The 107892-nt window shown below is 60.6% G+C and overlaps 5 protein-coding genes across 22 annotated transcripts; 3 read left to right on the plus strand and 2 right to left on the minus strand.

Moving 5' to 3' along the window:
• Positions 1-5179: 5179 nt before the first annotated feature.
• On the minus strand, positions 5180-20093 carry UROS (uroporphyrinogen III synthase). 13 transcript variants are annotated; one of them, XM_045854089.1, is made up of 12 exons: positions 19853-20093; positions 17568-17654; positions 15600-15687; positions 15347-15430; positions 13729-13825; positions 12964-13038; positions 12086-12586; positions 11911-11985; positions 9084-9164; positions 8192-8277; positions 7188-7286; positions 6123-6260 (listed from the first exon to the last, which is right to left on the minus strand). In XM_045854089.1, the coding sequence occupies exons 1-11, from the start codon at positions 20009-20011 to the stop codon at positions 7207-7209; spliced, it is 1413 nt and encodes a 470-aa protein (XP_045710045.1). In that variant the 5' UTR covers positions 20012-20093; the 3' UTR covers positions 6123-6260; positions 7188-7206. The 13 variants fall into 13 exon arrangements, with proteins under 13 accessions (XP_045710054.1, XP_045710050.1, XP_045710051.1 ...); XM_045854088.1 differs by having other exon boundaries at positions 15347-15469; XM_045854098.1 differs by lacking the exon at positions 12086-12586 and having other exon boundaries at positions 5180-6260; positions 19849-19986.
• Positions 9171-11897, plus strand: LOC123828780 (mucin-7-like). Its single transcript, XM_045854100.1, has 2 exons — positions 9171-10048; positions 10799-11897. The coding sequence occupies exons 1-2, from the start codon at positions 9503-9505 to the stop codon at positions 10970-10972; spliced, it is 720 nt and encodes a 239-aa protein (XP_045710056.1). The 5' UTR covers positions 9171-9502; the 3' UTR covers positions 10973-11897.
• A 292-nt stretch (positions 20094-20385) lies between the features above and the next one.
• LOC123828681 (BRCA2 and CDKN1A interacting protein) lies at positions 20386-29713 on the plus strand. The gene is made up of 7 exons (XM_045853757.1): positions 20386-20579; positions 21533-21607; positions 22320-22400; positions 25917-26006; positions 26727-26914; positions 28298-28472; positions 29267-29713. The coding sequence occupies exons 1-7, from the start codon at positions 20400-20402 to the stop codon at positions 29435-29437; spliced, it is 960 nt and encodes a 319-aa protein (XP_045709713.1). The 5' UTR covers positions 20386-20399; the 3' UTR covers positions 29438-29713.
• Positions 29673-66787, minus strand: DHX32 (DEAH-box helicase 32 (putative)). Of its 6 annotated transcripts, XM_045853753.1 has the most exons (14): positions 61949-62254; positions 61469-61516; positions 57342-57480; positions 56144-56669; positions 48347-48540; positions 44854-45229; positions 41168-41413; positions 39636-39735; positions 39389-39547; positions 34655-34846; positions 33666-33815; positions 31957-32144; positions 30927-31108; positions 29673-29998 (listed from the first exon to the last, which is right to left on the minus strand). In XM_045853753.1, exons 4-14 carry the CDS (start codon positions 56456-56458, stop codon positions 29827-29829), a joined length of 2274 nt encoding a protein of 757 aa, XP_045709709.1. In that variant the 5' UTR covers positions 56459-56669; positions 57342-57480; positions 61469-61516; positions 61949-62254; the 3' UTR covers positions 29673-29826. The 6 variants fall into 6 exon arrangements, with proteins under 6 accessions (XP_045709709.1, XP_045709707.1, XP_045709710.1 ...); XM_045853751.1 differs by lacking the exons at positions 61469-61516; positions 61949-62254 and adding an exon at positions 66631-66787; XM_045853754.1 differs by lacking the exons at positions 61469-61516; positions 61949-62254 and adding an exon at positions 66631-66770 and having other exon boundaries at positions 57342-57495.
• An 18989-nt stretch (positions 66788-85776) lies between these two features.
• Positions 85777-107163, plus strand: FANK1 (fibronectin type III and ankyrin repeat domains 1). The gene is made up of 11 exons (XM_045854356.1): positions 85777-85789; positions 87786-87963; positions 91887-92011; positions 97564-97645; positions 98729-98803; positions 99953-100018; positions 103278-103443; positions 106106-106249; positions 106774-106851; positions 106940-106984; positions 107089-107163. Exons 1-11 carry the CDS (start codon positions 85777-85779, stop codon positions 107161-107163), a joined length of 1047 nt encoding a protein of 348 aa, XP_045710312.1.
• Positions 107164-107892: the final 729 nt, after the last annotated feature.

Genomic DNA, 107892 nt, shown 5'->3' on the forward strand with positions numbered 1-107892 from the left:
CTGTGCTGTCTTTACAGGCCCGTAGTGGGGGTCCTTTGGGGTTGGGAGCTGGGGTTTGGGGAATTGTAGTTTGTTTATCAGATTTTTTTCTCACTGCTTTTCTTTCTCTTTATAAAAGGAATACTTAATCACTATAGGAAAATGTAGATTCTGAAAGTACTGAGAATAAAGGAGGGAATCCTGTGATTCAGATGGCAACGTTTTTGTGAACATTCTTGCAGAGATATATAGATATATATACATTTAGTGTACATGCATGGAGAAGTACCTCTGTGTGTGAAATTTCACATAAATGGCATATTCTCTACTTTTTTTTTTTTTTTAGAGAGAGGAAGGGAGGGAGAAAAAGAGGGAGAGAAACTTCAGCGAGAGAGAAATGTCGATCGCTTGCCTCTCGCCCGCACCCAGACCGGGGACCTCGGCCTGTGCCCTGGCCGGGGATGGAGCTGCTGAGCCACACCGGCCAGGACATGTTCTCTGTTTTACTCTGTTGTCGGAACTTAGTGGAGTGTCATGTGCGTCTTTGTGTCTCTGTGAGCGTGGGTGTTCATCGTCCTAGATCACGGCCACACGGAGCTCGGTCTGTGCATCAGGGGTTTTCATCAGAGGATAAGCGAGAGCCACACCTGAGGCTCCGGAACATGCCCCGGGCCGCACTGCCCCCCTCCCCTGCCACCCCAGGAAAGCAGCGCACGGGAGGGAGAGGGCGGGCAGGGCCAGGATGCTGTGCAGAGTGTCCAGGGCGCCCGAAGGACGAGGTCCTCTGGCCGTGACCGCAGGTGAGCGCCTGGCACCGCGCTGTCCAAGGTCAGAGCCGGTGCGGGGCCGTGGGGCGGCTTTCAGTCATTTATTCGCTCATCGTCCGGCAGATCCCGTGACTGTCCTAGGGACAGGGAGGACCCAAGGGAACACGATGGGATCATCCTCCACCCTCACGGAACTCCTGTTCTCCCGGGGAGGAAGACGGTAAACAACACTGAACGAACAGCTCAGAGGGTGACGGGCTCCTCACTGGGAGAACCAGGTGCCTGGGGGGTGGGGCGGGGGGGGTGTCATTGTCCAGGTGGGCAGGAGGCAGCTCTTGGAGATGTGGAACTTGAGCAATGGAAGAAAAACGTGATGTGCCCCTATGTTTGCCCGTTTGCTCACCTGTGCTAACAACACACGCGGGTGACCGCCCATCCGACCGGTGACCAGTGGCTGCCGCCCCCCCCCCACTCCGTGCGGCTGAAGCCAAGCAGGACTGCTGGGCGGAAAGGTGTCGCCCCCCCCCCCCGCCCCCCGGCTTCATCGACTTTTCTTCTCTTTTCTAATTGCAGTCTCAAACTGTGTTTCGATTAGCAGACAAACCCTGTTTTCTCTGGGGAAACAAAACCCAGAAAAGGTGCAGGGCTTAGGACGACACGACCCAAACCGCTGTCCAGCCGTCCTCCCCGCGCCAGGCGGCTGGGGTTCCGAGTGTGGAACAGAACTGAGAACTCCGCGCCCGGAGCTGCTGCCCCGAGGGCTGATGTCACACAGCCCAGGTCTGACGGGGTGAGGGACGCAGAGGGCGCCTGTTTGTTCCGCGGGCTCTGGCTTGGGACCGCTCCTGAGCGACAGCTGGGCCCAGTGGGGACAGTCACATCCCCCCAGGGATCTGGGGGGCCAGGTGTTGATTGCTGCAGGGCCCTGTTCTCTAGTTAACGTCTTTCTCTCTCTCTCTTTTTTTTTTCATGTCTTGGGCCGTCGGCCTCATGCAGGTGCGGATGACGGGACCCCGGGAAGCGTGCCTGCCACCTGCCGGTGTCCGGGAGGGCTCCTCTCCCCGCCGCGGCCCAGCCTCTGCAGGGCCCGGCTCCTCCAGGTCCCGAGTGTGCGGCTGAGCAGAGTGTGCGCGCCAGGTAAGTCGGTGGGATTTTGGAGGGAAACGGCAGAGGAGGGTGTGTGACCTACAGGATGCGGGACGAGGCCCTTGGGGAAACCAGGTCCCGGTCTGTGCAGCACACGCCTGTCTCTGAGCCTGGGGGAGGGATTGGCTGGAAGCTTCCAGACTCTCCTTAAGTGCTGAGCTGGCATCACCCAGTTGTCAGTGGGAGAATTGAAAGCACTTCTCCTGTAATACACATTGTCCACCAAATGGGTTTGCTGGTCTCCACAATGCACTGCGAACGTAACATCTGGAAAGAGACCGTCCTAAGTTATTCCTACAGAAGGTCTTTAAGCCGAAGGGGCCGCTGGGAGTCAAGTCTGACGTGGAAAGGGAGCACGCTCTGGCGTTTGGGGGGAACCGCCTGCTGGTTCCTTATAGCTGCACGTTACTGCCTGCGTCAGGGGAGAGGTTTTCACGCTCTCTGCCCCGCTGCCCGTCTTCTCTGTGACCTCCCATGTCAGTCGCTTGCCATCCACGGATCACCCCCCACCCCACGCTGGGCCGGCTGGGCTCCGAGGCCTCCCCGGGACACACCGCTGTGGGTCACAGGCAGGAGACTCTGGTTTGGGGGTCGTTCTCCCTCCCTGGAGGAAGCACACTCAGGTTGCCCCACGGCCGTGGGGGGAGAGGAGGGGAGCCCCGGTCACTGCCTGCCTGCCCCCCCCCCCCCCCCGCCCAGGTGCGTGCTTGACCTCGGCGCCATGATTGAGAGGGTGGACGTCGAAACAATGTTGCTCATCTGTGGCGGCTTGCTGATCGCAGCCTTCTTCCTCCTGTGCTGTTTCCTCTGCGTTTACTGCAAGCTGGCCAGCGTCTTGAGGTGCGTGAGTGGGTGAGAGTGAATGAGACCCCTCCCGTGGGACCCCCGGGGCTCTCTGCTGGAGCAGGGCCCCTCCTTGCCCTGGGGCCGCACCCTGGCTGAGGTCGGGAGCAGCAGGCAGGTCTGGAAAGGCAGAGGCCGGTGAGCACAGGACCTTGGCTTCTTCCCCTCCTGGCTTGGGTTTGTGAGCTCCCAGGTGAGAGTTGTCAGCCCGGCCGGCAGGTGGCTCTGTGTGTCAGTGCTCCCTGCTGTCACCTGACCCTGTGGAGTGCACCCTCAGCTGTGGGACTCAGCTTAGGGGCGGCCCTCCCTGCGCCCCGGGTCCTGCAGACTGCAGACTGCGGGCGGGCCCTGTCCCTGAGTGTCTGCCTCCCGTTCACGCAGAGGGCAGGCTGAGCCGGCCTCCCCGGGCCTGAGCCGGGGGCTCTCACCCTGTTCCCTCACTCACTGCCCACGGCCTTGGGGACAGAGAAGTGGGCCTGCGAGACTGTGTGAAGATCCCGGGGGGCGCCTGACAGTGGGTGTAGGTCAGGGTGACACCTTGGAGCTCTTGTCAAAGTGTGTCTCACTGTATGTGGGGCACAGGCGCAGCCTTCCCAAAGGTGAAACGAATGGGGTGAATCTGGGGTGCTGGGGAGTCCCATATCCGGGGCTCATGGCCTGCGGCCCCTCCCACCACACTAAACTGGCACCAGGCGCTGACCAGGTCAGACCAGCCGCCCCGGGGGCCAGGCCTGCAGCCTGCGTCCCTGGAGCCACTGTACCCTCCCTCGACGTTCATGCAAACGTCTGGGAAGGACCGGGTGAGAACGGGGGGCGGGGCCGAGGTACAGTCTCGGGCTGCGGGCACACGGCGTGGTTTGCCCAGCCGAGAACAGCCGTTGTGAGAGGTGGGCTTTAAAAAAGACACCTAATCTGTGCTTTTTACAAAACCCCTGCAGGAAGCTGTGATGACCGGCGGTGCTGACCCCGGAGGCCAGCGATTGGGGGCGGGAGGCGGCCATGCTGAGGCGCTGCCCTCTCTGCACTGGCCACTGTCAGTGCCCCCCAACCCGGCTGTGCAGAGACTGCCCCCCAGAGAGGTGGGCCCCCCCGCGCCCCGGGGCCGCGGGCCACGCCCTGAAGTACAGGCATCCATGCCGAGCTCAGCTGCCTCCTGACTCCGTTCTTCGCAGGTGGTCGGGGCCCCCAAAGGCAGGGGCTGCGCTGTCCCTGGCCCCGGGCCCCAGTGCAGGGCCCACACTCAGCGGGTGTCGGGGGTTGGGGGTGGGCAGGGAGGGCGACCGCGCTGACCTCTGTCAGTGCACCTCGGACCTCGAGACACAGCAGCAAGCCCGAGCCGTGTCGGTGAGAGCGTGCAGTGCACTGCTTACTGGTCACCAGCGCTGTGCTCCTGGCCCGCTCCGGGGCAGTGGGGGCACCGCCCCGAGCTGCCGTGGAGACACCCAGGAGGGCCGCGCTCAGGCCTCTGTTGAGGGAGCTCAGAGGGCAGGAGGGAGTCCTGGGCACCTGGGACCCGGCCCTGGGCGTCTTGTTTCCAACCCTCCTCCTGGGGCCACGCTGCTTCCCTGCCTGGGCTTCCAGAAGCTTCTGGGCTGCTACCTTCCTTCTCGTTCCCAGCAGAGAAGTCCAGGCACAGCCCATCATGGGAGGGCCGGTTCTCGTCCCCATCCCGATCCACACGTCCGGGTCCTCATCGGTGGCAGCTCTGCAGGGGGCGGGGGCGGGGGCAGGGCCACGCAGAGCAGGGGGAGAAGAGGGACCTGGGTTCCCGGGCCTTGCTTGCTCCGTGTGGGGAATCCTGTGTGACACTCACTCGCGGGCTTTTCACCGAGTTCGGGGCGTGCACTGGGTGCCCCCCCTGTGACTGACGTCGGGACGGAGAGGGCCGTTCCCCATCCTCTGCCCAGATAGCCCCCACCCGCAAAGAGCGCGTCTCTGGGACTGGAGGGCGGGGCCCAGTTCCCCGAGCACCTGGCCCCGGGCAGCCGGCCGGGCTCCATCCCTGAGTCCAGTCGGCCTCCAGGCCCCCGGGCTCAGAGGTGCTCCGGCCGGAGGCCTGTGGTTCCAGGAGCCCCACTAAGTGGAGGGCGGTCAGACCCCTGCACAGACACTGTTATAGAAGCTCCTGCAGCTCTGGGTCAGCGGGTCTGTGCCCGGCCCCGCCCCACTCGGTCCCGAGGGTGGCTCTGGGTTCCGCCGCCCAGTTTCTTTGTGTCACAGACACACCTGGTGGGGTGGCTTGGGGACATGTCATAGGGAAGGCCCGTCACCAACCGTGAATGCAGAGAGGGGTGAAAAGACCGATTCTCCCGTAAGGACTGTGTGTACCTCCTGAGCAGGGTCGTGCCTGCTAACAAGACTAAAGGAACAGTTGCCAGGGCAACCGTGCTACTTCAGCTTTTGTAGTTTTTATCAGTAGTTTTTGAAATGAAGACTTCTAGTGCTGTTAAGGATATTAAGGTCTTTTTGTTAGTTACATTTGAAACACTTCCTGATTACACAAATTGCCAATCTACAAATAATAAATAAAATCACACCGTTCAAAACTGTGTTGATTTTTTAAAAAGATTCAGTAATAAGTATATGAGGAACTTCTAGTATCCAAAGATTTTTCTTGTTGATGTTTACAAGGAAATTGATGTTTGCCAATTCAACTCAGTTATTATTTAGGATTCGATTTGATTGCAACAGGAATCTCAAAAGAACAGTGGCTCACACAGAAGTAGTTCACGTTTCTCTTACACTCAGGGAGTTCAATAGCATCCCAGGGGCATCTGGTCCGGCTAAGCTTCCTTGCCCAAGGTCATCTCAGGGCCCAATAGGGTTGTTGGAGCTCCAGCTCTTAAGGCTGCATTCCAGGAAACAGGAAGGAGGATGAGGCCTCTCCTGCCCTGACCGACTGGGCTGCATTTACATTTCTGAAGGAATCCTCTGCATCTGACGGGGCTGTCCACAGCATGCAAAGCAGGAACTTCAGGCCCGTTTCACAGGACAAATGAAACCACTCAGGCACGGCACAGCTCACCCTCCCCACCAGGGCTGCTGGTGTTCAGAACGTGGGCACGTCAGTTTCCTCCCCAGACACGGCTCTGCCCTGGAAACCGTCCACACGGTCGCCGTGTGGCTCACTGGACGGCCCCCTGCTGCCGAGGACGCCCTCTCGCAGGGCCTGGGGGCTGTGGGCACTGGGCGAGGGTCCGAGTAGCCTCCACGGAGGGAAGTGACACGTACGTGTGCCGCCCCCGGTCCCGTCCTGACCGCCGGTGTGCAGGTGGCTTCACGCGGGCGCGTGGCGGTGTCGGAGGGCTGTGCCTCACACGGTCCGCAGGCGGCAGCCGCTGTCCTCGGCCTGCGGGGAGCCCCGGCCCAGGGCTCCCGCGGGGGGCCCGCTCAGCAGTGGGGAGGCCGGAGCGCCCTCCGGAGGCCCTCGGCCAGGGCTCGCGGCGTGGGGCTCTCCGCCGTGCAGCTCACGGGCAGGCCCTGGGCGGCCAGGGCGCGGGCAGTGGTGGGGCCGATGGCTGCGAACTGCGGAGGGGGAGGAGGGGCCTCAGTGCGCCTGCAGGCGGGGGGGTGGGGGTGGCGGCTGCGGGGCCCTGCATGCAGGGCCTGTGGGACACCCACTTATCACGACACCTCTCCGCCCGAGGGCCTGTGTGTGGCAACACTTCCTGGGCGAAGGCGGCTTTAGGGCGGCAGAATGCCTTCGCCTCCACGCTGCCATCGCCACCTCACCGCCCCCCCAAGTAGGGTGGTGCCCCGCCTGCAGCTCGGGGGGCTCGAGCCACCGCTGCCCTGGCTGCGTCCCAGGAGCCCTCACTGCAGATAGTTCTGCCTCGTGTCTGGGGCCCCGGGGAGGCAGGCAGGTGCCATACAGCACAGAGTGGGGTGGGGATGGCGGCCGCACCTCCGGGAAGCAGAGCCGTCAAGACCAGCGCCCCAGGGCGAGGGTCAGGACCGCCTCCCTGAGGCCAGCATTCCACTGTGACCCTGGTTTGGGTCCTGTCACCCCGGCGTGCCCAGAGGCCCACGTTCTGACGTGGGGAGGGCCGGCAGTGCAGACGGGTGTCCTACGGCTCCAGGTGACAAAGCCACTGCCGCAGCAGGCACCGTGAGGGCCGTGATGGCACGGAGACCCCGACAAACTCGGTCCCTGAGGAGTGCGAGTGTGAGTCCTCTGAGTCAACAGACGTGGAAGGGGGGCGTGCTTTTTAACAGCAGATTGTCTCGGGGTGTTTAGGTGGAGAAATGAGTGAGGAAGCGGCTCGGAGCGGCCAAGGGCAGCATCAGGGAGCGCCAGCCAGGAGGGGGCCACTGCGCCTCCGGCCGGGCCCGCAGGGTCTCCCTGCCGTGGGGCGCCCGCCCGGTCAGTGGGGCTTGAACTTGACTGGAAGCTCTAGGATAGTTAGCAAACATTTTTAATCTGAAAAAGACCCAAAGCACTGAGGACCTCACCTTAATCTGATCGATGGAGCTACCAGACAAGTCCTGGATGTGCTTCAGGCTGTAGGCTAGGCCCGAGGGGCTGAAGAAGGTGATGCCGGCCGGCACGCCCTGCGGGGGGTGGGGGGGGAGGAACAAGCACAGCCCTCGTGAGCGGCCGGGAGAGAGAGAGGTCCCCAGCCTGTCCCCATGGACCCCAGACCCTAGGCAGCCAGGCGGGGTTCCTGCAGGCAGGTTCCTGGTCAGTGCTGGCCCGCCTCATCCACGGAGACCAAGTTCAAGAGGGGGTCTGTTTGAGAGAGGGCGCAGTCAGGAGGAGGGGCACTGCTCCTGGTCACTCTGGCCCCCGGTGGGGCCTGCCTGGTCGAGGACACGGGCCCCATGTGCCCAGCCGAGGGGACGACGCCTCTGGCACCTGTGGCCACAGCGGCACTGACCCAGTGTGGCGGCCGCCCAGCCCGCCCCGGCAGGTCCCCAGCCCTCCCGGAGCAGAGCAGACGGTGGACGCACCGGCCTGCCCCCCTGCCTCGCACCAGCGACGTGCCCCAGAGCAGCCTGTGCTGAGTGGGTGGCGGGGGGGGGGCACGGCTCACCGAACCCCCGTGTGGAAAACGCCTCCAACTCAAACAGGCGCCCTCCACGCCCCGCCTGAAGCCCCCGAAGGTCGTGTGGCCCACAGTTCCCGCAGACTCCTGCCGGGGGGCGGCCGGAGGCCTTCCCAGCCTCTGCCGGACGGCTCCCCCAGTGCCACATGGCGGACACACGTCAGGGCCACTGTTTGTTTCAGGCTCACTAGGCCCAGAGCGCTGTACGGAGCACTTCGTGAAAACTGTGTCCGTTGGTCCTTACGGACCTGACCAGCCGAGTCTGCTCCTGGTTCACGGACACAGAGAGGAAGCCCCGGAGAGGCCAGGTACTCAGCCTCACCGCTGGGCGGTCCGGGAGGCCAGGCCTCACCCTGCCCCCCTCCACCCTGCACCCTCGCCCTGCCCCAGCCCTGCCTGGGCCGCACCCACCTGCTCGGAGAAGTAGCTGGTCAGGTTCACTTGGATTCCTGGGTGCGGGGCCTTCTGGTAGACCGTGAGGCTCTCCAGGGGGATCCCTGCCCAGGGCCACAGCCAGGAGACAGGGTTACTGCCCTGGGGACACTGGGCGTCTGCGCTGCAGGGTGTCAGCAGGGACCCCGACCCCACACCGCCCTGAACAAGCAACAAGCACGCCCGTCTGGCCCTCTGCAGCCGCTGAGCAGGAGTGGCTGGGGGCGGGGGCTGGGGCACGGTGGCAGGGCAGGGCCCTGAACCCAAGGGCTCCCTTCACGCCCACGGGCGCCTCTTGTTCCCGCAGCGCATTCAGAGGCAGAGGCTAGCGTGGGGAGCCGGGACGCGCCGTCGCTCCGATTCAGGACGGGAGGTGAGTGGCAGCAGGCCCGCAGCCGCCCTGGGTGCGGAACGGCCCTGGGTGCGGACCAGCGGGCTGAGCAGATCCATCGTGGTCCCAGGGACCGGGTGCTTTCGGAGAGCTGGGGTCAGGCACAGCTCCGTGGGGCGGGCGCTGTGGCCCCACCCCTTCACAGATAGGGAGAGGGCCGCGCAGAGAGAGCCCGGGACTCCCTGGGCTCCTACAGCTACAGGAAGGCGGAGGGAGGGTTCAGGTCTGCTCTCCTCTCACCCTGAAGGGCACAGTCCAGACGCCTGACGCCCCTCCCTGAGCTCCCAGACCCCAGTGACACTCGGCGTGCCCGTAGCTGGCGCCGGGCCGCCTGGCAGGAGCAGGTCTACTGGCAGGAGCCAGGCAGCGATGCCTCCACGCCGGGCCAGCTGGGGCCTGCAGGGCCAACTGCCCCCCGGACCACGGAGGCTCCCCCCGGCAGACCCCGGAGAAGCGAGGGGGGCAGTGCGTGCTGGTCACCTTTGTCCTTGAGCATTTTTGGCAGGATCTCTCCTTTGAGGGCCCCGCAGGGAAACAGCAGAGGCAGTGCCGAGGACTCCCCTGCGAATCAAGAACCAGACGTCGCATGGCTTTGCAGAAACACCGGGAGCTGCCTGCTCTGCTCCTGAGGCCTCAGCTCCGGCGAGTGCAGGAGGAAGGGGCAGCCGCCTCCTCGCTGACCGTGTCACGTGAAGGTCACAGAGGCAGTGTGGCTGCAGGTGCCTGGGAAACTGACAGCCACACGAGCCAGGGTCTGCTGTCACCTGTGCTCCCATAACTCTCCTCCCTGACGTGGCCCCTGGGCAGCAGTCCCTGTTTAGAATGAGGCTTCACACCTTAGCTGGGGTTAGAGGGGGAGAGTCAGGCCTGGCGCTGGCCCCAGGGCAGACGTGGTCCGAATGCGGCCCACCTCCGCAGGGGCCTTGGGCGGCGGGGAAGTGGCAGCCGGGTGTGGCTCTGCGGCACCCCCCAAGGAAGACAGCCGCATGTCCACCGCTGTCCTGGCCAGGACAGTGGCCACCAGCAAAGTGCCCAAGGGGCTTTCTAGCAAGCCTAACCAGAGGTGGGGGGGGGGCTTTGGAAAATTCCAGAATCCACCCCTCACAGCATCTCTTCTGCGGGTCCAGCAGAGTACTGCGTTACTTATTCTCGAGTGCGGGCCGCCGCTGGGGGGACAGGGCCGGCGTCTAGTTCCCGCTGCCCACCAGCGAGTGCCCAGCAGGGGGCCAGCTCCGCGGCCCCGCAGCTCAGCAGGCGTCAGAGACGAGCACGGCCCGCCCCGCCCCAGGAAGAAAACCCGACACGCCCCGCCTGAAGGTCCTTCCCTGCCAGGGGGACCCGCGGCACCACCGCTGCCCCCGGGAGCTGACCCGCTCAGGAAGTCCAGGCAGACACGGGCAGACCTCGGGGACACTGCGGGTCGGGTCCCAGACCACGGCCGTACGGTGAGTCGTGGTCTTCTGCTGGTGGAGGGTCCCGCCTCCACTGTGCAACCAGATCCCTGAAGCACAATGGAGCGAGGCGCAGCAACACGAGGCCTGCTCAAACCCACTCCTTTTTGGGGTACGCACACCTGCAGACTTTTAGCCCAAAGCGGCCAGTGCCTCATGTGTTCACATAAAGCCGGCCGCCTGCAGGGGCGAGACGGGGCCTCCCCAGGGAAGCAGGGCGAGGGAGGGGCCTGGCAGGGGTCTAACCGACACAGAGATGGTGGATGGGGGGGCTCGGAGCCCCCGCTCCGTTCCTTCAGCGGGAAGGAGGCCGGGACTGCAGGCCTGTGGAGGCCGAGGACAGAACAGGCGCTGAGAACCCAGCGTGCTGTGCGGCTGGGCGGGGGGCTCAGCAGAGGGTCACTGCCCGTAATTAAGGCCACAAGACTGGCTCTTTAAATGCCGCGTCGCCGGAGGAGATGCGTGTGTCTCTCAAACCCTGACCGCTTCAGGTCTGCAGTGGTCCGTCCGTCCGCCTCTCCTGGGCGCCGCAGCGAGGACCCAGGTCGGGCTGGCAGTGTGCTCGGAACTGTCGGTGATTAGGACACCGAGGCGGGCGGGGAGGACATTTCACACGGACTGCAGCTCCGTCTGTCTGCTCTCGTGTGTGTGTGTGTGTGTGTGTGTGTGTGTGTGAGAGAGAGAGAGAGAGAGAGAACTGTCTTCTGCCTTCTACTCTGTAACCTGTGTTTTCTCTCCCACCAGAGGAGACATCCCGGGAGAGAAGGAGCACCGTCTGCCACGACGACAAGCTATCAGATCCAACCAGTTAACAGCTTCAAGCACTTCCAGCAGTGCCTGCCACGTGGTGAGCAGGCGTCAGGTGAAAGAAATACAACAGCAATAACTGGGAGCTGGCCTGTTTACTCCAAGCACTAGAAGTAGATCCTTAGCTTCAGAGTTTACCGGGGGAGGAAATCCTAAACGCGCTGGTAGAACCAAGGTGAATGTCCTTGTTGGAAGGCAAGACGCATGCTTATTTGGGTGCTTGAATTGCAAGCTGAAGCTTTAGGGGCCCACAGACGCGAGCCTCGCGAGGACCGCCGGCCAGCGCCCTCCGCCCTCCGCCCTCTGCGGTGGGGGCAGAGCGCGCCCCTGGCTGCCCGCCCTCCCTCCCTCCCAGCGGCAGCTCTGGGGACCGAAACACGAGGGTCACACCTTGGGAGCGACACGGGCCTCCCTGCCTGGCGCCGCGGAGGGGGCTCCGCTCCAAGGCTCTGGGCCTGGCCGGGAGGCCCGACACAGCCACCTCCTTCCGGAACCGAGGCACGCCCCCTGCCCGGGAGTAGGCTGGGCCTCCTGTTCCAGGTGGAGCTCCCGGTCATGCCCTCACAGGACCAACAGCTAAGCTTGTTAATCCCACCGGGTGCCCAGGGCTACCGTCTACATGGATTTCCACTTTAAAAAGGGGCCTGCATGTGTCTAATGGCGACCACGGCCCCTTGAAAGGACGACAGAAACAAAGAGCCTGGAGGTGGGTCATCTCCCCCTCTGCGTCCGGGCCGTCCCCTCGGGAGCTGCCGGGGAAGAGCCCAATCTCGGGGCTCCCCCACCCCAGGGAAGACCCGAACAGTTTGCTTTCGTTCGAGCGGTCTCCACCCTTTGGTGCAGGGGGAGGCGCAGGAGGGGGTGGCGGGAGGTGGGCCGCACCGCACACGGGCACAGACACGGTCCCTCCCGGGTGGCTCACGCCGGGCACCTGGGCCCGGGCCATCGGGAGAAGGCACCAAGGACAGACGCCGTCCCGCGGCGGCGGCAGGCGTGGGCCCAGCCAACGGAAGCGAGCGGCTCCTTGGGGGCGGCCCTTCCCTACTCACGGGAGCAGATGAGCTCCGCCAGCTTCTCCGCGTTGCCACAGCGTTCCCCCTCCGTGTCCAGGCCCATTTTGTTCGCTGGAAGACAGTGGAAACAACGTTGCTTTGTGCGGCCGTTGAAGGCCCTCTGTTCCGGAGCTGCCCTTCCACGTGCAAAGGCAAACGTGAAGGCTCGCACCTCACACGTCGCAGAGAGATCTGACGGGAGGGCGCTGGGCCGGCCCCTGCGCTTCCCGGCCGGGTGGCAACGGGGGACCTCCCCCTCCTCTGAGCCCCGCTGAGCCGTTGGCAAGGGGGAGGGCACAGCCACACGGGACTGTTTGAGGGACTGTGCGAGACACGATGGTGGTGAGAGTGACCGCACGATCCCAGGCGGAGCCCCGGCCACCCTGCAGAGGGGGCTGAAGAAGGGGGGCCCCGGGGCGGGGTCAGGGCGGAATGTGGAGCGTCTCCATGAAGGGCGGCGCTCACACGAGACCGACACCGGCTCACACGGAGCTGCCACTCGGCCAGCCTCGCCCTCAGCCTGCAGCTCACAGACCGCGGCAGACGTGCGGTGTCCGGGAGAGAGGAGGCCCCTGCAGCTGGGCGTGAACTCTGTCCGGGACGGGGCTCCTGCTGAAGCCGCGCTGCCAGCCCTCCGGTCCCACCGACCGGGAAGGTCTCCGTGCACCGGCACCTGGACCGGGAGGGGCCGCCCGTGAGGGCTGGGGGCTCCTTCCCGAGCCCCCGGGGGACAGTAATCCCATCACCGGCCCCTCTGCTCCCCCTGGAGGTGGTGGTGCTGAGGGGCAGGATTCTGAACATTCCTCTCTACCCACAGGGCTGGTTCCCCTGGCAACCGGCCCCAACTTCAGGGCCTGGTCAAGTAAAAAGCCAGCTCATTAGGATAAACTCAGCCGGGGTGAAAGGGGTTTGTTAGGAACAACAGAAGGGTTTTCGGAGCGGAGAGCCAGGAACAGGGAAGAGACCGGACACATGTTTCTCAGCATCGCCACGCCACAGTGGCCATGCCACAGTCGCCTCTGGCGTTCCAGTCCCACCGCGGCCGCTCACCTCGAGAGGCGGTGGCACTCCCGACCACGTACACCGGCTTGGCGCTCCACCTCTCCCTCAGGGACTCTGTCCAGGCTGCAACACACGGAACCGCACGAGGGCTGCAGGGACCGCGGTGGCCGTGGGGCCGCCGCCCCGGCTGCCCGTCTGCCCCGCAGCTCGGGAGCAGAGCAAACCAGCAACGCGCAGATCCAAGGGAAATTCCGTTTTTAAACTTCATATTTTGCAAGCAAATTTAAAGAAATCACTTTGGTAAATGTTTCAGGATGCCTTGCTTGAAACAGTCCGTCATTTCCAGGGTTGGCACCTGAAGCATTTTTAATGTGCACCGGAGGATAAACAGAACTGGAAGAATCAGTCTGCAAGGGGTGGCTGTGTGGCTGGTATAAAAACCCCTCTGGGGGCAGAGACTGGTGCTGACCGGGTCTGAGGGTGGCGTGACTGCCGGTGGGCGAGCCCTGGGCTGCTGGGCGCACCACCCCTCCGGGGCCCAGGAGGCAGCGCCGTCTCCTGGGGTCTGCGCCCCGCGGCCCCTGAGCCTTCGCTGTCGCCAGAAGCCTGCGGGCTCCCGTGTCTCTCCCAGTGGGACCTCAAGACACTGCCCATACGATGCACGGTCTTTTCCTGCTCCCTCCAAAGGTTACACACACGAGGTAACTGGGTACCTAAATACTCTGAGCTAAAAATCACTGCACTTTTCCGACCCGAGGGGCAGCTCTGTCTGGAATCGCCCAGAAATGGGTGAAGACCGGGCGGGCCCCTCACCTTGGGTTCTGCCATCTCTCCGCAGGCACAGCTCCGCGGCCTCCACGGCTCTGGGGCTGGTGAGGACGAGTCCCCCGTAGCGTTCGGGCTGGGACAGCTGCGCAGCGGACACAACAACCACACTCCACGGAGGGCTCCGCGCTCCAGGCCCCGGGACGCCCGGCACTCACAGGATGCCGGGCAGACTGGGTCCTCCCGTGCGTCCGTCTGTCCACCCACCCACCCACTGGGCACGTGCCAGGGGCTGAGTGTGTGCCCGGGCCTCTCCCGGCCTCCGGGGTACGGGGGTTCCCTGTCTGAGGCACCTCCCTCAAGCAGCTCGGCGCTGGGAGTGGGGGGAGACAGAGGGACAGCAGGTGCCCGGGGGTGGTGGCGGGTGTAAGGGGTGCAGAGAGGGGCGAGGGGACTGAGCCGGGGCTGGGCGGGTGCGGGCGGGAGGGCAGACTGAGCTGCGCCTGGGGTAAAATGGAATGCTCGCCGCCGGGGGCGACGTCCACGCTGAAGCCCCGACCTTCAAGGACAAGGGCGACAAGCCTACGGACCAGGCACCTGCGCCCGGCACTGGGCTGCCGTGTCCCATCCCCCACTGCTCCGGGACAGGCCCGGTGACACGGGGACCCGTCCCCCCGTGGGCCACACGCAGAGGTGGGGAGGCCAGGCAGCGGGCCCTGTGGGGAGGGGCGGCGGGTGCCTGTCGCGCTCGCAGCGTCCCCAGGGCTGGATGCGCGGAGCTCGGAAAGCCACTCGTCCCCCCCGGGGCAGACGGGTGACGGAGAGGCCCCCTCGGGGGGGACGTGGGGTTTCTGACCGTGAGGCCCTAGAAACGGTCTCACGTGACGGGGCCCTGTGGTCCCTTTCTAGGCTGCTCACGGGAAAGCGAGCCACGCCAGGCCCCTTGCGCTGTCCCCCCGCAGGCAGGCCCCGGGCACAGGGGCGTGACGGAGGCCAGCCCAGCGTGCTGAGCTGCAGGAATAACCGGGCACTCAGCTCAGACCAAAGGGGGAGGACTGGAGGGCTTGCCACGGAGTGGCGGGCAGGGCTGTGCTGCGCGGGACACAAGGGTGAGCGACCGGGCCGCGGTGCCCAGTGCGCGGGGCTTCGGGCCTCTCCCCCAAGACACCCGGCAGGCTTTCCTGGGACTGTCCCGGGGGGCGCCCTGGCTGAGGCTGTGGGGGCACGCCCTGGTCTCGAATCTCAGCGCTGCCTCTTGTTTGCCGGAGGCCTCAGCCAAGGTGCCAAGTCTGGGGCCTCGGTCTCTTAACACAGGAAAACTGACACCTACGCAGCTGCCTCGCCCTCGCGGAGGTCAGGGCATGGGGAAGGGCGCAGGAGCACCGGGTGTGACCCCCCCGCACGCAGTGCCCTCCCCGCGCCCTGCTCCCCTGGGCCTCCTCCAAGGCAGGGTCGGGGGGGCTGGCAGAGAGGAGGCTGGGCACAGGGCCCAACAGCGCCCGCCCGCCCGCCCTGGAGCTGGCGGGGCTGTGCTGCCCTCTTGAGAAGCCGGGGAGCAAAAGGAGGGGAGAGGACAACGTCTCCCAGCTCGGGCTGGCCGGGGTCCCACAGACACCACGGGTGTCTCACTCCGAAACCACGGTGCCCAGACCCTGGCGGGCCTTACCTTCTCCGAGAGGCTGGGAAGAGCCAGAAACTCGAACGACAAAACAGGGATCAGAGTGGCTTCCAGTCCACAAAACCCTAATTCCTGCGAATACGAGAACGTGGTTCTGGGCTGGCCGGGGCGCTTCGGGAAATAAGGAATCGCATTAACAGCTTATTCCGGGCCAACTCCTCCGGCTCAGCAGACCCCGCCCCAACCTCACTGTGGGTCAGGCAGCACTGAGCTCTCCCGGGCCGGGAGCCTGGGCACTCACCCTGATGTACGGGTCCTGGCCCCCGTCGTCCTCCTTGGCATCTTTCAGGAGAAGGACCTTCATTACTGCCGGCAGTCCTTGCAGGGCGCTGCGGCAGAGCAGGGAAGCAGACCTCCGTTAGATCCCCGAGACTCCCCAGGCCACGGCGGGGCGGACAGGGACGTGGGAGGGAGGTAATCAGCTGTGGGCCGAGGAGGCCCAGCCCTGCCCGCGCTGACTCAGTGTCAAGGGGCCGGCTCCCTGGGGTGGCCCTGTCACCGATAAGGCTCCCTCGGGTGGCTCTGTCCTCGATAAGGCAGAGGGACGGCATGCTGGCACTTGATACCACCGGGAAAGGCGGATGAAAACCATCAGGGAGAGCCAGCGTCCTGGCCAGACATTTAAGGCTCACGAAAGCGCTGCCAATTCCGGGTTCTAGCAATAACACACGGAGAAATGGGTAGCTCGTATGGAAGGGAATGAATCGTTCCTTCCATTCGAAAACACACATGAGAAGTTGCCTGGAAGCTCCTTCGGAAATAATTCTATGGATTCTCCCACTTCGTAAGGGGCGTTTATAAATGTTGTCAAGTGTCTTGGGATCATCTTTCAAGTACTTTCTAACCACCCAGGAAATGGTCTGTCAGTGCGTATCAAAAGCTTTATATACTCATACCCTTTCTTCCTTCCCATCTAAGGATAAACACTAAGCAACACTCGCAAATGTGTGCAGAGATTAACATAAAGGTGCTCAGCCTGGTATTCTTGAGATATAAATGGCACGCGGCTCAAAACAAATTGCTTTGTATCTAAGCAACCAAACCTGGGCAAACAGATAAGTGTGAAATCAACTTCTAATTATTGCTGCTGTCGCGCTCTCAGCTGGAGAGACTGGGGTTTGGGGAATGTGGGTAGTGTCGCTTCTGTCATCTCTGGAAGCTGCTCAAAAGGTGTCTCACACGCAAAACAGAAATCTGCCTTTCCGCAGCGGCCACCCTTGCGTCATCCGGGCTGGGCTGGAGTCCCCACGAGTCGCTCTCAAATGCTAGTCCAAGCGTTGCTGGGAAGGTGTGTGTGTGTGGGGGAGGGGGGGGATGACGAGGCCCATCGTGAGCTGACTCTCAGTAAGACGCATCACCCCGGGTGACCCGGGTGGGCCGACTCGGGCAGGGGGAAGGCTTCCCAGAGGAGGAGGCCCTCCCGCGGACACGGCCTTGGGGGCCCGCCCTCCACCCCGGTGGGCTCGCACCGTGGGCCTCAGACTGACTCTCAGCGCACGAGTCAACTCCTCGCTGCCAGGCTCCTCGTGGGGACCCCTGCTGGCTCTGTTTGCCTGCCTGACACCCCTTCCCGTTTTGGGGGTCCCAGGACCCTGGCATGTCACCGAGTGGCATCTTCTGCTAAAGCGGAAGTCTTCCCAGGACACGCAAAGCGAGCAACTACTGTGGGATTGAAAAGTGGACGCTTCCTGCTGTCGGAAGCAGGCGTTCCCGTGGCCACGGGTCTCTGCTCAGCCCGCCCGCGGCCCCGCCAGGGCTCTAGGCCCAGAGATAGGGGTCCCCGGGCCTTCAAAGGTGCGTCAGCAATGCTCTCCAACACCCGCAGCAAATCTCTGCCTGACAAATGCTTTCTCTCTGGTTCTCCGCAGGGACATGGGGATCCCCCTCGGGGAGAGGGGGTGTGCAGTGCTTATCGGGAGCGGGGACAAGGCCAGGTGCCACGAAGTGCTGTGAGGCGATGGGGTCCAGGGGCCGGGGATGCTGATGCTGGCTACCTCCCCAGAGGACCTCTCTGAGGGGGCTGAGACCTGAATGTCAGTAGCAGCTGAGACCTGAAGGAGGTGACAGGAGTTGGGATCTGAGGGACAACAGCCATGGGGGAGATGTGTGCGCAGAAAGGGGCCCTGGTGTCCCTGGGAGGGGCAGGGAGGCCGGGCTCGAGTGGAGAGCTTGGGGTGGCCTTTGGCTTCCATCAGAAACAGGGACTCACCGAGAGGGGTAGGCGGGAGTGGCGTCGGCGGCAGGATGCACGCCTGAGAAAGGCCGCCGGCTCCTGCGGCCACCAGGACGGCCACCGCTGGGGGCGAGACAGAGGCGGTGGTGTTGGCAGGGCAGGGGTTCCGAGGTGGCTGGAGCAGGGACCCCCGTGACAGGCGGGGAACTGCTAGCACAATCCGGGCAAACCCCGCTGCCCACAGCCTGGGGCGTCAGGGCTCGGACCGGGGGGACAGTCAGAGCCTCTCTCCTGGGGCTCCCACGGAGCTGGGGTTCGTTCGGAGCCCTCCTGTCAGCGAGTCAGCAAGTCCTGATGGACGGTGACCGTGTCGTCGGGCAAAAAAACTTCCCGGGTAAGTGAAACTAGCGACATGAGCGAGCGGTGACGACGGGCCGGGGCGGCAGCCACCTGGGCCTGGCGCTGTGTGTCCTCGAAGGACAGGACCTCGGGCAGCGCACTCGCGCACCTCTGCTCCCCGAGTTCGCGCTCTGACCGTGAGCCCGACGCTGGGGACTAATCGGAGGGCGAGAGGTAAGGCTCCCCACCCCTTCCCTGATCAAAGCAATACATGTTCGTTGTGGAAAATCTGCGAACTGAAAAAAAAAACCAAAAAACCAATCTAGTTCCTCTGAAAACTAAGAATAGAATTGCCATAGGACCCAACAATTCCACTTCTAGGTGCAAGCTCAAAAAAGTTAAAGGCGGCGACTTGGCCGGACATTTGCACCCCGGTGTTTACGGCAGCGCTGTTCGCCATGGCCCAGAGGTGCAAGGGGTGCACGAGTCCACTGGGGGATGACTCCCACGTGGCCTGCCTGCACCCTGGAGTATTATCCCGCCTTACAAAGAAGTTCTGACCCACGCCACAACACAGGTGGACTCGGAAAACATGGTGCTACTGCAGCAAGCCCGCCGCAGAAGGACAAACATTCTATGCCACTTAATGCCGTGTGCCTGGCGTAGGCAGACTCAGAGACGGGAAGGGGAGTGCGGCTGCCGGGGGCTGGGGAGGGGTGCGGGGGTCCGGGTTTAAGAAACACCGAGTTCCAGTTTGGCGAGATGAAGGACTTTGGAGATGGGCGGGGCGAGGGTGGCACAGCCGCCAGAATGTACCTGGTGCCACTGAACTGTACCCTTGAAAATGATTAAAATGGTAAACTTGACATCATGTGTTTTGCCACAAATAAAACATAAGGGGAGAAGATTACCCATGATGCCTCAGTGTAACTACTTTTCCAAGCTAGCCTTTTCATAGGTCTCCCTCACAGCTTCCTCTCTTGTACTTTATTGGAGGACGTTTTTGCACAGTAGTGGGACCCAAAGGGGCGGCCACGTTAAGCTCCTCCATCAGACGTGGGGCCCTGATGTGTAAGTACACGAACGTCCCCGTTGTGGCCTGGTGGATGGACTCGGGGAGACAGAACGGGCGGAACACAATGGTGGGGGCTCTGGGGGCACTTAAGTTCCCCGGATTCCAACTCCTGCTGCCAAAGGGTTACTGAGCAGAGGCTGTTCCCACTGTTCTGCTGCAGCCTCCCCCGCAGCAGCTGCCGCCCTACTAGGGGCAGCCCACTACATGCATCCAGCCCACTCTCCTCCTTTTACCAGAGAAAAAAAGGAAGCTGAGGTCATTTCTAATTAATAACCTTCTTTCTAACTAACGGTCTTTACAGTGGGCTGCAAACTGGTAGCCTGCAGGATCAACCTGGCTGGCGGATAGATTTCACTTGGCACAGGATTTAAAAATCAAGGTATTTCTTGTAAAGACTCAGAACTCCAGGTTCTCTGGAACTGCACGAATCTGCCAGCGCTGGGCGGGCGCCTCCCCTTCACCGCGGCTGGCTGCAGCTGGCAGCTACATCCCAGCTCGGCCCCTGCACTCCGTTCTCTCAAAACGGGCTCTGGCCTGCAATTCAGACTTCTCCACTGGCCCTTGGGTATTGCAGGTCCATTCCCGATTTTAAAGAATCTTTCAGGAGGGCCGGCGAGGGGCAGGCACTCGGGTGTTGAATTACTGACAAGGCCGTGCCACCGCTGTGCTGGGGACACGCTTGCAAAGTCGGGCCTGAGCCTGGCGTGGGGGCCCCCCCGGCACGGATTCGGTGACCTTCCGTTTGGGGCCAACCACTGCCGCGGGACCACGGCCCACACCCAGGTCAGCAGCGGCCTCGAGTTCCGCTCGCTACTCGTCTCGCACTCGCCAGGGCCGCAGATGGGCCCCTGCCAGTCCGGAGGCCTCCGAGTCTTCCTCGGTACTGTGATCAGCGACACCTACCTACCTCGCTGGGCTGGTGAGGCTCGAAAGGTCGAGGAACTGGGGCGTGCCCAGCCCCGCGCCCAGCACTCGGAAGTCGCCCAGCGAGGGGCGGTATCTCACGACCCCAAACCAGAAGACGAAAGGATGCCCCGACGGTGAACCCGGAAGGAGGACCCCTCATCACGTGGCTTGAGCTGCCATGGCGACCGCGCCCGCGATGCCTCACGCACTAGCACCTGATCCCCGCGTCGCTCACAGCTGAAACTCGCGCATGCGCGCGGGCAAGCAGGCCCAGGGATCGTTCGCAGCGATGGGTCGAACCACTGCGCGAAGGGGAGGCAGAGACTTTGAGAGGAAGAGAAAAGATGGAGGGAGGGAGAAAATGCCAAGATAGGATCTCAGAACTGAGCTTGACTTGAGAAATCACGGCCGTAGAATCCAGCGGGGTAGTGGGGTTGTCGCCGACTCAGCGCCGAGGTTCTATGTTGTCTTTCCCCCCCTCGGCTTGTGTGGGTCGGCCCGGAAGGGCGGGCGAGCGGAAGTTGCGCAGGCGCAGCGAGGACGGCAACATGGCGTCCAGGTCCAAGCGGCGTGCAGTGGGCAATGGGGCTCCGCAGCCACCTGACGCCCCAGCCCCGCGCCACGAGGAAGAAGAGGACGATGAAATTGAGGACCAGGACGAAGACGAAGACGAAGACGATGAAGACAGTGACGAAGAGGAGGATGAAGACGACGAGGTAGTCGACGAGGTGAGCTGCACTGGCGACCCTAGTTCGGTTTCCATCTGGGGAAATATTTTCTGGTCGCTGAGGCCGTGCGCGCATGTGTGAGATGCTTGGAGTAGCGACTGCCCTGTACCCGGGGTCTGCAAGCAGACCCTGCAGGTGCTCAAAGGCCCTGACTCGGGTTCCAGTTTTGTCTCGTTCATTCCGCAGTCGCAGAAATTACTTTAGAAAGTTACAGCCTGGCCGTGTCGTTCGTCTCTCCCCCTCCCCCCGCCCCCCGCGGCCCAAGAAAAGCGGCACACTTTTTTCGGAGACTCTTCTTCAGTTGTCAGGCGGAAACCCCAATCCATAACCAGCCCCCAAGGGCCTGCAGATTTATCCTTTGCAGCGCAACCCACCCCCACCCCGCAGCCTGTCTCTCGGCGCAGCGGCCCCCGTTCTGCCCGCAGCCTTTCCAAAAACGCCCTCCATTCTGCAGGTGTTCCTCCCTTGCTCAGCTCCCAGCCGCGCGGTGTTGTCTGCCCGCTGCTCTCACCGAGCCCTGGTGGTCCGTTCTCAGACCCGGGCTCCTTCGGAGTAGCCCCTGCGTCGTGCCTGGCGTTACAGGCCCCGCAGGCTTGTTGAACGCTCAGTGGTCCTGACCGCCCCCCAGCGTCTAGCAGGCACCTGCCGCTTAACGCCTCCAGAGCGGAACGTGCAGTTCATGCTCATAATCCTGGATGCTTCTGTCGGCGGTCCCCAGATTCGCCGGTTGTAGATGCAGTGTCGGCAATGTTTGCTTTGTGTGTGTAGACTAGACAGTTGCAGTTCCTTCAGGCAAACTTTTTTTCTTGTCCTTTCATTGGCGTGTTCTGTAGATAGAGGGAGAGCCAGAAAGAGCGGGGGTGGAGCGGAAAAGGAAAGCCCGCGGTGGGAGAGAATGCCTGGGGGAGCTGAGAAAGTTCCGCGTGATGACGTGTCTTGTGTGTTACCTACAGGAAGTGAATATTGATTTTGAAGCTTATTCCATCTCCGACAACGATCGCGACGGAATTAAGAGGTTACTGCAGCAGGTGTGTGTGTTTTACTCTCTGCACGTGGATTTGCTCTTCTAAGACAGCCCAGGCCGTCAACACAAGCTCGGTCGGACTCAGACTTGCCTGTTCTAGAATTCCCCTTCCCGTCCTCTCCCGTCCTCTCCCTTGCCTGGGCGGAGCAGCTCCTCCTTCCAGAGCTAAGCCCCCTGTTTGTGTGTGCCCACGCTCCCAGCCCCTCCTCCGTCAGCGGGTCTGAGTGTCCTGTGCCCCACAGTACTTCCCTCTCGCCTGCTGACTGCTTGAGCTATTGGTCCGTTTTCCTCTGAGTCCCGTTCCGACGGTTGGTTAGAGGAATCCTTACACAGAAACCGTGTTCCTGCACCCTCTGGGGCTTCTACTTTTTCCTTTGCCCCAGTGGAGATGGCCTGGGTTCATCTCCTGTCCTTTAGATCCTTGAGAGTGTCCTGGTCGCCAAGCCCTTTGACCTTGTGTTCACTCTCCTCTCTCCTCCCCTTGCCATTCCCCCTCTCCCGCACCTCCTGTGTTCCCACGGCCTGCCTGCTCTTCATTTCCAGGGCCTTTGCTTCCCTGCGTCTCCTGGGCTTTTCCTCCGCTCTTGGGATTGCATTTCTGAGTCATCTTCCTGGTCGGATTGTTGACCTTTCACCCTTTTTATTTTAACGTGGAAGTTAGAAGTTTTATTAGATACCATGCTTTAATTTAAAATGATTATTTCTTCTCCTCTTAGCTTTTCCTAAAGGCTCCTGTGAACACTGCGGAGCTGACAGACCTCCTGATTCAGCAGAACCACATCGGGAGTGTGATCAAGGTCAGCAGAGCCGTTGCACTCACTGTGATTAAACTAGTTCTTTAGCCTGGAGACCTCTTGGTTTATGGCAAGCAGGCCAGAAGCTGGCATTGGAAAGAAGTGAGACTGGTTGAAGGCCAATCCAGGGACCCCGTGCTATTAAATGCAGTAATCACGTGGTGGCGGTGGATAGGGAGAGAGGTGGCCGGATTCAAAGGTGTTTGGGAGGTGAGATATGACGGGAGTGGGTAGTGACTGGGTCTGAGGGGGCGGAAGGGGTCAGGGATGACTCCCAAGTGTCTGGCTCAACCAGCCAAACGGTGACACGGAGGAAGACAGGTTGGGAAGGGGGGCGGGAGTTTGGGTTTGTATATTTTGATTTGCCTGTGATAATGCAAGTGAGCTGCTGAACAGCCGCTGGAGACTTGGGCGTGTGCGGCAGATAAGTGGTCACCGAGGGCACAGAAGTGGTGGAGGCTCCCCGGGAGGGGCAGGGACACGGGTAACACCGACGTCGTTTGGGTGAGGTCCGCGGCAGAGTCTGCCAGGGGGGCTCCCTCAGGGGAGGAAAGGGGACGGAGGTGTCAGGCACGGCAAGGGAAGGGCGCATTTGGAGGAGGGGGGAGCCAGACTCGGGGGAGTCCCGCCTCTGCCGCGTGTCATCCGGTGGCTCTTGATGTTCCCTGCACACTTTGTGCCTGCAATAGTGACGGTCACCTCCGTGGCTCATGGGGCTGCGGTGTGGACAGAGCTCGGTGAGGATGCCCCTTAGGTGCTCTGGGGCACAGTGTGGGGGTTGTCTGCGAGGGGGCTGGAGGGCCTCAAGGTGGTTCCCTTGTGACTGGCACGTCGGTGTGGGCTGGCGTTGGGAGCCTGGCTGGGACTGTGGGTTGGGGCAGTGTGGTTCCTCTGCGTGGGCCTCTCTACAGGCTGGTGGGTCCCAGGGGCACACGGCCCAAAAGACCTGGGTGGAGGCATCTTATGAGAGTGTCATGTCCACCACTCGCTTGATCAGCTGACACGAAGTTGCACGCAGGTTCCAGGGGAGGACGCGTAGACCCCCTTTCTTGATGGGAGGAATGTGTAGGTCCCTTGGTCGGAAGAGGTGGGACAGGAGGTGCCATCGTGGTCATCTGTGGGAAGGACAGTCTGCCCCAAGACCTCCGTCTGTTGCCGGGTTCACCTCTGAAACGAGGGTGATGTGCGTGCCTACTTGGTGGGCTGGGGTGGGGGGACGGAGTGAGGCCCTGTGGGCAAAAGCACTTAGAGCTGCGCGGCGCGGGGCTGCCGCTGGTCCTGTTCCCAGCACCGCTGTCCAGCTCACCGTGCAAAACCAGCCTGACAGCTCCACCGAGGTCCGATGCTCCAGTCCGACTCCCTCACCTTCGGAGCCAGATTCAGTTTTTTAAAAATGTTTATTTACTGCTTTTAGGGGGAGAGAGGTGGGTAGGGAGACACTGATTTATGGTTCCACTTATGTAGGTGTTCACTGGTGGATTCTTGGGTGTGCCCTGACTGGGGATCGAACCCGCAACCTTGGTGTACAAGGCCAGAATTCTTGAAGATTGTGTATATTAACAGTTTCTGCTCCCTCTCCTGCTAAGCACCCCGATCTTGTGCCCCCAGCCTGCTGCTGCAGGTTTGAGACTGGCAGAGCCGCCAGCACCAGCACTGAGTGCAGTGGGCCCTTCTCCCATCTTGGGCAGCGGTGGTGCCTGATGGAGTGGGGGTCGGGGCAGGGGGCAGGGGCACCTGCTCTCGGACAGAGACTTCCTGTTCCTGGGAAAGGGACCGCCCTTTCGGTGGGGGGGGTGTCTCTGGGATTGGATTGGGACCCTGCCGGGGGGCCTCCCTCGGGCTGGGCAGGGAGGACTGTGGAGTGCACGGGCACGTGGTTGAGAGGCTCCGTCCGGTTCAGGGCCGGGTGCTCTGTGCGGCGTTGCTCAGGGTCCTGGGCGCTAAGGAGGCTCGGGAGGGGCGGGGCAGCGGGGGTGCCGGGGATGGTGCAGTAGGAGAGGGGTGAGCTGTGATGTGACTGTGACCCCAGCCCACAGAGAGGTGGCCCTGTGTGGTGCTGCCCTGGTGGCTGAACCCCATCAGGAGCAGTGAGCGGTCCCAGGCGGTGCCGGTTGCTTGTGGGGTCCCAGGGGTGCCCACGTGGGGTTTCTTCGGGCTGGGCGCCGAGGGCTCCCTCTGTCCGTTGGTGCTGCGCAGGTGGTGCCGCAGTGGCTGGGGGTCCTCTGCGGTGCAGGGAACACGTCCACTGTGGATCGTGGAGGACCGAGGCTGGTGGACACGTTAGTCCTTTCTCAGCACTGCTTCCCCCCCACGGGGACTGCTAGTCTCCTCGGGAGTCACCTTCTTGTTTTCTGCTCCTGTGTCCTCTTGGGTGGAGCTCAAGGCTTCTCTCACCTGGGCAGGTAGTTGTAGTTCCCTAGGCCTTGGGGGCCTTCCCTGAGCCAACCCCCTTTCCTGCTCGCACAGGAAGAGACTGGTGGCCTTTCATGTCCAGGGTACGCAGACAGTTTTGTCGTGAAGCCTGGCCGCCCCTCTGCCTGCAGTCCCGTCGGTGGCAGTGTCCCTGAGGTCCAGGAGCCACGTCCTTCCTCGGCCTCCTCAGGCTCTGGTCTGGTCTGACTTCCTGCCCTCGCAGAGGCGGTCCATTCTGTCCCCTGCCCTGACACACCGGGCCCTGGGGCACAGGGGTGCCTGGACACTGTCGCCCTCCCCTGTGTGAGCCAGTTGCAGCCAGCGGTGCTGGGAGGTGTGGCGGAGCTCTGGAGGCCCCGCCCTGCACAGCAAGTCCAAGGTCAGCGCTGGTCCTGCTGGTCCTGCTGGGAGAGCAGCAGCCACGCGTCACTGCCTCCACCCACATGTGTTTCCCGGGGACTCGCTCTGTGCCAGGCTGCGTGCTGGGGGTGTGCGAGGGGCGTTCACACCTTGGCAGGCAAGCAGGCCACACGCGGAGGACCACGTGGAGGGCACAGGGAGGTCTCCAGGGGCGGGGCTGTCGTCCTAGAGCCAGGAGGTCCCGCCGGAGCAGGCGTTCCCTCCCCACGCTCTGCTTCCTTTACTTGGCCTTTCCTTTCCGGCCCCCTTTCTCTGCTGCCCGGGGTCGGTGGCACTCAGGCCTTGCTCACCGGCCCCAGCAGTCGGGTTGGGCCCGGGTTGGGCCCAGGCTCGGCAGGCAGGTGGCTTTGGGTGGGACTGTCCTGGGGATCCACAGAGAAACGGGCAAGGGCTGCCTCCAGCCATTCCCTGAGGTTCTAGCTGTTCTGCATGTGGGGAAGCTGGCAGAGAACACGTCTCGGTGACCTAGTGACCGCAGAGCAGGAAGAGGTCGTGGAGGGTGCGGAAGAGGACCGGGGCCCAGGGAGCTGCAGGGCCACGCGGGGTTCGTCCACGGCGCCTTCTGAGGGCGGCGGCGCAGCGGGTGGGGTTCGAGAAGTGGCACAGCCGCCAGGGCTGAGAGTCCCGGGCTGGGCACGACGTCTCTTCCCAGGCAGTGCAGTCACAGCTGTCCTTCTCTCTAAGTAGCAGACGGACGTGTCCGAAGACAGCGATGACGATGTGGACGAGGATGAGATCTTCGGTTTCATCAGCCTCCTGAATTTAACTGAAAGAAAGGTGGGTTTCCCCGTGTGCACGGTCCTTCCTGCCGCCCAGGCCACGTTTGCGTGGGCACGAGGCGGGGGTTCCTGCGTCAGTGGTGGTGGTGGCAGTTCCCCGGGAAGGCGGGCCTGTGAGGGCCGCTGTGGTCCTTTCCGTCCCGTCGAGGGTGTGCGCCCAGGGGAAGTCGCTTCCTCCCCGTGATGCAGAGCCACCCCCTGGCGGCGGGACCGGCGGCGTGCTGTTGGTGTTGGCACAGCTGTTCTGCCCCCTCTGCGGCTGCGCCCCGACCGGGAGGCGGTGCCGCTCCCTGGGGGAGGGGCTGACAGACACCGGCCTGTGTTTTCATCGGGGCTTCTCGCTGCTTGTCGATGAGTCCTGATGGACAGTGGGAGCCGGCTGCTTGCCCGTCTCAGATCCGATGTGGGCTGCACGTTGTTTCACGCGAACCTCAGTCCCGTCGGTCAGGTCACGGGGAGGGCTGGGGCTGCTGTCCAGGGCGCCTGCCTCTCAGCCGGCTCTGCCCCTGCGCCGGTCGTGGGGCGGGAGTGCTGGCGGCCCCGGTGCTTCGGGAAACGCTGAGGCACCACCCCTGAAGGCCTGAGGTCGGCGGGCTGTGGCAGACGGCTGCCCTCCTGGGAGGCGGCGGGGGGTCGTCCTCACTTTGGGGTTCCTCCTGGAACCCCAACCCCAGGCAGGGGCCTGGGGTGAACGGCGAGCCTCCTCTCCGCTCTCCAGGGTGCCCAGTGTGCCGAGCAAGTTAAAGAGCTGATCCTGAGCCGCTGTGACCAGAACTGTGAGAAGAGTGTGGTCGACCAGCTGGACAAGCTTTTGAGTGACGCCAGCAAGCCCGTGGGCCTTCTCCTGAGTGAGAGATTCATTAACGTGCCCCCCCAGATCGCTCTGCCCATGCACCAGCAGCTGCAGTAAGAGGCTTCGGAACGCCTTCCTCGGGGCGTCTCCCGTGGGCTGGGGAGTGGGGTTCAGGGCGTGTGCGGGCGCAGGAGGGGCGCCGCCCCAGTGTGGGCTGGGGTGAGGCGAGGGCGGCCTGGGCGAGACGTTCTGCTGACCGGCCCCAGAGCACTCCCGCCGTCAGACCCTGCGGGCCGTGGTCTCCGTGCACGTGAAGAGTTAAGTGGCACCGAGATAAGTGAGGTCACGCAGACTCGTTGGTCCTGTTCCGCTGGCTTTTCCCCCTCTTCGCAGGTGTGTGTCCGTAACGTGACTATAACACTGAACAATTACAACAGGCATTGGATATGATTCCCAAATTCCACTGGGGTGTTTTGTGACTAGTGAAACCATGGTCTTGATATACCACACTGCTGGCCGGCCTCCCAGGGTTGGTGGTTTCATTTGTAACGGCAGCTCCCAGTGGACAGGGGTACTGTAAACGTGGGAAGAGCACTGCCTGCGCTTTGCAGTGGGGGGGGATGAAGGCGCGACCCGGCCCGGGCCTCGCGGCCTGGCGGCTCTCAGGGGCCGGGGCTCTTGTGCCGGGGGCTCCTCCCTGGGCCTGGAGCTGGCCGGCACAGCAGGGTTTGGGCTTCTCCTTACCGAGCCGTTGCTTTTCAGCTGCATGCGCCGCCCGCCCCCGCCCCCTGTGCCCCGCGAGTTCTCGGTGCACTCCCGCTGCCCGGGTGCCGCTCTGCGCTGCTCTGCCGTCTTTCTCCCGGTCGCTTGGCGTGTGTGTTTCTTTGGTGTCACAGGAGGGTGATCTGCTCTTCCTCGATCCTCTGCCAAGAAAGCGCAAGCGGCTTGCGTTTCTCGTTCAGCCGGACGCAGGGTTACGTGTAGCTTTCAGAAAGGCTCCGCTGCCCCTCGTGGGCGGTTGTGGAAGTCAGGGTGTCTGTGCCGCGCCTCTCCGTGGTCTGGGAGACCGGAGTCCCGGACTCGGGCGGCCGGAGACAGCAGTCACGTGCCTGTGTGCACTTCCATCCCGTGCGTGCTGTTTCAGAAAAACCTAGATTTCTGCGTATTTAACCCGCACACAAAGCAGAGACACTGGGTGAATTTGAGACTTGTCCGTTAGTTGCTGGTGTCCACAGCTCAGCCTAATCTGTGAGAGTCACCGTGCGAGTGACTGTAAGGGCGCTCGCTGCCGTGATCAGTGAGTGCAGCGGACGGCCAGAGTGAAACTCGCTGCCTCAGAAGGAAGGGTCCGCTCTACCGCCTGCTGGGGAGGCCTGTGTGTGAGCAGAACCTCCCGCCCGGCCTCCCTGCCGTCCCCTGGGCGCTGGGCTGGCGGTGGGCCGGCCTCCCGGGGCCCAGCATGCAAACGTGTGTGTGTGTGTGCATGCGCCTTGCAGGAAAGAGCTGGCGGAGGCGCACAAGACCAACAAGCCGTGTGGGAAGTGTTACTTCTACCTTCTGATTAGCAAGACATTTGTGGAAGCGGCAAAACACAACTCCAGGAAGAAACGGAGCAGCCACAAGAAGGACGAGTTAGTGTTTGCAAACGCAGAGGAAGAGTTTTTCTATGAGGTAAGACTGTCTCATCCTGTCTGTGTGTTTAGATGGTCGTAATGATTTCTTGGTAGCAGTAGATCAGGGGTTTTGCTCTCCCGTTTCACATCAAAGTCCCTGTTGTGCGGCCACTCTGTTTTCCTCCCCGTCCCCAGCCGCCAGCAGTGAGCCAGTGCCTGGCCCACACCGGCCCCCCCCCGCCCCCCACTGGCAGGGCTGTGTGTGGGTGGGAGGGGAGCGAGGCCGCAAACCCGCTGACGGTGGCCGGGCGCTGCGAACGTGCCGTGGGGGCTGCAGGTCTGAAAGGCGCCCTGGGCGGCAGCCGTGAGCCTGGTTTACCGATGGGGACCTCGAGTTTGGGGGAGAGGAGAGCCGTCACCTGAGACCACACAGCCAGTGAGGCGGAAGCTGGGGCAGACGCCCTGCCCCCATTCTGGCTCCCATGCCACTCTGTGCCCGTGGTCCTGGGTGGGGTTTCCAGCACTTTCTCCTGGGAAGGTAGCTTGTGCTGTTGAGGACAGCACGAGAGCACACGAGTGATTTCAGAGTCACGAATGGCACGTAAGCGGGCAGTGTGCCGGTACCGCTCGCGGCCTGCTCGCCATAGAGCCGGGACACTGTCTGCGCTCCCCAGGGGTTGGTCAGCTTCTGCTGGGGGGTGAGCCCCCGGAAGTCCTGCCCGCGCGGCCCTGCCCCTCTGGGCTTGCTCCGTCCTGCGGCCGCTCCTTCAGTGGCCGTGCTCCCACAAATGCGTGGCAGGCGCGGCAGACCCGGCGCCCCGTGTCTGAGTGCGTGTGGCTCTCTGCGTGCAGAAGGCGGTCCTGCAGTTCAGCTACTCGGTGCAGGAGGAGAGCGACACGCGCCTGGGCGGCAGGTGGGCCTTCGACGACGCCCCGATGACGCCCCTGCGCACGGTGATGCTGGTCCCATGCGGCGAGACGAGTGCCATCATGGACCGGCTGAAGGAGCACCTCTCGGTGTAGCCCCCCCGCCCCCCCCGCGGGCAGCAGCGTGCTGGCGTGTGTGCGTTACCAGAAGGCCCTGTGGAGACTCACTGAAGAACTCCAGACTTTATTTAGATTGAGATTCTCTACGAAAGGTAGGGTTCTGCTGCCTGTGTCTGTGACATGTGTACAAACTGCTTTAAAGAAGTTTAGGTCAAATCATGAATGGTTGATTAAAAGCTTTCCCAGTAAGAGGAAAAATGTGGAGTAGTAATTTAAGGAACTCAATAAAAACTTCTATTTTTTATTTGAAAATAGTATACAGTGTGGATTTTTCAGGCACCTCCTGTGTGGGGTGTGACACCCTGATGTGCTCCCTCCCGCTGCGTCGCGGGCCGACGGCGCGCCACAGCGGGACAGTCTGAGCGTCACTGTACAGCGCATCTCTGTTCGGGGGTTTCGGGGGACCTCTCACACGCGTGCTGCTCCTGTTTCGTGGCGGACATGGGTGACGGGGGACCCGTTACTTGCTGCAGGATGTCCTTACTCTCGCTAGGAGGCAGGTTACTGAAGTAGTACTGTGGTGCCAGTTGCATGAATCTGTTTGAAACAGAAACGTCATCTTTGGTGTGCGACGGCAGACCCATCTGGGCGCTCCCCAGCCCTGGAGCCCCTGCCTGCCTGGGGACTGGCGCTTCACTGGAACTCCTCGGGGCCTCCGCCTGCCTTTGCAGGACCAGCGCTTTCTACGGTTTCTGTGGAACAGCCCAGCTGCCTTTCTGGGGTGAGCTGGCCTCTCTAGTGAGGCCGCACAGCAGAAGCGATGGCCACCACTCTGCCCCCCGGGGATACTGGTGCCTCCTGTCCCACCTCGCGCAGTGCACGAGGGTCCAGCCGGGTGTTAGGGAGAACTCTGGGTGGGTCAGAGGCAGGGCCTGGCCTCTGTCTCTTCCTGATGCACCAGTCCACACCCAGCTCCGCAGCCAGACCCCTGCTGGTTTCCGTCGGTTCTGCCCAGGCCGGCGCCTGCAGCAGCTGAGGGTGGTCGGAGTTCCCACCCCTGCAGCCAGAGGGAGCTTGGAAAGGGCTGAAGGAGATGCCACCCCTCTTAAAACTTCTGTTGCTTCCTGCTGTGCTGGGCGTGACCTCCAAATTCCGGTGGCCGTGAGCCTGCCACCCCAGTGCCCACCTGTCTTCGTCTCTCCCCGTCCCTGCCCTCCCCGCTGGCCCGTCTCCGTGGCTCCTCTGGGGGGAGGTGGCTGAGCTCGTCCCTTCTCAAGGTCTGCACCTGCCCACACCTGCGGCACTGCGTTCCCTGCAGGTGCCCTGTGCCCGGTGTCACCTTTCTACGACGCAGTCTCCCTTTCTGCTGCCGTCTCTTGGGGGCCGTCTCTTAGATAACCACCCACGGAGACCTGTCTGTAGGCTGCTGCCCGAATACCCTGCCTGTGCCCAAACACAGTGACCAGGTTCTCATTTGCTCCTGCACTGCGGGTTCACTAGAACCCTCCGCCCCCACGGCACGTACAGTTCTGGAGAGGTTTCGGAGGCGATCCGGATGTAGTTGTTCTCTGAGATGCTGAACGTGTGGAAGAGGACCCACTCGGGCAGCCTCCGGGAGACGGCGTAGCCGGACAGGGGGTGCAGCTGCGCCACGTGCCGGTGCGTCAGCATCAGGTAGTTCCCCGCCCCGTCCACGTCCCGGGCGATCTGCCGGCGGCGCGGCCGGGGGACAAGAGGAGCGTTAACGTGGGGATCGGCACACAGCTGTCGGGTCCAGTAAGGGGACCCCCGAGTGCTTGGAACTGCAGACCTGCCACCCACGCTTCCTATTTCCGGGGGCCGGGGATCAGACGGACTGGTTTTACCCAGAGCTCTGAGACGGTGGTGGCGGTGGTGGCGGTGCGTGGCTCACACGTCCAGGGCGGCTGCAGTGGCTCACGCCGGGTCGGGCAGGAAGCCCCACTGTGGACCACGCACACGCCACGTGCGTCCCACTCGACGTTCCAGCTCACCCCCTGCCCCTCCCGTGTGCTGGCGGAGCGGCTGGGGACGTCCTCTGAGAAAGGACTCCTGGGACGTCCTCTTCCTCTGTCGGGCACCGAGTCACCGGCGACTGGGAGCCGGCTCGCTGATGGGCAGGGCGAGGGGCTCTGTCTGATGTGCAGCCAAAAGGGGCGTTTCCCAGCCGTCCCTCCGTAAGGGAGGGGCCGCTCGTCCTCTCGGACTAGGTCTGCACTCTGGCTCAGCCCGCCCTCCCTGATGGGGGCTGTTCACACACTGCGTCTGTAACAGCACAAGGCTTTCAAGTTCCCGTCAGTGAAATGACCACCCTGGGAGATGCCTGCTGTGATGACCTGCACGCACGAGGTCTGGTCAGACCACGTGGAGGCGGTCCCAGCCGCCCTCACCTGCACGAGGGCCCTCACCTGCACGAGAACCCTCACCTGCACGAGGACCCTCACCTGCATGAAGTACCCTCACCTGCATGGAGGACCCTCACCTGCATGGAGGACCCTCACCTGCACGAGGGCCCTCACCTGCACGAGGACCCTCACCTGCATGAAGTACCCGGACAGGAGCGCTCTCTTCAAGTTCACAGTGTTCTCCCTGGAGCCAAAGGCGGGGTCCGCGTAGGGAAGCTCGATGCGCTTGATGATTTCCAGGAGCTCGGCCCGGATGACGTCCGCCGCCCTGAGGGCGGGGCAGCTGAGGAAGTGGTCCTGGCACCACTGCTCCACGCAGCCTGGGTGGGGGTGGGGGTGCTTCAGAAAAAGAGCCTGTCGCCACCTGAAAGGGCCCGCTCTCCTCTGTCCTCTCCTGTCCGGAGGAGGAGGTTGCAAGGACGGGGCCTCTGGCGGCTGCGAGGGGCCGTCTGGGGTGCTGCCAGAGGAACCTGGGCTGGCCGGGGTTCTGCGGGGTTCCGCGGGGTTCCGAGACCCCACGCACTGGGGAAACGGCACATTCCCACTGTCACCTTGTCCGGGGCGGGGGAGGACAGCCTGGGGCCCACACCCGGCCGGCCTGCGCACAGCCAGGGCGTGTGGGGTCCCCTTCGGTTGGACGGGGACCGGAGGAGCTTCCAGTGGAGAGCCCTCCGATCCGTGGGAGCATCTCAGTATTTGTTTTGTTGTAAGGAAAGGGTTACTCAAGGTTGACCGGGAACCTGTAGCTGCCCTAGCTGCACGTTTTACACTAGAATTCAGCCACCTGGTTCGGTTTGAAGTCACTCATTCTTGTCACCTGTGAGCACGCTCATCGAGGTGGACCGGGGCTTGCCATGAACTGGCAGTGCACGTGGCCGTGGCCTTGGCCTTGGCGTGGTGGGTGGCAGACCTGTCAGCTGGTCCTGCCGCACAGGCCCATTCCGAGCAGTGGGAGCGTGCACTGGCGGGCACCACCCCGCGGCCCTCCCAGGTGCCACCAAGCGCCCCATGTCCTGTCTGCCTCCGCCGCTGTCCCCTGAGCCTCGAGAAACATTCGCATCGCTGGCACAGTTGTCACCGCACGCCCCTTTCACACCCCCTCTCGGAGCGGAGGAGGCACAAGAAGCTTTGTGGAGAACAGGTGAACCCCACAGGCTGCCTTTGCAGACCTCGGCCCCCACCACCCCACTTAGCCCTCTCCGCCCTGGAGGTGCCCCTCCCGTCAAGCCCAGCACAGCAGCTGCACACGAGGAGTCTGCCGTTGCTGGTCATCGAGAACATGCCGACGCCCAGAACCGCTGCCTCCCCAGCTTCCGCATGCAGACCCGTTCTCTGGGCCCGGTGCCCCTCCGCCCCACCCTGCCCTCCGCCAAGCTCCAGCCAGATTCCGCCCACCCGCAGGGGTGGGGTGGTTTGGGCGGCTCGGGCATGCTCCACACTCCCGTCCACGTCCGGCAGTGGACGTGCCCGTGACGGGAGGCACAAAGCGGCGCTCAAGACGCAGGGGGCACCTAGAGGTGGCAGTTCCTCTGCTTCTCCCCAGGCCCCAGAGGACAGGGGCTGTGCCGTGCAAGTTGCACCCTGGGAAGGGTGAAGGGTGGCCCCGCTGAGGCCGGGGTTCTAGGTCCAGGCCCGCAGGCCGCCAGAGCTCTGGGCGCCGGGCGGAGCTTCCGCTGCTCAGCGGAACCCTACGGGTGCGTTCAGGGCCTCGCGCACCGTTCCACCAGAATGACCAGCACGGCCAGAGAGAGAGGGTGTTGGACGAGGAGCCGCTCAGCTTATTTTGGGAAGGAAAGGCGGACTTGGAAGGCAATTTGTGAGGATCATAAGCATTCACTTACGCTCGCTGGCGGAGTTCAGAGTCGTGTCTTGGTAGGCCTTGTAGATGTTGATGAGGGTGAAGTGGTCGCCTTCGGGATGCAGAAATGTCTTCCAGCAACCCAGGGCAGCCTCCTCCGCTCCGCGCGGCGGGTGCAGAAAGCAACTGGGGGCTAGAAGGCGCAAAACGCCACAAGGTCAGCAGTACGGGGACCAGTAAGGGGGGCGTCCCACGCCAGCACGGCACTGGGGGCAGGGGGCGCGGCGGCCCGTCTGACCGTGGGCAGTCACGTCCCCCTGCGTTGCTCAGAGATCACAAGGGGCCTAGGGGGAGTCGCCACGGTTCTCCTCCTTGGTTTGGTTGTTGGCCTCTCTTAGCTCTGCCTGTATCGCCAGCTGCGTCACGGCGGGTGTGGGGGCTGGGTGCCCTGAGGCCAGGCGCAGGGGCAGGACTGGAACACAAGTGCTAACGCAGCGCCGCCTCCGGCCTGTTCTGCCGGTCGGAGCAGAAACTGAACCGGACGGGCCGCGAGGAGCGAGGGGCAGGGAGTAAACCGGCGCACACGCGCCATCGCCGGGGCAGGGCACGTCTGGCGGCGTGTCTTCGGGTCAGTCCTGGCCTGTGCTGACTCGTCCAGCGGGGCCGGACCCGGTGCACTCTCCCGTGCCAGGAGGGTCAGGCGTTCGCTAGGGACGCCGAGGTGTCCGGCCCGAGGCCCGCGGCCCGCGTGCGGGCCGGTGTGGCGGTGAATGCGGCCCAACGCAAAGTCGTACATTTACTTAAAACGTTTTCTTTGCTCCTCGGTTTCCTGTAGTGTTTGTGTATTTAATGTGCAACCCAAGACAACTCTCCTTCTAGTGTGGCCCAGAGACATCAAAAGGTTGGACACCCCTAAGAAACTGTCACCGTTTTCTACCCTTTTCACCGATTACAACCCCACCTCAAACAGAGCTCACTGAACTCCGCGGCGCTGTGGGCGCACCGCGCAGGGCCGCGGCCCGGGGGGAGTACCTGTGACCATGGCGGCGATGGTGAGCATCTCGTCCACGCAGTCAAACTCGCAGGACGCCAGGATGGACTTGGAGAGCTGGGGGTCGAGAGGGAACTCCGACATGATGATCCCGAACTCGGACAGGTTGCCGTCGTTGTCCAGCGCCGCCAGGTAGTCCAGGTCTTCCAGGGCCTGCATCAGACTCTCCGGGGCTGGGGGAGGACAACGTCGTCAGGAAGCCTCGCACAGCCGAGGAGGAGCGACAGGCACTGAGCTGTCCCTCCCACGGGGAGCGAGGTATCTGAATCAGCAGTCTGCAAGACGAAGACTGTCGGGTGGCGAGGGGCTGACTCCGGAGTGGGGGGCACTGACGAGGTCAGCCAGGTGCCTGCCCGGCTGAAGAGTCCCGGGGCTGCGGTGCAGGGCGGGGAAGCTGAGCCCCAGAGCCGGCGCCGCGCGTCTGGGAGACCCCGGGGGCCCGGGCGGCCTACGTGGTCAGCACAGCGTGTGCACGGAACGGCTGCGGCCAGACAGGGCCGCCCGAGGAGCACACCCGTGTGCCCAGTCGGTGCTCGCTCACAGGGCTGGGGCACTGCCCGCCTCCACCCACCAGGCAGCAGGAGCTCGTGGTCCTAGGGGCCTCGGGTGGGAGACGGGAGGGAACCCCCAGACAGACGCACGCTGCTCCAGCGCTGCCCGACAGGTCCTCACGTCGGGGCTGAGAGAGTCCCTCGGCCTGGGACAAGCTCCGGCGGCGCGTGCACAGAGGTCCGGACGTCTAGTGTCCACCCAGCAGAGCACAAGGCGCAGTGTCCAGTGAGAAGTTACGAGGCGTGAGAGGCAGGACGGTAACATTAGCCAATCGGAACGGCCCCAGTGCTGCGCAGGCGACGGGAGTGGCGGACGAGGACATCAGAGAGTGACTTGCCCGGCACATGAGCACGGGGCTGGCTTTCTTCGTCGGGTACAATATGGACACTGGTGTGGTGTCTGTGATAGGCTTAATCTCCACCCAAGAAAGTCTGTTTATTATTCTCTTTTAAGTTTAAATAAATACGTGTTTTTCACCTGCCTGCTGCATGGTAGAGCAATAAAGGCCACGCGGGGAAGAAAGTCCCAGTGGAAGTCCACCCGAGACACGGGAGGGCTCTGTGAGCACCCCAGGGTGGCTGTCCCTGGGCTTACTCCCACCATGTCCCAGTGGGAGGTGGCGGCTGGGAGGTATCCCCTTTTCGCATCTGGGAGAGCAGGGTCACAGACAGTGAAAGCTGACCTATTTGCTGCCCAAACTTTGCCCACTGAACTACTCGTCAAAATTTCAGGCAAATGGTGTCACTCGCTGTCAGATGTGAGCCAGTCACCAGCTCCGGTTTGGTCAGGTCCCCCGTTCCTGTCCGGACACCAGGAACCCCCCCCCCCGCCCCGGGGAAGCCCTGCTGTGGGTCGTCGGGAGGGACTCAGACCCCGCGGTGCGGCTCGTCGCGGCTGCGGCTCTGCCGCACGGCTGCCAGCAAGAGACCCGCTCCCAGGGGTGGCCAGGCTCAGGGCCGAGGAGCCGTGGGAAGCAGCCCGCCGCGGACCTGCGGGGGCCCGGACGTCTGCTGGGGCGGCCGGAGCACGCCGTCCTCCGCCCACCGGCAGGCAGAGAAGCCCCCTCCCTGCCGTGTGGTGGTCGCTCACTGGGGCGCAGCGCTGAGCCAGCCCTGGCTCTGACCCCTGGGTCCTGGCATGGCCCCGGTGGACTCTGCGTTCCTGTGTGCTGACCCTGCAGCCAGGACGAGCCCTTGAGGAGTCACGGTCCCGGGAAGGACACGGACGGGCTCTTCGGAAACGGAGTCCGCGCACCTCACCGGGGCGCCGTGGGACGAAGGGGACTGCTGGCCGGCGGTGCAGAAGGCACGGGCGGCAGCGACGGAAATCGGCCCCTCGGGCGTGACGGCAGGCGGGCTCGGGAGCACGTGCGCAGTCACTGAAAGCTGTTCAGAAGCCGACGCCTGTGAGTCCGCAGAGCTGCTGGCCACACGGGAAGTCACGGGGTCTCTGGCAACTGCCCACGTCAGCATCTGCCCGGACAGCCAGCCTGTCCCCCGACCTCCTCCCATTTCTACGCCCTGGAGGTGAGTGAGTGGGCCGCACAGAGGACCACTGGCGGAAACAATGTCACGGTTCTGCCTCCCCGGTCCCAGCACCAGGAAAGGGGAGGCCTCTGGGCTTTACAGCCACAGAAAGAAGGACCGAGAAGGCGGCACAGACTGTATGATGACTCGGGACTTGAGAGAGCAGGGTTCCAGGTCGGCCCCAGAAAGGACAGGAAGGAAAGACTTCCCGGAGGTTCTGTTTCTCAAGGACACGCCCACAACACCGGCTGTTGCCCGGCCCCACCCCAGCGTGCTGCACGCGCCCCCGGGCACGAGCAGCCTCCCCGGAACCTCTCAGGACCCTGGGACGGAGGCAGGCACCGCCCTCCCGCTGCTGCAGGGAAGAGGGCAGTGACCTGCCAGAGCCACAGGCTGACCGCCGCCCTCAGCCGCGAAGGGAGGTCCTGACCCCGGGCCGGTCACCGGCAGTGTCTGTCCTGACCGTGGGCTGCCACGCAGCTGTCACGGACACGTCTTCTGGCTCCAAGTCCAAGGCTCCGCTTCAGCGGCCGTGGCCTCTCGGAGGTGACTGGCGCCGCCTCCCGGCGCCGCGACCGGCCTCTGCTGCTTGCAGCGGGGAAGTGCCCTCCGCAGGCCCCCTGCCACTCGGGGCCGCCAGCCCTGCGCTCCAGAGCCCGGGCGCGAGTCCCACGGCATTCCCTGTCCGCCAGGCACCCACCCTCCAGGGGCCCACGGGCGTTAACCAGTCCATCGCAACCAACGCTGCCAACGGGCCGCTCCGACTGTGCTCGTGTGCGGGCGGAACATGGAACGGGGGCTCCGAGGGGGCTGACAAGCGGGCGGGGGGGGGGGCCCGGGGTCGGAGCCCTGACCGAGCTCCAGGGCCTGAGCTGTCTGGTGCGGCCCCCTCACTTCGGGGGCACCTCTGCCCCGTTGGGCGAGGGAGGCCCAGTTCGGCCCCTGACCCCGTGCCCTTGAGCAGCGCCCCCTTCACCCGCAGGCGTCCTGGCCGCACAGTCAGTCACACGGCCACTGGGCCCACGGCGAGCCCCAGGGGGGTCGACAGCAGGAAGGCTTCCATCCTGTGCCCTTTAAATCCCCCAGATTCTGCTTCACACTCTGGAAAATTACTTCTTTGCTTTGAAGACCCTCCCACTGGCTCTTGAGTTGTTTTAGCACATTTGTGCCTCCTCTTCACACTGCCCCCTGCCGCCTGGGCATCCCACGGACTCGCGTGGCCTTCTGACAGTGACAGCGCAACCTGCATGAATCCGGAACCTGGGCCGGCCGCTGCCCGTGCGCTGGGGACACCTGCTGACCCCTTGGGCTGTGTGGCGGGCGGCCAGCCTCTCCACCCTGCTGCCGACGGCAGGGTCCGCGGCCAGGCCGTGCGTGTGGCCCACTTCCCTCCGTTCTTCTGTGAGCGCCAAAGGAGTCCGGTCACTCGTGGAGAAGTGCCCGCACTTCTCCAGCGAACCCCCAGACCGGGCTGCCAGTGTGCCAGACAGGATTCCGGGGCGCCCGGACTCGCCGGCCCGTGGGCGCTCCGGTCAAGGCCTGTGCCCGCTGTCAGCGCCGGCGGCCCAGCGACCGCAGCGTCTTGAACGCTGTCTTGGCCAGCACCCACACCAGCCTCCGCGCCCCTGCCCACTTTCTTGGGGCCTTTGTCCTGTCCTGCAGGCCACATCTGGCTGCCACCAGAACGAGCTCCGGGTCCAGGCCCAGAGAGGGCCCCTGCCGTGGTCTTGTCCAGCTCAGCCCGCTGTCCCCAGACTCCCGTGTAGGTGCCCCTGCCCGTCTGGGCGAAGGACCTCTGACCACGGCGTCTCTGTCACTCGCAGTGGAGGTCAGTCCCCAGCACTGGGGAAGAACAGTAGCTGATTTTTTAAAGAGAGATCTGTATCACAAAATTCACTGAATAGGCTGCAGCCTAGTTATGCCAAATGCGTTTCCTCACGGTTCGCGGACCCTGAAAGGGTCCGGGTTTGCCGGATCTGCGTGTTGCGGCGTCAGCTGAATCCCAGGCGGCAGCTGCAGCGTCGCCAGGGAGCTTGCGTTCCAAACAATGAGCCTGAGTCAGCCCGCTGTGAGGTCCCCCCCACACAGCAGAGCCGTCCTGTGCGCACGGTCGGGAGACAGAAACAGTGACCCTGCCCTGTGTGCCCCGGGGATCAGCTCCAGCCCCACGGAGGGCGGCCACGGAGGGGACGCGGGGACGCTGCCTCGTGGCGGTGTGCTGCCTGCGCCCCCGAGCCCTGGAGCGACCGCCTGCTTCTGCTGTCCCCTCCTGGTGGGCCTTCCCGGGGACACTGTGGCTCAGGAGGACGGCCGCTGGCCGGCAGGGTCCCCGCCGAGAATCCGCCTTTACTACTCGCTGTCGGCTCCCGCCTCCACTTCCACACTCGGCTCTCCCCCCGGACTGACCACTAGGGCCCGGGCGCCCTGCTCTCCAGTGACCACTGGCAGACGGTTCTCCAGTGCCACGGCGAACGCTCCCTGGGGGTTTCAGTCCCTTCAGGAAGCGTTTACCTCGGTAGGGAAAGTGCTTCGGCACAAACCAAATCCCCGGGCTGGCTTGCACGGCCGAGTGCAGCAGCCAGGTCTCAGCCACACACACCCCCCCACCCCACCCCCGGCACCGGGCCCGGCTGCTACCTGGTCTGTCCATGAGGTCGCAGTGGCCCAGGCCTGCGATGTCGATCCTCTTCATGAACAGCACCATGCTGGTGAGGTTGGCTTCCTGCATCTCCGCCGGCTTCAGCGGCTGCATGTCTTTGGAGGCAAACTCTTCCGAGTACAGACAGAACAGCTTTCCTGCAAGAAACCAAGGGAGACGGCTCCGGTGCCCGTGCTCCGCGGACGGAACGGACAGCAGTCGGCGTCGGGCACGCGGCGCTGCTACCTGAAGGCGAGGTGCTGAGGATCTGCTTGCGGATCTCTGCCTGGCTTCGGCTGATGGGCCGCGTGACCCGCGAGCTCGCCCTGATTCGGGGGTTGTACACCTGTAAGCGGAAAGACAGCACCTTTAGCGTCGGGTGGCCCGCGAGGTGGCCTCGGGCAGCGGTTCGCCTCACGGAGTGCTCTGCCGCAGGGTCACTCCCTTTGTGAGACACTCATTACGGCTTCACGCGCCTCGAGACGGGGACTCCAAGGGCTTGAGTAGGTGGATTTAAAGGGTGTCCGCTTTTGTTGCAGCGTCAGCAACTATGGGACCTCCACCACCTGCGGAAACACCAGCACTGTCACTCCTCCAGGGTGACACTGGCGAGTGACAGGTGCGCGGGGGCCTCGTGGACAGAAGGACTGTCACCTGGCCAAGCTGTGTCTCTTCAAGGTTCTGTTCAAACCGGCCGTGGGCGCAGTGGCCTCACCTTCTTCACGTGCACCCGCCCCCCGCGCCGGCTAAACGAAAACTGTGCACGGCACTCAGCGCCCTTCCGAGCAGGTGTCTGAGGGGTGAGTAACGACCCGGGTTCTCTGGATGCGGGGCGTGTTCAGTAAGATGCACCCAGACCGCTGCACGGGGACCTCCCCAGCGGCGAGGACCGCTCTGTGCCAGTGAGATGAGGGCCCGCAGGAGACCCGCGCTCCGGAAGGGGGAGCCCCTACACGGCATCTGACACGGCCGAGGGGCCGGGACCGCGTAGGCCCTCTTCGGCCTGTAAACGCCGTGCCGAGGGCCCCGTGTCTCAGAGAGTGAGACACCCTGCTCCATTTCCCCAATGTCTTTCTTTAAAAGTAGCTATAGAAAAATTACATTCTTTAAGAATTTAGGGTGAAATTTTATCATGTCAGTTATAAAGCCAAAATCGTCTAAAATTAAAGCCACTGTAGTGGAAACGACTTTAGAGTAAGTACCCGAGGGAAGGTGCTAGTTACTTCGATCTAGGGGCCACCGAAGACACCGAGGGTGCGTCATGGTCTGTCCCCAGAGACACCAAGGGTGCGTCATGGTCTGTCCCCAGAGACACCGAGGGTGCGTCATGGTCTGTCCCCAGAGACACCGAGGGTGCGTCATGGTCTGTCCCCAGAGACACCGAGGGTGCGTCATGGTCTGTCCCCAGAGACACCGAGGGTGCGTCATGGTCTGTCCCCAGAGACACCGAGGGTGCGTCATGGTCTGTCCCCAGAGACACCAAGGGTGCGTCACTGTCTGTCAGACGGCCTGCTTTGCTAGAGAAAAGCCACCGGTGGGAAGAACCCCCACCTAACGCTTTGACAGTTGTGTCTGTCCTCAGGCTTTCCCTCTGGCGCATCCACGACCTAATCTGTTTCCAGCCTGCTTCCCTGTGCACACGAACCAACCCTGAGATGAGACTCCCCGTGTCCTGCAGTCCACCCTCACCTTCTGCTCGGGAAAACGGCGGGGGCCCAAGAAACACTCTCGACACGACACACGTCAGCGGTCTGTTCACCCTGCGCGGGGACAGTTACCTTCCTCCGCTCCACGCCCACGTCGATCACAAACTTCACGGAGCCGCCCCAGATCAGAGCCTCCCCGGGGCTGGCGGTGAGCACCACCCTCCTCTGGCGAGCCGGGCCTCGCGCCTCCGCCTCGTCCTGCGGCTTGAACAGCGCGCACTTCTCTTTCGGATACAGAGGGACCACCCCCAGCTCGCCGAGGTCTGGGTTTAAGTTGGATCCTTCCTGGCAGACAATTTCGTAGGCTTTCTCAATATCCTACAGTAAAAAAAGAAAAATGACACCGTCCATGAGAACACGGCACATCACTAATGACTTAACAAAACAGCCCCAACGGAGTAAAACTGCAGACGAGCCGTGGAACGGACGAGCCGCGGAACAGAAGCGCGTGCGCGGCGAGGGAGACGCCGGTGTGATGTGAGCGTTGGTACGTGTGAGGAGGACACGGGACCGGAGGAGGACGTCTCGCTCGGGAAGGTCACTCAGAAGCACTCCCTCCCGCTGCTCTAGTCCAAGACTGTGCTCCTCCGGGAGCGGTGCTGCCTCGGCCCCCGTGCATCATGGCCCCTGCTTTTCCAGCGGACAGAGATGTGACTGATTGTCCTCCCGTCAGGGAAGACAGAGGCCCGGCCTTGCTGGTGGCAGAGCCACGAGCTACAAACCGCTCTCCTGCAGACTCCGCCCCCGCAGCTGCACACACACCTTCCAGCGCGGCCAGGGCCCCCGGCTGCGCTTCAGAACCACGGGAACGCACGCAGCGAAGCCAGCGGGAGGGAGGCCTGTCCTGTCCATGCACGTGGCTACTCGGGCCTCGGACACGCCCCTTTGAAGTGCCCCACTGCCCAGTGGCCCCGGGGACAGGGGACCGTCTGCCCTGAAGCTACACAGAAGACACGGTGCGAAAGGCTCAAAGGGCATTTACAGAGTGTCTTTGTGTTTCTCCGATCAGTAGGTTTTTAGAACCTCGTGTAAAAAAAGATGTCACGTAATAAAATTCTCATGCCTTTTATTTCCAAACTGTCTGCCTTCTTAGGGCCTCGCTAACGAGCAACATGGAAGGAGCCCCATTTCATTAGATTCACTAGATTTCACTAAAAATCTCTGTAAGAAAGACTTCCCTGACTGGGAGTCGCCAGGACCGATTCCATCCCACAGTGCTGAGCTCACCAACTCCCTCCGTACTGTTGGGGAACGGACCGAATTAACCAGGGGTTTTGCAGGAAGACAGGTTCTGCCTAGAAAGACGGCCAGGGGTCCCAGGGGTCCCAGGTGCCCGGGGCCGAGCCCTTGGGAAGCCCCTCTCGGGCAGGCGCCCGGGGCCGTGCCGCCCCGGTCTGCACACGCTGGTTTCCGCCGGGCAGGTTTTCCCCGAGAAAACAGCTTGCTTGTTGCTCAGAACAGATGAAAACTTGTCGAATGGAATAGTCAGAACAAAACCGTCTCCATTTCTGTAGTCTGATCACGTCACCATTTTTACGAGAAGGACAGTCGGTGCATTTCTCTGCCGCGGCGTGCACTGGTCTCCACACGGCAGTACGCGGCTGTTTTCAAGTTCTGTGCAGAAATCACAAGAAAGCTTCCAACAAGATGGGGACGGATGACCCACAGCTGTTAGCGTGGACTGCAGAGCACGACGATTTTTTTCGAGAGAGATTCCAAGGCCACGGCACAGGGGTGTCGCGGTGGCACTCCTGACGTGAGTGGGGGAAAGACAGACAGCTCCACCGGGACACCAGACCGTGCTCGGCTTCTGGGAGGCAGGCGCCGGAGAGAAAGCCGGGTAACAGCCACGGAGTTTGGGGCTGAGCTGTGAGGACGAAACTGGTTTCCAAAAAAGGCAAGCTGAAGGCGCGGTGGGGGGTCCCCATTAGCCTCGGGGCCGAGAGCACCCCCCACCCAGAGGCGCAGAATCGCCAAGGCCGCCCAGAGCCTCCGCCCGCTGTCCCTTCGGGATCTGAAGACTCGGCAGGACCGGCGACTTCCCAACAGGAGTGCCCTTCTGGTCCGACCCGGATGCTCTCTCTCTCGCTCCCCACACCCGTGATGTCACTGCTGCTGTTGCCGGCCTAGGGAAACACGCACCAGCTCAAGTCCGACATTCGTAAGTCACTGTGCCGTGAGTCACAGCTCACGTTCAACTTGGAGTCCAGCACTCTGAGACCACCCACTACCCCGATTCTGCTGCAGGGTCTACTTTCCAAACACCCATTTGCTTTCTCTGACTTGAAAGCTGACTATTCGTCCATCTTAATTATACTCACCGCCCCCCCCACCCCGGCCCCCCGCTGAAATCAGCGTGGCCTTTTCCCCGGCAACTCCAGCATCTGGCCTGTACCTGCGCCTTCCTTCCTTCTCGGGTGTCTGCTGCACCGACAACCTGTCCTTGCTTTTGTAAATTCTCCCGTCTCCTCGGTCACTGTGTGCCTCTCCAGAGGGCTTCCTGGAAGACCCTGAGCCGTGCGAGACCAGGGCACGGTAACAGAGTACATCCTGGCGCAGGCGGAGGACTCGCTACTCGGGAGACCGAACAGTCCGCAGTCACCGTGTATCTGACGCTCTAAGCAGCCGTCTTCACGGAGACAGGTCAACCCGAGTCGGGTCGTGAGAGAGCCGTCCGGCGCTCCCGGGGCCGGGGGTGGGGGGAGGGGCAGCCGCCCTCTGCGATCCTGGAGAGCCACGCGACAGAAGGAGCGCCTAGCGGTGCTGCTGGAGCAGCGGCCGCCGGGAGGAGCCTGGCAGGGAGCAGCCCTCGGCATCTCTGTCCAGCTGGCGGCCCCCCGCCGCCGGCACCGGACAGCGTCCTCGCGGGTTTCTGCTCGGCCACCGGGTCGCTCCCCGTCTGGGTCCGGGTCTGAAACCAGCGCTCAGTCTCAGGGTGGGGGAGACGACGGGCGGGGAGACAACGACCGGGACGACCAGGACGTGGGTCTGTGGGGTGAGGGCCCGACTGCGGACACGCCCACGCCGGGGCCTCCGGTGCGGAGGGGCCCGACAGAGAGCACGCGTCCCCAGCAGGCGCCTGGTGGTGGGAAAGCCCCGAGAGGCTCGGTTGTGCACTCCCCGCCGTTTTCTTGAGGAGACATTCTCAAGAACCCAAGTTCGATTTTTCTCCGTCTTAGGAAAAGGAGCGCCGGTGTCAGGAGACCGTGCCCTGGGTGGGCCAGAAACGGCCCTTCTGTGCACAGCCCTCCCCAGACTTTCGCAGGGACGCTCGTGGGGCCGTGTCTGCCTGCCGACTCGGTGCCGCATACATACAGAGGTCACACTCCTCGCTGCGCCACGTGCTCCCGGCCACGTGCTCCAGCCGTGGCAGAGGTGGCTGAGGGTGCGACAGGCGTCAGCGTGTGTCTGCTCAGCTGAGGCGCGTCGTGGCAGGCAGGGCCAGCAGCAGCAGCTGGCCCTGGGGCAGCCCGCCACGGCCCTGAGCCGGAGGGAGGGGCCCTGGGATATTCGCCGTGGCCTCGCCCGCTCCCCGTGTTCAGGGCAGCACGTGATTTGGGAAACGCTCTGCCCCTTTGGCTCGGGTGTATTTACCCATGTTTCCTCCACAGTGCGAAACGGAGGTGTGGCGGAACCAAACATTTACAGTTCATCGGCGAACGGGAACCTGCATGTTAGTCGTGAAAAGCAGCGTCCCCACAAGGTTAAAAGGTTTCCAGTACGTAACCTTGTCACTGTTAGGTGAGACCAGCACTTACTTGTTCGCAGGCCAGAAAGACTGCGATGTCACCCTTCTCGCCAGAGCGGTGAATCTCAAAGACAAGGCGCAGAACAGGCTCCAGGGCCTCCCTCTGGGCCCGGCCACCGAGGTGCACGACCTCCACTGGGTGCCCGTCAGGCACCTCGATGACAGGCGCGCCTCCGTAGTAGGAGCCGAGCCTGCCGACCAGTAGCGGCGAGGCGTTAATCACGAGTTTCAGCTCCGGTCTGGCCAGCAGAACGTCTTTAAGCAGTGCCAGCAGGACGTCGGTGGCCACGCTCCTTTCGTGCACGTCGTCCAGGACGACGACCCCGTAGCTGCTGAGGAAGGGGCTGGACATCATTTCCCGCTGCAGCATGCCGTCGGTGCAGTACCTGCAGGGGGGACGCTGAGGTTAGCGCGCCACGGGAGAGGTCACCCCGGAGACCCCCAAGGACAGCAGAAGCGCCTCCCTCTGTCCTTTCCTCTAAGTCGGGGTTCTGCGTCTTTACTGGGGCCACGACTCCTCGAGGCTGATAAACTCTACAGGCCTTCAGAACTGCAGAATACACATGAGCAAGGTTTCAAGTTTACGGAGAGAGCCCTAGAGACCCCTCTGAGCCCCGGGCCGCCGAGCTCTGCCTCTGTGCTGACCGCGGGCGCTATGACGAGGGGTCAGAGGCCGTTACCATCTGCTCCGGGCGTCTGCAGCCAAGCCGGGTCGCAGGACGCCCTCGGCCGGGGAGCGCTTCCCCGTCTCCCGTGGGTGGGAGGGCACTGAGCCAAAGGGTGCACTGCCCAAGGAGGGAGACGAGGGGGATGACTCTGGTTCACGCGCACGGCCCCGCCAGCCCACAGCGACGCCGTTGGTGACGTTGTGGGGAAAGGTGTCACCAACACGTTAGTGGCACAGGTTCGGAATGTTGCCCAAACAGTGACCAATCAAAAGCATCGAAAACATGATCTCCTATTCAAGGGCGGCACGCAGATGGGCCAGTGATGTCAATAAAATTGTCCAGGAATCTTGGGATTATAATTTTTAAAGTATTATTTATTACTAAGAATAATTTATTATCGTTAGCCATCTAACGCCACACGAACATGTGCCGCTGCTTACATGTTTACCTACACGTTCCTCGAAGAAACCGATCCTGCGACTTTTCTGCCCATGTAAGGTGTCCATGTACATACACGGCAGGCCCGCCTGCCAGGCTGGCCCCACTGGGATTTGGGAACTGGGATTTGGCGGGGGGCGCGGGGGGGGCGGTCCTCCCCACGTGCAGGACTGATCAACACTGGCTCCTGCTGTTTCCTCTCCGTTCCGACAACGTGGTGCGCCCGGCCTGCCTTTGGGGGCTACAATGTCGGGGCACGGGACACAGAGGCGCCTGCCTGTGTGACCACCCCTAGTACCCAGCCCCCCACGCAGGGGGTCTCCCGTCAGTGTTCCTGTGGGACCCCACGTGCGTGCGCGCTCTCCCGACTCACTGCTGGGGACCGGGCGCGTCCGGGTTGACTCCGAGGGAGAGGCAGCCACCCCGCGCACGCCCCTCCGCTGGCTGCTCTGTGCCTTCCCTGTGGCGACTCTGAGCTGGGGGGCCCCTGGCCTGGGCCTCGATCGACCCCTTTCCAGAGAGAAACAGAGGGAAGGACATGGCCATGGGCTGAGCCCCCAGCGTGCGCCGGGCTCTGTGCCGGGCGGCACTCCTCACTCAGCCTTTGGAGCGCGTCACCCAGCTGGACTTCCTGCCCCGAGCGGGGGGTCGGGGGTGGGGGACGACCGAGGTCCAGACGGGCCAGGCGCCCCCTCCCTGGCCGCATCACCGCGCTCGGGAGAGCCCAGACTGACAGCTGCGCATCCGCTCCCTCTGTGCCAGAGACCGCTTCCTTGGTCCCCACGGTCAGACGGCCAAGTCCAAGCGCTCCCTCTGGGCAGCACAGGGGACCGAGATGTTGGCCGCTGCCTTTCTCTTCACGCGCGTCGTCCTCGTCCTGTGTCTCATGTTCTCATCCTGCGTCTCAGCAACGCGCGGGGACAGGCTGACCCTCCCTTCTCTCCAGCATAAAGACACACGCTCCGAACACTGCAACGTTCATTACACTTCGTGCACGATGCAGAGAGCGATGCGTCCGAAACCTGGCTTTCCTGCTCGTCTTTAGCTGATGTTAGTTAGTGTGCTATGGTGAGATAAATGACTGCTGCCTCTTGTCGACAAATTATTCTAACCTATGGCACTTCCTTCCTGTTCCAAATTAAATCTCTATTACCGCCTCAGCAAAGCTCGCCCTGCACGGACCTCACGGGGAGGAAGGAGTGTGCCCCGCCGGCTGGGGAGGCCTGTGTGTTATGTAAACGGGTCCGGCTGCATTAAGAAGGGAGGAGGTGGCGCCCCAGTTAAAACTGCTGGGTGGCTGCAGGCACGGGGCAGGCAGGGCCTCTCCGAGGGCGGTGCAATACTGAGGGTGTGCCACGCGGAGGCTCAGGCCCAGGCCCAGGCCCACCGCTCAAATTCCCCACGCACCGCAGGGGCCCGCCCCTCCCTTCACGCCAGTAAGACCACGTGTGTGCAGTGCCTGAGAAAGCGCTGCTGCCGGCACCGGGGTTAAAAAAAGACAGATGCGCTGGCCAGGCGCCAGGAAACGCAGTTTAAATTTTAAATTCCGAATACTAAGTTTCTGAGAGGTAAGAATATAGAGAAGTTCTATTGATATTTTCTAAAGTTATACGTATTGAATTTGACTGTGAATAAACATCTGAGTAATTCTTTTAAAATCTGTCTTCCAGAGGGTCTGTACGTGAAGTCTGTGTCACTTCTGCGAGTCTTGACATCCCGCGGAGAGAGACTGCTGTAGGTATATGACATTCCGGTGTCCGCTGTTTCAGAAAAGGCCGGACAAAAGCTTCAAGACGAACAAAGCTGTTGTCTGTGGCATTGACGGGAGGCAGCAGGCGTAGGGGTCACAGTCACTGAGTGCCTGGCAGACGAGACGCTAGCGGGTGACAGAGAAAACGGAAACGACCGTAGCGACCGCAGGACGGAGGTGAGAGCACAGCGTGAAGACGCGGCTCTGAAGTGCCGCGACGAGGGCCGATGTCACCGGGGAGGCCTGCCTGCAGTGGGCAGCCCGCGCGTGGATGGGAAGGAGTTCGCCAAGCCCGGGGGCGGGCGGGCCCGGCCAGCAGAGGGAATGGCGCGTGTGCCAGGCCCGCGCGCACTAGGGCGGCGCACAGCCAGCCCGTGTGGGGCCCTCCTGCGCGAGGGGCCGGGCAAGCACGGGCCTGCGGGTCGCTGGGGGCCAAGCCGAGGAGCCGCAGCCTCTCCCGAGCACCCCGGGGAGTCCCGGCGGAGGAGGTGCAGACAGGGGTCCCGGCGGAGGCCTGTCGGGCTGGCGACACAGACCAGCCGTCACCGCCCGCCACGGGTGCTGCCCGCACAGAACGCCGGGGACCGCAACACCCACGCCGAGGGCCCGTCGTCCGTCGGGCAGCGCCGCGGGGACCCCAGACCCACCTCAGGATCGTCTCGCTGGCGCAGCAGTTCTCGAAAGGGACCACGTAGCCGACTTCGTGACCGATGTTCACGTCCATCTCGTCCGCCACGCGCAGGGCCAGCTGGACCGCCGTCTGCTGGTGCGCCTGGGTGCACACCACGCCCCCGTGCTCGTAGTGGACGGATAGGCAGTACTCGGCACACCACTGGGGGACCTTCGACAGGGGACAGGGGACAGGAGACACGGTCAGCTGCGGCCAGGCTGGTCTTCCCCGGGGTTCCCTCGGCCCGGGGGTCGCGGTGGGCGGCCTCACACCCCCGTGAGTGGAGCTGGGAGCCACCCGAGTTCCTGCAGCGTTGTCACTCGTGAGTGAGGCAGAGGCGGGGACTTCAGAGCTTGGCTCCCAGAGGAAAGAAAGGAAGACAGATAAACACAAAAAGCACAATAAAAATATTTTTAACCTCGGCTGTTTCTGAGAAGAGGAACCTATTTACAAACTGTTTCTTTCTGCTTACAAGAAAGCTCCGTCAAAAATACAGCTGGTCGTGTCGGCTACCGGGTTCCAAGCGATGCAGACATTAGATGGCGTTCAGACGAGAAACAGGCTCAGAACTGAAGCGTTTACATTTCGGTCTAAACGCTCGCACTAAAGCCACCAGACAAACGTCCTGAACACGCCCCGGTGGTGCTAACGCACACACGCCGGCACTGGCCACCCCAGCACGAAGGGGACGGCCACCAGCCAGCCCGTCCAGGGCTGGACAGGGCGGTGTCCAGGCTGCTCCGAGGCCATTCACTGTCCGAGTTCTCAGGCGGACCGTGTGTGACATTTCCACAGCTGACTCTATGGAGTCCACTGGTGCAGGAACCACTGAGTTCACTCAAGTGCTACAGTCCTAACGGGATACCGTCAGTAACTTCTGCTTTGTTACGTGAATGTTAACTTAATCGTTCCAAGAGTGGTTTTTGATAAATTTAAAGTATTTAAGCTTTAATACTTAGTTATCTTGATATTTGCTATCTTCTAGGCCCATCATGGAATTCCTAGCTTTTAATCCCCACAGTGGTTTGAAAAATAAACGCAACTTAGAAATCATATGCAGCCCACCTGTTCCCTGACTGACCGTGCGGGTGCAGTTCCAACACCTGCAGCAAGGTGGCAGCCTTGTCAACAGGTTGGAACTAATCCGTAACAGGTAGGGTGCCCACTCCTTCTCTGAAAGGTGGACATTTAAGATCCTGTGCTCAGGACACCTGGGACCTAATTGAGGTCGACACAGGACACAGCGAGGCGCCCCCGGGGCCCCAGGCAGGCAGGAGTTCTAGGCCCGGCCTGCCGGCAGTCCGCCACCTGGGGTCACGACTGCTGGAAGCCTCAGTTTCCTTCCCTGTAAAAGGGGTTGGACGGATGGGCATTGCCCTTCCAGCCTGAGCTCCTGGGTCACTTTCTCCCAGGCCTGCCGTGACCCCCTGGGCAGGAGACCCCTGGGGACCACACTTCCTGCACTTGCTGGGCTGTCTTGGGCGCCACCCCCCCCCCCCGTGGGACCAGGCGCTGCGGGAGAACAGAGGCCACTTCGTCGGAGCCACGGGGTAACCCAGGACTCAGGGCGTGTCTGCGGCATGAGCGCACCGACTTCCCACGCTTCCCTCGCACAGTCTCAGGTTCCGCGGCGCCATGTGCTCCGCCTTGGACCCCTGCACCGTCTCCAGACCGCCCACCTGGGAGCCACCTGAGATCCTCCGTCCTCCTCGTCCCCTCGCAAGTCAGTTTCTATGCCTCCAAACCCCTACTTTTAACTGACCCCCTCCTGTACACGCCCGCTGTGGAGGGTCCCCAGCCAAGACCTCAGACACCATCCTCGTGGAAGACTGCATTCAAGTCATCGGTTCGAGTCTCTGTCGTCTCTCCACCAGGCTGGGGCACGCCTGGGCTGCACAGGCATGCTTCCCACCTGCCTCCAGCGCTTCACAGAGGGCGCGGCCATGGGCAATAAATGTCTGGGTGGGTGAGGACATCCCGGGCTCGGGGCTTAACGGGGAGAGAAGCAACAGACCCGAGCGACCTGACCACAAGGAAGAAAGAGCAGCGCCCACCAGCAGACCCTTTATGCTTCAGAAGAAACAAATGTGCCAAGATGTCTAACTTCAGATACAGGGGCAATGGCGTCATTAATGACAAGAAAGGGGGAAGCAGTGACTGTTAAGGTCATCGTGACCTTGACAGGTGGATGTCAAGGTGTAGCGATCCTGGGAGCGACTGAGAAGCTGGCCAGGGGCCGGAGGGAGGGGCCGGAGCTGGAGGCGGGCAGAGGAGGCCCTGGGGAGGAAGGCAGGGGGGCCCCACCCTCACCTCCATGGGAGGAGCCTCGGGAGGGAGTCGGAGAGAAACCGGCCCGGCCAGGGCGGACCCAAGCTTGCCCGTGTGTCACCGCGGGGCCTGCAAGCCAGTTCCACAAAGGCGGTCAGGTAAGCCCAGGGACGCTGAGCAGTCCACAGTGCGATGACTCTGTCTGACCCGGTGGCCTGTCGGGGGACAATCCAGGGACCATTGCTGCTGTCTGGCGTGGCGAGGACTGTCACCGAAGTAGACCGTCCGGTTTCACCAGCATGCTCGCGTGCGCTGGGTCTGGCTGCCACTCTGACGTCCGGGGCAGCAGCTTGCAAACTGCACGGCTCTACACGGGCGTGGCGATCACAGGCCACGTCCCCATGCTTCTGGCTGTGGTTTCCAGCTGCGGTTCTCGAGGCCCAATCTACTCCCGCAAGCGGATTTTGCAAGATTAGACCGTCACAGTGTGTTTACAGTGGTGCGCCCATCCCTGAGGCCCGGCAGTGCGGTACCCGCGCCAGCCCGGCAGTCTCCATTTTCCCCGCACCCTCCTCCCCGAGAGAGCACGTGACTTCTTCACGTCCGTCCGAGGCGGAGAAATGAACTCGGGGCAGGAGCGGCCCTTCTAACTGTCGGCTAAGATATCGGCGGCAGACGGAACCTGCACACGTTGTACTTAGTGCAGGGTGTTCGCCGGACTGCCAACGGCCAGGCAAACAGCTGTGCACAAGTCCCAGCTAACTGCGGGGAAATGGGGCCCAGCCACACCCAACGCACCGCCCATCGGACACAGCTGCAGGAGGACGCTCACAGTGCAAAAGTGCAAGTGCACGTGGAAGAGCTGCTCTTCGCAGCCACCTGCCCCCGCCGCTGCCGTCCGCGGCGCCGGCAGACCTCCGTCACTCTGCACAACCCCAGGTCCGCGGCGGCGTGCTGCCCGGGCCGCTCAGAGCACCGGCTGAAAAACAGTGCGTGGTTCAGCAGATGCCGGGAGTGTGAGCGTCCCCTCGATTCCAGGGGCAAGACGGACAGTGGCACCGGGGGCCGCTGTGCTCTCTCCACTCGTAACAAAGTCGGTGCCGTTCTGGGCCCCACCTCCGAGTCTGCTCTGGGAGCAGCTGCTTCTGTGTCCCCGGGGCACCTGGTGCTCCTCGCCAACCACGAAGTGTGTGCCCGTGAGGCTCCCCTTTCCCCTCTGTAGCTCCCCTCGGAGGAACCCCCCCACGTGGCCCCAGCACGAGGGAAACGTGCTGAGTCGGCTCCGTGAGCGCAGGGAAGCCTCAGCGCACGCACTGCTGTAGGGGCCGGAGAGAAACGCCGGGTCTGGGCCGCTTCGGCTGGGGCTCAAACACGCTCAGTGCTTCGCAAAAGTCGCACCACTTGGTGGGGAAGAAAGGAAACTGCCGTTTTACCACACGCAAAAGTAAGCCTATTCACAAAGCGATCTACCTGAGAGTTTTGGTGATAGGCACCCAAAGATTCAGGGCCCAGCAGAAGCAAAGCCTGCATGAGTGTGGTGGGCAGGTTAATGATAAGGGTGTAATAACTTCTAGTTTTAACTGGAACATCTCACCTAAAATGCCCTACAGCGTGCTTAAGTGTGACAGTGTTAGGTTACAGAATTCCATGCTCATGATGTTGTGATAAAAGCTTTTATGATAAAGGAGGGGCGTTATTTGTGCCACACACATCCGTATTTGGTCGAGAAACTCTCCCTCCCAGAAATCACGGCTCCGAACGCCTCACTCCGAACTCACCTGACAACCTTTCCACCTTCTCCCAGTCCCCATGCTCCGTGCCGTTCTCTGGACCGCAGGCTGCCAGGAGGGTCAGGCCTGGGCTGTGGGGCCACGTGGCCTGTGGCCGGGGTGGGTTGGGAGGGGCTGCGGGAGCATGCAGCCTGGCTCCGGCAGAAAGCGAGCGGCTCGACTCTGGCCAGCTGCCGCGGAGGCAGGGCTCGGAGAAGTGCTCCGGGCGACCAGCACCTCATCTACTTCAAGGCCTTACCGGCTCCGCTAACTGGAGTTCTACGAGTGGTGCGCACTTGGAAAGCCAGGCAGAGCGCTCCACAGCCAACTCCAGATGACGGCGGCGGGGACATGAGGGTCTCAGCGCTGCCGCCACCGTGGGAGAGGACACCCACACGAGGGACACTCCCTCCCACCACCAGGGAGTCCGCCTCACCTGGTGGATTTCTGAGTGAGCCACTGAGACACCGGCTGCTGCTGCCCGCAGACAGGACTGTTGCCCACCCTGTACGTAATCGGTGCCCTCAGAAACCACAAGTTCTGAAAGAAAACTCAGGGAGCATAGGTTTAAAAACTCCGGCAGTCGTGTCGGCAAGCGACCCTGAAGCTGCACCGTGGATATGCCCAGACTGAACCGGCAACCGGGAGAATAGGGAGCCGGGCTCCTCCCTGGGAGAGACGGGAGCCCCAGACGGGGCCGCCCGAGGGAGCCCGGTAGTGCCGAGTGGGGTCAGGCGACAGCGTGACCTAGCGGCGTGAACGGCGGGCACCGATGGCAGCAACAGAGACAGCAGGGAAATGCACAGACGGGGGGCTGGGGGAGGGGGACAGATGGTTTGGAAAGAACACGGTAAAAAAGAAAGACACAGAGAGAAAGAAATGCACACAGCGAAGGAGAGAGACGCAGAGACAGACACAGCGACGTGCGCACACATGTTCACTTCCCCTCCGTCCCCCGGGAGGGCCGGGAGCAAGATGACCAGCAGCAATGGGCGTGCGCAGCCCCCAGACCTTGGTTACGAAACGCAACTCTCCACCGAGAGGAATCGGCTCCTTGGTCGGAAAGGCCGTTTCCAAGACTGGAAGCGGGAAGCTGCAGGACGAGGCCGCAACAGGTTACTGGGCCGGAAAGCAGAGCAGTGTCCAAAGGGAACGACGGGACGGCACAGAAAGACGCAGAAGTCAGCCGTCCCGCAGGGGTTCCCACTGGCCACGTCGGGCGGCCCGAGCAGCGACACAAACGGGCTCCACACGAAACAAGGACCTGCGAGCCGACGCCGACCTCCACGAGTGGACACCCACGCAGAAGAGACACGGCTCGGAGCAGAGTCCCCGCGTCAAACGGAGCAGGAGTGTCAGAACGGGGAACCCACCACTCGGCTGCCCCAGTGCGGCAACGTCGGAGATAAGGAGCACTCACGGGGGCCAAGCCCCGCAGGGCGAGGGTGACGAGAAACACGTCCGAGTCTCCAAGCATCTCCCCAGGACTTTTAAATAATGGGGGTGTTACGGGGAGGGGGGGGACCAGGACCACACTGCAAAGAACAAGGGAGTCGCGGCCCTGCCAGGCAACTAGTGTAACATCGCCGCCGGTCGTGGGACAAAGCCTGGAGTGATGCCCCAGGAGGCCGCCACGGCCACTGTGCCCATCCCACCCGCCACGCACAGCGGGCGCCTCCGGACATGTCCCGCCGACTCACGTGGGGGGGGGTGCTGCACCAAACACTGACCCGACCGTGCTCTGCACAAACGTCAAGGTCACGCGGCACCAGGAAACACTGAGGCGCTGTTTCAGACAAAAGGTGATTCGGGAGAAATGACACTTAACAGCAATGTAAGTGTGGATCGGATTCTGGACGAGAAAAATGTTATTTTCATCACGAGGGCCATCAGTGGGAAACGGATGGAGTTTGGATGTCTGTAAATTGGGTAATAATGAGACGTCAGTGTCACCTCCCTGATGTTGGTAATTCCATCGTGGCCGGGTCCAGTTTCCAGTAAATATTCGATGAAGCATTCGGAGGCCAAGGACATCATATCCTCAACCTACTTTTAAAAGACTCAGAATAAAAATACGTGTGTGCACGTGTTCACATGTGTGCTGGCTGGCATTCATGCGTGTGCACATGTTCAGGTGTGCGTGCATGCGGGACTTCGTGTGTACTTGTGCTGACATTTGGGCGTGCACGTGCGTCAGTGCTCATGCGCACACATGTGCATATGTGCCGGTACTCGCGTGCGTGCATGCGTTGGTGTTTGTGCACACACGTGCTGTCATTTGTGCACGTGTGTGCTGGCACGTGTATGGAGGGAATGGTGAAGCAGGAGTGATGAAATGTCAACACCTGGGGTATCTGGGTGAACCATCCGTGGCAAATCTTTGCATTACTTTTGTGACTTTTTTTATCCTCACCCAAGAGGACTTGCTCGTTGATTTCGCGTGGGGAGCGCGACAGAAACACTGACGTGAGGGAGAAACATCGACCCGCTGCCTCTTGCAAGCCCCCCGTTGGGGACTGGACCCGCAGCCCAGGCGTGCGCCCTGATCAGGACCTGCTGGTTCACGGACAACGCTCCGACCAACCGAGCCACACCAGCCAGGGCGCTTTTGTAAGTGGAAAATTATTGCGAAATAAAAATGTTCATGATCTCAAACTTAGCATTTGTTCGCAGAAACCAGGCAAATATATTCATTCAGTTTTCACCATGGGATGCTTACGGCCAACCAAAATAATTCGTTTTCACAGTAACCCATCACGCCAAATAGCAAATCATAGTGAACCCTCGGTGCTGGCAACTATAAATAAGATTACAGAACAAACCACCTGTTGTCCGTCCCTCCTCTCTCCAAGTCCTGTTTAAACGAGGAAGCCTCGGAGTAACACACAGCTGGGGGGAGAGCGGCGACGTACAGTGACGTACAGTGAAAAGCGTTCTTAGGTTCCGGCTCAGAGGGCCATTTGTGCTAATCAGACAAATGAGCACAGCCCCCCCCGGAGCCCCGCCTCATGCTCCGCAAAGGGAAGGGTTCCCGCCACATCCCCCCCGTGGTCCGCTCTAATTCTCACATCACCCGGACTGAGAAATGGACTTCATAATAGAAATACTGCTTGCTTTACAACTAAGAGTAAAGTATATATTTCACTAACATCAAAACCCCAAGCCCAAGCGCAACAACAACACCCCAGACAATAAATACCCATGGACGATCTACCCTAGACTAGTTCTTCCCTCCTTAGAAGCCCCCGAAATGTGTGGCTCTGGGCCTGGGCCATAATCCGGCCGCTCGGCTATGTCTCATAGTCAGAACAATAAGAATGTCCTTGCGCTTTTGAATTTCTGCCGCTCACCGGGCTTTACCAACCAGCACAGCCGAGCACCTGGAGTATCAGACGGCTGGGCACGTGAACCCGGCGGTTGAACCCTCAAAGCTGTTGTGGGCAGGACCCGTGTATCACGTCATTTACAGTATCATGTGCACGAGGAGATGATGTAAGTGGATTTCTGCGGCCGTCCTAGAGAGAGTTCGGTGGTACGCTCCCCACAGTGAACACCCCCACAAGTATTAACTGTTACTCCGTCGGCTTGAATGTATAAAATCAGGTCACCTAATGTCGCTATTTTGTTTTGCTTTTTGAGTATCGCTGCTAAAACAGGACACTGCGCTGGCGCTGGGATTACTCAGGCAGCAAAGCCCACCACACCAAGCACGCGGGGTCTCCGCGGGGGCCACTCACCTGCGAGCTCTTGCCGCACCGGGCGCCCCCGGACACGATGACCACCTGGCTCTGGAGCAGCCCCTCCATGAAGGAGTACTTCTCGGTCCATATGGGCAGGGCCTCCCGCTCCTTCAGGAGCTTGTAGTAGCGCGACGAGTACGGCAGCCCGTCGAACGGGTTCAGCTCCAGGTCCTCACAGGCCAACAGCCCCTCCGCATCTCCATCGTCATCGTCGTCGTCGTCGTCGTCGCTGGACCCCAGGGACCCGGGACGCGAGCACTTCTCGGAGGGCGAGTCCGGGAAGGGCAGCTCCTGCTCCTCCTCCTCCTCCATCTCGCCTACGGGGAGCTCAGGCAGCGGGCATCCCCGCCCGGGCGGCGGCGCAGCCCCGGGTCCCCGACAGCGTCCTCTGCCCCGGCCTCGCGGTCGCCGACGCCAGCTCCGCCTGGCGGTGCAGGGCTTGGGTGGCAGCCGAGGTCCCCCAGCCGGCTCTCCCGTCCGCCGGTCCCCCGGGCGGCTCGCTGTCAGAGGCGTCGAGACCTCGCTGAAAACAAACACACGGACACGGGAAATCGGGCGGGCACGCGGCACTCACGGGAAGGGACACCCCCACCCGAGCCCACAGCCCTGATTCCCGGCTGCTGGCCACCCGCCACCGCCCGCTTAACGACCAGGGAAGACGGGACCCCGTCAGCTGTCCCGGGCGCCGGGCGGTGCGGACAGGCATCCGTGCGGGCCCTGCTCTCTGCCCGACCCCGCGCGGCCGGAGTCCCGACCCACAGCCGACGGACAGCAGCCGGACAGGGGGATGGAGGCCCCACCGCGTGGTTGCTGGTCCCACCACTGAAGAGACGCTGGCCCCCTCAAGGGGAGGGTTCGAGGGCCTGGTGAGAGCCCCCAACGCTGACCCCCAAGGGAAGCCTATTGTTGCTGTTTTTTTTTTAACTAAAAATCCTCGAGTTTACAGGGAATGTTTTCTAAAAACGTCACCCTGCATTTATTTGCTCGTGCCGGTTTACGACGGCAAGCGAGGGGAGTGAACCGTTCCTTTCCCACCTGAGGCCACCACGGGTGCTTACTGAGGTCCCCTGTTGGCGGGATAAAGCCGGGAACCGCAGGCACGTTCTGGGGGACCGCAGGGTTTGGGGCCCGACCCGTCGTCAGGTTCAAGAGGCGGCAGGGGACACAGTTAGTTGAAGCGGAGGAGAGAAATTACCTGGGAAGGGCAGAGCGGACGGCAGAGCCCCGCCCCCTCGGGGCCAGGTGAGGGGCCTTCTCCCCTTCCGAGGGCCAGCCAGGTGTAACATCCAGTCACCCGGCCGGAAACGGGCCCCTTGCGCAGTAACCAGGTGAGACTAAGGAGAGAAAACCTTGGGTGAAAACACAAACAAACAAATGCTAAAATACAGTTCATGATATTTTGTCACTCAAGTCGCTCCTTTTTCGGCGCCCCTCCTATCGTAACTAAGGCTTCAGGTCGTTGGCATGAATGGCTCAGCGGGCCAGCTCCTCATCACAATGCAAGGTGCTCCGCTGGCCCGGCCGGGCGCCAGGGGGCGGTCGGTCCCCGGGAGACCCGCGCTGAGGGCCTCTCAGGGCCCGGGTGAATAAACCAGCCCCCCCCTCCACACACACACAAGCCCACCCTGAAAGTAGGGCCAAGAGCAGGACAGAATGTTTAAAAGCCCGCCCAGGGCGGTATGGGAGAAACACCCTAAAACAGACCGACAGGTGTAGCTCCTTCATAGAGAGACACATTTACAAACTTTGAAAAACATAGTTGTGAGTAAAAAGGAGAAAACTGTATTGGAACAATGATTAAAATAAAATAAAAAAGAAAACACATAGGAAAAAAAAGATAAACACAGTTGTGATCACCTACACGGAGTCAGTGAAATATTTAATATGAAACTTTATCTCCCAAGCATGTTACCCTTCAGTTATACTTTAACTGAAACAATGGGCTTATCATTACCGGAACTTTTAGAAGGTTACCTTTTTGCTTGCCTTCGTTTTAATTGGTCCAGAGCTCCCAAAAGCACATTTTATTTGGTTTCTAGTGCCTGCTCAAAACCCTTCTTTAACAGATAAAAACTCAGACTTTATTTTAAAAACTTTTCTAGACTTCTAACAAGCTGACATGGTTTCATTTTTAAGTAAACAAATTGAATATTAAGTGGCTTTTTAAAAAACTTTCAAGTAAAAACTTTGCTTTTAACTCATTGGTTCATTCCAAATGCAGCTTGTGTAATCAACTAATTGTTTTAGAATCGTGGACTCTAGGGTGATGTACAATTTCAGACTTACACACAGGAAGACTCCCCTCGCCCAGCCAGACGACAGCACGCCAGGCCCTCCACGTAAGTTTACAAATCAAGTGTTTGTTTCACTAGAACTTCAAACAACAGGGCCACGCTCCGTGCTTTTCAACGTTACTTCGATGATTCTTCTTTACTGAATAACATGCTAAAAACTAACATCTGAGTAAAAACGGAGTTCATAAAGTGGCTCAAATATTAATTGGGCTTATTCACGGTCTAGTTACGTAGCGGAGCCAGGGGGTAAGGGCAAGGGACAGCCGCAGCCCGGGTCCCCTCTGCCCTGGCCAGAGCGGGCTGCCTCTGGGAGCTGCTCCCCGGCCGGAAGCCCCCCTGCCCCTCTGGCCACGCTCTGTTCCCCTGACTAGCAACCCAGATCCCAGGGGCCACCCGACACACTGTGGATGCTCAGTCAAGGTCAGCGGGACGCCCGAGTCATTAACAACCCCCTACACTTCGGAGAAGGCCTTTACCCTATGCGACCTATGTTCACACATGTCCCATCGTCACGTTTCATTCCCGGTGATTCTCACGACCCGGCTGCTGGAAACCACCGCAGGTTTTGTTGCTGCCGGTCACCCGCGAGGAGACAGCAGCTCCCGACTTGCCCGTGGCGGCACGGCTACAAGTTCATTCAGTCATCCCCGATCAACGGCTCGTCCTCCATCGATCATTTTCCCACCGAAACCGTCGGGTGCGCGCCGAAATCCCACTATGAGACGAAAGGAACGCAGGGGAAGCCTACATCGTGGACTTAGCTCCTACGATGCTGAAGCAGAGGCACAAGAGCCACGCCGAGAAAACGCCATAAGAAAGCAGAGTGGACGGCTCCGTGCGAACTGCGCCCTTGTGGGAGAGAGAGGCGCCGTTGGCGGGCAGGAGCCTGAGCCTGGGGACTTTCCAGAAAGGGTGGGGGGACTGTACCATGCACGAGGAACAGGGCCGAGAGATGGGTACTCCTTGAATCTGACAGTCGGAGGGCCAACCGTGCCAGGCCTGGGGCACGAAAAGGAAACACGGCAAAGATGAAAATCTAACGGCTTTCCACATTTGACTGGACTCCTTATGAGTTTCTGAAAGTAACCGTGAAAGGGGAAAAAAGTACCCTCACTCTGGTAAAACAGAAGATAAAGACTCAACGACAAAAATAAAAACTTCCTCCACCTTGTGATAGATAGTAAGGCTAGGAAGTAGGGAACAATGCATTCATTTGCTTTTTTTAAAAAAAATATTGTCCTATTTGCATCAAACAATGTTAACTTCCCGCTAGAGTTATTTTTACTTTGAATTCTGCGATGGCCAAGAGATTTACATAAGAAGAAAGGCTGCGTCTGTCTCTCCATCGCTACCTTGTTACTATTCCCTGGCGTGGCGCTTCGGGTTGCTACTGTTAGTCCACCGTCAGCGAAGTAAGACAATGAGGTGACTATTCTACCCAGGGATGAGCTGAGGAACGCAAAGACCACAACGACAACACCTCCGGACTGTTGTTTTACACTGGACCACCAACGGCGTCTTGCATGTGGCAGAGGAAACAAAACACAACGGTAGACAGCCCCCCACACGGGAAAACCAGCGCCTTCACCGGACAGCTCAGGCCCCAGGCCTTCAGCGATGCTCTGACCGACCTTCTGACCTCCCTGTGTTTCCTCCAATAGCAAAGGGTGCCCCCCCCCATCTGAAGCAGTTTTTCTAAAGCCCTTCTCCTGCGTTCAGCAGACAACTCACGGGCAGGCACTGCGCGGAGAAAGACGAACTGGACACGGTCCCTGCCGCAGACTTCCCGTCCCCCACCCCTCTCCCACCGGTCATCTCTGCCCCACGCACACTGTCCCCTGAAGTCACACGCTGTTCTTCAAAGCTGCTGGAGTCCCCCACTCCCTAAAGTACTTCCATACAGTATCAACGTCACAGCTACTGAGAAATCATCCTTCCACTCCACCGTGAAGCACTTCACCAACCGACAGCTCCATTTTGCCAACCTTTGAACCTGCAACTGCCAAGTGTCTGAGCCTTTGCTACTTTAGCTCTGAGATCTGTAATGTGTGTGTGTGTGTTAACATTCTCCTTTGCCTTCTTTTTTAAAATGGGCATTTGCCTAATCTTTTGCTGTTTGGGGAAATGTAACTCTCTTTTTTTAATGTTAATAAATGCCAACCTTTTATCACTATCTTGCCACTTTTGATCATATTACTCATAAGCACCACTGCCTGTTTCTCGGATGAAAACACCAACCCCCGATTTTGCTAAGGGTTTGAAAACATGCAACACAGCAGTGCTGTTGATCGCAAAATATTCCACGTAAAAATGCATCACCCCATCTTTGCATTTCCGGGACAGCTGGGTAAGGTACCACGAAGCGTTCGCTTTCCAACCTGAACTCACTACTTTCATATTTTAGCTGATGAGTTGTGGGTTCTGTTCCGTCACACTGCTTGTCAATACCCACACATAAAGCTTCTTGCCTGGACAATTAACCTGGAAAAGTCCCCGTACAGTCTGAGCCGGGAAAGCCTAACTTAGTGGGACACAGTAAACGTCCGTTTCCATCACGAATACATGCTTCTCCGGCTCAGCTAACCTCCGAATGATTCTACTCCTGAGAGGAAGGTAATTCTCCTCGGTGGCCTCGTCATCTACGGAGTGGAAATCTCTCCATTGGCAAAGGGTGAGCTATCACTTACGTGACCCGGAGAGGGCCCTCCACTCCTTTTCCCGTGCGGACGGTCTAGAGCACGGGCAGGAATGGACGCAGGGCCACAATCTCCAGACCTACGGCCGAGTGAGTCCATCAAGCGCCCCCCACCCCCAAGCACTTTCTCTCATTCGATTTCTTTTCCTTGTGGTTCATTTCTTCTTCACCTGGGACACTCGCCTGATTGTTTGCACTTTTTTTTTTTTTTTTTACAATCTCACAGCTTTCTCCAGGCGCAACCTGCACCCGTGTTGTACCAACCAGTCTCGAGAGAGACCCTGGTGTGGGACAATGCTACTTTCAACAGCCCTGCGGAGTTCGGATACAAACCCTGCGCGCTGCTTCCGCAGCTCCACCGAACAGCGAACAGCGGGAGGACTGAAACAAAACAGATACAAAAAAACTAACCTAACCAGAAAGGTCCGAGCCGGGCCCACTGCCTGAAATGTGACACTTGGGATGACAGTGCCCCGCAGGGCCAGGACATTCTCCCAGGCTCGGGGGTCCACGGGACACGTCTGACCCACCGCGGGCGGCAGGGGTGGCCCCGGCTGGCCCGGGGCTTCCCGTACCGGGGCCACGAGGGTCCCTCCCCAGGGCTGGGCCGCCGCCCGGCTGCCGAGGGATCCCCCTGCCGGCGGGGCGGGTGTGCAAGCCTCGCCCCTCCCGCCGGGACGCGGGCTCCGGGGCAGCGGCGTCTCGGAGTCTGGGCCGGGTGGTCTGGGGTCCCGGGCGGGCAGAGGCCCCGAGGCGGCGGGGGGCGCGCTGAGCCCCGTGGCCGCAACAGGTGCGCCGGGGCCTGGCTTTTACCTGCAGCGGCGGTTCCGAGTCCGGGGCCGGAGGCCCAGGCCCCGCCGCCCTTCCCCGCCGGGCAGGCCGAGCTCGCAGACTCACTGCCCGACGAACGCCTCGGTACAGCGACGGGGGGCTCGCAGGTGCCCGCGCCCAAGGCCGGGGCGCACGCCGCGCCGGGGACGCGAGGGCCGCCAGGGAAGGCGCGACCCCCAGACCAGAACTCAGCGGCAGGCTTCAGCCGGCGCACCGGTCCACCGCCCAGGCTCCGCGCCCCCGGCGACGTGCGGGCCCTCGCGCCGGCCGGCGTTCCTCGCGGCTTTTGGTCCCTCCCTCTCGCCGTCCCCCCGGCCCCGCCCCCCGGTTGTCAGGACAACCCGAGAGACGCCGTCAGCGGAGCGAAGGCGTTGAAGGGGCGGTGCCGGTGGCGGCCGGAGGGGCCCAAGCGCTATGGACATGGAGCCCCAGAGTAAGGGGGCCAGGCGGGCGGTCAGGGGGTCGGGGGCTCCCCGGGGACGAGGAGGTGGGGGGCGCCCCGCAGGCTTTTAACCCTTTCGACCTGGAAATACGGTTCCTCCCTCGCTCTTTTCTCTGTTGCAGAGAAAAGGGGCGACACCCTGGGGGGGGGGGGGGTGTCCGCAGGGGGCGGGGTGGTGTGGCCCGGGACTGCGGCGCCCCCAGGGCGTTCCTCCTGGAATGACCCCCCGGCAAGTCCACTTGTTGTTGCTGTGACTGTCATTCGCATTATTCTGGTTAGTCGGGTTCATTCACTGTGCACAGTCAGCCGGCCTCTGAAACGTCAGCAGTTGGACCTGCACCGAGGCTGGGTCCTGCATGCGTTAGAGACCCCGTCCTCTCCCCTCACCCGCTGTGACTTAAAGCAGAAAAAAGAGAGCAAGGAAAAGAGCTTTGCCCAAGCGTATTTGATTAATGGCTAAAGGCTCTACAAGGTAGGACACGAAGGAAATACTTTTCCTGTTAGTGTTCCTGACGCTCTTTGGCAAAAGCTGTGCATGCTGCGGCGATCAGGTCTAACAGGAGCTCTTCACTTTTCTTCCCAACTCCTCTAGCGCCCCAGCGCTCGGCCCTTCTTTCCCAAGTCAGCTTTGCCGCTTTTGTCCCTCACACGAGACCCGTGTTTTCTATCAGGACTTGAAAGATCTGAAACGTCTGTAGAAGGGTGCGGTTGGATTCTCGGAACCATCTTTGTGGGCACAATTTCAGAAATGGAAGTCCTCAGATCACATCCGTTCTCTAGGAGAAATGCTGGCATCTGTTTTCCTCAGGCCATTAGCTTGCAACAAGATTTTAAAACTTTCTTTTAAACTCAGTTGCTGAGGACAGAGCTTACAAGTTGAGCGTTACAGTTGCTTGAGCTGATTTGACGGTTTCCTGCCATTGCATTTGTAAATCTCTGGATCCTACATTTTATGGATCCTATGAAAGAAAATTAACATGAAACGACACTGAAACTGTCATCTCGTGTCAGACTGATGCCAGGCTGTGCATGCTCTCTGTTTAGAGAAGAAATGAATGGGAGTGAAATACATATTTCAAAGAGAGCAACTGTCTTCCTCCAGGCTCGTGTTATTGTTTAGATGTACACACTATAAATTTCAGATTCTTCAGCATTCACTCGTTCACAGTGTCTAATACGTCGCAGACACTGTTCTAGGGGTTGGGGACAATGAATGTGGCAGTGTTGTTTGGGGCCGTCCCTGGGAAACTGAGCAGATGCTGCCCCTAAGAACTGCCGATGCCGCCCGAGGACCCCAGAGCAGGGGAGAAAAGGTGGCCGGAGGGCTTCCGGCGGGAAGTAGTCTTAGGCGAAACGGTCCAGCAAAGGATGAGCAGGAGGAGTGCCAGGCAGAGATCCCGAGACCTGGAAGGGCAGTGTGGGTTTGGGGCTCAGAGGAGGTCGGTCAGTAAAGCTGTAGCTAAGACGATGGAAGGGTCAATGCGGGGGGTTGGAGAGAGACAGAGCGGAAGGAGCCGACAGGGCCAGGTCATGAAGGCTCCGTGAAACTGGGCCAGAAGCTGACCGTGCGGATGAAGCACGTCTTACCTCCTCGGATTCAGCAATGGGAAACATTTGTTAAGTCACCCCTGCTTGGGGAACAACTAAATTTATTCCTTTGTACATGCTCTTGACTGCTTTTGTCGATTCGATTTTAAATAATTCAAACAATCACCATTTATCTTAGGGAATTCTTTCACAGTCTAATGAACACCATTTTGGGTACATATTTACTAAATCATTAGCTGTTATTAGTTAAAAGGACAAAATTAATACATGGCTTTTAAGGTCTCTTTTAATTTCAAAATTTATCTCCAATCAGATTTTACCCAGGCCTCGTTATTTCATTGTCTCGGAGATACTGGAGATCCCTGTGGATAGGATATCACCAAGCGTTACAATTATGTATAACTATAATTATACTGTTATCAATGTCACGTTAAGGCTATATTACTTTATCGATATTATCTAACATTTTAAACCTGATGTTTGCACGCTACCTTTTTTTTACTGATGGGTTTTGAGTAGCACTTTACAAGTGTGGTTGAATATGGAGTCAGTCAATTGGTTAAAAGGAAGGATTTGTTTTATTGCTTTTAAGAATTCAACACATATATCCAAGGAACTGCTAGAAATCACCCCCAAGTCAGTCTTTTCCATTCTGTTTCCACACACTTAGTTTTCTATTACTTTTAGGAATGACCTTTATTAACAGAGTCGTTAAAATCCAACAAACATAAACTCTTCACACCTCACACACAGCTGGATCCCACTCCGGAGACAGGCAGAGACCGCGGGGGCGGCTGCCTTTTACCGGATAATAAGTCCGCGATCCGAGACGGGGGTCCCTGGGAGAGGGTGGGCTGAAGGGCCCCGGGCTGCTCCGAGCGGCCGGCTCTCGGCTCACACACATCTTTAATTACTTTCTTCCTCAACTACCGACTCTGTGGGAGAGATAACCCACGCACGAAATAGCAATGGCGAGTGGGCATCCAATTCCCTTTTTAAGAGAAAATATTTAAGTTCTCTCATTTCTCAGTGACAAAAGCAAGGGGCAGCTTTGGGGGTCTCTGGTCCTCCCTCTCATGACCTTTAGCCAACCAGATCTGCTAAGCAAATACATTCTGGGCCAAAAAAAGAGAGAGTGTATATTTATCTAATGCAGCATCAAGATAAGAACCCAGCTGTGACTTACAACCACGCTGCAGCCTGTCCCCGAAACCCGCCCCACACAGAAAATCGGGGCCCCGTCTCCAGCAGGTTCCCGATACCCACCTGCCCTGGGGAGGGGGGAGACTGAGTAGGGAGCTGCGTCACCCCTACAGGGAAGGGACTGAGGCGTGCGCTCAGAGGGATCAGGACTTCTCTCTCCACACCGGCCTTCTGCTGGTCTTCCCCGACTTTGAACAGGATTTCGCTCTGTTCCCAACCGCTGCTGCCAGAAGTCGGCATCCTGGTTAACTCGCCCTTCCCTCACCACCTGTCCCGGCAGCCCTGCCCGGCGGCGGGCCTGCTTACTCCACCTTCCACACACACCCCAACGCTTTTCCTCACTCCCCACTGTAATCTCGGCCCAGCCAGCCGCCGCTGTCTCCGGCTCCCTCGATTTCTGTTTTCCTCCCCCCCACCCCCACGGCCCTGCAGCAGCAAGCCGGGGAGAGCACCGCCTTGCTGGAATGAACGCACATCACATCAGGGTTCTCCCCTTCCCCGGGCGCTCCAAGTTCTTAGGATCTAGCTGCCTCCTCCTTCTCAGCCCCTGTGTGATCTTGGCTACATTATGCTTAAGGCATTTGGTCTTTCAGCCCCTTCAACACGTCAAGCTCCTTTCAGGACCCTGAGAGATTTTCCCTCTGCCGGGGGGCACTTCCCCAATGCCCCCGCAGGTCCCTAACTCAGCGCCCTCTGGTCTTGGCTTATGTGCAGCCTCCTCCCTGAGTCCTTCCCTGACTCCCTCAAGGAGGCAGTGCCCCGTCTCATCTCCGCTCTCGTCTCTGCCTAGCCGTGATCACAGCTTGCAATTCTCGGGTGAATTAAAACACATCCATTGCGTCCCCCGTTCCCGACACGGAGTGAGCTCCGGGCAGGCGTCCGCCGAGTGGATGCTTCGCTGTGAACAGCCGGCTGCCTTCCCTTACGTTCTTTTCTTAAGAGTCTCGTGGCTTTAAGGAGGAAGCCGTGTCACTCTGCGGCAGACGGGGCTGGGCACCCGTGAGCTGTGACGTGCTCTTGTGGAGTAGGCTTCGGGTCAAGTTCGTTTAAATCGGGTGGGTGCCTACCCATGTCAGGTGGATTGCCAATAGGGCATTGCTTTTTCTTTACTAGACTACACAAAGTATGGGAAGAACCTCATTCTATCCAGGAAAATAAGGGAAATAGGCAAGTAATCTTGTTTTGGGGGACCAAAGTGCTGCCCGACCATAGACCCAGCAAAATGTCGGCACTGCTGTGGGCCCAGGACGTCTTTAAAGGTCTGTGTAGCAGTTTGTTTTCAAGTAGTCCGAGCCCCTAAAGAATATCGATTAGGTTGTAATTGAAATATTATCATTAAGAAATCAATGCTTACAGAGATCAAGTTTAAAAACTAAAACTAAAAACAAACAATTCTGCAGCAACACCTTTTAAAGAAATAGCTGTAGTTTAAAATCCCCGTCAAAATACTAGAATTGCTCACAGTCCTGACCTCCAGGTGCTCAGCCAGGCACGGGAAGGGGCGGAAGGACTTGATGCTGGTGGCCGCTGCGTCTCACCGGAGCTCAGGTTCGCACCGGCCTCACCCCCGACCACCTCTCCTGCCGGTGCCTCGGGTCTGACCGCTCCCGGCAGGAAGAGGAACTGCCGCCCTGGCAGGCCTGCCCTGGAGGGCCTGCCCAGTCTTGCCCAGGCCCTGCCCCAGCCGGCCAATCAGGTCACAGGAGGGGCGAGCATTCCAGCATCACCCAAGAATAGCCCGAGTGACTCACCCGGTACGGAAGGTGGTGCAGATCGCTACAAGTAAACAACTCACACCGGCGTTCTGTGCGTGTCCGTGCCCACAGGGCTGAGAGGCAAGCCAGACTTCCTTGGAGGGGCTTATCCCCCTAAGGACCCTCCGGCCTGCAGGCTGGGGGAAGTCCCTTCTCAGACTCCACCTGCCAGCTCCTTCAGCTGTGCCCTGACCCCTTCCAGATGCTCAGGAACCTCCCCGGCCTTGTCTCCTCGGGAGGGGCTCTCATTCTCCCGCTCTCCCCGCCTCCTGCTTCCTTGTCGCTGCCTTGAACGTGCTCACTGCCCCCCACCCCCGCCCCCCGCCCCACCTGTCAGTCCTACAAGATGTCTCCAGCACGTCACCTTCCCTTGGAAACTTTGCTCTCCGTCTACTGCCTGGGCGGCCTCCTTTCCTCCCCGCTGACTGACTGGCTTCCTCTCTGCCCTGCCCACATCTTGGAATAAGGTGATCCGTAGCTCCCAACGAGATGTCATCAGTTTCAACTACCCAGGGAGACACCGAATTTACTTTCTCAATTCTAGAATCTAAGGGGAGGGTTCTAATGAAGCCGGCTGTGTCAGAGGCCCACCCCGTGGTGGAAGGACGGAGGGGGGGCGTGCCCACGGCACTCGGAGGTCGCGTGTCGGGGGGCGGCGTCCAATGAACCAGGCAGGTCTGCGGGGCCACGGCAGTTCCGCACCGTGTGCGTGGCTCTCCGGCTTGTTGCCTGGCCCGGGAGGGGGCGGCCTCTTCTCCCCTGACCTATCCACCCACCGCGGACGCAGCAGAAGCCGGGACTGACTTGATCAAGTTAGTTCTAAGATCTATTCGGGGGACCGGGGACCTGCTTTGTGCGACTCGACTGCTGTACCTTGCAAGGGGGCAGAGATGAGAACTGCTGGACACCGGAGCGGTGTCGCGGCCGGGCCGTGCTGGCCGGTAGACACGTGCCTCTTGTTCTTTTACCGAGAGCGCCGCAAACCTGAAGGTGCTCGGTGTCCGACCTGAGGTTATCCATTAGGGACTTGGCTCTCCCATTTCTCAGAGTGCAATGATCGCGGCAGCCTTCTGTAGGAAACCCAGGCGCCTGCTTTCTCGTCCTCTGAGCCCTGAGACGTCCCTTGTACAGATTGATGTGAACAGTTTGGCCGGACACGGAAAGATCCGGGGGACACGAGGCAGCCCCGGAATTCTCACTTTAGGGTCCGAAAGAGGAACAGAACTTGCGGGTCGATTTCCCATGGAATGAGGCCGCACAGGGGTCAGAGCCGTGGCGGCCTGGTCCCCAGCAGGAGAAACGGCCACGCTCACTGTGGCTCCTCCGCCCGCCCACACCGCACTCTGAGCCATCGCTGTTGACACAGTGGGCAGGAAGCCACCTCCGTCCCCTTCTTCATCAAGGACCAAGTACGACAAAGTTCAAGACAAGACTCTCCAGTTTATGGCAAGCACAAGGTTGAGGGTGGCTTAGCTCCGTGGCCGATGCCAGTGAAATCCAGACGGCGGCGGACACTTGGAGTGTGCCTGCCCCCCGGAAGGGGCGGTGTCGTCGTCCGTCCCGATGGGCTAGGAAACGGGAAGGCCAACGCCAGCTGTCGGAGGCTCAGGGACCTGGAACGACAGCGCGTGTTAGGGGCAGAGCTCCCCACTGTGCACTCGAGGGGGGCTGTTCAGGTCTCTTAAAGGGGCAGAAATTTCCATCCAAGACAGGCGGCGGCCCATTTCTGCACAGTATCTGTGGGATTATGCAACGTGTCCTAACTTACACTCCATATATACGGCGCACACACACACACACACACACACACACACACACACACGTGGATACATACGTCTGTACTTCTTATTCTGAAAACTTCAGAGCTATGGAGTAGCCTGAAGAGTCGTGCAGTGGACACTGACCCACTCGTCACAGTTTGCCACACTCGAGTCGCTCCCACTCCTGTTTTCCCGTGCTCTCTTCCTCCCGCACTCCTCCCCATCCCCAGGGCACACCCCCACGCGTTCTCGCTGAGCCGTTTGAAAGTGGTTGCACTCACGGCCCTTCAGTCCTGAACACGTCAGCACGTTTCTGCTGAGAACTGGGACACTGTCCCGTGGAACCAGGGCACCACGAACAGGTCCCCTGGACGGAACACACCGATGTTATGTCACCTGCAGTCCCCGCCCACGCTCCCGGGGGTGGGAGTGAACAGTGGCCTTTCCGTCTGAACACCAGGACCTAATCCAGGACTACGCCCTGTGTTTAATTGTCACGATCCTTTAGTCCCCGTGAATCTGGGGCAGTCTCCCATGAACATATATTTTCTTTCATGACACTGACGGTTTTGAAGCAGCCAAGCCAACCGTCTGATAGAATGTTCCGGGCTGGATTTGCCTCATTGCTCCTCGTGATATTGTAAGTCAAGTATGTTTACAGGCAAGGCTGTGTTACACCGATGAGGTCGTGGCCCTTCCCATTCAGGGGCACAGGGTGTCAGCTCTGCATGGCATTGTAATACGATGCCATGCCGCCCCTGAAATCGGAGGAGAGACTAATTTTCTGGAAAAAAATGCAATTAAGAGCCGGGGACTCTGTGAGGAAGAAGAAAGCCAGTCTGTCCAGGCGGCCAGACGGGGGCTGTCGGAGCCGCCCCTTCCGGCTAAGTCACAGCTGGGTGCTTGGCTCTGTGCCGGAGTGGGGGGGCTGGTGGCCCCCGGGGGCGTGGACCTGGAAACGGGCCCCTCTTCTCTCAGGCGCCCCCTCCTGGCAGAGGGGGACCTAACAGCTCAGGAGATTGCCCGGTGGGAGGAGAACACTTCTAGGCTCTAGGTCAGGAGCACGGGTTACCGCGTGGCAAGGGCAGGAAGCGGCGGCTGGGTCCCTGGGCCGCGCCCCACGCTCCATGTTCCCGGGCTCACTGCTCCCACTGTGCGTGTGCACTGACGGCTGTGGTTGGGCCCATCCTCCCTCTGCCTTCCACCCCAAGTGCGCTCACTCCCGTCTGCGTTCCTTCCCCCGTGCTGGTTGACTGGGCCCCACCCTCCAGGTCCCCCCACCCCCATGTCCATGGCAGCCAGCTGCCGCGATGGGCCCTAGTGACCGCCCCCCCGCCCCCCCAGGTCCCTCACCTTCGTACCCCGCCTCACTGTACCAGGGCTGGCCCGTGTGGCCAACAGCGTGTGGCAGGCGTGACGTGTCACCTCCGAGGTTAGGTAATAAAAGGCCGGGGCCCCCGCCGTGGGCCGGCCTGCAGTCTCTCCTTGCCTCCCTCTCTTTCACATCCTCCATCTTTTCCGGGTCACCTACGAGTTTCCACATCGTGAACACGCTCAAGTGCCCTACGGGATGGCCCGCGTGCTGAGGAGCAGAGGCCGGGAAGCAGCCGGGACTGGCTCCCGCCAGCAGCCCTGTGGGTGAGCTTGCAGGCAGGTGCCCCCGCCCCAGCCGGGCCGTGGGCTCACGGCGGCCCTGGCGCCCAGTGTGACCGCAAGCTCGTGGGCAGCTCCGAGCCGTACCCACCAGCCAAGCCGTTCCAGGGTTCCCGACCCTCAGGAGCTGCGAGACCATCGCTATTTGTCGCTTTAAGCCGCTAAGTGGTGGGGTAACGTGTCCCGCAGCCTCGGAATCAGGGACCATCTGCGTCTGTCACAGGGACACCGGCCCCCCCGCCTCCGGCCCTCCCGCCTCCGGCCCGCCCTGGCCTCTCCCCGCTGGGATTCCCCGTGTACTTTGCTGTCTTTCCGCTCTTCCTGGGCGTGATTACTTCACTTTCCGGATAAGAAGCAGAATTAACAGGTTTTGAAAAATCAAAAATTACGAGTTCGTAGTAAAGAGTCTCCTTTGGGTTCCACTGCCCCCCAGTTCCCGCCCTTGTATGACTCAGCGATGGTTTAACCACCGTGTCCGCGAGCACAGTTTCTGCAGCCGACCTTGAACAAGGCGGGGGTGTGGGTGCCGACCCTCCCGCCCACTCAAAAACCCACGCGTGACTCCAGTCGGCCCCCTGCCCGTGCGGACGCCCAGCCACGGGGGTGGCCCTGGCACGGCACGGGATTGAACTCTGCAGGCGAATGTAGGAGACTCCGTGTGTGAGCTCAAACCCGTGCGGCTCCAGAGTCAGCCGTGTGCCGCACCCCTCTCTCCGCCCTGTGCGTCCCTTGTGTTGCCGGACGTGGTCGTTGGGAGAGCTCTCTGTCTGGTCCGTGGCGGGCTTTCTGGTCCAGTGCAGCGTTCTGCTGTTCGGACCTCCCAAAGTTCGTTCCTCCGGCGCCCCAGGGGCAGACCTCCAGTCTGTCCCCAGCTCTCGCTGTCGCGATCGGCCAGGGACAGGTGTCCACGGGCTAGTCCCCAGCACCTGTGAGTGTGTCGCCTGCCTCGGCTGAGGGGCTTTGCACCGCAGTTAGGGATGGCGAGGTGGGGAGGTGGGCCTGGGGTGCCCCGGTGGGCCCCGCGAGGGGCCACAGGTCCTCATCAGAGGAAGGCAGGTGTGTCGGAGTCAGGAAGACGACGTTCCGCAGGGGAAGGCGGCAGCAGGGTCGGAGGGACGCGGGCCAGGAAGCGAGGACCCCGGGGAGCCTTGGCTCGGAAGCGGCCTCTCCCGCAGAGCCCGCCGGGAGAACAGGCCCCTGGTGTTGACCGGGCGAGTCCCATGTCGGACTCTGGCCTCTGCCACTGCAAGGTAACACGTCTCGGCTGTTCGGCGCCACCTTGTCCTCGGGCGCGAGGCACAGCGGCCTCGGGGAGCTGGCGCGGCTGCCGTCCCCGACGGTCACAGGCAGACTGGCGTCACGCAACCTCATGTATACGAGCCTTTGCCTTCGTGAGCGTGCGTTTGCAGAGTGGACGTCCCGATGTGGACCTGCCCGGAGGCAGGGTAACTGTTGAACTTGCTTTCTGTCCCGACCGGTGCGGCTCGGTGGGGGCTGGGCGTCGCTGTGCAGAGCGAGGGGTCGCGGGTCAGACACGGGTGTTTCCCTCCCTCTCTTCCTCCCTCCCTCCCCCTCCCTCCAGGAATACATAAACAAATGAAGTCTTTTAAAACATCTGTTTCCACAGCCCCCACACCACGCGTGCTGCCACCCAGCTCTGGGGTTTGTACTGTCGTGCTGGTGAAACGCCCCAACTGCCCCTGCATCATGACGACGGAGCGCCCCTCGCCGGCACGGCACGTCGGGGGTCCCCGGGGGCGAGGCCAGGCCCTCACTCCCGTCTCATTTCACGCCGCCCCCTGCCCCTCGTCCTCCTCACCCCTGCCATGGGGCAGGCGCCCCCCACTGAGGGGTAAAAGGAAGTCGTGTGTCCAAAGGCACTTGTTTCGCAGTAGTCGACAGATGAAGAATGCGATGCGGAACCCATTTTATCCAAGTTCCATTTGTGACAACAACATGTTTTCCTTTGTTTTTGGATGAAAACGTCCTAACTGCGATCGTTGACGAGTGAATAGCTAACAGCTGGTTGCCTGGCAACATCCTGATCATCTCCGACGAGGGATGGATTTAAGGCCGGGCAACAAATAAATACCCAGCAGCCCGTGGGGCCACCACGCCCGGCCCCCGTGCCCTGGCGGCTGCTGCAGACCTTTCCCAGTGAGGCCTCCAGGTCACCACCCTGACGATTCTTTGCACTTGAGCTAAAACCTGTTCCTCGTGCCCTAAGCGCCACCGGCTGCTCCCGAAGCGGGGACGGAAGTGCGTTTCCATTGGACGGCGAGGCTAACGTAAACCTCTGCCTTCTTCCCTCCCCGCAGCTCCGGATCCGCACTCCTCGGTTCCTCGGGTTTGCCGACTGTTTGCACTGCCCACGCCTTTGTTTGCTTCCGGAGCTGAGAGCCGCAGGCAGAGGGGAAGCTCTCGCCGCCTGTAAAACACCGGAGACTTCAATTAGGTTGCTTTCGATAGCAGTGGCGCAGCCCAGGCGGTTTGAAATCTTAGTGGAGAATTGTTGGGGTTCTGATCTGAGAAATGTCCTGGTTAGTCACTCGGGCGGCTAGCTAAGTATTTTATTCAATGTGCAGTGTTCAGCTCCCGTGCAAGCCAGTGCTCGTGCGCACACGGAATTTTCAGAACGTCCAAGGAACCACGGAAGTTGGTGAATTCAGTGTAATAAGTCACGGAAACAGGACACAAAACAGGAAAGTCTGTTGACGGCGAGCCCAGTGATCAGAACTCCCCGTTTCCCAGAAAGGGAAAAGGGTCGGAAACGACGAGACCTTTGAGGGGAAGCCCGCGCCCCCTCGCCGTGGGGAGCGGGTGGTTGTGGGCGGAGCCGGCCAGCGCCCCCAGAGGCAGAAGCCGGACAAAGGACGTGAAGGCAGGGCCCTGACGCTGCCTCGTGGGCCCGCCCCCGACCGTCTCTGGCTCGGCAGGGCACCTGATCGAGTCCAGGCCCTGGTGGCCCGCCCCAGGACCGGAGGGCGCGTTGGTGGAGCGGATGCTGCTGGCCTGGGCCCGGCACCAGCCCTGCCGTCACTGCTTAGCCGTCAGTGGGTGCCCTGATTACAGACAGGCCAGTGGTGGGGGGCAGCAGGCTGGCTCCCCCAGCGGTCCATCCCCCGCCACCCCGCTCACCGCCAGCACCACTTCCGGCGGCCTCCGTTCCCTTGGAGTTCATTCCGGACGAACACAAGCCCACCGGCAAGGCTGCGGCAGTGCCCAGCGCACTCAATGTCCACCCCCCCGGGACTGTCGTTCCCAAACCCCCTCAACGGCCACCACAGCGCGGGTCGTCACTCCTTCCGCCAGGAGAGCAGCTTCCTGCGGACGGCGGCTGTCCCCCAGCGCAGGGCGTGGGCAACAGCCCTCCGGCATCCTAAGGGTGCTGCGTTCTAAGTCTGCGTTCCCGTTTCCCCTTTTCCGAAGCTCCGTTGCGCACCTGGCTTTATACCGTGCGCCAGGCCTCGGAGACCTGTCTGCACGTGGCTGCCCCCACACCATGCCCTCCGCCTCCACCAGACCGACCCCCAGGGACAAGGCCGCCCTGCCTGCCCTCACTGCGTCACCAGCGTGTGGGCGGCGTGGACACTGAGTGGGCACTCAAGGGTCAGTTGGATAAGAAAATGGAGGCCAGAAGATGCGGGCGGGACTGGAGACACGAAGGCGGAGGAGCCTAGAGGGGTGCGGACCAGGACAGGCAACCCCAGGCAGTGGTTCCTCACCACGCTTGCATCGGTCTCCCCCAAGCAGAGAAATGAATCCTCCCTAGACGAGAAATTCAATGCCAAGGAGCGAGACTATTGTCAGATATGGTTGACCTTCGGAAGGCCACGAAGGGCCGTTACAATATCTAAGATCTTCCCCTCCCGTCCCCCAGCTCCCAGAGCTGACCGGGGGATGTTGCCCCGTGGAAAGCACATGGCCTGAGGCCCGGGTCCCCTGTGTCTCTGGTGGGCCTACTTCCACGTCCTGAGGGTCTGATCGGAAGGTGGCGTGGGAGCTCCGGGGCCGGGATGGGCCCGGGGGTGACATGACGTAGGCCTGCAGCGGTGAGCTGGCGGCCGGTCTGAGAGCGGGAGGCAGGAAGCAGTTGTCACCCCCTGGGGGGAGGGGGGCACTGGGGGAGGCGGGAGGACGGGGAGGGGCCGCTAGATCCCGCTCCAGTGGGAAGAGGTCCAGGAGGACCCAACCTGCAAACAGCACGGGAGTGGCTTTGCCACGTGGGGGTGGGGGGGGTGGGGTTGTCCCTCCAAGGGACAGACTCACTTGTGCATCCGGAGACCAGAAAGAGTCACTCGCATGTCCAGGAGCTCTTTCCAACTTCACCAGTTGTGAAGTCGGGGTGAGGGGGGGTGCCGGGTGTGACTGGCAGACCGCAGGGTGTGACCGGGACCCCGCAGGCTTCGCCCACTAAGGCTCAGATGGTTCCCTACGATTTGTGATTGATGGGCATTTTCAGAGTCTACAGTGCTCTGTGTATCTGCTCGACAGTTTGTGATAATGGTTTGTGATGAACTGTTTCTTTCCACATAGTTTTTAACTCACCTGTTTTGCTCCCGTGGGGATGGAAAGGTGACGAGAGGGGACAGAGGATTCCGGCAATGGACAGGAGGAGCTCTCAGCGTCCCTTCCCGCGGGTTTACGGATTTCTGAAACGAGAACCTTCGGGCGGGCGGGAACAAAGCATTTTGATTGCTTGACGTGTACACCTGGCATAAAAAACTCCGTAGTTCAAGCACTTGCCGTCCGCGTGATTCGCAGCAGCCCCAAGGCGTCCGTCGACGGGGCAGGCAAAGCACCCCACTCGGGGGACCCACACACTGGCACGCCGAGCGTCCTGGAAGAGGCACGGGGGTCCCGACACGGGCCGCAACACGGGCGAGACTGGGGGACGTTGTGCCAGGTGACAGGAGCCCGTCGCGGAAAGACTCGTGCTTTGTGGCTCCACTGTGACCGGACTGAACGGTTTGGTGCGGCGTCCGACGTCCTGCACTCGAGGGAAAACAACCCGCGGGCTGGGGGAGCGCTCTCCGCGGGGAGCGTGTCTCCTGGGGCGCCCGGAGCCGCAGCGCGGAGACCGGGTGAGCCTGGCCGGGAGCGCGTGTCCGTTTAACCGCGTTTAGAAAAACCAAGAAACCAGGAGATAAGTGCGAGCCCAGAGCTGGCTTGGCGTCTGGGGACCGGCGGACTCGTCTCTGCTCATGCGGAGCGGGGATCCCCCCTGCCCCCGCCAGCTCCATCCTGGGCCTAGAAATGTACTTCGACGCCACTTACTCAGAGTGGCCAAGGTCACGGAGAGCAGAGTGGTGGTCGGCGACGCCTGGGGGGAGGGGAGGCGGGGAGACGTTGAGTGGACGGGGACCGGGCTTCGGTTTAAGACGGTGAAGTTCTGGAGCAGACGGTGCTGCCGGATCACAACCGTGCGAATATCCCAAATGCCACTGCACTGAACACCTAAAAATGGTTGCAATGGTAAATCTTGTTTTTTATATATATGTGTATATACAATAAAAATATTTTTAAATATCTGCTATTTGAGCATCTATGAAATGCCATGTGCCTTACATATAATTCCATTAATCCTTAAAACTACTTTGCATAGAGAGTCACCACGTGGCTTTGCCGGGAGGGAACCTTGAATCATTGGGGTGCTTTCTTTGGCCACGTGGCTTAAGGAGTAGGAGAGACTTTGCTTGGAAGAAGGGTGCAAGGACTCTTATTTGTGGGCCATGAGCAGGTGCCACATGGCTTTGGATTCATTGGAGATGCTGACGGTGGCACAGCTGATGGTGCCGGGAGCCTGAATCAGGGGCTGCGACTTTTCCTGAGATTCGGCGCCCCGGGTAAGGGCAGAGGGGGAAGGAAGGACTGTGTGTGTCTGTGGGTATCTTAAAAGACTTTGCTCTTTTAATGGAGACGTTAGGTCATTACTTTAAGTCTGCATAGCTTTCAATAAACATTTCCTTTCCTTTTCACACACAAAAAACGACTTTGCATAGTAAACATAGCCACAGTTCACCGAGGTGGCAACGACCTCCAAGGTCGCACAGCTGGTGAGTGGGAGTTAGGTCCTTACCAAGTTAAACCCTGCGCTCGTCCCACCCTGCCACACTCCTCTCTAGACGGAGACGTGTCAGGGGAGAACCTCGAGGACCACGAACAGAACTGAAACCCTAGCAACGGAAAGACGAAAGCGTACTGTCCGGAGACCAGCGAAAGCCGGAGGGCCCGGTTTAGGGTGCGAGTCCTTGAAACAGAAATAGGAGCAGGAAGGCATCCTGAGTTTCGGGGGGAGGCAAGTCACGAGGGTCACACAGACTTAACTCCTAGTCCGTCGAGGAGAACGGGGCGTCAGCCACTGTTTCCCACAGCAGCGTCAGCAGGGAGCGGACCTCGAGTGCCATCGGCCCAGGGAACGGCTGAACGTGAGATGCAGGAGAACGTCAGCAGAGACCGCAAGGGAGATGCCCCTTCGGCTCTCGGGGACCGGCCTTGGGGGCCCTCGGGCGTGAGGGCAGGAGTCCCTCTCCTGCTTTGGGTCCCGCGGGTTATTGAAGACCAGAGCCGGCCCCTCCGCTGAGGGTGGCTCTGCTTTCCCACTCTCGGCCGAGTTGAGACGGAATCGATCCTCGTGGGGCGCCATGGGGAGCCCAGGGGCGTGCGAAGAGCGTCCGAGGTGTGTGCACCCAGCCGGCCCTGGCTGGCCTCAGCCGGCAGGAGTCCCGCTCTTCCAGCCGGGATCCTGCCGGGGCCCTTCAGGTGCGTGCCCTACCTCCTCTCAGGACCCCGGCCCACCTTCTCCCACCGCCGTTGCAGGGTCCGTGCCCTGTGTGTGTCGGAAACGCCCCCAGGGTGGCCATCCACCCCCCAGCGAGCCTTTCCTCCGAATTCAACTATGCTCTGGGTTCCTCTTCCCAACCCGACTTTGTAGCCGACGCCAAAACTAGGCGACTCGACCCCTGAGCTGTGTGGATTCTCCTGCTCATTCCTGCTTCCTGCTTCACCACACGCAGGTGCGGTGTCTCCGGTGCTTCTCGAATCTTTTTTTTTTTTTTAAGTTACTGTGACTTTTTAGCTTGAGTATAGACTGTGTTAATGCTACGGTCAGCAGCGCCTTCCCGTTCAAACGACGACGTGACCACGTCTAAAGGGGGGAAGCGGGGACCCAGGAGATGACGAGTGCCGCCGCGACTGTGCCTTTAAAAAGTTTGTTGTCACCTCGCTGTGTCTGCTCCGTCCCCTTGCTGGGGGCGCTGTCTGACATCTGTGACTCTGTCGTGACGGAGCGGGACACGAGGCTCAGCAGAAACTCGCAGTCGCTGGGCCTGCAGGTTCACTCCCTGGCGCAGACTGGACCTCGGCGTTCCTGGCCCCCGCGCCGCCCAGTGGGAAGTGGGACGTGACCTTGGACTGAAGGTCCCCTCGCAGCCGTTGTCACGAGGCGTCCGGATGGCACTGCATGGCTTGTCACCATCCGCTCACTGTCCTAAGTAGGAAATTCAGGGAGATTTTTTAAAACCTTTTTTTTTGCTGATGATGTTTTTCTTGGTAAAAAAGTCTTTCTGATAAAAAAAAAATATGTTGCTGTCTCCTGGGATAGTCCCAGTAATAAGAGCAAACGCTCAGGAAGGATTGATTCTGGCAGGAGGCCACGTAAACATTTCTGTTTCTGCGTGTGATTTATGGGCACAGTTGACAAACATTGTTAGAACAATGATCATAAATAGAGAGCGCGTCGGAGTCTGGGCTCAGCCACCGCGGCGGCGGCTGACTCGGCGGGCCTCTGGGAGATGCCGTGCCCGCGCCAGCCTGGCCGTGGGGTTTCCAGTGACAGTTCTGCAAATTGCTTGCCAGCCTCAAATCTGTCAGAACACCAGTGCTGCAGAACATTAGGCGATGCTTTTTAGTTAGGGTTTTTCTTTTCTTTTCTCTTTTCTTTTCTTTTTTCCTTTTCTTTCCCTCCTTCCTTCCCTCCTTCCTTCCCTCCTTCCTTCCTTCCTTCCTTCTTTCCTTCCTTCCTTTCCTTCCTTCTTTCTTTCTTTTCTTTCTTTCTTTCTTTCTTTCTTTCTTTCTTTCTTTCTTTCTTTCTTTCTTTCTTTCTTTCTTTCTTTCTTTCTTTCTTTCTTTCTTTCTGTGAGTTTAGGTGCATTTAAAAACCAATTTATAACTTATTTTTTAAAAGCCAGCGTTTTTGCCCTGGCTGGCGTAGCTCAGTGGATTGAGCGCGGGCTGCGAACCAAAGCATCGCAGGTTCGATTCCCAGTCAGGGTACATGCCTGGGTTGCAGGCCACGGCCCCCAGCAACCGCACATGGATGTTTCTCTCTCTCTCTCTCTCTCCCTCCCTTCCCTCTATAAAAAAAAAAAAAGCCAGTGTTTTGACTTTCAGACAGCCGTGGGGATGCTCACACAGGCCCCCTGTTGTTCTTCGGCGGTACTGCAGGGGTTCTGGGCGTACGGACGTGCTGGCCACCTGCTTGTCTCACCCGTCCCTGGGGGCGCGCTCGTGTCCGCTTCCCCGCACGCTCTCCTTCGGCCGGGGCTGCCCTTGGCCTTCTGCATTTACAAATGCATTCTAGAACCGACTCGCCAAGTTTCACAAAAATGGTTGGGATTCCCACTGGGGGTAAATCAGTAGGTCGTTCTGGGGAGACCTCTACAAAATCCAATCTTCCAATCCACCCGCTTCCCCTGCCTCCCTGTGTATTATTATATCTTTGGTGCATTCTATATAAAATTATACAGTTTTCTCCATGAAGGCCTTGCAGAGTTTATAGATTTATTACTCGGCTCATTGCATTTTTGGTGCTATTGCAGATGATGTAATTTGTTAAAATTTAATTTCTCCCTGTTTGGTGTATGAGTAGCTAGCTTGCTATGTTGACTGATTACTTCTTGGAATTTGAATGTATGTAATCATATCATTTTTAAATTAGTTTGTTTCCTCGTTGCCAGTTCTTTTGCTTTCTGTTTATTTTCCGCATCGCATTCGCCAGGACCTGCAGCCCAGCGCCGGCCAGAGGGCTGGCGGCGGCCATCCTTTCCTTCTCCCCAGCTTCAGTGTCCGGGTCAAGACGGACGCCTTTCGCTGGCGGTAGATCTGTCTCCCTTGTCAGAACAAGGAAGTTCCCTTCTGTCCTAACTTACTTCGTATTTGGTTTTTTAAATCGTGGAATGCGTTTTGAATTTCATCACATGCTTATTATGCATCTGAGTCGATCATTTGCTTTTTTCTACTTTACTCCGCTAACGTATCGACGACCTTAATTTTTTTCCTATGTTGAGGATCAATCAGACGTTCCTGGGATGAACCCAGCGCGTTTTCCTCTCTGAATATTGCCGGCTGCTGCAGTATGCGCACACCGGACTCCGTTGTGAAGCCCACTGTCCCCGTTGGGTGCCCGGCGATCAGCTCTGCGGTGCCGACACACCCACAGCTGCACACCTGTGCCCCCGGGTGGGGAAGCCCTCCCCCTCGTCCCCTGGCGGCCGCTGATCTGCGGCGTGTTCCAGGGTGTCCTAGGTGCTGGATCGTCCCATCTGCCGCTTTTCGAAGGCTACCTCCCTGAGCAGAGAGCCTGTAAAATGTATCCGTGCAGTGCGTACCAGTCGCTCATTTTTATTGTTTGTCGCCAAGCAGCGTCTCGTCGTATGGGTGTAGCACGGCTTCTCTCTTCACCACGGGGACGACCTAGTTAATCTCCACTTTTCGGCGCACTTAGAATGGATTTTCTACATACATTCACGGATGGGTGTTTGAGCACAGGTTTTAGTTTCACTTGGGCACATACCTAGGGGTAGGATCGCCAGACCACGCTGTCCGTATATGCTTGGGCTAGTATAAGAAACAGCCACCCTGGCTGGTGTGGCTTAGTGGGCTGGGCATCGTCCTGTAGACTGAAGGGTCGCCAGTTCGATTCCTGGTCAGGGCACACGCCTGGGTCATGGGTTCAATCCCCAGTCCGGGCGTATCCAGGAGGCCCTGGATACAGTTTCTCTCGCACATCAGTGTTCCTCTCCCTCTCCCCCTCTCTTCCCCTCTCTCTAGAAATAAATAAATAAAATCTTTAAAATTAAAAAAATAGGAGAAGCAACGGCTAAGTTGTTTTCAGAAGTGGTTGTGCCGTTGCAGGTTCTGCAACAGAAACAGGCGCATTCAGGCAGCCTTCCTCTTGAGTCTGGGGACGCAGGGGAGGCCACACTTCTCCTGACCCAGCTCCGGGTTCCAGCTGGGGGTCCCCGGCAGAAAATCCGATTCACTAGAGAAAAACAGGCGGTCCAGCTCGGCCGTGCCCGTGACGGAAGAGAGAAGGCAGTGAGAACAGCCGTCCCCAGGGGTGGTTTGCAGAGCCCACGGAGGGGTCTGCGTCCCCACAGGGCAGCGCGCTGCAGAGGAGGGGCGGAGGGAGGGGAGCGGCCGGCGGCTTCTGACCCGGGAGGAGGGCAGCGCGGAGAGGCTGCTTGCGGCTCCCTCGGTGCCAGCTCCCCGCCGGTGGGCATCCGCGTCCAGTGCAGGAAGGACTCCGGTCCTGCCTTTTGTCCTGGCGGGAGATGGGGGAGGCAGAGAGCTATCCCTGTGTTCGCTGCTGCTTGATTTTCTTCAGCTCAAAACGATCATCGTGTCGGAGGCGCATGCTGGTGTGGCATCCTGGCGTCCTGGAGGAATCGTCGGTTTGTTTAACATGTGGAATTTAGACGCACCATCTTCGTTTGGCGCTCTCTCTCATCAGCTTCCTAATTCCGTGGTGCTGTTTCCTCTTTCGTCCCCGGCCCTGGGACTTGGGGCTTCTCCCTTTTTTCTTGGTCAGTCTGACTAGAGGTTTATTAACCTTATTGATTTTTTTTCAAAGAACCATATTTGGGGCCTATTGATTTTTCTGTTTTGAATCTTCTGATGTAGTCTCTTGTTTAGTGTTGTGTGGGCCAAAGAGTCTGTTACGTTTTTTCATACGATGGCTCTAGTAGTGTCCAGTGAGTGGTCTTTAACTTCATTTGAAACAATTTTGTTAGATTATAGCGTGACAGCTGTTGTATCAGCGTGCATTTAAAAAAAACTCATCAAAATTGGTGAAATTTTGTGCAGCCATTTTAATAGCAAAGATGAAAGAAAATATGCAACATATTTAGCATATTATGCTTTATTATTTCAAGAAAGGTAAAAAAGTGCAACTGACCTGGCCTGGCTCAGTGGATTGAGCATGGGCTGTGAACCAAAGTGTCGCAGGTTTGATTCCCAGTCAGGGCACATGCCTGGGTTGCAGGCCATGACCTCCAGCAACCGCACATTGATGTTTCTCTCTCTATTTCCCTCTCTAAAAATAAATAAATAAAACCTTTAAAAAAATGCAACTGAAACGCAAAAAAAAATTTGTGCAGTGTGTGGAGAAGGCGCTGTGGCAGATCAAACATGTCAAAGTGGTTTCCAAAGTTTCCTGCACGGCTGACATTCCGGCCAAACAGTTCTCTGCCGTGGGGCCGTCTTCTGCACTGGAAGATGTTCAGCAGTGCCCTGGCCTCTGCCCATTAGAAGCCAATAGTGGGAGACAGCCAACACACTCAAAACATCCCAGTCAACAAAGCTATTGGTGAAAAGGAAAAGTGTGTGTTTTATTTTATGGAAAACACCATGGAGACTTTCGGCTGACCTGATATTATTTGCATTCCTCCTGCTTGGATTTGGGGTTATTCTGCTCTTCGTTCTCTACTTCAAGTAGATGTTCCGGTTACTGCCTGAATAACCTCCTTTCTGATATAATCACTTAGAGCTACAGATTTCCCTCAAAGGGCACATTTTGATAAGCTGTTCTTTTCATCCAGTTGAAAATATTTTCCGGTTTTCCTTGAAACCTCAACAACTTTGTGAGTTCTCTAGTTATGAGACCAAATACCCCCTGTGTCTGTCTGTCTGTCCGCCCCGACAGACGGGGAGGTAAAGGGTGGGGCGGGTGCTTGTTCTGGTTTTGCGCGGAGGGGCGGCCGAGCTGTAACTCAGCCACAGCCGAGGAAGGCCCCCGTTCCGGGAAGAGTGGGGCGCCCAGAGGGTGGTTTCCAGGGGCAGGACAGGAGCAAAGGCGACGCACGCAGCCCCAGCAGGGCTGCGGGGCAGTGACGTGCGGAATGTTCCGCACCCGAAGGGAAGGAGGTAGGTGTCGGGTCCCAGGGCCCTTGCCCTGGTGGCGGACGGAGCAGATTTCGCACTTGTAATCGGTCACCCTGCGCGGCCTTTTTCCACGAGGAAGAAGCAGGAGTCACGAAGCCCCGTGACTGTGGACGGGGGAGAGGACAGAGCGCAAGCAGCTCAGGGGAGAGGAGAGATCCCCCGAGTCCACGCCGGGGCGGGCGGGGGACGAATGATCTGCCAGCGGCGGCAAAGACCTCGTCTGGAGGGCGTTGCTCTGCGGGGGGGAGTACGTTCAATGCTGAACAGGCTGAGTTTGAGGTCACACGAAACCCCGATGATCCACGGCCCAGCGCTGAGCTGCGGTGCCGGGGTGGGGTTCTCCAGGCCGCAGACAGAGACCCAGAGCTCTCGGGGCGGTGGAGGACAGACAGACAGACAGTCAGACGGACGCTGACTCTGCAGCACCCAGCCAAGGGGAAGAGCGAGGACTGCGAGAGCCAGTGAAGTCGTCCTGAATGACGTCAGCTTGTGCACAGCGTTTCACGAGCGTCTCCTGAGACGTGTGTGTGAACAGCTGCGTGGACGGTGGATGTCGGAAACTTCGGACATGACGTGAGGTTTCAGGCGGAGGTGGAGGCGTACCCCCAGAACGTGGGCTTATGTGTGGGGGTAAAAATCAATCAATCAAACAAACAAACAAACAAAACCCCCCTTCAGGGTTTCGTACTCAGTTGACCTGAAATGGACCCCAAAGCTGTACTCCTCAGCCCCCCACTCAGAGCCTCGTGTGGCTGTTATCTAATACATGACTTAAAAAACCAAGCCCGACTCTGCAGTCCCCGCTCCCACAGTACCTAAGAGGTCCGCAGGGGCCGTGCTGAGGGTCCTCGAGGGGCACCTCGTGTCTGCTGGCGCCGCCCACCTCCTGCGGCACTGCGGCTTTCTTAACAGTGGGCGTGAGCTGAGCACGTGCTTGTGAACCTTCCCCATCGCCGTTGTTAACCTACCTGACCCTTCTCACGATGAAGGTGCTTTAATCCCCGGGGACACGCGCTGAGTCTAAGGACCGTAAGGAGCGACTCGACTCTTCCTGCCTGACCGTGAGGGCCTCTGCCATTCCACTGGGGTTCATTTCCCACACGGCGAACCTTCTTCGTCCCCACCGCAGAGCTCTGGAGCCTCACACCCCGCCCCGGCGCGTGGAGGCGGAGACCAGCTGCGTCCCAGCTCCCGCTCCCGGGTCCCGCGGCCTTGCACCTCCGCCTCCTCCCCGTGTCCCCCGCCCGTGGCCCGAGCCCCTGGGCTTGCTGTGGGGTGTAGGCGCAGCGTGGGTCAGGGGCCCAGGACGTCGCCTGGCCCAGGGCGAGCCCGCAGCGAACCGTGGTTTCTCCGCCGACTACCTACCGCCCGCGTGGCATCCCAGTGGGGGCTCCAGGTAGCAGGAAGTGAAAAAAGCAGGTGGACATTTCAAGAGCATTGCCTCTGCCGTGTGTCTCTGAAGCCCCTTATGCATTTCTGATCACATTTCAATGTTTTATGCCGTCATTTCTGTTTGCAGCAAGCGTGAGAGGGAGGCAGGCAGGCAGGCAGGCGTCCGTAGGTGTCTCCACGTTCCTGATGAGGAAGGGCCGTGCGGGGGCGGGGGGGGGGGCAAGATGGAAGCCGAGGTTCCGGACTGTGACTCTAGGAGGCGCTGTCTTTTGTTCTGGGTTTGGTTCAGTTTTTTCTGTTCCTTTGCTTGGTTTTGGGTGTCTGAGCTGAGTGTTGGTCTCCAAGAGCTTCCTAGCAAAGCGGTGAGAAAGGGGCTTGGGGCAGTTGGGATTTTATGTTTTGTTTTTCGGAAGATAAGGATGCCTGGGAGTAAAAACATGAGCTTTTTCTATGCGAATTAAAATGTTCTCGACGGACGGCTCACTGCCTGCCCACGGGTTCTGCTGGACGTGTCCCCCCGATCCCTGCAACCTCACTGACAGGCACCCGACCCCCAAGATCAGAGAGGGTCACGCCACCCCCGATTCGACAAGGCCTCCCCCTCCCCACGGGCACGTGCCTGGCGTGTGCTTGTTTGGAGTCAGGGTTCCCTGGGGTCTTGGTTGGGCCGTGCCCTCGGGACGCATAGTAGGTGTCCCACAGATGCACTGAAGGCACGGACGTATTCTGACCCCCTGGAAGTAACTGTGAGGCGGAGCATTAGCACCAGAATGGTCGACAGATGACGCCAGAATGGAGCTGAAAAACGTCTCGTGCTGTGGAGCACCCACGCCGACTCGCTCTCGGTTTACCTCCCCCCAACTGGTCTCTGTCACACACACGTGAGCTCGTGGAGGAGGAGTCCGCACCGGCCTGCGTCTGGGCTGACCTTCGTTTCCGTCCAGGACACGTGGAAAGGCGCAGTTACTTTTTTTTTAAATTCAGTGCTATAATAATAAAATTTACCCCCGAATCAGCCATCCTTCTGCTACAGTAATTGCCCTTCATTTTTTTCTAAGTTCATTTTCAGTTCTTCCGTGTGCATCTTTACACCTAATAGCTCTGTAGTCACGGTGCCTGTGCAAACTGTGTTCTCCCCTGAGCGTGTCCACCGTCCTTGGCGTTGCTCTGCATTCGTCCCTGGGCTCGTGGCGGCCGACACAGCCTGGCGTTTAGCTGCTGCGCCACCGCCCACGTAACACATTTCCTGGTTTGGACATACAGGTGGCTTTTGTAGCTCCTGCTGCTCTCAGCGATGCTACAGGGATTCTCTCGGTTTCTACTGTATGTGATCACATGTGTGCGCACGTGTGCATGCATGTAGTTGAACCCAGGCAGCAGACAGCACAGGGGCAGGCCCAGGGCCTGGCTCCGCGGTCTTGCCGCCTGGGCTTGAGCCTTGGTTTGCTGCTTCTCAGGTGCCCCGGCAAGTCCCGGCACCGCCGGGGCTCGGAGCGGTGGCACCACCGGGGCTCGGAGTGGTAGGGGAATTTGGACTGTGAGTGCAAACTTGTTTCTTTCTTTCTTTTCGACTTTCACTCTCCGTTCTACCTTTTTACACACTTGAACACTTTTTATAATGAGAAGGCACACACAGTGTGTACACACGGTACACATGCACTTTAGATCTGAAGTTTATTTTAGGGGGTTGGATTATTTCCTTCGGACGGGCTCCTGGAAGTGGGCCACCTGCTGGGACAGGTCACAGTCACGCTGACTGGGGGGGCCGCACCGCGTTCCTGCAGGGCTGGCCCGTGTGCCCCGCGGTCCTCGGGCCTCCGCGGGACCAGGTTCATCGCAGCCTTTGCTGGCACAGGGCGCGGCGTCGCGCGGTCTCCGCCCACGTGTGCCGGCGAGATGGAGCCTCGCAGTTATTTTAATTCCCCCCTTGTGGATTAGCAGAAAGTTCGGAGGTTTTCTTCGCTGTGTTTACTGGTGGTTATTTCCGACAGGTCCTGGCCCTTTCATCTGTTAGGGTTTGGTGGGACCCCATTTTACGAAAGCAGTGTGACCGTTTGGAGTCAAGCTCGCGTTAGCTGCCCTCTGTCGTGTGTGTGGAGAGGCTGTCTCCGCTACGAGGCTGTTGTGGCTGAACTGCTCCCTCTCCAGGACGCATTCGCGGCCAACACCGTTTCTGGCGCTCGCACGGCCCGACCGGTTGCTCAGTTAGTACAAAACTCTCCGAGGGAAGTATTTTTGACTCAGTTTCCGCCTACGTGTTCAAAGTCACGTTCCCCCAGTTCCGTGTGATGCGACGACGCATTTCGTCGTGTCGGGAAAATGAAGTTGGCGAACTCGGGCTCGCAGGCGGCCCCGTGTGGCTCTGGGGTCTGAACGTGAAGGGGGTTTGTGGCCCTCGTTGGCCCTCCTGGCCAGGGGCGGCCGGGGCCAGGGCAGCCCTGTCTCCTCCCGCTGGGGGTGGGGCGGGGCTGCAGGAGCGGGGGCAGCTGCTGGAGGCATCAGGGAAGCACAAACAAGCTCCTCTCTGTCCCAGTAACCTGCGTGGTGGATCCGTGACACTTTCGAGGCCTGAGAGGCAGAGGGAAAGGCTCAGGTTTTAAAAGAAGTGTAAGATACGAGCCCGGCTCTCGGGGAACTCAAACTCTGGGCGGAGAGGTGGAACAAGTACATGAAACCACCACCGTCCGCGTGTGACTCGGGGCAGCTGTGCTGTGCCCCTGGCCGGCTTTCCCCAGAATGGGCTATTCCGAATTTTCTCTGCGTCTCAACTTCTCCTTCAGCAATGTCTCCTGGAAACCTTTCCAGGCGTCCAGTGTACAGCAGGTTCATCTCGCAAACCCTGCGTAATAAATAGTCCACGCTGCGGACGTGCCATCCTTTGTCGGACCATTCCCTTAGTCAGGGTTTTTTATCTTTGTTTCTGCTGTGAGTTGCCGGGAACAGTAGAAACCTTTGTGTGTGCACATGTCCCTCCGTGCGCCGGCGTTCTGGACCCGGCAGGAGGGGCTGCCGGGGGTGGGGGGGCTGCGGAGGAGGGCGCGCACCTTCTAACCTTCGTAGAGGCCGAGTCGCTGCTTTCTACAGAAGCTGCACCCCACGTAGTGCCCGACCACCAGAGTGTGCGTGGGCTCGGCCCGCACTGCCACTTCCGAGAGTTGGGACGTGTTGTGAGTGTCCAGCCAGGCGTTCTACCTTTTTACACACTTGAACATTTTTTATAATGAGAAGTCACACACAGTGTGTACACACAGTACACATGCACTTTAGATCTGAAGTTTATTTTGGGGGGCTAAGTGACACCCCGCTGCTATCAATCTCTGTGGCCACCGGGGGACACGAACACCTCTTTGACGATATGGTGGTTGTTCTGGTTGTGCAGTTTTGAGCTCTGCTCGCCTTGTGCCTGTTTGGTGGTCAGCCTCGGGGACTCCTCTTGACGGGTCTGGGAGGACTGTGGACACAGAATATAGACACCCACCCGTCTCTCCTCCGAGCGTCGCACACTCGGACCGGCCCAAGTGCTCGTCTCTTGTCTTTGTCCGCCAGCCAGTTCTCTGCAGGGTCCTCGCAGCCACCTGAGTGTCACCAGCTCAGGGAGCGGCCTGCCCAGTCTGCTACGTGAACTGGCCTTTAGGGAGGGGGGTCCCCGAGTGAGGGGGCTGGTACTAATGGGGGCGAGGCCACTGGCTCGTTGAAGAATGTGGTAGCTCACCATGGCGTCAGCCGAGTGTCCCTCACACCAGCTGTTTAGACGTCCTCCAAGTCACGGGGCGGGGGAGGGGATGCTCGCGTGGACGCCCGAGGGGCAGGGAGGCAGGGCTGACCCCCAGCAGCGGTCACGCACCCAGCTGGCCTCTCTCCCGTGTGGCCAGGGGGTCCTGAAACCTGCACCGTTCTTTTTCCAGGAGCCACGCCGTCCCTGAGGCCTCACCCGCCCGTGGTGGGCAAGGTGACGCACCACAGCATCGAGCTGTACTGGGACCCGGAGCAGTGGGCGCCACGCCGAGGGCCTCAGGAGCAGTGGTCCCGCTTCTCCATCGAGGAGGAAGACCCCAAGATGCACACCTATGGTGTCATTTACACGTAGGTGCAACGCTGAGCCGCTGAACACGGTCCTTTGGTTTCCTGAGTGGCTGGGCTGGGTTCTAGTGTCTTGCAAGAGACTCGTTTTGAGATGAAAGAAGAGAATAAGCCAGCCTTGGTTGCATTCCTGCTTTTTCTAGATAATGATTTTTTTTGCAAAATAGCTTTAGCAGTAACCTTGGAATTAAACCTCCTGTACCTTTGGGAGCTTCCTTGGCTTCTGAAATGTTCTAATGGTGTATTCAAACACTCTGAAACATAGAGGCAGGGTAAAGGAGACTTTGATGCAATCAGGCGAGGGTCCCATCAGGCCGTTCCGTCTGCAGAGGTGGGCTGGGGTCCCGCATGTCTCCCCGGGGCAGCTCGCCGACCTCAAGCCCCACTGCCAGACCCTTGTTAACTAACTCCCTGCAAACAGCCCACTGCCCCTCTGTCTCGGTCAGGCCACACCGGTCCCACGGCAGGTCTTCCTTGTTGCCTTGACCTCGAACACATTTCCTTCTGGCTTCACAGGGCCGGTGCCCGTCAGAGAGGTGCTCCCCCTCCCCCCAAAGGGCCATTGCAAGTGGCCCTCCTTCTCCCCGGACCTTGTTTCCACGCCTCCTGACGTTGAGCTCCGAGGGGACGGGTTCACCTCGTTTGTTTCCCGTCCCCCGACCCGGCATTCGCACCCAGCGGCAGGCAGACCGGAGTCCCGCTGCTTGCTTTCCGCCCTCGCCCCGGCTGCCCCAGCTCCTGGGCGGTGTCGGGGCCCCGCAGCCCCGCAGGCTGTCCGCTGCAGGGATAAATACGAGGATGCAGCAGGAATAAATCCGTCATTTTTTTCTTAGTCTCCATTCCAACTCTTATTTCTTCCCTTTAACGGCCGTATTGCAAAGCGACCCTGTGTTTCTGTTGGCGTTGCTTTGTTTTCCCGTGGAGACCTGAGTGCTGTCCGTGGGGGCGCAATGGGGTGCTGACCCGGCCTTTGGGGGGGCCGCGGTGAGGCTCCGGGCCGGGCAGGTGCTCTGGGCACCTGCGCCAGGGAATCGAGTGATGCAAACCCGGCCACTAGGTGGCAGGATGAGACTGTGTTAACCTCCATCCCTCGCTCCAGCTGTCCTTAGCACCAGCCAGTGCCTTTCTCTGACGAGATTTTTTTTTGTCTAGAGCACCTGCCCGCCTTGGGATCGCGGGCTGAAGAGCCCCTTCCTGGCTGGCCGGCTCCTGCCCGCGGCGCCTGCCAGCCGGCTGGCCTCTGACTCGGGCCTCCTCCCAGCTGTCACAGAGTTCTGGGCATCCTCCCTTCCCGAACCTCTCTGTGCGCCGCCCCCCCCCCCCCCCATGGTGGCATCACCCCCGACGAGGAGCCAGCGCCCTACTCCGACCGGGGCTTTGCGGTGTCCTCAGGCCCTCGGCTGCCCAGCACTGTGGCTGCTTGAACGAAGTGGGCGTTTCCCTCCATCCCCGTGCTCTGCCGTGCTCCACCCATTGCCTTTTCATTCTTCCTCCTGGTGAGTTGTCTTCGGTGGGTCTCCGACGCCCTGAGGATGAAGGCCCAGCTCCTTAGACGGACATCGGGCACCCCCGTCCACACCCGCCTCTCTTGTCTCTCACCTCCGAGCAGAACGCGCCCGGGGACCTACTTACTGCCTGACCCTGCGCCTGGGCCTTGACTTTGTCCACAGGAGCGTTGGGCTGTTTCCCTGTTTGGCCGCGCTGGCCCCTGCCCCCTCCTCTGTCCCGTCCAAGTCAGCTTCGCCCCCGCCTGCCTGTCTGCCCTGTCCCGGAGTCCCTGGGAGAACTGGTGGCCGGACCGCGCATGTGATTCGTTCTCTCTGCGCGTGTTACCGAGGAGACTGTCCTCTGCGCCAGACGCAGCGCTGGACAAAGAGGACCCCCCCCCCCACCCTGTGGCGTGGAAATGGGGAACGGGAGCTGAGACAGAGAGTGGGCATGCGGTGCGCCGTGTTGGGAACCAGCATCCGACCCTCGGGGCTCGCTGCCCGCCCGCAGCTTGGCTGCGGTCTGCGCGTCTTCCCTGCCCCCCACCCAGGCTGCTGCAGGAGGGGAGGGAGGGGGCTCTGCCTCAGGGGGGTCCGTCCTTGTGGCCTCGGGGGACGAGGGCGTGGCCCGGCGTTTCCTGAGTCTTCTATGCAGAATGACACTTGTCCCTTCTGCGGCTGCTTCATCACCCCCAGCAAGTCCCCCGGCTGCGTCTGCCGGCAACAGGGGAGGCGCACAGACTCTCGGGGTGGGCGGGGCTAATACTCCGGACCAGCCGTCCAGTCTTCCGCGGGTGCAGGCGGCCGCAGGTCGGGTGGGGCCTGAGCAGTGAGAGTGACGGAGGCAGGGAGAGGGCAGGTGCGGCAGGAGCTCGGGGCGGGGTGTCGGGAATGCCGGTGCAGGAGGGGGGGTTCCTGGGGCAGGCGCTGGGGGCGGGGCTCGGAGGGGAGGCTGGTAACGACTGTCCCGGGGCGTCGGTCCTTAGTGCATCGTACTCTGTGTTTGCTCAGCTCCGCGTCAAATATTTGCTTATCGACTGGTGACAGAAAGAAGGCACGCTCCCCCGAAACTGTACAGTTTCCTCCATCGCGGAGGGAGTTGGACGTTAACTCCTCCAACTCTATAAGTTAGGAGTTAGACTCCTTCGTTCTCCACGCGGCTGCCCCCGGGTGGGGTAGGTGGAGCCCCCCCAAGGCTCGGTGGACGGCCCCGCTGGCCGCCCGCCTCTGTGCTGCAGTCACTGTAGGGGCCCAAGGGTCCCTCGTGTCCCCTGCTGTGCCCGGCTTTCTCCGCACTGCCATCCCTGTAACTGTGGTGGGAGCCTCCACCCCCTCGCCCCCCCGCCCCCCCAGAGGCGCTGAGTAACATCTGTATTCTAGAGCAGTTCTCCCCTCCAGGGGTCACGGAGGAGCTGCTGGTTTCAGGGCGATCTCCTGATATTGCAGGGTACTGGCTTTTATGGGGGCCCTTCTGGTTATGTTTTGGTCCAGAGCTGTGTTAAACCTTGACACCTAGCACTGAGACCTGGGTAGCGGGTTCTCAGTGAGCCCCTCGAGGCCTTTTCCCTGCCCCAGGCCGCTGGGGGCTCGGCGTCTGTGCGTCGGGCGGCCGTGGCCGTGGCCCGGGCTCGCGGCGATGAGGCCCGCCCGCCCGCCCAGGGACGAAGGGCGCCAAGCTGGTGGAGTTCAGATGTTAAAGTCTCTATGTTTTAGCCCATTCAGTTTTCCTGCACGTTGATCTTTGTTTTAGAGCTTTTACTTTTAGGGTGAGTGCATTTATATCTATTTTTAACACGTCTCTGTGCCGTGGTTTCTTAATTCAAATGTCGTTGGCATCGTTTCTTCACCGTCTTTCTCATGGTTTCTTTTTTGTCGATACATGATGCCTCGTTTATCTGCTGCCGCCTACCAGAGCACCCTCAAATTTGGGGTAAAACACTGTTGTGCGTGTTCCATGAGTCAGTGGTTTGGGCAGGTGGGGCTGGCACGTCTCTGCTCCCCGTGGCCTTGGCCGGGCCTGGAGGACCCCAACGGTGTGCCCCAGTGTCTGCTGCCTCTGCTGGGGCGGCTGGGGCCGCCGGCGGGGTGGACCCGGCTTCTTCCCCTCCCTCCGCTGCCGGGCGTCTCATGGTGAGTCCCCCCCACCAGGCGGCCTCGCCCTCCCGTGGGAAGTTGAACGAACTTCCTTGGTGCCAGCTTCTGAGGGCGCAGAAGCCGGACCTCGCCGGGTCCTGAGGCCTCAGCTGGTACTGCACAGGGAGGCACGGAGGTGCCACGAGAGGCGTGTCCTCTGCGATCAAGGCCCTCACCGCCTGGCATGGGAGCTCAGACCCGCGCCGGGGAAGCCGGCGTTCCCAGTGCACCCGCGCCTCCCCTCCCCACGCCTGTCAGGGGACGCCGGCTCAGCCCCTGCTGTCCCGTGTGTGTCCTCCCGTCCAGGGGATACGCCACGAAGCACGTCGTGGAAGGCCTGGAGCCCCGGACCCTGTACCGGTTTCGGCTGAAGGTGACCAGCCCCTCCGGCGACTATGAGTACAGCCCAGCGGTCTCAGTGTCGACGACCAGTGAGTATGCCGACCCCGCGAGAGCTCCGTGATCTAAAGACGCCAGCAGACGGCAAGCAGGGTGGGGGGCGCAGCAGCCTGCGGTTTGTGTGCGCTTCTGGGGGCGGAGCCAATGCCACTTTCCAACACCGTGACGGCCCCGGGCCCGGGCGGGGCCTGGCCGTCATCTGGGACGTCAGTTTGTGCAACAGTCAGAGCTGGTCTGTGCCCCCACTGCCCAGGGTGCACAGTTGGTGCAAAAGCGTGGCCGCCTCACTCAGGACACGGAGCACGTGCCACTCAGGTGGCGTGGCAGGACGGGCAGCAAGATGGGGAGAGGCTGGCACTGGGGAGTCCCGGGCTGGGTGCCCTCTCAGGCCGCCTTCCAGCTCCCCCCTGTCCTCCTGCTGTCCCCAGCCACCCCCAGGCCACCCCCGCACGCCTCTGCCCCTTGCTCTGGGGCGTGCCCCACCGGCAGCCCTTCCCCTACCCCGTCTGCTGAGCCTGCTCCACGCAGAGCTCAGCTCAAGGCCAGCCCCCGCGTGGCTTCCCCTCCCCCGCCTGCCCCTCGGTCCCCCCCGGCACACAGCCTCCGTGTGTCACCTCCTCTAGTGCGCCTCCTGTGTCTTGCTTTATGGAGTCTGCCGCCTGCTGTGTGCTGCTGGGGATGGGGGGAACAGGCCAGTCTTGTCTAGCCTGCTCCTCAGGGGCGGGGGGATGGACAGGCGGGGAAAGGGAAGGCCCGAGGCAGAACCGAGAGGACCAGGGCGGGCCCTGACTTCCTCCGCTCACCCTCACGGCAGCTGGGAGGGTCCCCCTGACCTTCGGGGTGCGGGTGAACTAGCGAGGGGTGGACCGTGGTGAGCCCCAGGTGGCCACCGCCGCCCCAGCACCACAGCCACGCCGGGCACCGTCCCGCAGGCTTCCTGCCGGAGTCACTGCAGAGCCACCGTCGGCCCGTCTGGCAGCTAACAAGAGCCAAGTGGGGCCGGGTGGGCCGTGTCCTCGCCAGGCTGGCTTCCGGGAGGCCGCTGCTCCAGGGGCCCAGGACATGTGTCCCTGCGTCCTGAAGCTTCCACGGGCAGTGAGACGGGACCTCCTGCGGGGACAAGGGCACGATGGGGACGGGGCTTCTGGGGCCGACCCGGGGCGCCGCCGGGCTCCCCGCCGTCAGGCCACAGCGCGAGGGATGCGCTCTCGGCCCGGGGGCCCTCACTCCCGCCGGCTGCCGCCCCCTCACCTGTTGTTGCGGTTACGGTGCCGACGGCGGACGCTCTTCGGGAGGCAGCGCGTGCTACGCAGAGAACTAAAAGTGTGCATGTGACACGAAACGGTGGACGGGCTTCTGCGGGTGGATCGTGTGCAGGCAGTTTGAAAGTGTTTTCACGAATCACGCGCTTTGTTTGCATGAAGAACGCTCAGCCTTTTTTTCCCAGGTAAAGCACGCGGACGCTTGCTTAAATGAGGCGTGCAATTTTAATCAGCCGGGCCCTTACAAAGAAAGAAAAACCGCTTGTTCATCGGCAAATCCCTTCTCCGATGAGCTCATCACTCATTCACCGCCGTTAGTGGAGACCTAGCTTCCACCGAGCGAGGTGTTATCGCCCCGTTACAGCCTGGGGGTGATGCCTTCTGCAGTTAACCGAGCCTCTCACAGGACCCGCGTGGGGCTCCCAAAGGCCACCCCACCCTCGCCCCTCCCGGGAATGGTGGTCCCCTTGTGTGGTCCTCCCGGCGAGCCCCCGTGACTGCCTTCCCACAGGCAGCCTCAGGTCCACATCGGTAAAGGCCACCCTCGGGGTAAGCGGCGGAGAGCAAAGGCGGATCCTGCCTCTCTTGCATCCACATGCTCGGACCGATGGCCATCCCTCGGGCCAGGCCCACAGAGTCTCGGGGGGCGCGGGGGCGGGAGCCGTGCGGCGTTGGGGTTCCCCGGAGTTTCCTCTGCTCTTCCCGCCTCTCCCCCGGTGCCGGGAGCGGGAGGACCTGCCCTGCTCTGCGAACAAGAGCCCTTTCTGTCCTGTCGCTCTGTCAAGCCCATGAAAACATGGGGACGGTTCCGTGCCTCGGCCCGTCCCCGCCCACCTCTGCACCCCCTCCCCTCCCGCGGCTGCGAGGGGTCAGCCAGGCACCTCTGGGAAGGAGCTGCCGTGCCCCGAGCGGCGGTCACTGTCGCCGCTGCTTTTTGCTGGAACCCAGTGAGCCAGGGTGATGACCAGCTCTGCTGAACCCCTCTCCTCCTGGAGCTGTCCCTTGGTGCTCAGAATAGGTGACGAGAGCCTGATTATCCCCTCCTGCGGGAGCTGGAGGAGGTGACAGGTTTATGTAGACGACACCCTGGCATCCACAGGCCCTGCGCCTGGCCACGCACGGCCCCCAGCTCCCGAGCACAGAACGAACTTGTTTCGTGTCCCAGCACTCGCACACGTGGGGCTTCCTGGGCGGGACGCGCCGGAGAGTGGTCCCACGGGTTGGGGGGCAGCACCGTGCTGGCCGCCGGGGCAGACGGGCGCGGGCGCTGGGCGTGGTGCGTGCCTCAGCGTGCTGGCACGCTGCCGCGTGTGCTTTTACCCCCTTCCTTCCAAACCCCAAGAAGTCAGCGCTTCTCCGAAGCCTTCTGGGCTTAGGCACCTGTTTCCCTGAACACTTCGCCGGGGGTGCGGGGGGTGGGGGCGTCACAGTTGCTTATTCCCGATGTCGGCTGCATTCAACCCTTCGTGGGAGTGGAAGCGTGTGGTGACTGGCTCACCGCCTCCACGCACACCACGCACCCCAGGGGGGCGTGTGGCCGGGCGAGGTCTGCCTGGGTGACCGAGAGCAACCTGCTGGGCCTCTCTGGCTCCCGGGGCTGTGGGCTGAAGGAGGACATGAGGACCCTCGTGTGAGGTCCTGGACGCAGCTGCAGTCGGTAGGGTTTCCACAAGGACGCCAGACTCCGAAACGGAGCCCAGAGAGTAAGGGAACTTCCCCCATCCCTCCAGCGGATTTTAGGCAGATTCCTCGTATTTTTATTTATTTTCATTTTTTTATTTTTTTAAAGATTTTATTTATTTATTTATTTTTAGAGAGGGAAGGGAGGGAGAAAGAGAGAGAGAGAGAAACATCAATGTGGGCCTGCTGGGGGCCGTGGCCTGCAACCCAGGCATGTGCCCTGACTGGGAATCGAACCTGCGATACTTTGGTTCGCAGCCCGCGCTCCATCCACTGAGCTACGCCAGCCAGGGCAGATTCCCTGTATTTTTAGCAGCAGCGACAGTTGGCGAGTCCCTGAAGTGGGGGCTGCTTGGCGGTGAAGAGACTCTCCCGCCGCCACGCCCTCCCCTCCTCCCCTCCTTCCCGGGCAGCGAGTGGGGAGGGGGCTGCTGCTGGTTGCGTTGTCCCCTGAACTGCGGGGTGGGGGGGGGCAGTTGCCGACTCGGTCCCTCCGCCTCCCCTCTGCTCTCGCCCAGGCTCTCCCCCTCGGCTCTGTGGACGCTGGCGGCTGTCCTGCGGCGTCCCTGGCCCTTATTTGCTCAGTGCCAGTAGCACCTACCCTTCAGTGGTGACAACCCAAAACGCCATCAGACTTTACCAAATGCCTTTGGAAGGGAACCTCTGCCCTTCTCCACAGCCCCCAGCGGAACCACCGGGCTGGGCGCGACCTCCCTCGGAAGGCCGGGGACAGCGTGGGCACGGCCTTTTGAGAGTTCATCGTGATATTTTTATTTAAAGCCCTTGGTCTACAAATATGCGCGGAATGATGAAAAGGAAGTATAACGTGGCTAAAAAAATCTTTAGGACATTGGCAAGCTCTCGCAGACAAAATTGTTATTTCAAAACATTTTTCACTTGGCTGAAATGAGTTTTTTCCGAAAAGGAGAGAGGTTATCGGTCCCGGCTCACTGATGGCGATCCCTCCTCCTTCCGCCCCCCACCCCCTGCCCCCCAGTCTGCACTTTGCCCAGCCGAGGTCCTCTGGGGAAACCGGGAGGACCGTGGCTCCTGGGCCCGGGGCTCCATCTGGAGAGCTTTTCCTCCAGATGGAGCAGGAGTACGGCTTGTATTTCCCATCTGGTGGGCAGGTGAGGCCGGTGGACCCCTGCAGGCCAGACTGCCAGAGGCGGTTCAGGGGTGCACTGAGCCCCAGGAGGCAGTCCAGGCTGCAGTGCCGGGACGTGTCCTTTGGGGTTCAGAATAATAACAGGCGGAAAGTGGGCACTGCACCGCGAGCAGCAAGCGGGAGACACGGGGCTGACCCATTCCCTCCGGGACCTCAGTGCGAAGGTTTAGTAAGCGTTTGTTGAATGAATACGTGAGGCCTCGAAGATGACTACAGTGAGGCGTAATCGGCCCCATGCCCGTGGGGGTCGGGTCTGTATGCTGAGCGTGGGAGGCAGAAGTGGCCGGTGGGCTGCAGCGGACAAGGGCGGCTGCTGGCCCCCGACCGTCCCCTCGGCAGCAGACACGTGCTGGGTGCTTGCGACGGGCCCGGTGAGGTTCTAAGACCCTCACTTTATTATATCGTTCAGCTTGAGCGTAATTACTTAAAAATCAGACCGTCACGGAACGGGAAACAAACGGAGCCTCGCCATAAAGGTTTTGAGAGACGGGCTTCCGTCTTGCGCCCCTGCACCCGCACGCTCCGCCCATGCGGGCCCCTCGGCCCCGCCCCCTTCCTCGCAGAGGCCCCTCCCCCGCCCGAGGGAGCGCCCCCCTTCCGGCCCCTTCCGGCCCCTCCCCCGGCTCCGCGCTCTTTCCCGGGCTCCGGCTCCTCGCTCCGCCCTACTTGGCGGGTTCTCGCCCCCGTCCGGGCTTTCTCGCCACGCCCCGCCTCTCTGGGTGGGGTGGGACCCCTGGGCCCCACAGGCTCAGGGGAGACAGGGCCGGTGTGAGTGTCCCGGTCCCGGGGAGACCGAACACTGGGCTCTCAAACGCTAGAGCGGCCCGTTTTGTTTCCATTTGCTGCTCGGGGAGCCGTGTAAGAGACGCTGGCCGCTGGCCGAGAAAACCGCAGCGTGCTGGGGCAGTCGGGGAGCTCTCCCTCGCACGCCGGAGACAGTCATTGAGTCTTAACGACATCCAAGAGGGTGATTTTCGAATGTGACTTCACATTCCAGAAGCCACACGTTTACAATTTGAAAACGTCCCAAAGACTTTAGGACGACCTAAGTGGTTCTTCTCCCAGTAAGTGAAAGCAAGGTGCTCTTCAGGACAAGGCGGCCTCGGATGGGAGATGGGGGTGCCCTTGCCGGACCAGCCCGGTGCCCCCTCGGAGGCAAACCCAAACCTCCACGTGCGCCAGAGGGGGAGGGGGAGGGGCTGGGGCGGACCTCCCTTCCCCAGGGTCCGGCGGAAGTAACGCCCGTCTGAGTGTGGTTGGCGCGTAGGGGGATAATAGGGGTGTCCCAACTTAGAGTTTCAATTTGAACATTTCCCCTAAAGTGTCCTCTGCTGTGCGCGAGTGGGATGTTACCGTGTTGCAGAATTACACGCCGACGATCTCGTAAGGCGAGATTGTGTGATAAAACAGGAGCGTTACCGGGCCGGACCCCGCCGTGCGTTGGGTATGACTTCCTTCCGCCCCCTTCCCGCAGGAGAACCCGTGAGCAGCGAGTACTTCCATCGGGCGGTCAACATGAATGACGAGGATCTGCTGGTTCGCATGCTCCAAGGAGGGTGAGAGGACTCTGCCCTTTGAACTTCTTAGGTTTAATCGTCCGTGCCCACGGAGCGCAGAGAAACGCAGGGTGCCGCTTTATTTTACTGCGTCCCCTGAGGGGTTCCCAGGCCCTCGGCACTGGCTGCAAACTCGAGCCCGGGTGCCCCGGGGACGTCCGGTGCGGCTGGCGAACCCGATGACCGAGCCGCGTGCCCGGTGCGCTCCTTGGTGACTAACACAAGCCGAAAGAGGAGGTTACGCGTCTGGGCGTCCCCGTATCGTCCCAGAAAGAGCTCCTGGCTCTTCAGAAATGCCTGCCCAGCCCGTTCCCTGTATCTCTGAGTCTGTCTCCGTGTCGCCGGTGGGTTCGTTCTGTTCAGGAGATCCCACGTCGGGGTGGAATCACGCGGTGTTGTCCTTCTCTGACCGGCTGACTTCACCCAGCACCAGGCTCCCTGGGCCCACCCACGTCGCCCGTGCCAGGTGGAAAGATTTCCTGCCTTTTTTCCCGCCGGGTCGCATGGATTCTTTCTGAACCGGTCGTTTTGAGTGCCTTGGAAGACAGTTTGTGTGTGAACTGGGGCTCCGCACTTTGGGGAAGAGAGGGTTCCCACAAAACGTCAAAGCTGCCAGGCTGGTGTGCAAGGGCCCTGCTTTCTCCGTGGGGAGCGGGCCTGCACGCCCGTGGGGGACGTGGGGGTCGGGGGGGGGGAGAGCCAGGGCGGCCGCCATGGAGGCTCCGGTCCCCCGGAGCGGAGGGCGGGCGTGGAGATGGTGTCCTCGCCCACGGAGGGGGCTCTGCTCCCCGAGGAGCATTTTATTGGCTCGCAGAATGGTTTCGAGCGGTAGGGGACGCCTCTTTGAAGTGAAATGACAGCAATCTCCTCTCCTGTGCTTGTGAATTTGAGTCTTTTAAAATATCCGGCAGGGCAGCCCAGGACAAGACAAATGTCATGGCCCAGAAGGAATTGGGATTTTTTTAGTAAAAGGAACCATTTTAGCGCCCCCCCCCGCCCCCCCGGGCCCCGCAGGAGACGCCCGCTGCTGATCTCCGGGGAGCCGCGCCCAGCACGCTAACCTCCTCTCTTGTTCTTCCCAAGCAACGTGAAGGTGGATGTCCCCAATAAGCTGGGCTTCACGGCGCTGATGGTGGCGGCGCAGAAAGGGTACACCAGGTGGGCCACCCCGCGGGCCGGCCCTGTGGGGGCTGGCGGGGCCTTCTCCCAAAGGTGCCTGTGGAGGGGAGGAAGAGGGTGATGGGGGAACCCCCTTTTTCTCTCTCTCCGAAACCGTGCCCTATAAAAAGCAGTTGAGCAGAAAGTCAGCCGTGCTCCTCATCAAGGTACGTGATCTGGAGGAGAGAATGTAAGGACGTCTAATCACACGGCGAGGAAGAGGGGTCGCTGTTTAATTACGTGTTACACTATATTTTACGTATCCTGAGACAACTGGTTGTTGGAATCTGAGTTTCTTTAAAGAAAGAAAAAGGAAGGCGAGGGATATGAATTCTGGAAAATGAACTTCCCTGATGGGTTGCTGAGATATCATTTGCACTGATACACTTTATTTTCTCTGTTCCACATGGAGATAGACTTAAATACTAATAGCTTATTTTTCAATCATATTTATAGTTTAACTAAAATGCCGTTGTGAAAAAAAAAAAGAAATTGACTTTCATTCAGTGCTGGCATTTGAAGATGTACTTAAAGTGGTCATTAAATTGACAGTGAACTGTGGTTTGATGGTCCGGTTTGTTTGTGTGGTATAGTTTGTTTTCAGCGGATAATTTATGTAAAGGGTAAAACCTCATTTTTTTTTTAATCCTCACCCAGGACATTTTTTCTCACTGCTTTCGGAGAGGGAGGGAGTGGGGAGAAGGAGGGAGTGGGGAGACAGGAAGGAGGGCGAGAGGAGCATCCTTGCGAGAGAGGGGCATCGGCGGGCTGTCTCCCAGATGCACCCGTACCAGGGGTCATACAAGTCTGGGCCTGCTGTTGCCTGTGCCCAAGCACGGCCCAGGGATCAAACCCACAACCTACGCACGTGCCCTGGCTGGAATCGAACCTGCGACTTTTGGGTTACAGGATGAAGCTCCAGTCAACAGAGCCCTACCAGCCAGGGCAGCCTTTCTTCTTCTCTTTGGTGCAGAGAGGCAGGTTTCTGCTCTCCGGCCTAATAACACCTGGGCTTGAAAGCGGCCGGCGGCCCGCGTGGACGGCAGGGGAACGGGTGCAGCTGTGTCTGACACACACTGAGCTGGGTGTGGGTCCCGGCTCGGCCAGTGGAATCTCCCAACCCAGCTCCACCCACATCCTTTCCCCCAGGCTCGTGAAACTCCTCATTTCCAATGGCACGGACGTGAACCTGAGGAACGGGAGTGGCAAGGACAGGTAGGTGATGGGAATGGGCCCTAAATACCCCCAGACTCGTGTTCCTGGGCTTTGCCCAGAGCCGTTCTCGTTTACTGCAAAGATGCGATGTGGTTTTGGGGGGTTGTCTGACAGTGGGGGAGGTCAAGCACCATCTCACAAAGGCCAGATGGAACGACAAAAAAACGTTCACTCGTCCCCTCGTCATTTCACTCAGCGGGGTGTCCGTGGGGCGTCTGTTACGTGTACGCACCTTCCCCCGGCTGGTGCCCAGCACACGCAGAGAACTCGGTAGTGATGGATACCAGCACCGTGGCCGCCGGCTCTGTGCCGGGCACCGGGCAGCGTGCCCCTGGGCGCTTTGCGCCTCCCCGAGGGCTCTCCCTGCCTCGGGGTCCAGTGTCTCCAAAGACGCTCCCTGTGATCACGAGACACAACCTGAGAACCCCCCTCAGGGCAGCGGGCGGAGTGCCTTACAGGAGGAGCTTACCCAAAACCATAACTTCCAGAGGTGAAGGGATGTTCGAGAAAGGCTTAAAAAACGATGACTGAGCTAGTGATCAGGTTTAACTACTTAAGTCAACCAGTGTTTACTGGGTGTCTGCCGCGTGCCCGGCTCTGTGTGCGTGGCACCTGGGGAGAACAGTGAAGGCAGTGCGGAGTTCACGCCGGCGCTGGTCACGTGGCGCTGCCCCCGCCCCCCCCAGCACTGGGCCCAGGCTCTCTCCAGGACACTGGCCGATTGCTGAACCAGCAGCCTGCTGCCCGTGCTCCCTGGACACAAGGCCCAGAGAGATTTTGAATACTCAGTTTAAAAACCACTTGCAAATTGAAACATTAGTGTTCCACAGAGCTCTTAGGTAATTGTGGAACTAAACCATCAACTCTAGAAGTCCTAAAGAGAATAATATCGATTTAAAAAGGAAAATGAAAAGTGAGAAAACTTGAGAGGCAGGAGAAGGAATGAAAATAGCAGGAGAAATTGATTAATTAAACAATAAAGATTGAGAAGTGGGAGTGAAACCTCTTAAAAATCTCTGTAATAAAATAGACCAGTTTCTTGTAAATCTAAGACAGAAAAAAAATTAGAAAATCGAAAGGGTATGTAATGGTGGTTATAGAGGAAATTTAAACATGAAATGAAAATGGTGCATTTGCATCTAAAACAGTAGATTTGATCATTTTATTGAAATGGGTACTGTTGATGAGAATAACGCAAACCAATGAGGAAGATATTGAAAAAATAGGCTATTTGAAGGAAAAAAAATTAAGGTGAATCCTGGCCTTTATAGCATGCACAAAAACAATTCCAGGTGAATTAAGAATTAAATGTAAAAATCGATACCATAGAAAACAACTAGAAAACATAGGCATGTATCTATCCGATCTTATAATGTGAAAGACAAAAGGATTACAAGAAATCGCTAAGGAGAAGATTAAGAATACATTACTCATTTAAAAAAACTTAATTACAGCCCTGGCTGGTGTGGCTCAGTGGATTGAGCGCCAGCCTGCGAACCAAAGGGTCACAGGTTCGATTCCCAGTCAGGGCATGTGCCTGGGTTGCCAGGCCAGGTCCCCAGTAGGGGGCGAGTGAGAGGCAACCACACATTGATGTTTCTCTCCCTCTCTTTCTAACTTCCTTCCCCCCTTTCTAAAATACACAGTAGAACAAAGCAGTTTACACAAAAAGACAATTCATAGCAGAATAAGTTAAAATGAATAGGACAGATGTGTAGCTCTGAGAGTAATAAAAAAATTAAAAACGGCCTACCCACGACACTGTCCATCAGAAGACGGTACGAGTATTGGTCTGGGGTGAGCGCGGTGCGCACTTCCAGGTACGGTTGGCAGGAAGGTGAGCTCATGTAACTTTTTGGAAAGCAATTTGGCCGTACCCACCCGCAGCAAGCCCCCGACCCCGGGGCAGGTGACAGGCCGCCCTCTCGGGGGTCTCAGGAGAGGAAGGCCTGTATGGGGACGCAGGCGCGTGGGCCCTGGGCTTGGGCCTGTGCTGGGTGTTGGATGAATTCCTCAGGGACTTGGTGGAAAACTTGAAACTTTTAATTTTTTTTATCACTAGCAGGACTAAACATTTTTATATTAGTTTTTAGCTTATTCTGCTACGAACTGTCTTTCCTGTTGGGGAGACCTTCCTCCCCTACACCCCAACTCGCTACTTTGAGAATTTCGAACGTCCGGAGAAGTCAACAGAACAGTGTTCAATGAACAGCTGCATCCTCGCCTCCTCGGTCTGCCGGTCGTTGGCATTTTGCCGCATTCGCTTCTCTTTGCATTTTTATTTGCTTCTGGGGCGCCTGACTCCTTCCCAGTAACGTGGCAGGCGGCCCAGCCTCCCACCCCTCAGTGCCCCAGTCGGGTCTCCTAAAGCCGGGACCCACGTCATCGTCCCACCTACTTCCCCAACGTCTCGGGTGACCCGAGAGTGCAAAGAAGGGACTTTCCAGTCCCATGATGCCTTCTGCATTTGTCGGCGGGCGGGCCTCTGTGAGAAGGGGCTTCTCCTCACCAGCCGGGGGTGGGGCTGCACCTCGCCCTCTCTCAGCGGAGTGCACGGTTGTCTTCTTCAGTAGTCATGTTAGAGAAAGGACAGAGGCCTCTTCTTGGACAGCAAACTATCAAACCAGCTCCTTACTCTGTTTTGAGTATCACCGTGGCCTGGTGGGTGCTTTAGAATCACATGTTTTACTCCGTTACCGTGATCGGTTTTTGTCGAGATGTCATTCATGTACCATGAAATCTTCCCCTTTAAAACGTGTGTCTCAGTGTCTGAAACTCTACGGCCCCGCCGTGCAGCCCCCTCCGCCGTCTGCGCCCAGGGCGCTGGCTTTGGCTTCACCAGCCTGGGAGGAAGCGGTCTCTCCCCGTTCCTCTCCCCGCCCCGGCCCGAGGCGACTATGGACCCGCTCCCTGTGTCCAGAGACCCACCCATTCTGGACCCTCCCAGACAGGCCTGGGCAGGAGCGGGTCTCCAGCTGTGCACGTGCAGAAGAGCAGGCAGGCCGCGGTGACGGCAACAGCGGTATCACCATAGACCTGCTCTGCCAGCCCCTGCACCGGGAACCATGTGTATGTGGCATGTTGCCTCTGTCGCCTTCCACTCGTCAGAGTGTTTTACAGGAGTCATCAGTGCTTCACTGCCTTTTACAGCCAAGTGATAATCCGCAGGACGGATGGGCCACGTCTTGCCGGCCTGGTCACCAGGTGCAGGTGGGACCCCTGGGCTTGTGGCCAAACGCTCCTCCCCCGTCTGTTGCAGCCTGATGCTGGCCTGCTACGCAGGGCACCTGGAAGTTGTGAAGTGTCTCCGGAGACACGGCGCCTCTTGGAAGGCCAGAGACCTGGGGGGCTGCACGGCTCTGCACTGGGCCGCAGACGGGGGTCACTGCGGCGTGATCGAGTGGATGATCAGGGACGGCTGCGAGGTAGGCGCCTCCGTCCCCCCGCCCCCCGCCTCGGACGCCTCGGTGAGGGCCCGAGACTCCGTCTGCGTGGCCCAGGGGTGCAGGGCCTGTCGGTTGAACTCAGAGATGCCGGGGAATGTTCTGTGCCTTTCCAGCCGGAGGCTCCTGCAGGTCATGGCAGACCTGGCTTGATGGTGAGGCTCCAGGTTGTCCTGCAGTTTCATCTCAGGTGGGAGGAAGGAGAGACCGCCGATGCCTGGTCCCATCCTCCTCACCTGCCCAGTCCACTCCCTGTCCGCCCCTCGGTCGGCCGAGCTCTCCTGGGTCTCCACCCGGGACTGCCCCAGGGTGCAGACAGGCAGATGCCGGGGGCTCTCGCAGCCGCAGCCTCGGCCGCTCTGGTCGCTCCTGTTGCCTTTAGAATTCGCTTGTTCTCCCTGTCGGGCTGTTCAAAGGTTCGTCATTACAGAAACTTTCCGAAGAGCCCACGACTGCAGCCAGAGCAGATCCCAGTCCTGAGCGTCTCCTCTGGAAGCGGGCAGCCGGCCCGCTCCCGGGTTCGCGCTGTCCGGAAGCACAGGTCTGACTTAGCCAGCGGAGGCGCAGCTGGGACTCCTGGAGACAGGGGCCTGGAATTGGCGCAGTTATGGTGACTGCTGGCAATTCCGAGGGCTTCAGTTCGAGACTGCAAAGGGAAATAAAAATGTCAAGGCATGGAAGTAAGGACCGATGAGCAGATGCCGCCCTGGCTAGGACTGTTAGACGGCGTGGGGCGTTGAGAGGGTGAGCGATGACCCGGAAAATGGACTGCGGCTGAGAAGAGCCCTGTCTCCGGGAAGGCGTTCGGGGACTTGTCCCCACTGGTCTGGGGTGTGCGGTGGCGGGGCAGTGAGGCTGGCGCCGTGGGCTCTCACAGTCTCTGCCGCCCCACCCCGAGGGCTGAGAGGAGGGGCCCTGGAAGGGAAGACCTCGGTCACTGAGACAGTTCCTTTGCACGGCACTTCTTGTTTCCTTTGAGAAACGTGCACAGAGGTCAGAAGGCTGGGCCCGTGGGCCCGGGCCACTGCAGCCTGGCGTGGCAGAGACAGCCACGTGGCACTGGCGTGGCGATTTGCGATGCGCTCAGCTCGTGGTTCTGACCCAAGTCAAGTCTGTAGGAGACAACGGGGCGGACCTTGACCTTGGCTGAAATGGGCCGGCCCCCCACCTCGAACACTGACACACGGGGGTTCGGCAAGTGTCGGCTCTCGGGGTGTCGGATGGGAACGCACATCTCTGGGGTCGACCCCACGTCTTCCCGGGGCACTGGGGCTGCAGAACAGGTGTGTGCGGCCAGTGGGTGGCGGGTAGGCGGTGTCAGTGTGAGCGCCTCCGTGGCGGGTGGCCATGAATGCTTTGGAGGTCCGTGGGGGGGGGACCTGGAGCAAACTGGGGCGTCGCCAGCCCCCCCCCCCGTTCCCGAGCACAGGATTTGCACGCTGAGAGGGGCTGACCCATGTGGGAGCCGTTTCTGTGCCCCCAGAGCTGCGGGAGCTCAGGGAGCTCTCACCGTTTATACACCCAGGATAGAGGCGCCGACTCCGGCCCGACCCTCGGGACCGAGGGAGGGAATGTGTGTGAACGCGAGCTGGAGACTGTGTAAAAAGCACTGAGTAGTGCGCAGTGATTTTTCGATTGTTATTTAAATACGTTGAAACTTGCTGCCCCTGGGTTATTTGTTGTTTGCACGAGAAAGAGCCACAAACCCTGAAGAGACTGTGGCGGGAAATCTCCCGCACACGAATAACCTGAGACGCCCCCAGGACCTCCTGGCGTCCCCGGGGCTCCACTCTGATGCGTTGCTAAGGCTGCGGGTGCCCCGAGCCAGTCTGCCCCTGGAACGAGGGGTGTGTGTCCGTCCCGTGCGTGGGCGTTTGCCCACCCGGGGGCCCCCTTCCCGGACCGGTGGGGTCCTTCTGGGGCCCCGAGGCGGCAGCATGTACTTCCTCTCCTCCTACTCCGCGTCCTTCGCAGCCCCCGACGGGGCCCTCAGTGTCGTGTCAGTCGTGGGCAACGGCCTCCGATGGCCAGGTGGACAGTGTCCAGTGTCGGGCGAGAGCACGGGGTCAGCTGGCTCTCCGGGCCAGGACTCGTGTCACGGATCTGGTCGCCCCCTCTGTGTTTCCCTGTAGGGCTCCCCCTTAAAATGAGCGTGTACGGACAGGTGTAAGGGGCGTGCCTACGTTGCTGTCTGGCCCCAGACACGATGACAGCGGTTAACAGAGCTATTTCAGAGCAAGCAAAAGGGCGTTTATTTAGGCAGCCGGTGAGGCCAGGCAGGCAGGCGGGGCTGAGCGAGGCGGTCCCCGGGGGCCTGGAGTGAGGCGATTGTGTCTGCTTCGCTCTCCTACCCCCGCCCCCTGCCCCTTGCCGCGAGAATAAACTGTGGCCGAGAGTCCCCTCGGGGGGGGGGGGGGGTCCCGGGGCGCCGCAGCACCCGCTAAGGGGGCCCTCCCGCCGCTTCTCCCTGCATGGGTGTGAGTGTGAGTTCAGTTAGCACACCTGCTCGCCCCCCCCCCAGCCCAGAAAGGCCGCCCTCAGCTGGGGGGGCGGTCGGGGCAGTGGGGGTCCCGGGAGAGCCTCTGGCGACCGCCGTTCAGGAACAGGAGCCGGATGGCGCCCCGTCCCTGCGGCCTCCTCACAGGTGGACGCTGTGGACACTGGCTCCGGCTGGACCCCCCTCATGAGAGTGTCCGCCGTCTCGGGCGACCAGCGGGTGGCCTCCCTGCTCATCGAAGGTGGGGCGGACGTGAATGTGAGGGACAAGGACGGGAAGACGCCGCTGATGGTAGGCTTCGCCCGGCGGTGGGGGGGGCCCGTGGTGCGGGGGCCCCCGGCGAGGGCTCTCTGTCCACGGGCCGGTGGGTTTCGGTCCCCTGTGCTTCCCCACCGGCCTCTCCCTGCGGGCAGGACGGCGTCAGCACCCTATTTCTGTGGTCTGTGTTACAGCTCCTTCTTTCGGAATCGCCCACCCCGTCCCCAAGGCCACGGGGGGGGGGGGTCCAAACAGACCTGTGAACTCGGCGAGGGCGCTGCCGTCTGTGCTGCGCCCTCCGGCCTCGCGTGTCCCGGGTCGTCTCCGCCGGGGCGGGGCAGGGTCCTCTTGCCGTTCCCCACAGTCGTCCTCGCTGCAGGGCGACGGCACACAGGCCCATCTGGCAATGCCACAGTGGCCCCCGCTCTGAGGATGCCGGTGCCCCCCCGCCCCCCCGGACCTGCCAGCTCAGGGACACCTCGCTGCTGCCGCCTGGAGGAGGGGGGGCTCTGCAGAGGGCCGCGCCCACTCGCCCGGCTTCTGTGCCTGCTTCTCAGGTGGCCGTGCTGAACAATCACGAGGAGTTGGTCCAGTTACTTCTAGACAAAGGGGCGGACGCGAGCGTGAAGAACGAGGTGAGGGGCGCGAGGGCCCTCCCGAGCTGTTCCCCCGGGAGAAGAGAGCGCACGTGGGTAACGCCGTCCCCGCTGTTTCCTCCTCCAGTTCGGCAAAGGCGTCCTGGAGATGGCCAGGGTGTTTGACAGACAGGTGGGCTGCTCCTTCCGCCTCTCCAGGCTCCTATCGCACGTAGTGCTCAGAAAAACACACCCGGGCCCTCGGGTCACACCCCCCTGTCCTTGTTGTTGGCCTAGAACGTCATCTCCTTGCTGGAAGAAAGGAAGAAGCGGCAGATGCCCAAGAAGCCAGCCGTCCGTTCCGTCCGCTGACCCGAGCGCTGCCCTCCTCCGAGAGCCGAGGGGCAGGAAGCAGAGCGTGGCCGCCGCCCCCAGGGACGTGCGAGTCCGCGTCTCCGAGGGCCGCGCGTTTGAGCGTTTGCTCCGGGGAAGGTTCGCCGTGACCTCTGTGGCGCACAGCCGCTCCCACTGTGAAATACACCTCTTTACGCAAGCACGCGGGGCTCTGCTGTCGTCCCTGGGCGTCCGCGGCGCGGGGGCGTCTGCGCGCCCCGGGCCTTTGGGACTCAGAGACACACACGGTCTCCCGCCTGCCGCCCCCGCCCCCACGCTGACCTCTGGGCCGCTCCGGGACCTGGTGGCAATGGTCTCCCTCGCGCGGTTTCAGGGGCAGCGTGCCCGCCCAAGGGCAGGCCTTCCCGGAGGTGTCCCGGGCTGGCGTTCCGTCCCGGACTGACACTCCTCCGGACAGCCCAGGGGGCCACGGGCCAAGCTCTCTCCTTAGCCGCTGGCCGCACGTCAAAGCACTCCACGCGCGGTCCAGGACTCCGAGGCGGCTCTGGCGGAGGGGCTGGCGGAGGGTCGGTCTCTCTCGGACAGACCCGCCCGAGAACGTGCTTGCGCATCCCTCAGGCCTCGGCCACGGAAGGCCTGGCCTGCTGGCAGGTTGACCGCTTCGCCCAAGAGCCTGTGAAACTCGGCCTCTGAACAGAAGCGTGTTTTGAGGCTGACCGCGCAGTGCGGGGAGACGTGGGAGTCGAC

This window comes from Phyllostomus hastatus, unplaced genomic scaffold (genome assembly GCF_019186645.2).
Source record: "Phyllostomus hastatus isolate PE091 unplaced genomic scaffold, TTU_PhHast_1.1 phas_scaffold_1066, whole genome shotgun sequence".
Classification (NCBI taxonomy): Eukaryota; Metazoa; Chordata; class Mammalia; order Chiroptera; family Phyllostomidae; genus Phyllostomus; species Phyllostomus hastatus.

Bases quoted from the DNA above. Each gene is read 5' to 3' on its own strand.
- LOC123828780 (XM_045854100.1), top strand. From the start codon at position 9,503: ATGCGGCCCACCTCCGCAGGGGCCTTGGGCGGCGGGGAAGTGGCAGCC. The intron at 10,049-10,798 runs GTGAGTCGTGGT...CTCTCCCACCAG, and splicing joins TCCCAGACCACGGCCGTACG to AGGAGACATCCCGGGAGAGA.
- UROS (XM_045854086.1), bottom strand. From the start codon at position 16,089: ATGTGTGTTTTCGAATGGAAGGAACGATTCATTCCCTTCCATACGAGC. The intron at 11,986-12,085 runs GTGCGAGCCTTC...ACTGTCTTCCAG, and splicing joins ATCTCTCTGCGACGTGTGAG to CGAACAAAATGGGCCTGGAC. The intron at 7,287-8,191 runs GTGGGTGCGGCC...CACCCCCCGCAG, and splicing joins CCAGCTACTTCTCCGAGCAG to GGCGTGCCGGCCGGCATCAC.
- LOC123828681 (XM_045853757.1), top strand. From the start codon at position 20,400: ATGGCGTCCAGGTCCAAGCGGCGTGCAGTGGGCAATGGGGCTCCGCAG. The intron at 20,580-21,532 runs GTGAGCTGCACT...TGTTACCTACAG, and splicing joins ACGACGAGGTAGTCGACGAG to GAAGTGAATATTGATTTTGA. The intron at 21,608-22,319 runs GTGTGTGTGTTT...TTCTCCTCTTAG, and splicing joins TTAAGAGGTTACTGCAGCAG to CTTTTCCTAAAGGCTCCTGT.
- DHX32 (XM_045853751.1), bottom strand. From the start codon at position 56,458: ATGGAGGAGGAGGAGGAGCAGGAGCTGCCCTTCCCGGACTCGCCCTCC. The intron at 48,541-56,143 runs GTGAGTGGCCCC...CCCCTGTCGAAG, and splicing joins GGTGCGGCAAGAGCTCGCAG to GTCCCCCAGTGGTGTGCCGA. The intron at 29,999-30,926 runs GTACGTGCCGTG...TGTTTCAAACAG, and splicing joins TCCGAAACCTCTCCAGAACT to ATTCATGCAACTGGCACCAC.
- FANK1 (XM_045854356.1), top strand. The intron at 106,250-106,773 runs GTAGGCTTCGCC...CCTGCTTCTCAG, and splicing joins ACGGGAAGACGCCGCTGATG to GTGGCCGTGCTGAACAATCA. The intron at 106,985-107,088 runs GTGGGCTGCTCC...TTGTTGGCCTAG, and splicing joins CCAGGGTGTTTGACAGACAG to AACGTCATCTCCTTGCTGGA.